General features: G+C 39.9%; 1 protein-coding gene across 1 annotated transcript; it reads right to left on the minus strand.

The window, feature by feature from the left end:
* Positions 1–9,092: 9,092 nt before the first annotated feature.
* CMIP (c-Maf inducing protein) lies at positions 9,093–75,617 on the minus strand. The gene is made up of 21 exons (XM_085306472.1): positions 75,606–75,617; positions 74,742–74,867; positions 63,937–63,987; positions 46,233–46,394; positions 45,000–45,041; positions 42,093–42,155; positions 40,948–41,028; positions 37,540–37,643; positions 36,874–36,978; positions 35,231–35,584; positions 25,784–25,849; positions 24,681–24,707; positions 24,151–24,199; positions 22,535–22,642; positions 19,988–20,104; positions 18,463–18,603; positions 17,548–17,595; positions 16,627–16,773; positions 15,005–15,110; positions 13,764–13,834; positions 9,093–11,031 (listed from the first exon to the last, which is right to left on the minus strand). The coding sequence occupies exons 1-21, from the start codon at positions 75,615–75,617 to the stop codon at positions 10,978–10,980; spliced, it is 2,034 nt and encodes a 677-aa protein (XP_085162598.1). The 3' UTR covers positions 9,093–10,977.
* Between the last annotated feature and the right edge of the window lie 68,562 nt (positions 75,618–144,179).

Below are 144,179 nucleotides of genomic sequence, written 5' to 3' on the forward strand. Positions count from 1 at the left end.
TCCTTTAGACACATCAAGTCTTTTTTTTTTTTTTTTTTTTTTTTTACAACAACCAGTTCGACTCATTTGTGTTCTCGTCCGCGACGTGACTCGGAGGTTGATTAATTGCAGACCCCAAATCCTGCAAGCCAGCAGCTTCCCGCTTCCAGCAGATGGTTCTCCTTTAGACACATCAAGTCTTTTTTTTTTTTTTTTTTTTTTTTTTCTGGAACAACAACAGCTTGATGAAGATCCAAAACGTCATCTTCTAAAATAAACATAAAGCAATAGCCAATTGTACAGACAGGCAAAGAGAGATTCTCTGCTGGGGTCACACGGGGCTGTCTCCTGCCATGCTTGAACCAATGCAGCGGCATCATTCACCATGATAAATCACTGGAGCCTCTAAACTTGTGCTCAATATCTACTTAAAAAACAGAAATCCGCAGGCTGTCTGATGAGCACTTGGGCCTACCTTAAACTACACTAAAAGAGAACCTTCGCAGCAATCTGGGTTACGCTTTTTCACTGGAGCCAAGGTCACCGCAGACCAGAGCGACGTGGCCAGCAGCCTCCAAGCAGCCAGATGCTGGAGTGGCCTTTGGGATCGGTTTGGGCCAATTTCTGGCAAAGCAGGCGCAGGAGCCTGGGGAAAGCAAATCAGGATGCTCACGCTTAGCCCGGGTGCAGCAGGAGACCGCAGCTGGGTGTGGCGCTGAGATCCTGACGGTGCTCAAATCCAGACCTGCTGGCCCAAACGCTTTGCTCACTTAGCAGTAACCAGGCAGTCATTTTGACCAAATCAGGAACTGCCTGATCACACTGACAGCAAAATCCATTTCTCAGGTACGTTTCCAAGGCCGGGCAACAGTGTGGCCTCCCTGCGACAACAAAACAGCTGCCCCATGGCTTGATTTGTACTGCGAGTCAAGGCCACGGTGGGACGCAGAAACGGCCCCACCGCCCACCCACCCACCCGCCCGCCCGTCCTTGCAGCAGCTGGCTGCCCCAGAAGCAGTGTCTGGCCGCGCGGCAGGAGCTGGCCACTCTAAAAGGCGCTACAGAAGCAGCCTGCAGGGACGTTGCATGAGATACCACCCGGTCCTGTCTCCCGTTGTCGAAGAGATTCATCCCCGGCAGGAGAGGGGACTGGCAGCGCCCCACGCCGGGCTCCCTGCAGCACACAAACCCGGGGTCGGGCAACACCAGACCACAACAGAGAAGTAACTTCATTCATTAGCAAACAGAGCCTGGCATCTTTGAGCCTCCATGAAGACTTTCTAGTTCATTAAAACTCAAAACGGAGGGGATATGAATCACGGGTGCTGCTGCCAGCGATGCCAAGGAGAAGGGCCGTTGCCAAGCTGCCGAGCCCCACGCTGCTGGAGCCGATTGCATCTATCCCTTTTTATCCTCGGAAAGGGAAGGAGCTGCCGGTACAGTAGTGCATACAAAAAAAAAGCAGATTTTGCCAAGTAACTTCCACGAGAGATGCAAGGTGCCTGCAGAAGGTCAGAGCGATGTCGYGGCCTGCAGCAGGCTCTGGCAGAGCAGGGCCTGTGGAGGGAGGAGGAGGAGGAGGAAGGTCCCCGGGCCCGGTGCCCGCCCAAGGCCGYGGGGAGCGGGGCTGCGGCGCGTGCTGCAGCACGATGCTCCCTTGTCACTCAGGCGGGTTTCCTTGGTAGCTGGCCGGCTAACGGCGCTCAGGATGCCTAAATGAAGATTTTGTCACCATAGCAACATTGATGTCATCAGCTTCGTTGTGAGAGCAGCGTTAACCTCAAGTGTGACTTTTTTTCTTTTTTTGCAAAAAAGTTCAGAAATAGAGAGGCTCAGGCAGCAGCAGCCGAGCCGCGCTGCTGGGCATGAGCTCCCTGCGGGCCCATCGCGGGGACCAAGGGCGCTTCACTGCCAGGCTCACACCTCCGAAACCTCCACGCGCCCCCACGGCTGCCGGCAGCACGGCAGCTCCCAGCCTCGTGGCCACACATGTGCACGCACCTGCCCGCCTCGGGGCATGTTTGCAGCCCTAACATCAGCTTTGCAGAGCGCCTCCGCCCTAGCACTGCTGGCCCGGGAGCATCTGGGGGCAAGGGAGGGCGGCCGCCACCACCACCACCTCCCTCTGCCTCCTGTTTTGAGGACGGAGCGGTCAGGGCCAGGCTCTGCTCTGCGCACACCRCCAGTTTTCCACCGTCCACACCCTGAGAGACTGTCTGAAATTATTTATTTGTAAGAGAAATTGTTTGGACGCTCTGAAAGAGGCCAGCTGACACGTTGCAGAGGTGAGCTGGGGAGAGCTTCCTGCACATTTAGCCCCCCAGGAACGTATGAGATCTGCTGTCAAACTGCTTTAAGGTGGATCTGCTGATGCTCCATCTCCATTCATGAGTTGGTCTCCGAGGGCAGAAACCTCCAGGCTCCGCAGGCGACGCTGCGCCTGGATGCAGAGCTGATCGCCGTGCGGGGATTCCTTTACATACACCGGGCCGCCGGGCCGAGCTATACATCTGCAGCAGGGGCGATCCCCCCACACACGCCGCCCCTCTCCYGCTGGCCTGAGCCCCCACTGTGTTTCCGGATGAAGGCAAACACACATAGCTCCAGCCCTGCGCCCTGGCACGAGCTATCCCAGCCGGAAGGAGCTGGGGGACCCCACGGAGTAACTAATATGACTTTAGCAGGGAGAAAGCTTCACGCTCATCCCTTGGGTCACATCCATCTCCCTACACGTTGCTGAAAGAGAAGCTGGGCCCCGACCGACGCAGGGTCAAGCTGCCCCAGCACGGGGGGCCCAGCTGGGGCTGCCAGAGGACATCTGCCACCAGCAGGGCTGTTACCAGCACGGCCCCAGGCCGCTCTGCAACAGCCTTTGGGATGCTCCTGCCAGCGGGGTGTTTTCCTTTACTTGATCGCATCCAGCTGATGTGTTTTAGTATTACTCTTTAAAAAATAAAAGAAAAAGAATCCATCTTCAAATGATGCCTTTCATGCTTTTTTAGAAGAAAAGAGTAGTTTCGTTGCTCYTGGTATTCAGTTATCTAAAGTACCCAGCGCTTAGGCACAGCCTCGGCGATTAGGGGAGAAGCAAGGGAATTTCACTGCTCATTCTCATCCAGGGCAGCTCAGCTGCAGCCGAGCTGGGGAGAAAACAAGGGGCTTCTCGCATGACAGGGCAACCTTGGCTAAGGCTGTGCTTAAACCCAAAGCTGTGGAGAGACCACAAAAAGGAAGGGGGGGGTACCAACAACGCTTCCTCTTTCCCAGTGAAACCATTTTTCCAGGCAGGTCCAAGGAATCAGCMCAGCAGCTCGTACGACTGTCTCATGGTCTGGATTTGCTGCGGGCAGGACTCGCTCCCGTGCAGAGACCCAGAGCGAGAGGCGGCTGCCGAGAGCTCTTCACTGGCGGTCGGGGATGGAGATCTCCCAGGCCCTGCCGCAAGGGCTTCGCTGCGCTCAGGCAGGATGCTTCTCGCCTTGGCCAGCCCCCGCTCCAGAGGCAGATATAATCCAGTGCGGCAAAGCCTTGAGCACGCTGGAGCCTCCTTTAACTTCCCCRTGGAGAGGCGTTTAGCATGAGCAGTGGACTGCTTGCAGAAGTCTGGGTCATGCTGTTCTAGAGGAAAATACAATAAATGTTATCTCGTTCACTGTGATGTTAAAACAAGCATTTCATACATCTAAAAACACAGGAGTAGTGTTACAGCTGAACTTGGATTTCCCAAATAGCCCCTCTTGTGCACAGCTTCTGTAGTGAATTGCTGTGAGTTTTATTTCAGCCTTGGCTTTGCCTGGGATTTTTATAAACGTTTGCTTTTTTTCTGTTACAGCGGTACCAATCCTAGCTCTGCGCCAGCTCACTGTTCGTATACAGTGGTACAGCTGCTTCCCTTTTCCTTTCAGGAAAAGAGGACCTTGACGAAGGCACGTCCCTCAGAAGGAGGATGGTGCATCATCCGGTCAGAGCAATAATTTGTGTGCGTGCAAGACCTGGACTCCACAGAGTAAGTTAGCTATGCTTCTGCTTTAAGGAAAAGACGCTTTCATGAACAGCCTTGTGTGCACGTGTGTGTGCGTGTTTGTGCRCGCACACAGGTTTATCTGGCTCTTTTAACTTCTGAGTACGTTGCTCAGATTCTAACTTAAAAAAAAAAGAAAGAAAGGAAGAAAAAGAAAAGCCTCACAGACACAAGCTTTCCATGGGCTTCTTGAAAATAGGCTCCAATAGAGAAGACAGACCTGCTTTCTGTTCCCTCTATGGCTGTAGCAGATGCCCAACCATCTTATTAAACATCCGAGATTCCACAGTCTCAAAACACTCCTACAAGACATTGGTCTTCCCTGATCCTAGTGCTCGTTCCCACTCCCGTAAAGTTTTGCAACACTTTGCCCAACAGTTACAATCATCTTCAAAGCTACTGTCGCACGTGGGAGCAGAGCTGCAGCTGCAGCCTCACGGGCCCCTGGCTTCTCTGCTCCGCTCCCGCCGTGGGCTCAGAGACCCCCCGCACGGCGCTTGCTCGGAGAAAGTGCCACGTGGAGGGGACGTGGCAAGTAAGACAGGGTGAGAGAACTGCAGAAATCCTAGTGAATAGATCCCTTCTGCAGTATTTTTCTCTCTTGTGAATGAAAAATAACCAGCGGGAACCTGTCTCTTTATAACACAATGCTTAAGCTGATGTTCAGTTTTCCTGATAAATAAGTTTATACCACTGTCAATGTTCACATAACAGTACAAAACTAACCCTTAATGCAGCAATAGTATTAATAAGAAAATAAGAAAACCTAGCTTCAAGATCTCAAAGCACTTGGCAAATAAGTCACTATCTCTAATGTCATCATAGTTAATAAAATACCGAAATAGAATTATCTTTAGCCCAGTATTTCTATATTTTAAATATAATGAGATATAATGCATACCAAAGATGCTACTAATACTTTTATTGAGATGAGACAGTCAGCAGCTCTCTGACCCCATATTCAAAGTGAGCTTTTCTTGGTTTTCTTTGAAGAACTTTACATGATTTAATATAAAAAATATTGATTTTGTGGTAAAAGCATATATAAGAACGGGGGATTCTGGGTGGGAGATATTTTGTACTACAATTTAAAAGCATCTCATTTAATGCTGTGAACATTTCGAAGATTTGATTAGAGACCAGCCCCTATATCAACTGCTGGATCTGTGAAGCAAACGTGTTAATTTAGTCTGGTCAAACCAACACAATGCCAGTAATGAACTGAAAATGAGCTGTGAACTATCTTCTGATTTATAGACCTTTGTTTTAATCTTTGTAAAGATTGGTAGAAAAAGAACATATATTTACATTAGCCCTGCTATATTGACAGAGTTCTTTCATGAGCAGTAGGTCACACTGAGATTTGTGTACATATATATTTAAAATCTGATAGTGTCTATTTTAAAAGTACAAATATATTACAGTATTTGTTCCATCTAGTAGGCTCAAAGCATGAAAGTGAGATCACTTAAAAAAAATCAGATATCACACTAGCAGGAAAAATATCTGCATATTTAGTATTACTGGTAAAAAGGATATTCCGAGATCTGTTATTAACTAAAATGGYTTTTCTCAAATATTTATTTAAGATACTCCGCAATGAATAGAAAAGAGAATGGAAAAAACTGGATGTTAACATCCACTTAAAACAAGTATTTTGATGCATGTACTGTATCTAGTTGGCAAAAACCAGTAAAAAGTCAAGACACAGCAATGTAGTTGACTGATACCTTCTAATGAGTACATCTGGCTGGTTTTGAAAAATGCTGAGAGAGGTCAGCATTGCCTTTAACATGAGAATGATTATAGTGCTATGCTCTTATCGCTTACAGATGTAAAGAAAGTTTCAAGGAGCTCTTTTCTGGGTTATAAATCCTGGTACATTTGAGGCACAAGGTCCTGCTCTCGGTCATCAGGGGAGCAAAAATCTCAGGAAGGGAGCAGCTGGGGCTCTTGCTACATTATTCAGAAGACACAGTTCTGCATACATGCTGCGCCCTTTTAAGGTCATCGTTATTATTTAATACATTTATTGCATTTAGCGATTGCTAGTCAAGAATCCAGTCCCCGCTCTGATAAGTGCTGTGCACTGATCTACCAAAACAGCCATTTTACTTGCTCCAGAGACTAAACTGCAAAGAGGGTTTTCACCCCAGTGGAAGCCTGATGCTCTTTGGGAAACCTAAGGCAGCAAGAACATCAGAGGTACTTTACGAAATCTCGTCTCACCTGCTTTGCACGGGACCAGGTGGGGCTGAATTCAGAAGATGACACGGCCATACCATGCTCCCTAGTAGCCAGTCTTCTGTGCACCACCAGCATGGAAGCTCAGGGACAGGACCAAGTGGCTACATCTCCTCTGCTTAGTCAGAGTGGTCCTGATGCTGTGTCAAGGCTCATCCAAAGCCAATTCCGACTGCTTACCTGCTCTGGAGACACCCGGCTCGTTCCCGTGCAGTCAGGATGCGTGCGGACCTTCCCAAGGCATTGAGGAAGCAACACATCTACCCACAGCATCCCGTGGCCAGGGTTAGGCCTCACAGCAGATAGGATTTGTAGATAGCTTGGACTCAGCCTTGATTAAAAGGCCCATTTGAATGGGATGTCCCAAGTTTTAGGAGCACCGTGGACTCCAGGACCAGTCAATTTGGCTACAGAAGCTATGATGTGCACGTGACTGTCTCATGAAAGGTAAGTGAGTGGATACATGGCTTAGGATCTTCAGCATGCTGCTGAGCCCAGCCATAGATGTCCCTTATGTCCTACAGAGCACAGATGAACATTTTGGCGTGTCCAAGTAGGCAGAAAGTCCCCACAACAAAAATCCTGTGTCCCCATTAGTGGCATCTGAACCAAAGCTGATGTTTTTACTTGGTAAAAATACCAGATGTAAATCTTCAAGTCATCAGCTGTTTCAGCACAGCTCTTCCTCTGTCTGTTGCTGCCTGTCTGAGCTTCCCTCCAAGCAAATTAGTACTGATTTATCAGGATTTTAGGTGCATGATTTACTCTTTGAGCAACAAACATGCTCTACTCATCCATTTTGGAAACTGGAAGCTACTGGCACTCCATGAGATTTTTCTGTGCTTGGCTTCTAAAACTCAAAACTTGGCTGGGAACAGTGGGAGAAGCCATAGAAAGGCAGTGCAACTGCAGCTTTTTAATGAGGGCATGAAAGAACTGCCCCTGAACCACTGCAGCGCTGCTGCTGCTTTGTACTCTTTGGCCTTGCATCAGAGCTGCTGCACTCGTTCAGGTTGAAAGTCAAATTCCACTGGTTAGACAAACCCCTGGTGTTCGTGGCCCCTGGGAAGACAAGCTGCAGCAACCTCTCAAATGAAATTGGGCAGCTTTGTAAGGGCTTATATTATCAGCAAGCAACAGCTGGAAGGAAAGCAGAAAGGAATCATTACGCAGGTGAACCTGCAAGGGCACTTTACAGGCGCCGGTATGAGAAAAACCTCAGAAAAACCTTCCGGAGCGCAGGCTGAGGTGCACCGCCTCTTATTACAGCACGTGTCGAATCCTCCCATTTTGTAACCGATACGAGAATCCCTCATCCGGATGCAGCATCTCTCCACAATTGCCGCTGGCTGGATGCCAGAGGCACCTGGTGCAAAACTAGACAGACCACAAGCATTRTTTTATTTAACAACAGATTGATCATTTTCTAGCTAGCTCCAATTTTGCTTGGCCTGTTGCCAGCGTAGGGACAAAAACGTGATGGTTCAGTACTTCAGACAGACTTAGCAGGAGAGGGAACCACGTACAAAGAATCAATGTGGTCAAGGTCACCCAAGATGCCTCACGGAGGTCTTAGGGTTTCTAGCTCAGGAGCACACTCTGCTTCCCTGCTCACTCCATGTCATTCCCCCTGCAAAAGTTTCGTAAAGGCCGTGCAGCGCCAGAACTGCCTGCCGTGTTGCAGAAGACAGCCCAGACACAGCAGTGACCACCTAGGGGGAAAGCACTTGAAGTTTCACAGCCTTAGCATTAAAGTAGTATGGTTTCAGCGGGAAAAGATGAAGAAATGTTTATCTTCTTCATCAATGGCTGTTCCTGTAAGCATTTCTCACCTTGGCTGGAAATACACTATAAATGCTCGTGTTTCTGTGTCTTAAAGTCCATTTTGTGGAACAGGACAGAAATACAGCTAAAAATGCAAGTTACAYAGGTGATGAAGAAGGCCCCCAGAACATCTAGTGGAATTGGTTTAAAGTGAGGCCTGTTTCTTTAAAAGCTAAAAAAAGTTTAGTAATTTTCCAGGCATGGAAGTGCAGTTGTGGAGCTACAGTTGGATCTCCCGCTGGCTGCAAGCCCCTACGCTACAGTGCTTTATCAAGGGCAATGGGAAAAACACAAGAGGAGCAGATTTTCCATTTGGCCACTGCTCTGAAACTTATCTCAAAATATACAATCCCTCTGGAGTCCAGAAACATCCCAGTGTTTCCAGTACTGCCCACTTCAGGCAACCAGCACAAACCATCTGCCAGGGAAGCAGATGCGTAGATCATGGTGAGCTAGAGRCCAACTTGCTCAAGGTGCTAAGGAGAAACAGCTTTTCACTCTTCAGCCAGCAGCTCATTTTCAACAAAGGCAGCAGCTGCTGCACCCACCATACGGCAGCTCTCTAGGGTCCTAACATGGCACTTGCCACGCGATGGCTCCTTCAAAAAAACCCACAAATACAACMTTTTTGATGGCAAATACAACAATTCCTGAGGCCTGCAAAGGATTAGGAACGATGCAGAGAGAAATGCTCTTCCCGAGGGATGCAGGAACTGAGTATGCGGAGGCTCAGCTGGCCTCCTCCTCCTCGTCCCTGCAGGGTTACGGCGTCCGAGAGCCCGGGGGCTGCAGGAGAACGCCCACGACCGCTGCTGGCTCTTCCCTCCGCGGTGCAGATGGAGTCCCAGCTCACAGTCGCCGTGGGCAGCACTGGGGCGCCGGTGTGCTGAGCGGAGCCGGCTCTTTGCGACACCGTCCTCAGCGAGCAAGCGTCCTCTGTCTCCGGCGCCTCTGATCTCCCAAAAGATCCCCACAGCATCAGGACGCTGAAAGTTTCCTTCAAAGAAAACACAAAGCACGCAGCTAAAAGATATTCACTTACAGTTTATTTTTGCCTGAAATTATTTCACATCTCTTTGTACACAGCTACAGAACAGTAGTAGTAAACCATTGGTAAAAGCAACAGTGCTAAGGAAAATGTTGGCATAATTCTTCTTCTTTTTTTATTCTTTTTTCTTCCCATACTGCATCCTCATACAGTTTGGGATTTGAAGGGGAAAAAGAACCTGGCACACTATGTGAGTTAAGACTCAGTTTTGTTTCATTTTGTTACAAAAAGAAAAAAAGAAAAAAAAAAACATGATTTGGGTAGGGGTGGTTTATACAGCAACAAAGTTTTTTAAAAAAATGAACAAACAAACAAAAGCTTGGCTTCCATTGAATAAGATTAAATATATATATATTTATATATAAAAAATTACATTGGCTGTATGTGAAACCTTGAGGTGCTGAAGAACAAAATAAAGGTGTTAAACAGAAGAAAAAATTGTTTTGCCTTTTTCTTTTTTTAAATAAGCAGCTCTGTACAATGAAGGCTCATTATGAAAAAAAAAGTCAACAGCATAGTTATAAAAGAAACCACAATTTTTAAAAAATCATCTTCTAAGCAGTTGTGGAAGAAAATTTGGAAAATGTAGCAGTCACATTTACAGGCAGGTCAGAGCGATCAGATCAGCCACAATGTTATTTTTTCGGTCTCCCCAGAGGAAGGTGCAGAACAATGTGTGCACAGTAACAGGTACGGGAAAGGGAGCAAAGGAGGAGAAGAGAAGAAAAAAAAAGGAAAAGAAAAAGCCTATGCACAAAATGGAGGGAGAGCTTTTTTTCTCTTTTTGAAATATCGGACGTAAACAAAAAACAACAGAGGTGACTTGTAAAATGTAGAGAGTTTTGTGAATATCCCATTGGCAACATAAACACTGCATTTTCCCTATCCCCCACGTTTAAAGCTAACAGGGCTTAAAAGACTAAAGAAAGTTTTCAGAAGGAAATTTGAATTATATTAAACCCTGCACCCCCTCCCCCAATAACCATACCCTTGATAAACATTTTCCTTCCTATTTGATAATGTTTGCGGCATTTTGAAATTAAAAAGACAATGCGATGAATGTTGTGACAGAGAGGGACTATAATACAGTATGCATTACTAAAAGGCAATTCTTCAAGGACAGTTCCTTTTTAAAAAAAATAATAACAACAACAAGACAGCAAACTAGTTTATACAGTACTATACGCAAAAAAAGGGTAAAAGAATTAACAATTCATAAATAAAAGACAGGTCCCAGACCTGTTATTTGTGAACCATTTTCTTAAATAGGTGCATTATGTAAATCTTATGTACAACAAAATTACTTTGCATAACAACTGCAAGGACATGGGAGGGAGGTGAAAATCATTTCGGTTTTGTTTTTTTCCCTCTCTCTTGATATTTCATAAGTTTGCTTTTCTGGAACAAAGCTGGTCAAGGAGAAGTTCTTACTGGATGGGTCCCAGCCAAGGAAACCCAGGCAAATAATGACGAATGAATATATTTTTTTTCTCCACACGGCATAAAACACAAAGGCAAATAAAATCCACAAATGGTGGGTTTTTTCCTCTTTATAATCCTCTTGCTGCTACAAAGTCTTTTTTTTTTTCTTTTCGATTTAAATTATGTTCGTTCTGAAATTACAAAGCTCAAAGAATGGGGCAGGGCCCAGGCCCGCTCAGTCCCCCCCGCCCCGACACGCACACCACGCGACTCCTCTACCTCACACCACAACTCCTATCACCAAGTCCCGGGATTCACTGCTCTACACGTATTAGCCAAAAGTGTTTTTTTTTTGTTGTTTTTTTTCTTTTTCTGGTTCATTTTAAAAATCTTTTTCTTCTTGTCAGAAGCAAAAGAGAGAAACAGAGACAGGGTGAGTTCACCATGCTTCAGTGTAGCGAACATCCACTTCTTTCAGATTGGGTAGTTTAGCCTGCGCAAAAGGGGAGGAAAAAGTCAGAATTAATTACAAGYGTTCACGACTCAGCAGAAAGTTCCCGTGGGGTCTGTGCTGCGGCCCTCCCCGTCCGTGGTACGGGCGCTGGAAACCCCGCAGCCCTGAGCCGGGCRCTTCGCTAACGTTTGAAGCCTGCAGGTACTGGACATGGAGAAGCGAAACGCTGAGCCTTAAAGGCAACGCGAGACTAAATTACACCTGTGGCAACGCAGAGCGGCTCTATAAAAGGCACCGGCACTAGTAATCAGGCCAGTAGCAGACCCCAGACTTTGAGTCCACTGCTTTCACCACTGGACCTTGACAAACAAGCTTTGCTACCTGTCCGTATGAAAAATAAAGTTCAGTAGCCAGCCACGTGATGCTCTTTTTTCAGCCTCCACACCACGTCATCGCTTAATTTTTCCCTCCGCACGCTAAAATAAATGTAGAGAGCATTCGTAACTGCTGGCCTTGGTGCAGTTTCAGTCCCGCAGCTCCCATGCGTTTGGACATATCGTTCCTGAATTATCCCGTGCAAGATGGACCAGAACCAGGCTCTTTGCTCTCTTCTTGCTTGTCACTTCCACGGTCCCTGACCATAACTGTATGACTAATTCTCTCCAAACACACACACGTTTGATTAGGCTAGGGCATAACTGAGGAGTTGGAAGTTTCTAGGAGTCATTACTACCTCACTGCTCRATTTATGTGCGTGCATATTTTGATAAGAGCTAGTCGCAATCCTACAGACACTGCCAGCAAATAATTTTTCAGTTAGGCAATAATGACTTCAGTAGTGGGTGTTTATTTATTGTCTGGTTCAGCCTGCCTGGTACATATGTGGGTGTCTGTGTGGTGCAGGCGTGTTTCGTGGGGTGGGGGCTGGAGCGGAGAGGAAATGTCATCACTGGCTTGTGCCCTGAATGCTCCTGCACACCAGGGGGAGGAGGAGGAAAAACTTGTATCAAAAATACTTTCTTTGAAATCTGAGCTGTTCACAACAGACCTATAACCACCTGTCCCAGGGGAAAACAACTTACTACCCTCCCTTTGAATGTAGCTCCCTTTACATACACACAGCTCTAAAAAATGATCACTAAAATTAATCTAAACAAAAGAGGCGAGAGGGGCAGATGTGACACRTGCCTCTTTTCTCAGCTTTTTCAGTTCAGGGCAGTCATCAGGACTTTGCTCCTAGCCAGTTTTGCTGTTTGCCCTTGCTTGTAAGGTAAGGGCTGTTAGTGAGACCAGAGCAGGGGGAATCAGTTAGGAAAAGATGAGCTTCAGCCTGAAGTTAGTGGCAAAGGGGCTCAGAAGCAGGAGCAGGAGCAGAGGATCCTTTCAACAGACTCGATGTCAGAGCCCTGGGCCAAATTTAGAGTTGACCTTGATTGTCTGTAAGCGCTTGGGGCCCRATACAAGCTCCATTGTATGAAACCCATCTGCAAGCCAGCTGTTAATTCCAAGGACTTTTCTTTGCATACACAATTGTGACACAAGTTTTGAAAAGCTGATTTTGAAAAATCTGCATTTAGCGGCATTGAAACTGAGTCCCCAGGAGAACCCTGGCTCCACAGCAAAAACTGAAGATATATATTTGGAGTGAATTTTGAAAGCAGTTTCAGGACTTGCCTCAAGTTTGAAACTCAACCCAAGGTTGTGACCTTTTTGAGTAAACCTGGCACAATCTAAGGTTTCAACACACAAGACAACATAATGTGGAGTTTCATTCTGAGCGCTTGCGTTTATAAGGTAAGACTCTGGGACATGTGACTCACGCAACACCAGAGTGAAGAAAAAGTCCAAATGAAGTCATGAGAGCCAATGCATCTGAGACAGTCTTTGTCTGAAASCACCTGGGGCCGTTTCCCTCCCACAGCTACGTTCTAATACAGCGTTTCGCTGAAGTGGTTGTAAATTCACAGTACAAATAGTAACACCAGATATCTTACACGTCAATCCCCAGAGAATCAGGCCTTTGTGCAGGTGYTTCTGTTCAAAGTTGAGTTCTGCTCCTAAAGGCATCAAGACAAACTTACACCTACCTCAATGCCTTTAATTTTCTGAATCAAAGTTCTGTAATACTGTTCATTCACATTACTTTGAGTCTTGTTAATGCTTCAGGACATGTCTTCAGAGATGTGAATTAGATATTACCTGGTTCATGTTTCACCAATAGGAACAACTGATACACTTTCATTTAAGAAAGCCTCATTGTTGATAGCACTAGTTAAAAAAGTTTCTTTTTCCATCTCATACTTTTTCATTAAGTTGATTAAACATGTCATGAGCCCATCAGCRCTAACAACCTCGGAATGCTGTTTTCAGCCATTTTCCTCAAAAAGAATCCAACAGCTCCCACTCTTTAAAGTAACCTTGTTTCTTCCATACTTTTGAATGTATTTCCTTTCATTAYAGATGCTCTATAAGATCCTCGTGAATATATGATCCTTATTTGGAATCCCCAAACCAGTTGTTTCTGCCCTGTTGGGGGACTAGGGCTTTCCCAAGCAACTAAACTTGATCCTTCCAGTGAGGACTGCAGAAGGAAACTACAGAGGTCAAAGCCAACTCTAGAGCCAGCGAAAACCTTTGCAGATCACTTTCATGCTACCCGCTCCACTGGGCCAGTCCTCTCTGCACTGGGTGCTACTGCACTGCATTTGCTAAATCTGCTCCTGCACCAGTAACTTCTCTTAAGGAGTAGACGTAACTCAGAACTAAAATACCTTGAGATCTTCGTAGGTATCCGCTGAAAGTTTAGTGCTGTTCATATTTAAACTACACAGGCTCTTCATGGCTAAAAGAAAACACACAGATATATATTTATGATTATGCAGTATTTTCTTAAAATAYCAAGCTTACAGTAGGCCAAAGCATAAACAAGACATGACTACATGCAGCACGGTCAGGAAAAAGCTGAATAGTGTAAAATACAGAACTACAAATGGATAAACAGCTGCTTGGGCCCACATCCAGGAAACCGTTCCTATTTAGGAAGGGCYATTAAGCATATGCTGAAGTCCACTGACTTCAAAAGAGTTCAGGCAACTTTTCATAATCAGTTTCCTGCATATTATTCTGAATAGTGTCAGTTCTTAGTGCTCTGTTTGTTGTATGCAGGGGGCATGCTGATCTAGCAATCCCCTCTCCTCTCCCCACCCCGCCATTTCCATTTTGGGCTCCAGTACTTAGCAGAATAGTTTCCTAAGATGAGCCGTAACTCCTGGCCTGTCTGGCATGTCTGTATAAGATCAAGCCTATTAAAGGAACCCTTTAAACCCAGTATGTGACGTTTATAATACACTGTTGGATGCAGAAAAAGGATCTCATTCTGGCATGTCAAGCAGTTCTTTGTGTGCAGGGAATCCTGAATATGGCTTATATGGGCCCACGATGGCCCCACTCTGCCTTGTCCTATTTAACCCTGATGTTAAACCAAATAAAAACAGAGTTTCAACTCCCCAGAAATCAGGAATAAAACATACCAGACAGAATATGAAACCTGTTGTGCATGTTGCTAAATTCACTAATAAATTACTACACTGTTTTGCAATCTTCCCCTCCTCCACCACAAGATCAGACACTTCCCCAGAGAATACGCCCATAGGACGGAGTTGAAAAAAGCTAGGAAGTCCCAGGGCAGCAGGTCAGAACGTGAGATCAAGACAAATGACATCAGTAAAGTTAGAAGCAAGGGTCAGAGTAAAGTTTGGGACAACAAGTCCAATACTAAGCCAGTAAAAGTGTAGGTAGGCTCAGATCACAGTCCTGCTTCACAGTCCTGAAGGTGAATGGTCACTCAAGTGGGCAGAAAGGAGGGAAGTTTAATCTGAACATGGTCATGGCCTATCCTAAATCACTGCAGAAGCAGCTCCGTGGTAGCCAAAAAATAAATCTTCTGTTTGAACCCACATGAATTCCTCTGAACCCACATGAATTTCCTCTGTAGCTTATTTTGGTCACTTACAACTAAGTGCCAGCAGCCCAGCATCTGTGACAGGAGTCTCGCACAAGTTGAGCACTTGCAGCATTGTGAGGTGTTCGGACAGAAGCCGCAACCCTGCATCTCCAAACTGTGGGGTGCAAGCAAAGTTGGTTTCAAACAGCGCACAAGTATTGCTGTGCAAGTAACTCGGTGCAAACAGGGAACACTTAGAACTAGGTTTGCAGAAGAGCCTTGAAAGCCACACTCAGATTATTTATTACAATCTCAAATAACAGGAGAGAAAGMAAGTAGTGTTATCCATATTTTGCAGATGGGGAACAGGAAGATTTAGCAACTTGTGCAAGGTTCTAAATAATTTTGTGCCAGATTCTGGATCTGAATACAGGTCTCCTTATTTGCAACCCAGTGCTTTAACCATGGGGCATCATTTAACCAAAAGTGGTGCCTTTGAAGTCTGGACTTATATATAAGACAGCTCCCACCCGGCCCATACAAGATGGTTGTGAAGGCCTCAGCCAGTTCCCAACCACATCACAGAAAAYCCTCAATGCAAGTGGTATTAATTAGCTATTTTGGTCTCAAGAACAATGTACTATTGATTGGTAATTGTTCTATTGCCCCATTTCATTTCTATTGTTTCTAAATTCTTTATTAATGAAAACTAGGATATCAAAAAATAAAATGAAATCTAAAATTTCTTTTAAAAATTTATCCGAAAAAGCAGGGTCTTGTCCAGTAATATCAAACTCATTTGGAGCAACAGGCATCAATGTTTTCAAATACAAAAAGTTACGTTGTTAGGACAAACCTAGAGGAGATGCAAGACAGGACTAAAACAAGCAAGCGATCATATTCTACTTCACATTCCTCACACAAAAAGAGGAAATTTCTGTGATACAAAAGTAGTTAGAAAAATAGGTCAAGATATTTAGATGACATTTCAGTGAAAAAAAGTGCTGCTTTTTGTAGTTGTGATAGGAACAATCATATTTTCAGTGAGCACTACAAATAAGTGCTAACAATACCTGGGGAAAATTTATTCAGCAGAGAATCCTAGAAACCCAAACGAACAGGGAAAAGTAGAAGAAAAATCTAATCTTAAAAGCTCTTTCAATTAACTGCTGAATAATTTGTTCATGTAAGTTGGCCTTTTTTGCTTACCAAATAACCGCATTATCACTGTAGCTTCCTTTTATTTATTCATTATTTGACTTTTTTTCTTTGAATTCTAGTTAATCAGCATTCAAGACAATTTGCTACACAGACTGCAAAGACTGCACATGTTTCACTTGATTAGATAAGCTGCACAGCATTATTTTTTGTCCTAAAGGAGTGAAAGCATAACCACTTCTCAGACAACCACTGGCACATGTACTGTAAAATGCACAGTACCAACAACGCCTAACTAGAACATTCAACCCAGGACAACAGCAATCTTTCATAACATGGGGTGGGGTGGGGTGGGAGGGAAGATCAGTCTCCAAGATCAGCTAGACCATAGAAAGACCATGTAAAAATAGTACGAAGAGAAATTCACTCTAAGCAAGCCTCTTCGCACATTCTTCTTGTGCTGACGTAATGTGAAATTTCAGAATTAGTCAGCGTTTGTTCCTGCTCTGAGTTTCGCTCTGCAAAGCCCTTACCTGAGTTGACCACAGGTTCAGCTGCTTGAGTGAAGGCAGTTTAATGAGGTGCTCAGCACAAGCACTTGTTACATTGGTAAAGGCCAGGCTGAGATTTTCCAAATTTCCAAAAGATCCCGAGCTTAGTAAGCGGGCCAGGTCTGCATCCTGAAAGCAAACACCAGATTGATAAGATAATCACTTCTTCAGCCTGCAGTCATCTGCAGCGGTGTTACTGATACTGCTAACCAGCAAGAGTTGCACAATTACACCACTTGTTTACAGTAATAGAGAACCACACAGAGAAGTTTCTGTTTGTTTGGCAAGCAGCTGGACTCTTGTGGCAGCATTGCTTCACACACCCTGGGAAAAATATACCCAGACATTAGGACAAAAATTTTCTTTGCGTGTGTATCTTTTCTTTGTGTGTGAGAAACGGAGGCTTTGCTGACAGAACAAATGTGGGAGATAGGCCTTTTAACTTAATGCATGTTCCATTACAAATTCTAGATCCAAACTATGCTCTGGCCCAGTAACTGCCTTCAGTGAAGTCAGTCTGGGTTTACACCAGTCTTAACTGTACTAGTGATATTGTCTTTTCAGCTTTAATGTGCAGAATTCAGAACCGGACATTCTGAAATCTGCTTTTTTCAAATGTAAAATCCAGTTTCCAAACCTACCATTGAATTCTACTGTAAATTTCAAATCCAAGCACCAATATAAATCTGTCAGCCTGATGCATGTACTCGCACTGGAAACAGCTGCACAGAACTAAGAGCAGAAACGCTCCATCACGTGTGTAAACTCCAGTTTTGAAGAACAAGCAAGTGCAATGGCTCCCCTCTTGACTGACCAAAACCACTATATCACACGGCCAAACAAATCAATAATGTTTAAAAATAAAAAGAGAAAGCTTTTTTTCTATTGACATGATTAACTTACTGTTGACTTGGATGGCAGTGTTAACCTTGTGGGACCACCTTTTCTTTGCTGTAAGAAAGAACATATTTTGGTTACACAAGTTGCTATTATACATCTCTGATCAACTGAAGTATGGCAAGCTCTTTACTAGTACAAACCCTGCCCTGATTTCCAAGCTCCCTCCCAGGCTTTCCACCTCTTCCCTGCTTTTTCTGCAATGAGAGATTTCTTGTGTRTGTGTGCTAAATGCAGGCCTATTGTTACCCAAGGGACTTTACTCAAAGTAGTTAGTGGTCTTCGCGACACGGGTCAGCATTTTGTCTGGTTCAGGCTGCCAGGATTCGGTGAGACCATGCAGCTCAAAATAATTTATTTGACTTTAAAAAAAGCATATTCTTTTTGAGGGGGGAGAGGAAAAGTGCGAGAAGGAAGAGACTATGGGTATATTTGCATCAGTAAAAGAATGCTAATGAGAGCAGATTTACCTTGAAACTGTAGACCTTGCCTTTAAAAATCAGGAAAAATAAATTTCTCAGAGGCCTTTGCTCTGACCTAAAAAACCTCCCAGTGAAATTGTGTGCAAATCAGAGTATTAGGAAATGCTGGCCAGTGCTAGAGCCATTTGCTACTCTTATGTCAAAAGGTGGCAGGATTTGACAAGCTGACTTTTAAGATCTAAGACAGTAGAATTTCACCTTTGTTCTTTCACACAGATTCTAAACAGGTTATTGAATATCATTCAGGAACATAGTATGGGATCAGACACATCAATAGATAGCACACACAAGATATATGCATAGTAAAATCCTCTGAATACTGCTCCCATCCTGTTGTTAACTGGGAATTTCACACCCTGCTTGTCTGTCTTTGTATCTCCATTTCTGGGGAGTACAGAGTACAATGCACTATGGCAATACTGCAAGCAGGGCAACATACCAGCTCTTTTAACTCCCTCTGCCTGTCACACAGCTGTTCATACATTCTCTTTCCCACGTCTGTGCTTTCCAGGGTAGAGATGATCTGGAGCTGGGTGTCATTGTTATCGATGATGTTGTATTCCAGCATCAAACACAAAATCTAGCAGCAGAATGATAATGAAGAGCGGTCACTACAGTGCTTATACTCAGTTTCTTCCTAATATTTTATTACTCTGGGCATCCTATTGTAAATTAATGAATAATTTTTTAGAGTATGCATTATGCAAGCTAGATTAGAGGCTTTTAGCAACTTTTACTGATCCTCCAGCACAAAAAACTAAATTTTTATTGGTAAAGAATGAACTCTGCTCTCTGAAAGTCAGCCTMTCTATCCCGTCCTCCATTAGTGCCCACTGCTTTGGACTGAGACGTGCAATTACTTTGCATCAGTCCTGGCTGACGGCTTCGTGTCACAGCCCTCTTCTGAACACGTACAATCGATCCAGTGTCTCCCAGGCRCGCCAGGGGGACGGCAGAGCGGCAGATTCTACACACGAGCGTTAGCGCCACGCCGTTCCTTACGCGATGGATTTTCGGTGCATGCAGAATGCATGTTAAGTATATCCGTGCTATGAGGGAGGATGGGGAAGGGTCTGAGAAACTCCAAAAAGGAGGATGACTCTGGAGTCAGCCACTGTGGCCAAAATAGCCTCTTTCTCATTGGGAACACGCCTGACTCACCCTTGGGCGAGGGGCTGCCGGGAGTAAGTTAGACCCTAATGGTCCCAGTAGCTTAGGCCACAAGCTGGCCTCTTCACACTGCCTGTCATCTTCAGCTACATACATTTGATTTGCAATGACATGGTAAAGATTTTATTATCTCCATAATTTTTATGGCTTTTTAAATGAAAAAAAAATCAAACAACATTATATTCTAACTCTGTAGTACATGCCCTCTTATTTATTGTATTAAATTAGCATGCAGAGAAATAAATCAATGAAAAATTGTAACTCTTTCCATTTCTTTAGGCACCCAGAAAAATAATATGCATAAACTGCTAGTCCAAGAAAGATAACCTATCCCAAGCACTCAAAATGCATATTGATGAAATAAACTGTTTTTTATATGCACTTTTATGCATTGCTAATTTCACAGGTGGACTACAAAACTTTAAGACAAACATCAGGCATTTAGCTGTCAAAAGGCCTCATTGTTCTGTATTCTGATCCCTTGCTACAGCCCATACAATCACTGCCATTTCTTAGTGAAAAACTACTTAACACCATAGTCTCTCCAACTGAACAACGTCTGTCTCCAAAAAGACCTACACCCACCTTTCTTGTAATTCATACTTGTATCTGTAGAGCAACAGTATTCCAGTCCACTTAATCAAGAGGAACATAACTTCCTGCTGCAATTGTTTGATCTGACACCAAGCTGAACTTCACTTCTCTAGTTCCATTACATTTAATTCTGGGAAGGGCAGTACAAAATTCTCRGCACAGCCTGTAAACCTACATGACTATTTATGCTTATGCCTTACCTCTACCATTGTTTGATTACCCCTCAGAGCCAGCAGCATGCAGGGGCCTAACTTATTTTCAGCCAGTGAAAGCAGAAACTTCTTTGTTTTATAGCAGGATCCCATTAAAATATGAACCTATTTGAGAAAGAGAGATAAGATTAGAGGTGTAAGTCTAAGAAAACATATGCCTCTGGAAGGGATATCGTTACAGTCAAACAAATAGAAGTATTTTGCAACAAAACTAAAGAAAAGGATATCTCCATCACTATTACAGCTGCAATCTCTCAGCAGCTTTAATGCTGACTGGAGATGACTTTTTGAGAAAGGTGATGCCTAGTGTGATCTGAGGGAGCAGGTCATGTTCCTCCTTGAAGGAGTTCAGCCGACAGCACAGAGCCCTCACAGAGCGTCCCCAGGGAAGCCTCAGAGTAGCTGTGCAATTGTCCCAGCTCCTGGTAATAAGACRAACCCTGTTCCAGGGGAACCACAGGAGAGGCAGCTTTCATATCTGTTTGCAATTCAGTTTCTCTGGAAAGCGCCAACTGGAAAACAAGGGTTGCATGTGTTGGATGTCTGAGTAAAAGACAGTGGTGCTGGCATTCCGCTGCTGAACAGTAGCCTAAGTTAACGGCGATGAGGGACAAAATCACCTGTTCAGACTGAACAAAAAGAAGGTGACTGGGAAAGGAACAAGTGCCTTAAGAAAATCCAGTGGTCCAGGCAAGAGTGCCCTGAGCCCTAAGTCAGGGACAACTTCATATGCTTTGATGCTCTTGGAGCACTATCTTGCTTTCCCTTTTGCTCAGCTTTCCCTGAATGGAAAGACATGCTGAGAACATCTCTTTATTAACTCTTTTGAGTCCACTGACAGAAAGGTTCTACAGACACTTTCATATCTCCAGAAAGCATCCAATGCTTTCTGCACATAGTAATATCTGTAGCAGAAATGCAAAGCTGCTCATACAAGTTAGATGTAACAGTCTATCCTCACAAAAAAGGCTGGCAACCTCCTTCCCCATTCACAAGCACTGGAGATTAACTGGATTTCTGGTTCCTAGCTCAAAGTCTCTGTTTTATATCCCAGGCTATTGATTCACTAGCTTGCTAGCAGATCCATACATGAGAACTTCTAGTTTCCAATGACCTAGGCAGTTAAGGGCTCTGTTTTGTGGAAACTACATTGTTACTACTCTACAAGAAAACTGTAAATATGTTCATTGGTCTGGTTGGTCCAAAGTATTGCCTGAACTATGTTCAAAACTGCTGAAAATATTACAACTGTCCCCTAAAAGAGTCAATTCTATGCAGATCATTCATGCTTCATCACCAGCAAGGCCTTCATAAAAACACAAAATCTTTATTCTTAAACACCATCTACTCAGAAGCTTTTTTAAAAAAGTGAGCTTCAAATCAAAAAGGATTTCATGCATTTGTTATCATCAAACTTTGGAGGTTTTCTTGAATGACAGAAAATACTGACACTAAGATTAGTGTAAGGCCCTTCTTGTATGTTTTTCAAACTTTATGATTAGTTATTAGCAGCTTTTAAGTATTTATTGACATCATTTCAAAGGGCATGGAATACTGCATATGTGTGTTAGCAATGTGCTTTCTCACGCGCACCTTCTCGTGATGCTTGTAAATATCTTGGACCACAAAAGCTCTCAGGAGAAATGTTTTAATTCTAGATAATTTTTCTTTTTTAAAAATAAAAATATATTGAATCAGTTAAAACAGACCAACTTTTCAGTGAACAGTCTTTGTACATTATCTACTTCAGTGAATTTCAGATAAAGAGTATAGATCCCACTGAAAGTCACTTCAGTGTATACCCAGATATTTTTTACTCTAACCATAGCAGGGAAGTAATATAATTCCCATCTTACTTGACATATGGAGAATTAAGACACACTGTGACCTATGCGATTTGACATAGGTTGTATAGGAAGACTGTGTCAGCATCAGTGATTGAAATCTGTTATTTTCTGTCCAGTCTTCCTAATAGTTACAAAAGAAATAAATGGGGAAAATAGAATGTTGGTCTCTAATTACACCTTCCCGTAGCAATGAAACTGAGCAGAGCAATTGCTAAAACGTTTTTATGCCTGTCTATGCTCTGAATAATTCAATGTTATTGTTGTTTTTATATTCCATGGTAGCCTACAAATAAAAACTGTAGGGATGCATATGAAGAACAATCTCCCCTGGCTGCTCATAGTCTCTAAGGAGTTTTACATATATATAAAAAACACATAAATACAAACACACACATACACATACACTCATATACATGTATTTATGCCCAGTTTGGTGCATTACATTACTGTTAAAAACAACAGACCAAAGTTTGAGAAGAGAAAGTTAACATGTTAATCAAATTGCCACTGCAAGCAAGTTCAACAGATTTGATTAGATAAAGGTTTAGATTTTCTGGTAAGCACTTGTGATTTACAGAACCATGATTTTCATATCTTTTTTGACAAAAGCAAGTACAGCTTCTTATCACTATAGATCAGTGACTTACTGCAAAGAAGTTACTAAACTCACATTATTGCAGACACGTACCATACTGGCAAACAGCTCTCCATCATCATCGCATGCCACTCCTCCAGGGCTGTAGAGCTGGAACCAGCCGTCCTTGCCAGCCCGCACACTCAGCAAACATGAGTGGACCTGTGAAAAAGTGAAATAGTCAGGGTTAGGGTTCCTGCCAATAATCACTAGCATCTTCAACAGCAGTAACTCTACAAAACTGAGGACTGCCGTCAGTTTTTAGGATTAGTGTTCCAGTTTACAGAGCTTAGGTAAATCATCACTCACAGAATCAGTTTTTCAGTACAAGCAAAGATATACCATTACTACATGCTAATTGCATGGCCTTTTTAATTCCCTTTACACAAATCAAACACATAACAGCTATAATCTAGAAAAGCTCATTTCTCTTGAAAATGACAACTACATAAAAAAGACTCAAATTCCTGAGCTTCCTCCACTTTCCCTGTCATCCCAGCATATGTGTCTATACTTCTGATGTGATTCGAATACTAAATGCAGCAAATGATGGCTCACTCATTCTAATTAGGCCAAGTTATTATTATTCCTGCTCTAATAAAAGTTGACCAGCACCAGGGCTAAGAAAAACAGTAAGGAAAATTTAACAGGGACAGATGAGGTAGAAGTTGCACAAAAGAATTTGAACACATAATCACATGTGTAATCATTAGTCTAAATTTTGCATACTATAGGGATTATTATATCTAGTCCCACACTGCAAAAGTGAAGTCACTTTTTTTTTTTTTTTTTTTTTTAAATGGGGTTTTGGGTGGGTTTTGTTTTTTTTTTTTTTTTTTTTTTTTTTTTTTTTTTTTTTTTTTTTTTTTAAAAAGGACACACAGATGTTGTTTCAATTTTTCAGGTATGTGTGGGAGATGCAAAAGTTCATGCTCTTCCATTTTGGCACGTAACACTTGTGATGAATCAAACCCTGGTGCCATTCTAAGACAAGAAGTCTCAGTTCAACTGACAAGGGTGACTTTTGCTCACAGAGACTATAACAACAAAAATCAGGAATTCTGGGCAATGATGACAAGGCAGTCTCCTTATCCACAGTTCAGGGTAGCTTTTTTTCCCTCTATGCTGACACTGAAAATTAATGTGGATGAGAAGCCTCCTCTGACTCAGCCTCTGCTGATTATATTGAACAAGTCACACATGCAGCTCTGACCCAGTCAGCCACCAGGAGACAACAGCTATGCATTCATTCCAGTAAGACACCCCCAACCCCTTTTTCCTCTGAATTCATGAGAATTGGGGTCACTTGCATACAATATAACTGAACATTGATAAATAAACCCCGTTATTTTTTAAGATCCACAGCTTTTGCTTCTCTTTTTCATAGGAAAGATGAAAAGCTGGGGGAGAACCAGAGTGAGAAAATCTTGCTAGTTGCAGTTTACTGCAAAGCAAGGACCTCAACTAATCTCAGACAAGGCATGTTTATACATAAGGCAAGAAATTATAGTAAGACAGTCTGTCCTGAGTAAATATTACTCCCTAAAAGAATAAAAAACTCAGTAAAACCACATCATGTTTTGAAACAAACTACTTAAGAAGTGATCTTCTGAACAGGTGTATGTCAGTCGCTCCAACTAACACTTTGAATAAATTGGAAACAAACTCACTTCTTGTCTTGGGTCTTCCGCAAATCTCTGAATCACATATTTCAGCTCCCTGGGGGGAGGAAAAAAAAAAAAANNNAAAAAAAAAAAAAAAAAAAAAAAAAAAAGAATAAGCAGTTACTCGTTGCAGAATTCACACAAGTGTCACTTCTCCTAGATTACACTTTCAATAATATATATTAATGCACTTCAGAGAGAAACAAGTTGAACTGCTTCCACAGGAAAGAAGTAGGAGGTCTAAAATTCATTACCAAGGACAGTGTCTACTTAAAATAGGAAAGCTTTCAGATATGTGCAGTAACAAACTCATTTGTAAATTCCATCAGTGTTCATTGTCTTTAGTCCTTGGGTTCCTGTTGCCACAGTAAATTATAAACAAAACTACATATGTTTTATTGCAAGAGAATATGCTCACAGCCTCTCAGATATAAAACATTAGAAACTCATATTGAATAACGCATTATCGTACTGATTAGTACAACTATTATAAGTAATCATCCTCCTTAATAAAACAAACAATACTACAAACTTACTTTGTGAATTTCTCRTGCGCGAGTGCCCTGAAATTTAAAGCAGAAGAGTATGAAGATTTACAGAGGAGAGTAAAGAACAAACAAACAAACTTTTTAATCCCCCAATTCTTTCAAAATAGTAGAAGGATTTCCTAAGCAACTGCAACACACAAGACACAGAAAGAACGATCTTTCCAAAAAAGAACAAGAAAAATCTCATTTATCTAGGAAACAAATGAAAAAAAAAAAAAACAGTTGGTATGAATCTTGTCGCTCTTCCTGACTCCCGTCTTAGATAAGGCTGACTAACCTTGTTGGGAGCTTTGGGTCAGAAGAAGGTAAGTGAAAGACTTACAATACAACTAAATAATTACAAACAGAATTTTAGCTACCTCCAAGACCAGTTGAATTCTTAATTGCAATGCAGTTAAGGTACGGTCACAACTAATTAACATCATACATCAGTAAAGCAATTAATGGTCATTCTATGAAGTGCATTGCATCATGATATGGTTTACACCTCCCCCAGGACCTAAGTTTGACTTTGGTAAATGACGCCCCTGTTGCCTATTTCCAAGCCCTTGCCGTAGTCCAGGTAACCTGGCACAGAGGATTAGACCTTTCTGATTCAAGGCACCAGGTCATTAGGGGATGCGATAAGCTAGCAAATTGTACAATTACAGGTTGTAATGTTTGTCCATAGAGGTCTGCATTTTATAAACACTACTGTTCATTAATAGGTTTCTGAGGGAGCCTGGCTGATCCGTAGCATAGCTTCTTCATTTAATGCAAAATACAAATGGTTTGAGTCCCAGTGACGCCAGCAAAGCATCCTCCTCCACTAAATCTCTCATTCTAGTCTCCTCCTTCCAAGCTTTTCTTCCTTTCCTGTTTGTCTACTTAACCATTTTTCTCTTCAGGATCATCTTAGAAAAATGGAGAAGGAAGATGAAAATGAGGAAAATTCCAGGTTTCTCTACATTAGCCAAAATCAATTCTCATTTCTAAATCAACAGGAAGAGCACAAARCTTCTGGTACCATCAGTTTCACCTGATGTGATATTTCACCATAAACCAACAGTAACAAGAACAACCCAGTAAATACTAAGACAGTGCAAGCTTACTCTTTGGGGAATGGGATAGGTTGAAGCAAGCTGGCGAGGGCTGGTCTCCAGTCGTCATAGTCTGACCTGAAAGATGAACATTTTGTTAACAGCATAGCATGTACTGAATAAAGTTTGTCAACAGTTAGTTCAAGGAGTCAAAAGCTTTTTACTGCAGGCAGCAACAGCTCCTCTGTTTTATTGAGACATTCTGAAGATCTATGGTGACATYTTCCCTTTCCATTTTCAGCACATTCTCCAGTGAGGCACAATAAATCTGATATTTACAATGAAACACTTGACCTCCAGAGAGGCCTTCTTTATGTCAACTTAAAGACTTCTGCTGTTTATGAAACCTGTTGACATTTAATAACTAGGTAATACTTTCATCTAAGTTGGTACAGCAATTACCAGGCCATCATTATTTACAGCTCTGCTCTGAATTTAATTGGAAACTTTTTTCCCTATAAAAGGTGAGCCCATTTGTAAAAACAGACTCCCCCTCCCCCATTTTTGACCCACACATACCACATACAAATTTACAATCTGATTTATAAAGCAATTAAACAGCACTCGTCTGAGGGGGTTTTTTTGGTGAACTTTATGCAGAACTTTTCTGCCCACTGCTGTGCACGTTCACAACTCATCAGCCTTTTCCTCTTCCTGCCTCAAAGACATAGCCACTGCACTCCTGCGCACACAACAAAGCGCAGGAACAAAAGGGTGTTGTCTCCACTACAGGGATCAGCACATGCATGAAGAAGAAATTCAAACATTTGGCATAAATTAATGGGTCATTACAAAGCTGTTAGATTATGAGAGAAAGTGAACAGAGAAGTAAGYACAGCTGTTCTCCATGACTCAGTTCAAAATTATTAAAGAGTGGAAGAGGACARATGAGGAGAGCCACAGCAGAGAGCTTAGGCGATGGCCCCCATWCACAATGTCTCCTTTCTGAATCATGTTCCCAACATGTAGGCCAGCTGATGCATTTTGGTTTAAYTGCTGCTTTCAACATACAGAACTGTTCTTACAGGAGGAGCAGTCTTGTGAACTGGGATAAAGAGAACACTCAGCTTTACAGCATGCACCAGTCATTGCAAACAGGGCAGCACATCATTTCAGTCCGCCTGCAGAAAGCCAGCTTCTCAAAGCAGGTACAGCTTCTCATGCAGGAATGACATTTTGCACACTGAGACCCTGCTCCTTCAGAGGATCGCAAATATTTATTAATTATTTAACATCAATTAACTGCAGTTACAACAGACTGCACAAAGCATATGATCATTGTAAGATGAATAAAGTGAGGAACACTTCAGAGTTAGTGTGAGGAAGTGAGGAATTTGGCAAGTCAGCACCAAACCTGTGAATAGAACCCACCAGTGAATGTCCAGACACCAGYGTTATCTATAGGCCACTTTCACTCTGATTAATACTAATGAGCATGCACAGGATTAAACATAGTAAACCTCATATGGGGTCAAACACCTTGGGCTATCTGGAAAAGATAGCGTAGAAGAGCCTACAGCCCCCCCTTACTGCTGTTATCCTTGGATCAGTGTTTTAAAAGCTAGATTATTGGCTGCAGCATTATTGCAAACTTGGCACAGAAGTATGATGTTTCTTTAGGAAGGAACGAAGCATAATGTTCTAAAATGGACAGCATCTCCTGATAGCATTGGAAACAGACAACATATGCACAGGAAGCCTTCCAACATAATGTATTTTTTGCAAAGAGACAGTTCTAGCAGAGAGAAATTGAAGATGGCTGCATTTCCAAAAATYTCATCCACATTTTGAAGCAGAACCAAATAAAATAAAGGCTTCCATAAACTAAGACAGACAGGTTAATATGCATCATGTCAGACAGTTCACCAAGGCATCTTCATGGACACCCAGAAAATTTATGTGCATAAATTTTTAAGAAAAAACATTTGGAAAATTTTAATTTGAGAGATAATCTTGATTTAAATCAACCGGAGAGACACAYCACTTTCCCAAGAGTGGTGCGACACTAAAATACATAAATATGTAACACCCCATGCATGCAAACARTCAGTATTCAGTAAGAACTAGCTGYGATTTGATAGTAACCTAATACACTAAAACAAACAAACAAGTAAACCAAAACAAAAAAACCCAACACTATAGACAAATGCAATAYGGAACTGTGGGATGGCTTAGCAGTTCTATGATTCTTCTCCCACACTAATGTGCAAAAGTCCCAAGTTCAAYATGTAGGCTTTTCCTTTCCATGCCACATGTATCTTAGTAAGAAAAGGAAAAGAAAGGGCAAAACTAAAGGCCTATAGTTTCGCAGGTAACTTCAGCAAATAGTTTTATCCTTTTCACAAGTGCATTACCAGTTAATCCTAGTACATTCTTTCCAGTCACATCCTGAAACCTCCCTGCCAACAGGTCAAGAAGCACAAAATAGTGTTGAGTTCAGGGAGATTTCTTTTTCCTCACCTGTAGTTGTTAAACAACAATCAAAGAACTTGGATACAAGGCTGGAACTTAAAGGCAGGCAGGGCAGTCAAGCAACTGAGATGGCACAATCCAGGCAAAAATCTCAGCACTGGTTCTCTTCAAAACTCTAAACAAACAATATTTGAGAATCTTGGCTATGTCCCCTGATAAATACAACTTGTTTATTTTCCTCTCGTTATCTTTAGCATTCGAGGTACAAAGCATATCGCATGTCAAGCTATAGTAATCCAAAAAAGAAATCCTCATGCCTATGCCCATCACTCTAAAAGGCATTGAGCCTAATTTTCTCCTCCACCAAAAATTTTGTTCTCTGTTCTAAATTAGGAGCAACTCCTCCAAGATACAGGAGGCTATGCTAGCCTAAAGCGAGTGTAAAGTCCAGCACTTTGTGATCTCTCATTCACAAGGTTCCTTCCAGAGGCAAAACAAACCTTGCCTGCTTAGAGACACTAAACAAATAAAGACGACCAACTCCATCTAATGCCTCAGAACAGCAAGGCACGAGGCAGGACTTTATTAGGAGGGTTTGTTTTTCCATCGTCTCTACAGAAGTGAATGCTGTGAAACACACGAGGATGGGGCTTGCCATATAAACTGAAATAAAGTCAAGGACAATTCTGACATGCTTTAAGATGAGCTCTCTGGKCTCTTTTAACAAACTCTTGATTAATTAAGCCTTGTTGCATGGCTATTTATTGTTTCTGGCCTACAGATGAACTGAACGGGTCAGTGACAAAGAACAGAAAAGACAGATTCATTTAAAAGTTTCTCGCTTACCTACTAGGTCTCTGTACGAGGCAGACAGAGCAACAGCTGTAGCCATGAGAAGTGCCAGAGGTCTCTGACCCAGACAATCTGGGTTTCAGTATGTTTGTTAGGTGTGAGAACACAGTCCAGACCACAAGAAGCAGTCTGACTTGGAACTGGCATCATATTGCACTCAAACATTAATCTCTGTACTCAGGATGTTGTTTGCTCTCTTCGTTACCCTTTATACCCCAGAAAGAGGCAGCCCAACAGTGATGTTGTGCCTGGATCTGTGCTCTGCCCAAGCCTCAAGTTACCCTTCCCGTCACAGTCCTGCTTCTTCTTGCAAGTGACAGCTGGGTGCAGCCTGAATATTGACCCTGGAGAGTCCACGCATGGACCTCAGTGCCTGGGTTTGATTCTTCAAAGAACAGACAAATCTAACAAGGATAGTCGTTTTCTACATACACATACTTTGGAAACTGCTACTAAACCAGCAGCTAATTTTACTCAAAATACAACACATTTTCGTTGTTGGATGCAATGCAAACAATTTTAGGAGCTGAATTTTGAAGAGAAGAGAACCCAGTATCAAAAGGTTAGGTTAGGAAATTCAAAGGTGTTTCACACCACAGGAGATAAAGCACCTAATCTTTCCTTGCAGAAGCTGAGACTCACTTTGAGGCTTAGTTCCCATGACATCTCAGGTTAAGTTTTACAGTAGTAAAATTCCTCCTTAAGCAATCTGGAGAGTTGCGATTAGGAATAATGTGAACCAGTCAATTTTTCATGGCTGGTCTTCAAAGGAAATTGTGTGATGAAGAAAAAAGCTGCTTTGTAATAGAGTAACACTGAGTGAGGCACTGCCGACAGAATTAGACACTATCATTCTCTCACTTTTTTGTTTAGAACTGGAGGTTAGCTACTGCATCTGTTTGCAAAGTAAGGTCTGCGAGAGGGCAGTGAAAATAAACCATATTCTGTTTTCCTAGGAGAAGAAAAAAGGAATAATATACTTTTGCCTGAAACACACAGAATTTGGACACTTGAGTGGGACCTGAATGTAAAATCTACACAACCTCTAATCCCTTCAATCTGAGCTAGCAAACGTGAAACAAACATAGCACAAGAATAAAACTAAACTACTTATTAAAAGCCTACGGTGTTTCTTCTCCTCCCACCTATTCCCTCTTCAAAAGCATTTTCTCTGTGTGTGTGCGCTCATCTCAGTTCTCTGCACTCTTCTTTCATTTCAAACAGTTGACTTTTCTTTTCCAGTCCGTTCAAAGCTCTAACACAAGATAGACGTGTTTGAAGCAGGGAAAGAAAGGGAGATGGATTAGTTCTGGCTACAGCTAACAACCACTGCAAAGGGCCAGACAAAGAGGCCATGCCAGGAGAAGGATATGCACAGAGTTACAGGAGGAACTCTGAAAAGGGCCTATGACAAAATTCCCTTTGGTGCTCTTCAGAGAGTGCTGAGCTGAACACTCACGCTAATCACAAAACTTAAATTCCAGGATTGGTTTTACAAAAATAGAGGAGGAGAAATATTCCCCAGGGTACACACTATCTATGATTTTTGCACGATTCAGAATTCGAAGTGAGAACTGGCATCAGCAGCACAGTGGTTAAGCTGCAGTCCAAGCTACGAGTTCATGGGAAATGAGTGCTAGGTTAAGTGTCAGAGTGCTAACCATGTGAAGGCTGTCAGAGCAGTCACCTGCTGCTGCAAACAACTTTACTTACCCAGAAACATTTCTAGGGGGTTGGCCAGTATACTAGCCAACCATAATAATTAAATAATCCCCGACTACACCGAATTTGCCTTTGGGCCATCGTTGCTACTGGCCTGTTGACATAATACATTTTCCTTCCTAGGGATCACCTTTCACCAAAATGAAAACCTGCCCGTATGTCATGTGTGGCACAAACAATCCAAAACATATTAGCAGCCCAGGGCAACCCTGATAAACATGACATAAGAGAATCCACTTGGGATATTCAGAGTATGCCACTGACCTATTGGGGAATGCAGAGGAGGCAGGGGAAGCTCTGGTGGGCATTTGTGTTTAGAAAGCTGTTGGTTTTATCACTGAGATACTGCAAGCCCCAGTCCTCCTTGTTTTTAAAGGACAAGAGATAGATAGGAAGCAACTACTTGACAGTAGCTTGTTTCTCTAGACTGAGTAGTTCTACAAAATCAAAAAAAAAATCTTATCTTAGATGACTTCTTTGTTATCAGACAAAAAAGATGGCCAACCCTCCCCAACATACTCCCTTATTCCTTCCTTTTTCTTTCCCTCTGTCCAGATCGAGCTCCTTTGAATTACAGTGCACTACGTTTAGCTCAGGGCTTTAGGGCAGGGGGCCATGAAAAATGGCCCCGTCAGACCTTCTCTCGGCTAAGGCACAAACCTGCTATCTGTAGAAGAGCTAGGTGTCTTTTCGTGTTCAGCCTTGTTTTGAGCYGGGTTTGTTTGTTTTTCAAAAGAAGCAGATTTAGCACTGTTCAAAGGCCAGGGAAAGCTCCACGCGTGGCAGCTCAGGGCAGCCAAGGCCTCTACTGTTCACAGATAAAATGGCAGCATAAGAAACAGCTACACAAGTTTGCCTGATGTAGCCAGCTCTTTTATGGTCACACGCAGCCCCACACAGTGGTACAAGTATTTGCCATTTCTGTATTTGTGAGGAGCCCGCTGCAGGCATTCACAGCAACAAAAAATACCACAGAGAAAGGAAGACAGCTTAAGAACTAACTGCATCGCAGCCACTGCCTCCCTAAGACATGCCTGTTCTTGCGCCAGTTTAGTTTTCTATTTGGCAATCCGGATTTTACCACAGATATAATTTGTAGATCATAACTTTGTCCCATATATGCTAGGTTGTGCCAGGGGAACCAAAGGGATCTRTCCAGTTACATGCAGATTTTGAAATTTCTCAGTCCACGGAAATCGAAACACAGCCCAATTTACCATAAATTTCTCTAACCACAGTTCTGCTGTACACGCACAACATTAACATGCAAGCAGGAGCTGAACAATGCTAAATAGCTCCCAGATCCTTTAATTTAATATGCTGAACAGAAAGATTTCAATTAATTTAGTATATTTTCTAAGTACCAGTTTAAGATTTGCAGCATTCAAGAGGCACCAACTGGCATCAATAACATTATCAGAGTCCAGAATGCATTAGAGAATATTGACACAAAAGTTTGATCCATCTGAATGCAGGAAAAAAATACCATGTTCCACTAGAGTCTGTGTCTCCTTTAAAATCTGTCCAGACTGTTGGTCATCTGCCAACATCTTTAAAACCATGAATTTATGTTTTCCTTTAGTATGCAATAATTGTGTTTTGTTACTCAACTACATTAGAAAAAGGGTCAAAGATATTCTTAGTTCTATGGTAACAACCACAGCAGAACTTTCTTAGAGCTGAATTTTCCAATTTGCATATTTAGCCTTTTACACAGAATGTGAGGTATCACAGCAATTACTAAATAATAATTGCTGTTACATTTTAATAAATATTAGAGGCTTTTTATTCAAAAGTACATATTGCGTAGGAGTTAGGTGAACAATAAGTGTCCTCTGCTGAAGATATCATTAAGAATTCTTATTTGCTAGACTTGAATAATTAAAATTTGTCTAAATAAATGATTCCCTGCTGCCCTAAGTTCATTATGTAAAAAAAGATATCATTGCTGGTGACTCTCTTGTTTTGATGATGATACTAAGTCAGACACCTAAAAGAACAATTAAATTCAATGCTAACCAAGTTACTTATGTTTTGCTTACCACTGCTATTAATAAGAACATTATTTTAGTGACTGCCTGCTGAGCTCTGCTCCTAGAGAGCTGTTTTCTTCCTATTGGCATGCTCCCCAACTTTCTCTTTTCATAGCCTTGGTTTTTCAAGGTATGGTTATAGTTTTTAGTGCATCAGAAAATCTTTGTTCAGAAAGAGTCAAAGGGGGRAAAAATCAGCATCACAAACAAGCACTATCTAGCATTTTGTTAATAATTACTAGTRCTTTTGCAGTGCCTTTCAGTCACTGATCTCAGAGTTTTACAGTGAGGTCCCATATCATTACTCAGCTTCACAGGTTAGGAAATGATTCACAAAGAAAAGAAGCAATTTATCTAAGATTAAAAAGTAGCAGGCCTAGCAGGCCAGTGGCAGAATTGGGAACAGAACCYATTTCTACGCAAATGCTTTATGTTCAGAAAAAAAAAGGAATAAATGGGAACAGACAGGATCCAAATCAGTGGCATTAGCACAATTTACACCGYTTGTGACTCTGCTTCAGAAACTGTCCTATAATCTCATTTCTTACAGGTGGTGATTTCGCAAGCAGTGTGTGGATTCACTGAAATGGCAGTCTGAGGAGAGTTGCACCAATTTCGTAATACCTTTGGTCATGCACTACACGTCCCGCGAGTTTCATTCTTTAGAATTACCATTGTACAAGCTGCAAAAGGACTTGAAGTTGCACACCTATAACCTCTGCTACACAAATTCCCAGTTTTCACTGTTGCTAATGAAAAGCTTGATTAGAAAAAGCAAGCAATCACAAGTGAAATTGGAGTTCTTTGTGCATGAAATTATATGGGAATGGAGCCCTGGCATAYCGATCTTTTAAAATCTGGAGGGACTAGGAGAAAGAATATGCCCATTCGTGAATTTGTTTATAAGTATGTCAGCTGTATGATGAAACCAAAACCATCAATGCTTAACGAGTCAGCATCCAAGCCAGCATCGAGACTGCGAGAGTTTATGGTGTTTATGGAAAACATCAAGAGTCAAGGGGATGGGAATAAATACACAATGTGTTTAATGCAGCACCTGGGTGCACAAAGACTTCGAAGCCATCAGATAACACAAAATCAGGTGCTGTGCTGTTCTAATGCAAACATTTTTGAAGACAGACAAGGCATGTTCAGGTGAAAAAAAAATTATCCTTCAGCAACTTCCTGCTTAAGAATCTAAGTATTTCAGATTCAACTCCAAGCCAGTAAATGTCTTACTTCCAATTTTAAATGTGTGCTTACATATGTACTTCCAAGCCATCTCAGCAGTGAGTGAAAGGATATGTTGAAATTGGTACTACATACTTTGAAAACACTGAAAATGTGGGAGAAAACTTTTACAAAATCCTCCATAATGGCCACTGAATTTCATTTTGTCCCTAGAGAGAGCACACCTAGATTTGCATTTAACTTCATTGTAGCCAGTACTCATGATTTATAACAGAGTCCAAGTTTCATACACTGCATCTTATAATATAAAAAGACTTCAATTATTTTAAGTCTTGCATTGTTAAATACTAATTAATGTAGAAATATCACATTTTGCCCACAGACATACTGCAAGTCAGTAGCAAAGCCRGCCATGAAAATCAACTAAGTTATCTTGAGTTATTTTACTGTCCTTCATGAATGTATGTTCTATTATAAACTTCTGTTCTGCAGTCTACCTTTTCTGTTTTCTCCTTCATTTCATTTATTTATCCAGGTGACATAAGAGTTTTTCCCACACAACTCTTTATTTTACATTCATTTTGAAGGTGTATTCATCTCATAGGATTTACCTTCCAGAAAACCATGGGTACTCAGCCATCATTTAGTAAAGGATGTTTGAGCATTCCCTTACCAACACAGGTTTCACTGTACCAAAGGGGCTGCACTGTACCAAAGAGATTGGTCGAAAAAATAGAGGATCCACTATACACCTGAACAAGTCATAGAACTTCCRGGATCAAAAATGTGAAGGGAGAACATCTAGGTGAGAGACACTGACCTCATCGAATTCCTCCTGAAGTCAGAGGAGCAGAACTACTTATCACTGCAGAAGCTGTAAGCCTAGAAGAAACATGCCTTTTTCTAGCTTTGTCTTGGGCAATCACAAGGGCTCAARGAAATAAATGGATTTTCTTTGGTGGCTAACAACAAAACAGAAACTGTAGGTAACAGCATCCCATCTCATGTAACATGCCCGAGGCTCACCRTACAAATAAGTTTTAGGTTTTCATCTTCCTAACACTATTTTAAAAATACATCWGTAGTGCCAGAGGTCTCTTTCACAGGCTGGACTCCAGTGATGCAATTAGTTTTGTAATTGTGTGTTTGCATGTCTTGCTGGCCACAGATGTTGGAGAAWAGAGACCTAGGAGAAAAGCCCCCCTTGTTAAAAAGACATTGTTTAAAAAGCTATTAATCAGTTACTCACAGCATCTTGAGTATTTCAACATAGCAGCCAAGAATCCTGTCTGCTTGGGTACTCAGCTCAATGCTCATGGTGCTGCAGGTAGGACTGACCATCAAGCAGTCAATCAGGTTGGGTTCGCTGTCATTGCCAACATTAGCTGTCATCTTCTGATTTGCTGTGTTGTTGCGCTCTACTTCCACATGGATCTCATTTGAAGTGACAATGACTGGTTTGAGCCGGGATTCAGTCAAGGTGGCCTCTTGAGAGACCAGGTCAGGACTCGTGTGAAGAAGGCGGAGGGGGAGATTAGGCTTTCGGTCACATTGCTGCTGGCAGCCGTTCCGAATTTCCTTCAGGCTTGGCGAATTGTCTCGACTGAATTTTAAAAATAAACAAATAACTTCAATAGCCAGACATAACAGCAGAGAGAGGGAGAGCAAGTGCAACACTGAGAAGCCAAGATCTTTAGTAATTTCCCACTGTATTTCATCCCAGCTCACTGAACTGCTTTCTCCCATGTAATCTGATTATTGAAATCAATGAAAAATATTAAGAGTCTCCAGAAGGACTGTTCTGCAGGCCCTGTTCTGCAAAGGGTTGAGCTTTTCATCAGTCTAATTGACACATCAGTTTAGTATAAAGGTGAACCTTCCCATCCAAGTTGTACAAAGCTGTAAMAGGATCCATGCCCGAGTATGTATCTGGTTACAGTACATGCCTAGACGCTTGTCTGCAGTCCTCACGTCTGGAATTTTTGTTGGACACTAAGCAGCCACTGTCTGTGCCCCACCATGAGGAAAGTTAGATAGGCTTAAACAAACAGGAAACAAAGCAGAGGGGAACCCTCAGTGTCTAATGGAAACTGGCTCATGTGTCAAGAACTATAGCATCTATTTTGTGGTAAATCAAGAATCAGATTTTCCACAATAATTGAAACATCATCATGAAACCAGCTCAGTTTCAGAGCTATAGATACACTGAGTTTTAAACACAACCCCGTCTTCTAAATTTTATCTTTCCTTTAGCCTTAGATATACACACACTTCATGTGCCAGAAAGGGATTAAAACTCACACTGTTCTGAGTAGTTATTGCTTAGCTCCCAAAGACAAAGTTCTTGTTGAGCTTTCTCATCTTTTCCTGTTCTAAAAAGGCTAGTCATGGCTGCAGTCTGTCTCAGAGGAATATCTCAATGGTGGCTAAGATCAGCATGCAGCTGAGTGTTGAGATTCATCCTGGAAGTTACTGTAGCTTGCTGTACTTACACATTGGGAACTGCTGAGCTTCTCAGCCCCCTGCATCACCAGCACTGCCCTAAGTTACAYGCCTGGGAGCCAAAGGATGTATAGTAATGATATGCCATACTCGATCCCTCAAAATATGCCACAGTGAGTACATGAGATCAAAGACTCAACATCCTCTTGTCCTTCAGATTTATAAACACATAAAGCTTCGCAAATACAGTCACTTATCTACAAAAATACACATACAATTGAACAGAACACCAAAATGTAATGCTAGCAGTGAGCAGAGCAAGAATGAATATGTGTTCATATAACCATATTCATGCACGCAGAGATCTCGTTTACAGCCTGAACGAAGACTCTTTGACACCAYGGGTTTGGAAGTGAGTTAACATGTGGTCAGCTGAGAATTCATACTGACCTGTTGATAAACTCCTCGTAACATGAATAAATGGCTGCTAAGCAGACAGCTACAAGATTTGGCAGGACCCTGGGATGGGGGCACTGTCCAGTTGGACCATGCATGCTGAAAAACAAAAACCAAGATGACATCATTGTGATGAAGATTTCTGTGGGCAGGAACAGTCAGACTGAAAGAGGTGCCAGAATAGGATAGACAGCCTTGGCGAATCTTCTAGAAGGGCCAAAACAGAGTTGATTTAACCCTGTAAATCCCCACCACATAGCCCTTTTTAAGAATAGGGCTAAGCTGTGTCCTTAGTTTATCTTATGCTGCATCTCTACAGTCTCCACAAAATCTCACACGTGACTGAGCACTATGTGGCCTAAAGTTAACAGGAATCTCTCTGTAGAGACTCAGATTCTAGATGCGTAACAGGAATGTATGTGCAGCAATATCCATTCACCTCCAGTATGTAAATAGACAGAATGTGCCAGCCATATTTGAAAATGAGCTAAAAAAATGATTTCAGCAACATTGCCTCATGGTCTCTCTTACCGTTTGCCAGCACCAAAACCCACTAGCTACTACAACGGCTAGTAAAGAGATGAGTAGGGTTGAGAGAAGTACCACAGGGAAGCTTACGTATAGAATTACAGATACTCCATAGCATTAAATACAACTAACCTATGAATAAACTTCTTGACCACCTCCATTCCAGCATTCAGCTCATTCAAAGCCAGAATGTACTCCTGAGTAAACAGACGCAACCGAGGGCATTTCCCGAAATCCTGTCCAAAAGAAGAGATCGGTGAAGATGGTGAAACGTGCCTGCAATATACCATGTGTTTTCAACAGAAATCAACCAAAACACAACTGAATTCACCTCATTATTATGCTGACAGCTTTTGAAGAACAGTATCACTATATACTGAAGTAACGTGCTATTACTAATAATGGCATGTTTTCCAATTTTCCTCTCTCTCTCTCCCTCCCTAAACCCACATTCAAAAAAAAATTTTTTTAATGTAGTGAGAGTGCATAAATTTCCACCTGCATTTACAACATTTTTTCTGTGCCTTCATTTGTACCTTCATTTTGAAATACATTTTGTTGCTGTTTTGCAATTGCATTTTTCTTGCATTCATAACTGCAGTTTTTAAAAGTGCAACAGAAGCGTTGATTTTAACTTTTCACATCATAACTATTCTACTTTTAGAGAAAAATCAATCTTTTCTTTGACTGTTATCAATAAGCATTAAAGTACAAAAACACAGATCAGTTCCCTGTCTAGCGATTTGTACTCAAAGCACACCATGAATTTGTCAGGTGAGCTCAACAGTCATTTACCTACTATGAAGTAGGAAAAATACTTACTGACCGTAAGCCTGTACCTCCTCAGATCAGCTGCTATTTTGAGATGTGAAAACAGTAAAATCTTCTATCTGCTGCTGAGTGTTGTTCTACAGCATATTTATTCAAATTTACACAGACGTAACTTTATTATACAGGCATTACAGAATTAAAAAGAATTAAATTAGCAAGTGGTGAGCAAGGTCCACTGAGTAGAAATGAGCCTTCCCAGTCATCCCTAAACAGTTGACTTTAGAAGAGTCATCTCAAATAAATAAATGGCAACTGAAATCTAACAAGAAATGCTGGAAATGGTAATGAACCAGGGGAATGTAAAAGGGAAGATACGTTCCCAAAGCACTGATATCTTCTGTTACTTATTTTGGTTTTAGAGACACTTTTATAGCACAAGTTATCTTAGCATAGATTTTACACCTGGAAAGATTACTGAAAATGTGAATACAACCCTAGGAAGAACAATGTCCTCTAAGCTGAAGCACCATTGCCTGGTAACTTCACCCCACAAGAGGACTTCTGGCAATTCCAGAGCSGGTATTACAATTTAAAAATCATTGAACATCTAACAACTCCTTCTGGCAGAGGCACACACACTTGGTTCAAAGCATGAGACTGTATGTGCTTCATGTACCATTTGATGCCATTTGACTTCATGAAAACTCCTTGCCAGGTAGTTTACGTGGTCACAGTATTTTTAATGAAATTTTTTGCTAAGCATCCTAACTGAAACGACCAGGCGGCTCTAAAACAAAAAACCTATCTAGAAAGTAGTGTGACACCCTATTACTACACCAATGACAAAATAATACATACAACCTATATTGTCTGCTCCTAAAAATATAGCAATAGTGCTTATATTCAAGTATTTGGCTGAGTCTAAAAACAGCTGAGTTTGTCTTGAATCAAACAGTTCTGAGAGGGTGCTAAGCACTATTGGAACCACTCGGCATACAATACCTTCAGTCCTGCACGTAACCTGCAGAATCAGTAACATAAAAAGGTAGCCGATCTTTTCTGAAATTTTAAAATGATAGTTAAATGAAGCAGTCCCATTTCAGAGGTGGGAAACTGTGGAACAGAACTTGTCATGGACTTATCTAAGATCACAGAGCAAATTAATGGTATAGGTATGAATAGAAAACTAGTTTTCCTGCTCTGAGCACAATGAATTGCTTGTGGCCTTCTAAGGTTATGAATTTTACTGCCAATAATATTGATGCCCCTAGAAGATAACTAGCTTTATTTACATGTATGCATACACACATACACAAATAACTTCTCTCTCTCACCCTCTCTAAGATTATTCAGTACAGAATTCCCTAGAGAGATGTAAAGTGCCCAAATCCACTCCAATTTATAAAAGACACCATAAATTCTCTGACTACACACTGTGGTACAGACATGTTGATTTTCAATCTGCAAATGTTAAGTATGGTAAATATACCCAATTCTCCAAAGCTAACCAAACACAAGCATTACACTATGCATTTAGATTTTATTTGAGACCCCTCAAGAGCTCTGGATTCTATAAAAAAAATAGTCTGGAATCCAAGAATAACATTTACAGAATATTTCACAGAACACTACAGAATATTCAAAAATGTTTACATGTCTGGAGAGTACAGGCACAGAGCCAAGAATACGACCTTTTAGACATCTTAGGCTTTCTAGCTAGCTCTGTAAACTCCAGGAGTTAAATAATAATACTGTCGTAAAAATAAAATATGAACTGTTTTCTACTGGATTCATGCTGTACACAGGAGTACAGTGGATGGTCTCTAAAACTACGTAAGTTAGTGAAAACAAGTTGATTGTGCATTTACAGAGGTATGAGACCCATCTCTGAGATCACAGACAAATGAATTGCCTTAAAAATAATATTTATTTGTTACTGCTTGCCATAGCTTTGTGAAGCAAAATCTCTTTGTGCAAATTACAAACTTCAGCTGGAAACTTTGTATGTCTCAAAGGATGGAAGGCTTGTAAACACTCAGACCTCTCTTAGGAAAGGAATACACATCATCTAAGAATTTCCTCAGATTCAAGGAGGAGAAAATTTGATACACAGGACAAAGCATGCAAAGTTGGCAGGCACTCTAGCATCTTCTAGCATTTATTCCAATCACTACCAAGGAACTGACTAGCAAAATGAAAAGGGAAGGCAACTTGGGTCAAAATGATCATAAAATGAGAGAGTTAATGATTCCTGAAAGGAGAAAGAAGGATAATAACAGAAAAACATATGGCAAGTCAGGAAATTTCAGCAAGAACTCAACATGAGTCTAAAGAAAAATGGAATTCAAGACAGCTGGTGGTATCTTAAAGAAAAAGTGTTTAAGGCTTAAGCTCAAAAATCAAGAAAGTCCCTGTTGTGATTTTGTTACTGAATTGTTTTTTAATCAGATTCATGTTATAACTACAAGGACGGCATGAGGGAAGTAAACAAGGAGCAAAGGGCCAGGTAGGACAGAGCTGGAGCTCAATAAGCCGGCAGTGCTGCCTAAAGAAATATTCATTAAATCATGGTTTTGCTTAAACACCTTTGAAAGGCTTACACAGTTCTGCATCTACAAAGCAACACATGGTTACATGCAGCATTCACACTTGAGAAGTTTAAATATCACAATGTTTTGTGCATTACAGGCAAAAGAGTAGGTAATTATACAAGGTATCATAAGAAGAAAATCTCCAAACTGACCAAGTTTCCATAACATAGATACTCACCATGTTGTGTTTGAGAATTCTCTGTACCACCGGGGTGAACACTTCTATGACAACCATCGACCGAGGACGCTCTCGGCAGTGCTGTAATGAGCAACAAGTCATTTTATGAACTGCAGGAATTATGGAGATGAATCTCCTCTGGCATCACATCCTGTGCATGGATTATGCCAAGATTAATAAAAATCTGAGGACTAAGTAAGCTTTCCCRGGGTTGGGATACTTGCAACTCTGCTCTACCCTATGGACTTGCTGGCATGTAATAAAAGATTACAATGCAAGCTCACGAACTACTTGAATTCTTTCCCAACAGCCCATTCTTCACAAAACTCACTGAAATGTAGTATTTCTGAGACTTCCGCCCCTTCTGTCAAATTTGGTTGAAACTGGCCAACAAATTTAAAAGTAAAGGGGTTGGGGATGAAAAGATGCAAAGACACACAGTGTGATGGCACAAACCCTGGGAATTCAAGCTAAAAACCTACGGTGGACCTTGGAGGGTACCAATAAGCCACTCTCCTGTCCATACAGCCTTAAAACATTGATCAAGTAATTTAAACTGGAAAGGAACTTTGAAGCCCCTCAACTCAAAGCAGTGCCAACTYTGAAGTTACATTAGCTGACTCAAGGCCTTGTCCACTGAGTATCTCTGAGGAGGGAGATTCCACAACCTGTAATCACAATTTCCCTTCCTGCAACTAAGCGCAGCCCATCCCATATCTTTAAAGACAATTAGGTACCCATTCCTGATGGAAATCAGAGGGGGAAAAAAMAGAAATAAAAGCGCCTGTATGTTTTTGAGGATGAAAGGCTGGTGGTCAATACAGTATCTTGGAGGTATTTGAGGCTAGAAATGGATCTAGGAATGGCTTATAAAAATGCAGGACAGGCAACTTTAAGATTTTAACTGTCACAGTGTATTAGTACTATGCAGTCTAGTCTACTAAGAATATGGATCTATTTATCCTAGTGGTGCTATGATTTCAAGATCATTGGTTGATGACCAAAATCTGAGATCAACTTGGGCATGACAAAGAGTTCAAGAGAAAAAAAACAACAACTCCTCTTCCCCCCCACCCCAAAAAAAATCAAGGAACTAAAATCATATACGACTACTGAGAYTTCACAAGGCAAGTCTGTTCTGATACCTTGCAGAAGAATTCACAGAGGTCAGGAGGAGGATGGTTGTTTTCCAGCAAAGGTGCAATTGCCTTAAAAAAAAGGAGAGGAGAAAAAAATGTAATTAAGATGGCTGGAGTTAGGGAAGAAAAAGCTCATTTTACTTTTAAAAAAGAAGAACAAAAGTGTCATTATAACAATTAGTTTGTGGGTTGTGTGTRTGTTTGTTTTACTTGGCTCAAGCACATCCTTGCTATGAATCGTCTCAAAAACTTTGCTTTTTAACTACATCAGTGTAAATTCCTCAAAGACAGTGAAGGAATGTAATTTTTATAATGATTTAAACAGGATCAGACCCATTATTTTAAGATGAAACATAGCAGGGACGAATCTGGCTTGCTATTTCAGTAATAACATCTCTCTAGATGAAAAATAGAAACACACCAAATAAACATATGTCTTTTATAATGACTTCATCCTCACATACAGCCAATACCAAACAGGCACTTTTATAAGAAGTAACTCATCAAAAGCGATATAACGCYGTTATTACCTTTAAGGATCCTATTTAACAAAAATCAAGCATCYAACCTTGTGAAAGTTGAGCTCAACTGTTCCTTCTTTGTTGCTACGCAAACCAATCTGGTTATGCCCAGTAAATATATTACAGGTCATACCTGCCACCGAGASTGTAATGAACTTATGTTGTTATTTCCTTTGTAAATCAAAAAATGGTACTAGAACAATGTATTCTCTCTATGTGATGGTACCTTCAGGCTTTTCCAATCTTGAGCTAAAGGGATTCCCAGTACCCATTTAAAAGTAAGACTTTAAACACAGCAGCTGGGACATTTTGTATTAAGTAACTGAACACCAGATATTTTATCTGGATGGCACCTGGAGTTTTACTAGGCAGCCTCTTTTGTTTTTCGCTTTCCCTCTTTTCTCCTCAAGGATTTCAGCCCAAATGAGCCTGCTGAAAATGAGCATGTTTCATAACAGCCACTTTCACACACAAATAGGTTGAGATTAATGTGAATTTTAACATCTGCAAAGATCTGCTTGGGTTACACACGACATTTGCGAAATTTCTGTTCAGCATATTTCTGCCACCCGTCTCAAACTATTTACTCCTCTTCTGGTGGTGATCCAGCAACAATGCCTGCTTTTTACTGATGGAGAATGCAATATAATTTCAATGAAACTAGAATATCTTTTCTACCTATTCAACACCTRCGCTAAAGATCTTCCTTGAATTCATCTTTTTGCTATAGCACCTGCCAAACCACAGCAGCCATGTACTGCAAAATCATCATGTGTTTACAGCTGTCCAGTAACTGACAGGAGATCAGTAGATCAGAGATATAACTGGCTGGTTGTCAGCCTAAGAAAATCAGCTTTATTGTTTCTGTCTAGTCCCTRCTGGAGGCAGGAAATAACCGTAACACACACAGTCAAGCAGATCATGGCTCTGCTTATACAGTTAGCGGGGAAGAGAGACAGAATGAAAGAAGCTTGTATTTTCCCTATTTGCTCTGTGGTTAAAARGAGAAACTTGTCTTGTGTTGCCCAGTTATGGCAACACGTGCTTCCCCTTCCTAAACAGGAAGGGATGAGATGTAATATTGGTCTGTTCCAGCATGATCTAGAGAAGGAAACATGGTTCCATCTGGACAGCAAATCACTGTGTACTTTTATGATACTACATAAATACACAGTAATAGCAATGCTTCCTAAGAATAGCACAGGTTAGTTCTGTAACAGCAGTAAGCTCTCAGTGTCCAGAAGCTGCTGTCCCTTAATGCTCAGGGCACAGTCTACAGAATCTGGAAAAAACAAACAAGGGCAGGATTTGAACTGAAGCAGCAATCACAGAATAATTCCAGCTGAAAGGACCTTTGGAGACCATCTGGTCCAACTTCACTGCTCAAAGAAGGGCTACCTTACATCTTTTATTAAAAAAAAGTCCCTCCTCTAAAACAACCAGTTTTAAATGGAAGGCTGAACCAACCTTGCCACTAAAGTTTATAAAAAAAAACAAAACAAAATAAAAACTACAGCAGATCTCAAAGTTAAGTAAATGCCACTTTAGAAACTTATCTCAATGACTGATTCCTGCTAAAATGGTATCTTAAACAGCAGTTAAATGCAATTCGCACCTACTGGCAGCTGCATTCTTCGTTGTTCTTTTGCAGAAAGATGCACAGAGATGTGATATGATCAGGTGGTGGTAAAGTTCTGGATTAGATTACTGGGAAAGTCTCCTGGAAATTGCCAGTGACTGAAATTAAATTACAATGATGGGGAAGCAATTTCTACTCTCTGATAAATTGTTGAGATTTTATATTTTGTTGCATAGGGAAGAGAGCTGCCTTTTGATTCCCTTATTTCTATCTATAAATGAATGCAACCTACAAAAAAAGTCAAAAGTAAAGAGAATATTTTTTATAAATCATGTAAATACAGGGTTAATCTATAGTGACAAAAACATATATCCATGCTTGCAAAAAAAATTGAGCTATTCTGCATATGGTAGCACCAGCCCTTCAGGAAACTACTAAGCCAACAGGTTTTACAGAGCACATCCTGAAATGATGTTTTTTGACTATTTAAAGTGCACATGCAGATATGAGCATTGCACTGTGCAGCCCAGTAAGGAGGCCATTTTGGGAGAAGATTAACCCTAAACATGCTGTGCTGTTTCAAATATACTGATGAGGAAGCTTTACTGTTATTCAGAGATGAAACAAGAAAACAGGAACAACAAATCACACAACAAGTAACAGGCCAGATGGGTTTGATCCTGTCCAAATTCACCAGCATTGATGGAAATGCTTTCACATCTGCCCAATTTCTATAGAGCAGAGACAATCATTAATAGAAGTATTATCAAACAATACAGATTTATCCCCAGATTTTGACAGAAGGATACTCACCACAATAATGCTCTCATGGTCTTGAGTGGTTAAATTATTGTTCTGAAAAGGTTGAATAGGATAAATAAATAAATAAATAAATAAAACAATGCATAAACAGTCTTCAGATTTGATATACTGGCATACTCTTAGCTACCACCAGACACAAGAAGAAAGGCTCAGCACTGCAATTGCTTGGTTTTAGAATAAAATTAATCAAATTAGAACTGTTCTCTTAAAGAAGGTGATACATCCTTTGCTACGCGGGATTGTGCCAGCTTCCGCTTTCTCCTCAGACCTGTCAGATTCAAGCCACTCCAGTCATGGAAGCTGAGCACACAAACATTAAGATGCCAGAGCAGATCTCAATCAATTGGAAAATTAAAGCTTATGCTGCGTTTCTTGAATACGTTTTCTTAAGCCAGTCTCTCTGTTTCTAAGAAAACTAATAAAAGGATTACGGTGGTGTTGGGAAGTGGGAAGTACGCTAATTGCTGCACTTTTCCTGAAATTCCTTCTTCTAATATGGAACGAGTGAAAGTCAAGAAACTCACAGGAAGTCCCCTATGTTTTCATCAGTGAGAGTCTGCCTTTGGCTTTCTCAGCAACATGATCCATTCAGAGGCTACAACTTTCTACACCACTAAGACCTCAGCATACTGAAAGAAAAATCACTAGCAACTTTTTTGATCATCACAAATCTTTGTAKATCAGAACTAGACATGAAAAACCTTCTTTGCATTGTATTTCCTGTCCACAGGAGGTTAAGTATTTGAAATAGACRTAAAAAATATTGATAGGTATTTCTGAAGAAGGAAAATAGTTTTCTTTGACAGAAGTGGTAATAATGAAATAGCTATGTAATGAATGTTGGTATATACATATTATTGGCCTGCTACAAGGACGATCAATCATGCAAGCAAAGCCAACGAAAGTTAATGGAAGTTTTACCACTGACTTGAAATAAGACATCAGTTAGACCCCTAATAAATTTAYCATGAATAATCAGAAGAGAAAAAAGAGTCTCAAGACAAAACAGTGTTCTGTTTTGATTCTAGAAATCTACATAACATGGGTCAAATTCTCTTTTTCCCCAGCAAGTACAAATTCCACCCAAGTCAGCAGCAGTCACGAGCACAGTTAAAGAAGAATTYTGAAAACTCAAGTTAAAAGAAAATCCATCCACAAATTTTTAACTGTTTGCTTCTCATTTCAAGGTGACACTGGCTTGCAGGAACACTGCTGAGCTCATACCTCTGAGAGCAGCTTTGAGACAATCTCCAGTGGTGCTTGGTGAATAGAATCATCCTGAAGTGGAGACGTCAGCGCCATGTCCACCAGCGTCCTGATCTCCTTCAGCACCACCTCCCAGCGGCTGGGGTTACTGAGCACTTTCTTGTACTTGTAGATCTTTTTCTGAAAGAAAATGAAAGACAGTTGCAGTGACACCACARTAAGCCCTTGCAGAAACTGCTGGGATATGGGCTTGCTACCTGCAACTGCCAAGTGGGCTGCTTTTTATGTTGAGTTTTGTCTTTTCTACTAGTTAAAAACTTGTACTTAAAATATTTAAATAGAAAAGCAAGCCTCATATATATATCTAAACCAATTTGTTCTGTAGAAGCAATGAAAATCTGCGGCTTTATTTATTTTTTTTTTAAAGATAAGCTTTTAAACTTTTGTGTATCTTTTGTTCATCATCTCCTCTTGCAAACACCCTATTCCTCAGTTTAATAACAGGTAACCGCTATTGTACTCTTTCTAAWGTTAGAAGTCCTTTTACGGAGAGGTACTCATTAAAAAATAAAGAAAGAAAAAGAGAGAGAGCCCATCAAAACATCATTTTACAAATACTTTATTCTACACTGCTAACTGATGAATTAAAAATTGGGATAAATTAAAATTAATTTTGCCAAAGTGACACATTTCAGTTGATCCACAGACTTTTTTTAATTTTCTTGAAGAATCCTGAAATGTTGTGTTTTCACTCTTCAGTTATCACAAAAACAAATTTAAAAGCTCCAAGTCTTCCATGTAACAAAATTTCTGTTCTCCAAAAAGCATTTCTGCCCAAACACAAATGACTTGCTCTTCTGTATTCTCCAGCATTATTCCTGGTAGTGTCTAAACTATTTCTTTGATTATCTAGTAAACAGGCCAGCTGGATAAGCGAAAGACAACTCTTACCTCCTCGGCAACTAGGAGGTAAGACCTCCTCTTATGACTAGAAAACAGGCTGCTTTGTATTATAAATAATATTCTTTAGAGAAAACCCATCCTCCCAAATTCCCAGAGGTAGCTTGATGAAACTCTAGAAGTTCAAGGAAATGATGACRAGAGTTGAAATGCCACTCCCGATGACAACACGAAGGATACACAAGAACTTGCCAAAACAGACAATTCTCAAGTCGCCACACAGACACGGAGTTGGCAGGGAAGGAGCTCTGCTGGCTATGGGAACGTAATCGCCAGGACCACAAATTTTTGTTTAGTYCACGTTTCCTTTCACTCATTTCTTTTTGCAAATCTGATCCCCTGATCAAAGGCATGAGCACCCTCAGGACGAGAAGCRGTGCAGACACACGTTCAGGTTTATGAAACAACACAGGCTGGGCAGCTCATCGGTGTGCGTAAAACCATCAGTGCTTTGCACTAAAAATGAATCTTACATTCCACAGTAGCATTTCCAGAGAAACCTGCAGAATTGCTCATTCCAGGCAGTTTGCAGATTCAGCAGCACCATTTGGACTGAACATTATCAGCGCAACAGGGGCAGAGGACTTCAAAGGGGTGCTCTCTTTCGGGTTGTTCTGCTTAGAAGCTTTGCTGTTACAGGGCATTTCTCCCTTTCACTCGTCCAGGGCAGCCCCTTCTAGAAGCACGCGAACAGACAGGCTATCTGCTTATCCATTGCTTCTTTCCCACTGTGGTGGCAACAGATCTAATGTCAAATAGAAAATACAGTCACCTCCCTATCCTAACCAAGACACAGAGGGAAAAAAATATATAGAAAAACACAGATTTCAAACGTTTTGTTTTTTTCTATGCTATCTGGGGTCGGGGGAGAAGAGGGCGGCTCTGGGCTGACATGCAAAGCCTGATAAAGCAATCCAATTACCTTTTCAAATAAATTCTTGCAAGTACAAAAGCACTTGCTTTTAGTAGTTCACACTTCCAGTGCATTTTAAGTCATGGAAAAGCTAAGGGAACATAAAACGCRTGCTTGCGGATGCTATCAAATGTATTTTGGAATTCAGAATGCAGTAAGAATCTTTGCATCTTTAAGATCCCTGGAGCAGCAAGGATCCACTGGAGTTCTTAAGCTACTGACACTACTTCTATTACCATTGCAGATTTTTGGACTCTTTAGAAAACTTGAATCATAGAGAATTTAATTTATTTTATTCATGTAGTGCTTTTTTTAGAGTCTTTTTTTTGTTAGACCCACTCCAGCACTAAATAAAATCTAAACTTCAAAGTCAATCAGCTGGCTTTGTAACTTGAAGCAACTCCTTTCTGACTAATTGAGGACACTAAACATAGCTAGCTCAACAGATAGGTTTCCGTGCTGAAATTTATTCCCTGGTCCCGTACTACAAACAAATGAAATCAAAGTAGAAACTAGAGTACTTCAGATTAAAGGGGGGGGGAGGAATGTACCCACTAGATCACCAGGTTGCTGTATCGCTGCCAGCGCAGGGCTGCCCTTACTCAGGCAAGCTATGGTGTGACTTCGGAGAGCAGYTCTTTCTAAGGGACAGCTACTGAACAAAACCCTCCTGTCCAAAGGGAGGCTGCGCAGACAACCTCACCCCAAATATCTTTCTTCCGATCTCAAATCCACTTGGGCTTGCCGGCAGGGAGGAGCAAGGGAGGTTTCCTTTGCCTTACACGGACATCCATTAAAAATTAAAATTCTGTTGATGCTGACACACACAAGACAGAAGGAGCTGCACGCCCTGCTACGCAAGAAAGGCCTAGAAAAACTGCTGCTTGCACCAGGCAGACAGCGACTCAAAGGAAGCATCGAGGCAGAGCTACCTTTCTGCACATGCTGAGCAAGCCACAGGCGAAAGCCCAGACCGGTGTCTCCGCTTCAAGTTTTCAGCGCAAAGGCGTGTGCTCCACTGATACACTGGGCTCTGATCTTTAAGCAACGTTACAGGACTTTTGAATGATGGTGGGAAAGAAGTGGAAAATAAATAAATAAACCAAGAAGCCATCCCCAAGAGGGTTGAACTCTGCTGTCCTGAACCCTTGCCCATGGTTACGCTGCGGTTTTTCTCAGCAGAATGCTATTCACCGCTGAGCGCCTTGCTGAAAGCCTCAATTAAAGCTTGAAACCTATCAGCCGGCTACAGGAGCAATTTGCTTTGTGTCAGCAAGCACTCGGCCAGCGCTGAGCCATCTGCTCTACTCTACCTGTGCTGACTCCAGAGCAAGCAGAAACGCTCACTCGGGAGCTGACAGGCAAAGCAGCCCCCAAAAGACCCAGATCAGAGACCAGGCACGTCAGCTGGTGCGAGGAGCTTGTGCTCCCCACGTATCGGTGYGGAACATGCCCACGCGCGCCCAATGGGGATTTAACCCTTCTCGTTACTGGCCAGCCAGAACCCCACCGCTAACGCCATGCCACAATAGTGCTACATTCATTTTAAAACCAAAACCACGGAATATAACAAGTAYCAAGCAGCAGCAGCATAGGGAATAAAGGACACTGACAAGGCAGCCTTCATTCTCAATTCACTATGACTGAGTCTTGCAGAAAATCGAAAGGCTTAAGTCTTAATTCTCTTCTGGAAGAGGAGGAGTTGAAAATCCTGTGAGAAAAATTACTTTTCCAGTGTTACCAAGCAAGCATGTGACAAAGCACTGGCTTTTGCCATCAGTGCTCGAAAGCCCTTGGACACTGCTGAGAACACATTCAGGAGAGCCTATAGCACCAGAGACTTTGGGCTTCTTTAAAAAGTCGTCTTCATCTGTTATTCTAGCCCATAATGGCCTCACCCTGCAGCCTGTGTTCACACACTACATCCACAGACAAAAATGGAGACAAGAGTGATAGTATTTTGGTAATCAAGATCTTAAAAGAACGGACTTCAGTGCAGAAGAAGGGAAGGCACTGCACAAACACCTCCTTCAATCTTAACAAGATCTTCCAAGTTAATAGCATCTTAAAGCAGTTGGCATGCTTAATGTAAAAAGGGCAAGATGAAATTAGCTTTCTTGATGACCAAATTTCACCCCCGCTTTGTTGCTGGCCAGGAAACATTCCACATTCTTGAGAACCAGTTCTCCTGTCACCAAATACCAGCTCCGTTACGTTAAAAAATTTATTACCAACCCTAATCCAGAACGGTCGGTTAAGTTCCAGCTCTCTGTCCCCGAGCCTCGCAACAGCACGCGACTGATCGCTTCTCTTGTGGCCATGCTGGAGCGACTGCAGAAACGTGCATCGACTGCACGGGCTGCGCGTGCCAGCAATTGTTTACTTCTTGCTGAGCAACGAGGGCAGCTCCAGCTAAAGGGAAAAGGTCAACTCCCCGCACAGAGGTCCTTCCCAGCCGCTGCGGGGATGGCTGAGTCAAGCTAGTGTTACAGTTTAACCTTGCTGCTGAGACAGGGCTTATATGAAATGGAGGTGTCACTCGCTAGATGCAAATGGTTAAGTACAGAGAACAGGCACTGAAATAATTTTCTTCAGCACAAAGCGTTGTTAAAAATACTATGTGATAAGAAACAGAAGAAGTTACTTGTGATGCACAATATACATCCCTGCCTTGTCCTACAAAATTCAGGAACTATACTACATATTCTTGAGCATCACCTGCTGGCATCTTGTCTATTAACAAATTACCTCCATAAATACTAAGATCCCAAAACTCATCTAGATTCATACTCTGTTTCTAACACCMGGAAGCATCTGGTGTTTCAAGGTATTCTGGAAAATACGCAAGAATAACAAAAGCTTCCATTATAGTCAGAGGTGGGCTTAAATCACCAGATGGATSCACTGAAAGCCTTTCAAACTATGTTCTGATCTGTAACATTTACCAACACCAGGAAAAAAAGCAACTTGCCTGTACAGACTAAGCCTCCAAAGAGTCCCATTCCAGGCAAAGGACTGAGGCCAGGGCTAGATTTACAAACTTCTATAACTCAGAGACTTAAGGCTGCTCATGTTACAGCATCAAACTTCACAACCCTTCAAGGGTTTTGCACAGAAAGACTAATGTGCTGCTCTCTCAAGCAGCTGCTTAACAGCAGCAGCAGCCTTTTGCACCCTACAACATTTTCAGGCCAAGGGACTTTCTGCATTTTAATTTTACTCGGTGTTAAATGCTGAAGTGCATCAACTTCTCTGCTTCAGTTGTTTCTTAGAATGCAATCGCCTTGCTCCGGGCTGACTTGCCTGCAGGCTCCTTTCCACAGTTCAGAGAACTGGAGGGAACCGATAAGCTATAGACTCCTTGATCCCCCCCTCAGCTGAAGTCTACAAAACATTTTTTTTTCTGATGATTCATTTGAAAAACTCCTGAATAAATCACCATTATTTATTGCTCTAAGATTAGTACCCATGAATCGAGGGCTTGAATAAATAAATATATCAAGTAACAATCTCTGCCCTGCTCAGCTCATGGTCTTGATGACTAAAAGCAGGAAGGAGCAAGAGTAAGAAAACGAAGCGACTTCCCTGAGGTTATATGGCAAGCCACGACGAGAGCCAAGACTGAGGTCTTCTGACTCTCACACCTCCGTGCTAACTGTTAGACCATGGCATCTCTAAATAAAAGCACCATTAGCATGAACTGGGCTGTAGGGAGCAAGSAGAATACTGACACCCTGCTACAGGGCTTCCCATTCAGAACACCTCTCTCCAACTCCCCTTTTTCAGTCTACATGTGTTTACCTATCTCCCCCCCACACACACACACACACACTGGTGTCTACCTGCTTGCTCCAGATCTCAGGAACCCCCAAACATTCAAATCAGTACTGTTTCAAAGCTACCAGAGTTCAACAGGTTCAACACACGGTGATACGAGTTCAGCAGTTACTAATACACAGGCTGGAATGAAGGAACAGACGCTTCCCACAGGCATGGAGTTTGTCCTTTGCTCGGATACCACTGGGACGATACCATGGCAAGAACRTAAGAATGCTGAAATAAACAAAAATTTTAAAGGACGAAACAGATTCCACTTCGGTTTGGACCAACAGAGGTGCAAAGGGGAAGCATAAACAGAGCCTCCAGCACCTCAGTCACCCACCTATGTAACACTGGGCGGCTGCAAGATTAATGTATGGAAGAACTTACTCAAAAGCAGATATATACATSTGTGTGTATATATGTACACACACCACACACATATATATACACCTATACATACGCGTATGCACACACACCCCATCTCCTTTGCCCAAAGCTGTCACCAGACTGACCACAGCCCTGGGCTTGTGCTCTCAGATACGCACAAGAATACTGCTAAGATATCTTTTGGGAACAAAACAGGATGAGAGGATGGGGAGGGAGGCATACTGTATCCAAGGGGAAAAAAACTAACATTGGGCAAACAGGCCTTCAATTTGTGGACTMCGCTGCAATTTATTGACTCCGCTGAAGAAAAACCTGCGTGCAATACAGTATGTGTGCCTCCAAAACCTTAACATTTTGAGTCAACTCAAAACTTGTGGCTTCCTTTYAGCCCCTGTGTGGAGAAGGAATGGGTTATCTTTTGTATACCTTCCCACTATTAAGCAGAGAAACTGAGCTTTATCTTTGCTGATCTCCCATTCTTTTTCTCAAATGCTTGCACGCAGCCCTTGGGTCATAAAGATACAGAAGCACAGCTGGCAGATCCAAAACCAGATCTCCCTAGCTGTGCATTCGAGATGCTGTTCAACAGCTAGAAACTGCAGAAGGCCAACTGTGGCTCCAGCTGCACTTTGCATGGGCTAATGCGGTTACTATCGTAATCAGACCTGTCCACAGGGGAGACGTTTTTTTGGCAAGGCTGGCTTTGATGCATTCCCTGAAACCCTCCATCCCTGCTTCCATTTCCTTTTGGCAAACACTTCCATTCTTCAGGCCCCAGTTCCAGCACCAGCTTTACACTTCAGGTTGGCAAAACATCAGCTTTCATCCTGCACACAGCAACTGCTGTTCCGTATTTTTCGTAACAGAGCCAAGCTGGGGTTTGTTTTTAATGTTGCTCTGGCTATGCGGAATTTCACTATGACGGTGGATACGCTTCTAGGAGAAGGACAAGCCACTCCCTACTTGCAAAAAAACATTYGTAGAGACACAGCTGTGTGCTTGGGTTGCAAATTGCATGTAACCTCTCCCCAAAAGAAGAAATACTTTAAATCATGTTTTTCAAACTAGGTTGACTATGGCTTGTTCTGTTTTGTTTTTAAACAGAAGTCACACAATGCTTTTTCCTCCTGATCTCAGGCAGGAGGAGGAACTTTAAAAACTTCAACAGAGTTGCCCCACACTGCACAGAGAAGATATGCCCTCACTGCAAACCAGTGGTGTTTACAAACTTTAAACTCTCATTCAAAACGAGCAAGAAAAAACTCCAAATAGAGATTACTAGAGTCAAACAATTAGGGCCCGAGACACACATCCTGCTTAATCTACATCACTAACAGCTTCTTACTCATCATCAAAGAGAAGGTTTCAAACATGTTTAGGCACAACCATCTAACCGCCTCCTCTCTTGTGGGACCTTAGTGCTTGCCAGCTGCAGGATTTTGGGCCCTTTTCTCTAGAACAGCAAATGCTCAACAAGGACACTGTCCGGACATAGTGATCTCAATGTTCTGGCACGACCTATAGTTTCCAGATAAGTGTGAGCCTGAGGTGCTCCTATATTTGAGATTATGCAGTACGAGCTGGAGTCAGCAAAATCATGTTCCTTAAAAAAATAAAATATAAAAGAATTTTTAAAAAGTAGACTAACAGATGAAAGGATGTGTGCACCATACACACTCTACTCTTTCCACAACCTTCAGTGGACTAACTGCATTGCAGTGCATGAGTAAAAGAAAAAAAATAGTACTAAATTGGTAAGCTATAGTAGGCACTGTTTGACCGTGGAGTTTAGCATGCATGAAACAGAGAGAAGACACAAAGCACTGTGACATTAACTACGACATAGGTACAGTCCTCGCTGCATGCTTCTCTGTGTAGAGACCTAACATTACTGACTACCCTACRGACTTCATCTAACATGAAGCTAAATTGATCCAGGTTTTCGATACCTTTATATTCAGGCACTTTATATTCCACACCTGATGGCTGTGTCTGTGGAGTCTAGTCCTTGACATACACCAGCTCTCAGAGTGCGGTGGGAATAAATGACTTTGTCACTGTACAGAAGAGATAGTGTGTAGGAAAAAAAAAGAACACATACAATCTTATCATCACTGCACTTTGACCAGGTCTGCCAAAGAAAAAGCTGTGCTCAAGGCCACTGTGGAGAATAGCCAGACAGTATACCTGCTGCGCAGAAAGCCACCCCACTCTGACACTACACCCTTCAGATCCCACTCCAGCAAAAGAGGGCTGTTCATCACAGGGAAAACAGGACGCTGTCTCAGCTGCAAGGCTGCAGAGTACACACCTGTCATTTCAGGCATGTAGGAATTCTGATGGTAAGAAATTGCTACTTGAAAAATGACCTCAAATTAGTATTAAGCGGTTACTAATTCTATGTATTTCAGTAACTGTTAACAAAAGATAATCTCCAAAAGAGAATCCATTCCAATTCTATTTTCCAGGAAATCTTAGTAGCTTCAACAGCACTGAGTAGCATAAAAAGCAATTACTTCTTCCCAGATACACAAACCAGATTAAAAAGCCACGTCATCCCTTTTCCTTTTCACTCTGCACTGCTAGTAGTGAGCCCCCTCACCTCTTTCCTACCCTCCTCCCTACCTTCCACTCAGCAAAACCTTCAAAATAGACAGTCATTTACCCACCTGTTTCACTTTCTCCTCTTTGGCAAATGTATTATTTTGCTGAGTTTCTTGCACTTCAGCACCATAAATGGCTTTGAAATTGTCTTCTCGCTCATGTGCACCTGCATCATCAATGTCGTCAGCAAGAGAGATGTGCACAGCTCGAGGAACATGTTTGTGTCAGAAAGCTGCTGCAGAGCCTTAGGGAGAGCACAGATGCAGGCTTGCAAGCTTCTTAAAAGGGACTTCAGAAAAGCAAGGTATTTCTGTCTCCGAATCACTGGAATCTGGAGCTCAGAATTTCCCATTCTCTCACTGGGAGACATCAGATTTCACAGCAGCATTTGCATCTGGAACAGTCCCATCACTTCGTTCCATGTTTTTACATCCCATCTTACCACACCAAATCAGCAAAAATCCAAACCTATTGCAACTCTTTAGCCTACTAAAATGTCAACAAATCTCTGCAATTTGCTTGTTTTCTTTCTCTTTTGTATAAATGCTGCTTGGTGTGCAAGACTGAACCAAGACCTCCCATGTTCAGGTTTCTGATCTCAAGGTTAACGTCTCTGTTGAGCATCTGAAAATTTTGGGGTGCTATCAAAATCACTGCCTACTTCCCTTTCAGAGACAAATGCAGATAATTGCATGTAACAACCGTGTTGTCCTTGATTCATCTGATCTGGTCACACAGTTTAATCTAGTATTCTCATTTTAAATATGATAGTAAAATGCACCAGCGAACAGGCTGTGGCAAATAATTGTGATGCAATGGCATCTGAATGAAGACAGTGGAATGAAAGGCATAAATGACTTTTACTAGCATTTTCTGCTACTTCTTTTCTAACTCTGAAAGAAATATTATTCTGGGAGAAAAAAAGAAGGAAGTGCAACAGACAAGCTGAATGTGATTTATTGCAAGAGCTAGGACAGATGACAAAAGCTTTGACATTTAGAACATTCTGTTTCAGAGTTTTTTTTTGTGGATATTACCAGCAATTTTATAATCCTATAATATGTTAAGTATACTAGGCACTAGACAAACAGTAATTTTATTGGAAGAATTAAATGCACACTCTGCAGGCAAAAATGTGCAAGGTAGGAAAGGGAAGTCTAGAACAGCACCTAGAYCCTCTTTGCTACTTCAGGCTCATTTAGGTCTTCTGCCACCAGTGAAGTAATTTGCAAGTGTCCTTCTAACGTCAGTAATGCAGAATTGGTCCCGGATGCACTGGCTTAACAAGGCACTTAGCATCCACCAACTCCCAGAGTTAGACATTCACACCCAATGCATTACGTGAGAAGGATAATTATACCCCTGGCGAAGACTACCAAGGCAGGTCCTGTAAGAAGGCTCCTAAAAAACCCAGATTTTCACCTTTCTTCTACAGATAGGCACCTGAACGAGAGAGTAGTTTTGGTGTAGTTCTACATTATAATATTTATAGAGGAGAAGTTGTAATTTGGTGAAACTCGTGGTCACTACGACCTCAAAGTCTTGAATTGTTAAGAGTTAGTCATCAGGTCGGCCTTGGATTAATGCCTAAGAGCAATTCACCAGCACAAAAAATGAGGATCCCTCTTGGCCTGTAGTTCAGCATTCCTGAGAAGCAACATACTCTAGCAATCGTATTTACTCCTCTTCAGAGCAGAGACCTAAGTACACAATAAGCTAARCTGGCCTGTTTATTCAGCTGTTTTTGACACCCCTCTATCTTCAGGCCTAATATTAAGTTTAAATATGATAGTATGCAAGTCTAGAGGGGAAATCTAGAGCCRGTTCTGACTTAGCTAAAGCACGATAGAAAATAACTGTCCAGTTTCTACTCCGATTTCACCACTAGGCCATTAACTGGCTTGAGTTCTGTCTCTATAAAAAAGCTTGTTTTGGCAATGCAGGAGGCAGCTAAGGGTACACAAACCACGTRTGTATATGGCTGCAAGAGGACCGAGCAGCACAGAGCAGCAGCTCTGCTTCAGGCTGGCATCTCAGTATGTTGCCGAGAGCCTCTTTCGGTTGGACAAAGTGCTGTGCTGACACAGCTACGCAGCTCCCAGATCTCCACTGATTCACACCGAGCCAGTGCAGAGCGCAGTCTGAGCTCAGCCTCCACCTGGTCTAACGTAACCCACAAAGASTGAAGTATTTTCCTAATGCAAAGGCAGCTGAAGTGATTTTTTTTTTTAAAAAAAAAATTATCTGTTCTACCTGTTCCACTTCTTAAAACATCACCAATGATTCATAAAAAATAAGAGAAGAAACTTTCTGTCTAGAGCCAATCCTGTCAACATCTTGTCTGTTTTTCATCTATTCACTTCACCTCCCAAATTGAGATTAATGTCTTTCTGCAGCTGACAGCACAGTTACTTCGAAAAACTAAGATCTCAGAAACAGAAGCCAGGGCCAAGGTTCTAAAAGTGGCTTCTGATAATAGTTGGCCTAAAACTGATCAGACTTGGGTGGGAAAAGGAAAAAAACTACCCCTGTGCTCATGAAACTGTCCTAAGCAAAAGAACTACAAAGAAACCAAACATTACATAAGTAGAAGGCTCTGCAAGTAGGACAAGATTTCCAATGAGGTAGCTCCCGAATTTGCAACGGGATTGCTTAGACTTATAGACCGGGCAGTATTACCAATCACTGCAGAAGAGCGAGGGAAGGCACACAGTAAGGCAGGCGCACACAGCTGCAACACACATTACCTTCCAAACATAAAAGGACAACAAATGTTAAATCCTGACAGTAAGTGTTGCCTAACCATAAACTGAAACCACGAATTGAAAAATGCTGAGATTTACTTTTAGCTCCACTACATTCACTAAAAAGCCCTAACACGTACAAGTTTAGATCCATGAACAGCTATTTACTCTCTCTCCCTACTGTAGGGAGTATCTGCTCCCTACAAAATATAAAGTCCAGTCTTAAACTCTGTCAGGATGTTCAAAGCCTGCAGGGAAGAGACTTCAGCTACCTTAAAAATCTGCTTATGGTCTCCCAGAACCATATGGTGATATCCATGCATTCTGCTGGAAGAATAAGACCACCAGCCAAAACCTCACTTCTTTCATTTATTCTGTCAAARGAAGAAACTTGCTCCTTCAAAGTACCTTGCGAGTACCCAAAGCCCACAACGCTTTCAAAGCCCTGAGGCTTTGAAAGGCAAAACTTAATTCTACAATTTAGCTTCTCATCAATGTATTATTGACTCATATACAGACAAAAAAGGGAGGGGGAACCAGTCATTGGCTTAATTATATGAAAATTATTTACTGCTTCTTATAATAGGAGAAAAAACACACAGAAAATGTGAAGTTTTCTGTGTTCCACAAATATACTTCAGGTTTCAGCTAAAGAAAGCAAAGAAATGGCCGGACAATGGCAGTTGCGCGTGTGCTGTGTAACCACCAAAGAAGGGCTGAAGTCCAGGAACTACCATTCCAAAGAACTGTTGAGCTCTTTAAATAGTATTTTCACCGTAAAGTACAGCACAGGACTTTTCTTCATTGAATTGTCACCGAGTATCAAAGCTTTCCTCTCTCAGATCATAAATCAGGTGATTAAATACAAATGACAGACATGGACCTTTTTAACCATAACTGATGTGATTTTTTCCTGCTCTCATGGTTTTAAGACATGAGTTACTGAGATTTAGGGYTATAAATTTCTTTAATGTCATCATTTAAGTTCTATATAAACCTCACTCCTGTATCAGCACTATTTTTAATCATTACCATGGTGACAAAACCGTAAAGGTGCTTTACACAAGGAAGGCTTTACCACAGTTTCAAAAACACTTTCTTTCAACTTAATATTTTGCAGTTTTAAAACACAGAAATATAAACCCCTCCAAATGTTCACTGTTAGATGTGGATACTGATRCTCACAGAGCTCAGCAACTCACCTATTGTATAAAAAGCATTCTATATCTACAGGCAGTGAATTCATAAACTGGACACAGTAAAGACTAGATAGAGCTATCATTATTCAGGTCAAGTATGACTTTACACAACAAGAAATCCCTTTGCAATTAATAAGGTTTCTTGGGCATTAAAGTATTTCCTGAAGACAGAGATACAACAATCCCTCAGAGAACCACAGAAATATTAATCCAAAATTAAAGTTTTTGAATAAAGGCCAACATTTCTTGTTTTAGAATTCATTGCAAACGACTTGCAAATCCCAAATGACAACATTGTTCTAGTTTCCAATTCATGGGAATCAAAACATGGAATCTGTTTGGAAAATGAATTTTTAAAATAAAGGCAATTTAATTGCTGACCGCAAGTCAGCAGTGCATGTTCAGTACTGGGCTGTACGAGCAAGACTGCAGCCAGAAGCTTGAGGGAAGTGACTACTCCCTCTGTTCGGCGCTTGCGAGACCGTACGTGAACGCTGTGTGCAGCTCTGGGCTTCCTGGCACAACGGTAAGTTGCAAAGAGACCACAGGAGGGGCACTGAGATAATATCAGGTATGACAGAGGCTGAAGAAGAAAAGGCTAAGGGGTGATCTAAGAGCTGCATTCAACTATCCGTTTGATGGTTACAGAGGAAAGAGAACTAGACCCTTTTCAGGYGCACAGTGAACAAATAAGGGCCAACAGACCCAAGCTGCAGCAGGGTAATTCTGGTTAGAGCTAAGGAAAACCTTTCTGCAGCGCAGGTGATTAAGCACTGAAGCAGGAGCCCAGAGAAGCCGTGGAATCTCCATCCTTGGGGATAGTCAAAACTTGGCTGTACAAGGCTCTGAGCAACCTCACATAACATCAAAAAAGACCCTACATGGAGGAAGGTGGGGGGAGGACCTGATGATGTTCAAAGGTCCCTTCCAACATAAACTATTCTACAACTGCTGAATTCTCATTATCCATGCTAGCAGAGAGGTTAAAACCCAAACCAAACAGCACTGCTCCTGAAAGGACAGTTGAAGACTGGTTGATAGCATCAGCAGGAAAGATAAGAGACAGGCAAACATTTCTAGAAGACAGAGGTCAGAGGCAGGCGCACAAAGCTCAGCTGCAGTCATGCTTCACACTTTACTGCACAAGATCTAGGTCTATTATTTCTGAATGGTGCCAACTCAGGACATTTCCCCCAGAGCCTTCAGCTGACATCTTTCACTGCTGCATCACTCAGCTAACTAAGCAACTCAAGTGGCCAACATCCCATAATGAGGGGGATGCTCAGAATTTACTACCAGGCATATTAAAAAATGCAGCATGCCCTGTGTAAGCTTTAGATGTCTTCTCCCCCTCCATGTGAATCTGTATCTGCACTGCATATCCCCAGAGAACACCTGCAGACCCCCTGAGAAGACCTCCCTGATGTCTTTTTGAATTCAGTGCAACATGGAAAAAAAAAAAAAGAAAGAAAGAAAGAAAAAAAAAGCAGGTCTTTTCATTAACAAAAATTCATTACATTGCAGGGGGGCTCAATGCTTTCTAAGAGGATGGGTAAGGCATCCTCTTAAGTGGCACTAGGCTTTAGATAAATACATAGACACAGGGCTTTGGTCCAAAGGCAGTAAGATATAAACAAACAGCATATTAGACAGACACTGTCCGGAAAAATGCCTGGGGTACCTATCTTGTTATTGGTGTGCATCCCAAAGAAGTCACAAGTACCCCTCAAGTTTAGGTATATTCCCCCCACAGTATGGGTTGGTTACCACCATATCTAGTCTAAATCCAGAACCAGTCATAAACTGCATGTGTTACTCGCTTTTGTATATTTATGAAAGGTGTTGTTATCTCTATTGATACACTGTTATGACTTACTAGCTTCCAAATAGAAAAGAYTACATATCATGGTTTCAATCCAACCTCCCTGGTTGAAAGGAATGTTTCCTACATCACAGATTAATAATTTGTTTATTTTTAAGTATCTCTACAGTTGTTAATATGTTCTGTTTGTTCTCTGCACAAAGACAGTTTGGCTTAGCTGTAACCCAAAGGAAATCAGGATTTCTAAAAACAGGCTGAGGCGGCCAATAATCCTTTAGGAGTTGCACACTGATATACACTGATATTCAGATTAATTGAGGAATTATGAGTAACCCTTAGCGGGAGTGTATGAATCTAACAGAGCACCCAAAGAGAAATGAGTACATAAGGAACAGTCTGCCCCTACCACCTCCAGACCCCCTTCAATGAGCACAGTATCGAAGCTTCCCCAAATACTTAACAATACCACTATTCCCTAGACCTAGCCCTTATCCACAGAGAGCTCAGACAACGTGCAGGCCACACCAATCTCTCAAGGCTTGAAACATAGGAAAAGGAAGGGGAAACAGCCAGAAAGACGTTGACAGAATATTAACCTGCTCCCACAGTTGTAATTTAAGTATTCCTGTTTAAGATCAAGAGGCTATGGCTGAGGCCAATCCCCACTGCCGGGAACTCTCTGGGTCTCGATTTGCCATCTGTAAAAGGGGGTCCTTCAGTCTGGTTTATGCAGTTTGTGGGCAGTGCAGGGGAAGTGAAGTCCTCCTGCTGTATCTCTATGCAGCACCTCATACAGTGAGGCTCTGAGGTCAGCTGGCCGCTGTAGATACTTCCACCACACAAATACAAGCCATAGGCAGCTCATCTCTGCCGGGTATCTGTTCTACCCTGATTAACCGCTTTGCCTATCTGCACCATTTTTCATCTGTGCTCTACATCCTCGCAGAAATGTTCTGACCTATATTATTTATGAGACCACTGGACAAATATATCATTCATCAGCACAACCACCCAATTATAATACAGCTGCAGAGATCTCTCTGTCAGCTGGTGCTTGGTGTAAAAGATCCATTCCAGAAGAACAGACTTGACCCTTTTTGTGGGTTCCCTCACTACCTGCTCATCATACAGATCTCAGTGTAAGATGCACATTGGCACCTGGCTCTCAAAAGCTGTGAGTTATAGTGCTAGTAAAGTGATAAACTTCACTAGGGTTACCCCACATAAACATTTTCCTCCATTCTCTTTCTAGATACACTGATTTTCTTGCCACTGTTAGTTCTGTTGTGATTTCATTTAAACCTGAAAAGTATTCTTTAAGGTAAAGAACAGAAAGCTACATGGTGTTCTTTTTCTGAACTACTAGGCAATAAAAAGCATCAAAATTGTCTCTATATTAGCAAAGAGACACTTGTTAGTGCAAAATACCTGGGCAATGACAAACTTTTCTATTGCTGTTATGGGAAAAGGTTGTTTGCTATTCTTGGTAKAAGGAAGGTCTTTCAAATCAAGATAATGTTTCACTTTTGTTTTTCAAAAAGTGAACTTAAGGGGGGGAAGGAGGAAAGCAAAGAAGCAAAAATAAATTGTACTTTGCAACAAGTTAAATTACTCAGAGTTTCCCAAAATGAGAGGCTTAGTCAGAAGAACTGGAAAGTTTAAGAAATGCTCCTTTAAAAACAACTCCCACAGAGCAAAGTTCCCTCCTCATGACTGAAAGACATATGAGCGAGTCAGGTCATTTTGCCTAAGCTTTTTCTTCATAATTTAATTGGGGGGAGAGGAAGTGGGCATATTCAGGTTGTATTTTTACACTCTTATCTTTTTTCAGAGCTGCTCCTCTGCCCTAATTTTCCCCTCACTGCTGGAGGAAGTGGGTACATGCCAACAGCACATCAGTACTTTAGGCATCTTGGTTGGGGGCTAGGCAGAAAAAGAAATTCTAACCATTCTTTGTCCACGCTTTCCCTGAGCAGCCTTGCTTGCCGAAGCAGGAGGGAAAATCAAGAGCCGCGTGTAGAGACCGTCTTTGCGTGCTTTAAGCTTCAATGCCTCTCTGTTATCCTTGGGACTTGCAAAGGAAGCAAGACAAGAACAAGGAAGCAAGGAGCAAGGAAGAACACAAGCACTGTGTTAATGACACGGTCAAGAGGCCAGGTAAAGTGCCACACCACAGTCCAGCCTTCTGCTATTGGTGCCACTGTCCCATGGTCATTTAGACAAGTAGGATAATGGACTGGAAAATATGCCAGCAGTCTGGAAAAAAGAGTTTTTAACACTTGGCTCTTACTGATAAGAACCTGGATCCATTCAGAACACAACTCTGCCAAAAGCTGATGGCTATACAAAGTACACAAATATTGTACTTTTGCCACATAAATATTTTGCAATAGCAGTACTATCCAAAACACCTACACTAAAACCAGTTTGGTAGGAGAGACTTCCTTATATTTTCACATGTAGTTGTTGTCAGCAGGCCGAAATCTTGATAAGCTACACAGCCAACCTGGCTGACTTCTCCGAAACACTTCCAAAGAAAAGTCCTCAGCTGGAAAGTTACTGTTTTTGCTTCCTACTACAAGACAGAGAATACAACCATATTCACCATCTGGCCAAAACTTATTTCCAGCTTCATCTCGGATCCATACAAATTCCATACAAAGGTTAATAGCTACATTTTTTTTGTGAGGAATGTTCTGCTTCCGAAACACAACATTGTCACTGTGATCCACTTCCCCTACTCAGAGCAATCAATCCACTGTTCCCACTGAAAATGAGAAACGGCTTGAGACTTCTGAAATGGAAACTACCTTTAAATCCAAATCATTACAAAGAATAAAAACAGACTGATGCATAAGACAGCGATGTTACTTATAAAGCAACTTTAAAGGACATCTTTTCTCCCTAGTTTCTCGGGGGGGGGAAGGTAACCTAAGAGCTCAGAACATATTATTAGGCTGCAGTTGTTCTCTAAAGCATTACAGTTCACAAGTACAAAAACAAAAGCATTCAATCTCTATACTGCTTAATACTAAATTTAGTTGCTAGCTACTCTTTGAAGCCAACCATGTGTTGATAATACTAGGCTATGTAACAAGCAAATTTGTCCACTTAATTCACTTCATGAACAGGTTGAAATTGCATACGTATTTTAATTCAGCATTTCTAGATGAAAAAGACTTCCTCCGTTCAGGTTCTTACAAAGTAGTAACGGTAAATGTTAAAGTATTCTTAGGACAATACAAGGAAAACAGTAAAGTGGAGAACTTACCTTCCACTGCAAAGAATGGAACCACTGATCCCTCAGGTAACTGTTTGCAGCCTGCAATAAAAAAAAGTTACAAATAGAATCATTAGTTTCTATCAGTGTTTCAGATCAGTGAGCCAAAACCAAGCAAATCACCCATGTGTTCTTTAAAACCAGTAATGCACTCATTGTATTCTCCTGACCTTGGCTAACTTCAACCCCAGCCTCATCAGAGGGAGGGAAGCTCTTTGCTCAAAACTACAATTTTACATTATAACAAATTAATTTTCTCAGAAAGCAGTGACGCAAAGACCTTGCTGCACATGTAAAACAGTGAACCAAAACTGTCCAAAACATAAACCTCCCCTAGAGTAGTATCAATCTAAGACTGTGAAAAATCCTCATTGATTTCAGTCAGGTTTTGTTCAGATCTTTAACATCTGCAGGACATTTGCCTTCTCCATTAATCACTACAAGCAGAGTAAGAAGACACCTTGACATTTTGCAAGTAGGTTGCGTATTTTCCATGYACTAGTTTCCCTTCTTGTCCTATTCCTCAGCTGGCCACGAAGAAATTCAAATAGCATCTTAGCTCTTTTAGCAATATTAAAATAGAGCGAAAAGCTTAACGCACAGACGTGCACATACATGCAGAGAACATCTGCAGGAACTGCACAAATGTTGCAATAATCATCCCCAGTGATCACCATTTTTTGTCTGTATTAAGCCCAGCTGCCAGAAATTCTCAGTGTGAAGCAAGGTTCATAGCCAATGAAGGAATAGTTCAAGACTCTCAAAGGTCAAAAAGCTCAGTATCAAAAAATATAAAAGCATCTACAGTGACGTAAATATGCATGCCTTGACAAGGTGACATAAGTTTGAAATATTTGAGTGGGTAGACATGCCCTTTGGCTTTTCCAACTCTATCTCATTTAGTCTCGGCCAGCAGGCAATTTTTACTTACAATTCAAAATGTTTTATGTGACCAGTGAAAATTATAGGACAGCCCTTGCACTTATGTTCAAACAAATGGTTAGGTTCTTCACCAGAGAAAAATACAGATTTCTTGCAAACTGAAGCATCCTTCAACAATTTTTTTCTCTCCAACACATTTAGATATGTATTCAAAATATACACTGCAGAATTAATTTTATTTCCTGCAAAAATCACTGATAATGGCAAGAATATTAGAAGTAAAAATGCTGTGTGGTTACTAGAATTCTGTTTAATCTCCAGGTTAGATACTGATTTTACAATGACATGAATTTGGACTAATTTCTGTAAATTAAATGGAGTAATTCTCTCTCTCTCTCTCAATCTCCGCATACATACATTTTATATACATATATGTATATAAAATACCACCTCTATATAAAATACTTACACAGTATATAAATATGCTATCTATAAATACTTACATATTATAAAATATATAAATATATATGACTATAATATGAAATCTACATGTGCAATATGTTATATAAATTAGACATAGAGGAACCAATTGCTCATCCAGTAGATCTCTAGGCAAGAAAACCACATAAATCCATTGAGAACAGTGTTGACTGACCACAGAGTTTATCAAAAACAGACTTTTCATTTCATGAAGAATGCTGACATATGAAATGAAAATAAATATAATAAATCTAAATTATTATATTTAATAATTTATATTTATTGAATTAGTAAAAACATTATAAAGGTGTAAATTTTTTTTTGCCTGCAATAAAAAATTATAAACGTTGGGATACTTCAGTTTGTCACTATTTAAACATTTTCTGTCTACTATTTACATAGTATTTTATGTATGCGTATCATAATATGATAAAAAATATCTTTTTTCTATAAATGTTCTACAACTGMATTTCAATTCAATATGGTTTTATACTATATTTGTATATAACAAATATAATAATTCGCCACAATAAAGCCTGAATAACATTTTTGACACTGTTAAAAGGCGCGAAGTAAATATGTTTAGATAGTTCTTGTCTTTCTCCAGACAACATGTTAAAAAGAAAAAAAAAATCGAACACATTTTCCCGTGAAAGAATCAATTTTAAATCAAATTGTACTTTTGAACAGAAAACCATTTCATGGAAGAGAAAAGAATACTGGCATCGGTTTTTGGACAAATGGCCCTGTGGAACYGAAAGCTCAAGGTGACACCAGCTGAAGTTTCACATCGTGTTGTAATGGAGCCAGCACTTGCAGGACAGAAACATCAGTCTACAGGAAGACCAAGACGCAGTTCATGTCTGAAAACCTACCCAGCTGCGCTGGCGCAGCCAGCATCTCTTCTGGAGGAAAGATGCAACCTGAAGAYATCAGGAGAGGAGGAGGGCTCTGCTGGCTAAAGAGCAGCAACAGAAGTGCCCAGTGCTCAAGTGTCGCTATGTCACGTGAAATGATCATAGGCTCCCATAAAACTCTCAAAAAACCTGCTAAAATTGCAACAATTGGTATTTATACTGCTCTTTTTATCAGGAATTCCAAATCCATTAACAACTTTGTTGGAAGAAACTGTTCATTTTTTAAAATCTCAGTAACCAAAGTGAGGCCAGGAACTCCCAAGCTGTAACTCTGAGCCACATGCTCCTTCCAGTAGAACAACATATGTTCCCTTAGGAAGCCAGAAATACTCCGTTCTGGAATCCTTTACCTTTCTGGCCCTGATGAGGCTAAGGACTGTTTTTGTCCAATGTTTCTTGGACTCCAACTCTTACTTGAAACTCAGTATTCCAGCAAAAGAACAGCTGCCTATTCTCATCCTTAGATGGTGGTTTTCCTGATTCTCAGTGTTTGCAYGTCACACTGATAAGACTACTTCATTTCAAAAAATCGTATCGAAGGCCTTCAAAGAGCAAGTAAAACTGTGGCAGTTTTTCAAGGACTGAGTACGTATATTATGCAATGGCAAGAGTAACGCTGCACTCTATACGTCCACTATTTCCTTAAAAAACAATTAAATACTGATTAAGTATACAACAGCTATGCTAATTTATTAACTAAGATCCCTAAGACAGTTGTTTTTAAACTGATAAAATGCAAAATATTGTATATTCTAGCTAACACCAGGGAGATGAAGTACTTCTCTCAAACAGGCAAATACCAACCTGACTTACATCCCTGGTCTAACCATGGCATGACTTAAACCAAAAGCCAGCCYAGTCTAAAGTGAGAGCAAACACTGAAGCACTAAATAGAAATTGCTGAGAACTGTTAACTATTGTCCTACTTTGAGGCAGTCAGTAATTACAGACTGCAAGACCACAATAAATACCCAGAAAATACTGTATGTAGGCAGATTTTTTGACCGACTTTGCTCCTAGATCCTATGTTGGAGAAGAATTAGGAACTTCCATGTAAGTGGATTAGAGAAATAACTGATAAGGACAACAGCATCAGGCTGTGGTAGAGATGTGAGTGGACAGCAAATACTGGAGGAGAAAACTAAGAATGACATAAATGGTGAAAACAAAAGCAGCAGAGAAAAGAATTRTGGAACTTGAATACAGTGGCATACAAATACCATCTAAAACATAAAACTAATAGAGTGACCAGGCTTCAATTGTGGGACCAAGCAATGTCTACATGTAGCATGGCCTATTGCRAAGAAGGAAGAGAGGTCAAAAACACCTGCATCTGGATCCAGAGTCTGAACCACTCTAAAACTAGAAACTGTCAGAGCTTTCACTCAAGAACACTCCCGAGAAAGAAGAATACAAAGATGACAACAGTTTCAAACGAACACAGAGGAGAAAACTAACCTTTAGGGAATGCTAGCAGTCCCACTAGTGATCAGGAATCAATGGTAAAAGGAACTTAGAAAGTCAACGGTCATTTCAGCAGTACTCCTCACACAGTGTTAAATGCGGTTTGGCCAAACCCATCGAGCCTGACCACCGCTRTCTCCAAGTGGCTGCCTGACGCGGGCTTTCCCCTTTCGCCAGGCAGCGCAAGCTAATCCTTCCAGTGCACCCTTCCGCCTGCCTAATTCTAGCAAGCTGCAAAACCGCAGCTGCGAGCAGGAAACGTTGGATCCTTTGCAGAGGGGAACCGCCACCTCACTCTTGCACAATATCTCATCTTCCCCCCTCCTCCTTTCCAAGCTCACACTGAGAAAGGGACTAACTGGGGTATTTCTTGCCTACCAAAAGAACTGGGATTTTCACAGCGTGCTGGATGACAGAAGTGCCTGTTCAGACTGTTGTCCAGCTGACTGTCACCTCTGCACACACGGACTTACACGTACATAAAATTTCTGAAGTCTAAAGCAAAGAGTATCAAAGTGTAAAAGTATAGAGGGAACTGGAATTCATCTTTGAATTGATGRCAGTTTCACCCCAAATCAGAGTAACACCATATAGGCCACCATTTTCACTCTTTGTTTCAATTTTGCAGGCACTGTATGCAATGGTTTTGCCTATATTGTGTTTTACTTACTCCTCTGTAACTAGGAACAGTGACGTATTTCTACTCAAAGACATGTCACAAAATGGAAGCCTTTATCTGTGAAATGCCCCTTGCTGAACTGCTGAGAAAAGCCTTGAAACATGAAACAGACCCATCATTAGGTTCTTCCTTCACCTGATCCTTAAAGCAAAATCATGTATTTTAGGGTTGGCTTCTGCTTGAGTTTGGGCCCATATSCCTCCCAGTTTCAATTTCACACATATACAGAGTTTTGCAGGCTTAGGATTTACCTATCGTGCACTCCTAAACTCCAGCACTTCTGCACTGAAGTCATCACTTCCAGYGCAAGGGCACCTACATCCTTTCACTCAGCTGACAGTATCTCCTACTTTATTTATTCTGCTCTAGCATGCAATAAAGAGGAAGGAATGAGACACAGAAGACTTTAAATAGGCTTTGATGAGATATTTAGGCTGCACTGGAAAAGATTTTTTGTTGTTGTTGTTGTTGTTGTTTTTCTTTTTTTCATTTTTGCTGTTGTTTTTTACTCTGTCTTGCCTGCAGCGTGGGTCCTGCTCTACTCCAGTAATTCTTACAGGTACATTTTTCAAGTTAAAAAAAGGACTCAGCCTGGAAATGTTTTGCCTGCTATTACAAGTAGCCATTAAGACAGGAATGAAGCACATAAAASATTTTGCATATATCTAAATAAAATGCAGTTTGGGTCCCTTTGTAGGCAGCACTTTGAAAAACTGTTTCACATTTCCCTTCACTAGCCTRCTAAGCCCCAATTCTGCTAGAAATTTTGTCCTCCCATCTAATGGCTTTAGCTGCATGGTGGGTGGTACCAAGGTCTGTTGGGAGCTTTTTGCACAATCCAGACCTCCCACTGGTTTTTGCACAACCACAACACATAGTGGAAAAGCACTTTAGAGAACAGAAAAATGTGGCAAAAAACCCTTAGAAATCATGAAAGACTCTAAACTGCTTGTAGTTTATTTATTTATTTATTGTTCCAACAAGTAGGAATACAGTGTGCCTACTTTAAGTGATCTTTTCTTGAGGTAGGCTGATTGTGAGGTTTTACTTTCTAATTTTACTTTTACTTTCTGATTTTTGGGGTGTAAATGTTCAAAAAGCCCCTTTGGACCTGAGAGGGCACCAACTTTATTCAYGGGATTAATTCCAATAGTTTCAAACAGACTGCTCACAGCAGGAAAATTGTGCAAGAGAATAAATGTCTGCATATACAGAGTTTTGGTCAATATGAATACATTTATAACTTTGCTCAAAAAGGGAAGTATTTTTCCCTGCAACCCAACTACTTCACTTCTTAGTCAATGAGTAGGAATACACTTTTTCATTAAAAAGTAGTGAACTTCTAAAAATTAGACTTTTTTTCCTAACAAAAATAGGAACCTGAACAATTGTTTCATGCCACTATTAGAGCCTCTGTRATAACTTCCATCCTGGTGAGAAAAAAACAAAACAGAAACCTGGGTGCTGCTGAGAAACAGAACCCCCCCCAAACTGTGCAGGAAGCAAACCGTTCCAGAAACGACGTTAAAGGCTCAAAGCTAATACGAACGCTCAAAGCTCCACTGATATCAATATGCTTACAACAGCTTGCATCAACAGATGATTTGTCCTTTCCACCACTCCAGCCATGCTACCACACTCCTTCAATGGCAAACTAGCCCTACTGCGCTACCACAATGCTTTTTATTGGCACGTGCATTACTCAGAGGACTACAAGAACTGGCTTGTCCATATAGCAAAAAATTCCAATATTTGTGCTTGCCGTCCTTCATGCATACCCTCCTAAGGAACTCTGCCATCTGAAAAGAAGTGGCAATAAGAACAGGGATTTGAAGATCCAGGTTCTAAGTTTTCCCCTCTGCCTGGTTGTACTCTGTATTTCTCTTTCTTTCCCTGCATTGCTCTCTAGTTAGAAGAATGGGTTTTTGTTACACTTTCCTCCAGCTGATAATCATTACTGAGACTCATAACACGTTGCAGGCTTCTTTGCACCAATTTACTATCAATCAGTTTGACTCAGCTCCAAGATCTCTATGCAAAACCTACCGCACACGGGAACAAGGGCAGAGAGCAGCCCCTGCAGATTCACTCCGGACTGCAGGAAGTCGAATCCCCGTGGCGTGCACGCTGCTCTCAGCTGCAGTCTGAGCAAACTTTGCATCTCGCTCGTGCATGTCCCAGAGGTGAGCTTCTGTTACAACTGGCAGACCCACCGTTCAAGCTTCGAGGTACACACAGAGTTGTTGGTTATTGCTAGAAGAGCTTTTCGCTTCATGATGCCTCAGGAACTGTACAGGAATATTCCCTGTCTCTTTCAGTTCTGCGGGATTGTGGACCGTGTATGGCTCTGCTGTACCAGCACTGGCTGGACTCATATTTAACCAAAAGCTGGGTTCTCAAAAGAGAACTCTATCCAGACGTTTGTTTTTTTTTTTTTTTTAACCAAAAAAAATCCAATGGAAACATTTACCGTGGGGACTCCCTGGCAAAACAGTGTGCTCAAGCACCGAGCTGAACGTGCGAGGGCTATGTTTGTCAAGGCTTCCTGTTCTGTTTGTTTTTCCTTCTGACTGCACCCGATTGCCACGAAATGAATAAAATAACACTAGCGTTAGAGTTGGAAGAAGTAGCTTTAAGGCATTTAGGACTCATCTGAAAGAAAGAAAACCTCACGGGAAAAGCAGGCAGGTTTGCCATAAATGAAATATTATCTTCCTCCTGGGACCCTTTCCACATTTGGTGCTAGGCAGTTTATAAATTTCCATCCTCCCTAATTTCTTCACTCACTTTCAAGAGGTTATTTCATTTTTTTCATTATCAATTGCTGCATCCTCTTCATCGTCATCCACACAATACCAGGAATGTATACAGTACTTTATAAATGGAAAGCAGGAAGACCAAAGTTTAGCATAGCACAAAGAGGTTCAGTTAGTACCAATACTAAAGAGCTTACACTTTTTCATAGCCTAAATTTAGCTCCTATTTCCTGGCCTAAAGAGCTTGTGTCCTATGAACCTTTTTCCAGCAAAACCCTCACTCACACCTGGTTGCGTGACAGGGAAAAAAAAAAAAAGAGAGAGAGAGAGAGAGAGAGAGAGAAAAAAAATCTGTGAGAGTTCACTCCTCCTCACTGGAACAATCTGGAATCAAATCATTTGGCAATGGAAAGAAAACATAAGCCATCATAGCAGCATGTCTAGAAAACTGACTTTCCATGACTCCCACAAGGGATGATGAGAATTCCCAACTGCTGAAACAAACACTGTGCTTTGAAATACGTCTCTGCTCAGACAATTGTGCTTATACAACAAACACTGAGTGGGAAGTGCACACACGAAGACGACTTTTCAATGTGATCCCCGTCCAGATTAAGCTATTTGCTGCCTGAGAAAAAAAATCCTCCTCTGAAACCCAGGTAGATGCATCCTGTTATCATGATCTGATTTCCTAAGAGAAGCTGCATCACCTCCGGCACTGTGTGTCAAATTTCATGCGTTAAAATAGGTTGGGATGGGTCAGTATTTCTATGGGAGGACATGAGGATGATGTAAGGAAAGGTAATGGCACTCTTCCTTCTCTGACTCATTACTCTGCAGTAATAACCCAGAAATAGACCTTGGTGACAGCAGGCAAGGGGATGAAAACTCAAACATGGAATATAACTCTCTTGTGGCATTTATCATGCCTAGCACAGGCAAAGACATGAAAGATGTCCTAATACCACRTGCTGACATCTTGTTACAAGAATTGGTTGGAAATTAATTTCCATTCTGAGGGAGATTCCATCAGTCTGAAATCTATTTCTGATTTGATCAGAAATAAAAGTAGCTGGAATTTTAAACTTTTCTGCAAAATAAAAATTCTGAAAAAGCTATGATTCAGCACTACTAAAATGCTACAATTTATGTCAAATTGTGACAGTAATATCACATGGTACTAAAGATCTTATGATAATATACAAAAACATATTAAAAATATAAAACTGAAATTAATCAGAAATACAAAATCAGAAAAAGAATTCAGTTCAAAATAGTTCATTTAAACATATAACCTCATTTAGATGAAGTATTTAAAAAAAATCATCATCATCAAAACTGCACTTCAGAAGGAGCATTATTGAGAAGATGTTTTGGACTCTTTTCACTCGTTCCACTATCCTACGCTTCCTGATTCCAGAGTCTGACATTACATGGCAGTATGCTGCTGCTAGGGCTGAATGATTCTGTAAAAGATCTGAAGCCCCAATTTCCCATAAATGCATTGAAGTCTCTTGGAAATCTGGAAATGCTTAAGTGTGCAAGAGAAAATTTCTCAGCATCTGTTGCTCAGAGCCTCAGTGAATGTGTCTTTTGCATACTTAGATTCTTTGTCACACATACCAAAGACTGTCTTCTGAACTCGATCAGTACATAAATCTAGTTTTTGTATCTTGATTTCTTAAGTATACTTACATGATTTTCAATAACATTTTGGTCTTATTAATACACATTACAACTGTACGTGGGAAATCTGTTTTTATACTCCCTTTGACATGGTCACRTTTAATGAATCCAGACACTACAAATGAGCAACTCATACTAAAAACATTACTAAAGTTTGTATTTTCAATTACACTGAAATACAGTCAAATATAAACATAAGAGAAGCCCAGCTCACTCCATTTCTTTATCAGTTCCTACGAGGTTGCACAAAGATCGCAATTTTTTCAAAGAAAATACCAAAGCATCCATGTTAAGATGTTCATTTCTTACAAATGTAATCATTTGTTTTTTTAAAAAGAAACAAATGACAGGCTGCTCCATTTAAAAGTCTGCACGCCCTAACACATTCCCTTTAAACTCAGCAGGGAGCCATGGGTTCAAACCTTCTCTTGTTTATTATTAAGCAAGCCAGTAAAGGTGGCCACCATAAACTATGAAATAAAGACTCCAACAGATATTTTAGAAATGCAAATGTAACTATCTGGCTGTTAAAACAGATGAAAACATAAATGCTAGCAYCACTAAGCAAATTTAAGGAAATAAACAGAGTCAAAATTATCTCAAGGAAAAAATCAAAATTGTCCAACTCAACAAATGAGTTTCTCTCTTAATAATATAATTAGCAAATTATACGAGGAAGATTTTTACAAAAAGGGGACCTTAATCTAGCTTTTGGGAAATCAGAGTTCACCTTCCTGCTTCCCCCAAGGTCACACACGGTAGAGGCTTTTCAAACCACAGAATCAGGACTTAGGTGGACTTGCAGCAGCCTATCTGAAATTCAGATGCCCAACACTCCCTGGAAGCACCAAAAAATCAGTAACTCATTTTGAGCCACAGAAATTTGCCAGGCACTGAGCACATGTATATGCTCAGTGTGGTTTTGACCACATGCCTATGTGCCAGAGACATCCGAAAATGTACCCAAACCCTATGTACCAGAAGAACCCACTAAATCACACATTCTCAGATTAACCCAAGATTACCTGAGCTCCATTGTTTTCAGATTAAAATGGGGGAATGACTGCAGCCCCCTTTTGCAGGGCTGCAAGCAGCCACACATTAAAACTAGCAGGGACCCTCTCCTCAGATGGAACCATACAGTTTTCAAAATCCTAGCTCACAAACTAGGCAAAACCCCAGGACTAGACCTGCAAAGTAAGTGAAAAGGAGCTACACATGAGTCAATTCAGTCTTTTCCAAGTTACGACTATTCAAAATTCTTTGGGAGTCAAACAGCTGGGTTTTCAGTTGCTTTTCTTTTCTTACTGTAATGTAGCTTCAAAGGTCAAAGTATTCTTCTGTCACTAAACTTGGAACGATCTCAGACCTGCAAAATCTCAGAAGTGCAGAAGAAAATCTGGAGTAATGTAAATACAATGCCTTCTATTCAAAAACAATTCTAAGAGGACTGAACACAGCCTCTGTATTTATCTGTATCTATATACGTATCCAGCCTCAAATAAAATGAAGACCAGGTATCTTTAAAAAAAGATACCCATTAATTCCCCTGCAAATTACAGATTTCCTGTAAGAGCTGGAGGATAAAATTCTTGACTTGTTTCATACGGCAATCAGACTATATTAATACAATTGTTCCAGACCTTAATCAGCGCACCGTTCCACGAATCACTACTCAATCACAAAATCAGCAGGAAGATTAAACCACTGTGGTGCAAAATTCTCATTCAATATTCTCAAACAATATGAAAAGTTTCAAAAGTAACACCCTGAGCAAATTTGCTGGCAGGTAAGCAACCTGACAGCAATAAATTATCTGCCTTTTCTAAGTCCAGCTAATTAGGACTAAGACTTCATGAACAGCAAACAGAAATTCAGAGAGACTCATGTAAGAGAGAGAGAAACAGAACTGTAATGCTGTGTTTACAGTACCTGTAGTAAGACAGTACCCCCCGGGATTGTGAGCTGTAAACAGTACTTAGGGGCGTTCTCCCAGGACAGCAGTTGAACATCTTCAATAGCACTGTAGGAAATGGAGTTTTCCATGTAACCCGTTGGCTGCAAGAAAACAAAGGAGAGGAAAAAAAAAAGTGTTTACTTAGTCATCAGAAGCTTCACAATTTCAAAGGAAGAGCAAAAAATCAAAATTATTCTTGGTGTTGAAAATATCTGCGTAATGTGTAATTGTAAAATATAAAATTCATATATAGGATATTCAACAAAGAGATTGACCCACTCACTTCTATCCAACTTGTTCAACTGTAAAACTTGAACAATAATCTATAAGCAAGATAAAACGAGGATGTGGTGCCTGGAATACTGAAATTTCACAGACTGAATTTTTTGCTATTGTTTTAGACCAAAAATCAGTAGTTAAACAGAGATATGAATGCTTCTGGCCATGCATATGCAATCACATGCGGGAAGAAATATCTCAGTCATACAGACAGAACAGCAGTACATTATATGAAGATAGCTTTATTCCATACATTCTTGTTCTTCTCTCTGTCTCCAAAGGTGATCAAGCACATCATGAAAATCTAGATTGCTGCATTTGACAACGGTTCTTGGGACTCTGAAATTCAGCCTTTGGCTTTCAAACTCAACCAAAACAGAGTAACCAACCTACTCATCTCAGCTCATAGATAAGTACCAGTTTTCTGCAGAGAGTGCTGATGCTCGATTTCAAGTAAAAAGTCACAAATAAAACATAAATAAGTAACTACACATTGCAGTTACGTGCACAATGTAAATTGAGAGTAGCAAGAAAACAAAACTAAACACAAAACTCCTTACCAGTATCTCCATAATTCTTAGGCATTATAGAAGGGTTTTTGTACCATTATCTCCGAAATACACATGCTCATGTGCAAGCACACATAATTTTATGTTYTCTACACCAATGCATACACACAGTGATACAGCTGTGTATCTACTGAGTATGCATCTGCAGACACAAATCTTTATGCTTTTTAAGTAATTCCCATACTTAACAGAGGTCCTCAAAGACTTCATTTATTTTGCTTTGTTATAACATAAACAAAGCGATTAGTATTGCTATAGCTAGCACAAAAACGCTGATTAATCCTGCTATGTGGATAAGCCCTCACATTGGCCTTTTTTTTTTTGCAGGAGGAGAGAATTCATTATATTTATGAATTATTTTCTGCTACGCTTTACTTCTAACTTAAACTTCTAAAACTTAGTCCCACCGTCCCCTATAAAACAGTTATTTTTAACTGACAGCCTTGCAAGGAGGAAGAAAAGGGAGAAAGCACATCTGCCTCAGGGGCAAACAGGGTCAGCTCCTAGAATCACAACACAGGATTCCCGGGGGCGAGTGCAAAATAAGCAAATTGCTTTTGGAACGTCTCTACTTTGTATTGGTACAACTTTCTTCCATAAGTTAAGTAGGTGGTGCATCTGGAAGTCATACTCTTAAGTAATACACTTTCTGTGTTCATAGGGCCATAAACAGCCGCTGCCAAAACGCTATTGATGGTCCTATAATAAAAATTTGCTGCAGCAAAAGAGTCAGTTGTCTTCTCAGTAAGAAAAAAATAAACAAGTCTAGGAATTGGGGAGGTGTTCACTTTATGCTAGCCGTTGTTGAAAACGATTTTCACTGTTGCTTTAACAAAAAACTTGTTATGCAGGAAGTATGATAAACTTCTGCTTATTCATTTACCCACAATATTGTTCTACACTAGTGACTGGAATCCCAGTGGCTTAATGCTGATACTGTACGTCATGCTTTGCCTACTGGAGAGTAATTATCTTGTTCTCACAGGAAGCCAAAGGCCCGAGATCCTTTGGTAATCAGCATTACAACACTCAGGGAGAAACATGAAAACAGCCTGTATAAAATGTAGTATGCTCAGGAGGCAAACTTATCAAAAACATGCTCTGAGAGACTGGAGAAGGGAGAAATCCAGGACTAGCAGATGCACAGGTAAAATGAAATGAATCAAAGCAATTTAAATTTCTCTCTTAACAAGATGCTGACTACCCTTAATACCTCCATTAACTTCAAAGAGGATCTGAAGAATTCTCACTGAATTTGTTCCCAAGGGAACCATCTTCTACACCTTAAACTGCCCATTTAAACAGCCTTAAAGATAACTGATYCCGTTCAATCGCAACTCTGTAGCCCTATACAAAGGAGCTAAATACTGCACAAACTGGTTCTCATAGAACAGTTTTTTTCTTTAGAGAGAATGAGAATAATACAGAGTTCTGCTATCTTYCTGTTAGAGGATGAGAGTACTACCTAAATTGTAACATAAAACTATATAGATGGTTAATTTCTCCAAATTAAAGCATTATTTCAATAGGGTAGTTTATATAGCACTCATATGATCTCAACTCCATAGTCTCTACCTAGCTAGTCAAGGCTTAGTTATCTACAACACAGTCGCACCTCGCACAAAACTTTACTACAATTCTGTTTGCTTTGCTATCTTACACAAAAGAGAATAGCCCAAATCTATTTTAATCCCTAAGAATCATGCAATATGTATTACTTCTACTTTCATTAAAAACATCATGTTCTAGAAAGTGAAGTATTTTCAGAGCAGGTGATTTCAAGCTTGAAACGTATGTTATAGACAGTTTCAYCTCTACTAGGCACCCGAAAGAGGCTAAAGCTAAGTGATTTATTATTCTGCAAAGCTCCCCAAAATGGTGCTTTTAGATGCTGTTAAACAGCAAAAACCATATTCCCACATTAGGGTTGCGCAAAAATGCTTTAAAGAAATACTGAAACGGAGCTGTGCTCAGACATGAGACTTCCCAGACCTCATGGGAACTCTGTTATTGAATCCACTTTAGTAACAGCAAAGCCTTCATTCTTTCCTACGCAGCACCAYGTAGGACAGTGAGAAGCTCCAAAAAGATGCTCCACACAGAGACATAAAGATCATAACGCYGTCCTTTACCTAATCCTTGCACAGAGACGCAAAAAGAGCGGGRTTCCCCTACTGCTTTCACAAAACCAAGCGCAGTTCAGCCCTTTATCGGGAAATGGCCGGAGGTAAAACCACAGCCTGAGTCATTGGTTCCTCTTCAAACACGGGCTATTTTGACATTCAGGTATGTGAATGTCAATCAGTTGTGAATCACTCTGGCTGATAAATAAGCAGTGTGAGTGTCGAAAGTTCTTGCTTTCCAGTAGGTCCAGCTTGCATAAATCCCTAGAAGCTGCATTCTCCCCTAAAAGGTTGCTCCATGGGAAATTCAAATCATAAGAACATCTATGACCAGAGGGATCTGGACATTTGAAAATACCTTAAAAAATAAAAATGTGAGACCAATCCTGGGTGGTTTACTATGAAGCGTTTGGCATTAATACTAGTTTTACATTTTATGTAGCAGTCTCCCTTCCATCCTACTCCACACTCCACCCACTTTGTGTCTGCCAGAACAAATATTTGTCTGGCTATGGTGTTAGGCAGATCAGGGAACTTTTAAAAAATTATTTTATTTATTTATTTATTTTCACTTTTGCCAGCTTATTTTTTAGCTGGTTCAGTCTGATTTGTCACACGGACACAGAAAGGGTTACGCTAACTTAGGGGACAGCATATCACGGGAAGGGAATGAGCAGTGAGGACCAGAATGCTTCAATCTAATGTTAGTACGAGACATTTCATAATCAAAAACCACAGCATCTTTGAGTAGTAATACATCACACTCAATTGTAAATAGCTTTATTTAAGAAAATAATAATCTTTATTATTATTATGCCTGTCATTTTTGACGGGAGATCTATATTACTTGACTAGGTCTGAAATCTTTAAAATGAAGCAAGAAAATTCGCTTCTCTTATTCATGCTACAAAATTAATCATAACTTAGGAAACTTTGGCCAAAGAAACTAYGTATATGAGTTTACAGTTTTACAGTTCCAGTTTTAACATCTGACTATTTGCTGTTGAATATGTTCTCAAAAAATGCAGGAGATTTTTAAATGAAAATGAAATTTATTATAACAAACAAAAACCTTAAGTCAAGGAAACGTTCTTCTCTTCACCTTGGCCTTTAATCTCCTAACAAAGCRTGCAACTTTTCCATTAGAGAATTAGATACATTTTAGCCTCAGTGAAAATTTTGACTTTTTTCAGTTCCATTAAGTTCCCTTCCATTAATCATGGAGCTTTGAAACAATTTTATTTTTTCCACACAGCAAAAGCTATTCTAAATCTAAATTTTAGGGGAATAGAATGCTCTTAACATTTATGCTCACGCGTAAAACTGGTTTTCTCTTAGCATTTCTGGGAAAAGTCAGCAGCAGCAGCAGACTACTCAATAATGCAAAAATCTGCCCACTTGTTTCCATGGGAAATTCTAAAAGGAAAGAATAAACATGACGTCCATTGTTAATGAGGCTTGTAAGCACTTACTCATATAATAATGTATTAAATCTTCAGCTGCATATTTTCCAAAGAAAGCATCTAGAAAAGATGAATTTTACAAATATAGAGGGTTATCTGCATTATAACATATTTAGACAGACTGACATAACTCCCACCAGCACAATAACAATAAAGACTGATTTTCCCAATTATATATTCCAGATTGGGGAGGCTATTCCCGACTCTCGCTCTTCCACTATCAGGTGCTTATTTCTCTCTTGGCTGTTCTCAAGAATAAAGGATGTCACTGTAGCCCACCATGATGAGCGTGCTGTATTACAGATAAGTTCAGCATACCCAAATAAGATTCTCTCTTGCTGAATAACATGTAGGAAGAGTTGATTGTTCTTCAAACTTTGGTGGAGGAGGAGAGTATTCAGTCAGTGCACTGATAGGTAATGGACTCTGAAACTGCCAAAAACAATGGATGATTTGAAATAAATCTCTTTTAGAAGACATCCATGGCTCCAGAGAACGCCCCTGCAAATGTAGCTATTTCAGATAACAGCAATTAACATCTTTGTTCATTAACTATATACCCTATCAGAAGACATTTATCAAGTTAAGCAATTAGTAGTACTACGCCATAATATGCAGCGCAGTACAATTTGTCTCTCTCTTGATACGGAAGAATTTAYTGCCAAGCACACTTGTCATAAAGACTTCTAAGGGTTTAAAGTCACTGTTAATCTCATGGAGATTATCATGATAAGAAGATAGAAAAAAAATAATAGCAGACACACACGCATCTCTGTCCCAAAGCTATACACAAGAAATCCTAAGCGTCCTCGCAACAACTTTTGCATCCAATCCACCTTACTTTCTGTATCCCTCTCCTGCCCATCAGCACCATTCCCTTCCTAGCCCCAACTGATAAGWAAGACATTACACAGGTTGGAAAGGGGAGAGCCAAGAAGAGACAGGGGAATTTGCTTGTTCTGTGTATCACAGGGTAGGAAAAATATGGGTGAAAACGGTGAGTAAGCAAGGGACCACGTGGAAGGGACTTTTCATGTAAATAATTTCTGCTTGGAGCTGCTTTCTTCTAAGCGCTTTCAAGTTTTTCCCAAGTGACTTGTGGAGCTTTTTGAAACACACAAGCAAATTTGAACGCAGGGGTCCAAATCTTCAGTCAGGCTCTACTCACCGCTGAAGCTAAGAGTGGCCTCATATAAAATTAATAATAGGAAAAAGGGGGAAGGTTTTTCCTACTACATTTATTTGTGTGGAGRTGACTGTGTGTATGAACATCCATGTGTGTATGTGTGTGTATAACAGTACACCTACACACACACACCCCTACCTGTCTTTCTTTAAARCTACACAGAGATAATAGAAAAATAATAGAAGATAACAGAAAAATATCCCAYTTATTTTTCGGTATACAAAAACATAACAGAGATTGTCCTACGTTCATAGCAAAAGTTCAATCTCAACATATGACCCACTGAACTGAGACAGGCCACATCTCCAGCTGAGCTGATCATCATACATCCAAAGTTCAGGGGAACTGCGCTGACCTATACCAGCTAGGAATTTAACTTAGAAATTCAACTSAATCTAGCTTTGCAGCTAAAATATGCATAAATCTTTCTTCTCTCTAAATATTTAAGACAATGAGGACACTGTAGCATTGGTAGCATTAATTAACCTTACAAAACTGATAAAAATGTAAGATCTGCCAGTAAGAATCAGATTATTCCAGACTGTGCAGAAAGAATTTTTCCAGGCCACAGCAGGGTGGAAATAACAATTCTGCAGAGCTACAGAAAGTGCACAGGGCAAAACTGTTCAAAGAGCTGACANAAAAAAAAAAAAAAAAAAAAAAAAAAAAAAGTTGCTCTCAACATTAGGACATAAGAACTACAAAATCTGAGAAAACAGTGCAGTAGACACAACCAGAGGAGAGAACTTCAAATTAAGTCAGATTTGAAATAAGTTTAAAGTATTCCTGTTTATTGGCTTTTCTGTCCATGTACCAGGACAGGAGAGTCAAATAAGTGGGAAAAAAATCTGTAAATTATGTCACTTGAAATGCAGTAGAATATTTTTATGAATAGATTCTGCTCTTTTACTGTTAGACCCACCTGAAGAATCATTTGTGAGTACTCAGTTCTTTTCTCCCACAGAACTATTTGAATTTTGGGGAGTAAAATAAGATATGCATCTTGAAGACCTTGTAAAGATGCCCATCATCAAGACAACACTRTCTAAGTAGCCCAACTGCTTCTCTTTGTGGCAAGCTTAGCATGACAAAGCAACACAACCCAACCAGCAGTGCTGAATGCTTATCATCTGCAGAGCTGGTGTCCAAAAAGCTCTCTTATGTAGCATCTACATAAGAACTTGTCTCTTGTTTTCCATCCCCTGCCATGGAGGATGGATCAGTCCTTCCACCAGGCGTGTGCCTGACCCACAGCAGAGCTGAAGGCTGACCGCGCTTTGTCATGGAGACAGTCAACCACTGCCAAGTCACCACCYGCTGATGGGAAGGCAGCTCCCACACCAGTGGGCAGGAGTAGGAAGGGGAGAGAAATCATGTCTGATGCTACCTGCTGGGTACAGCAAGACTTTCTAACAGTGGCACTCGCCTGACTCACTGGCCATGTGGGGAGCCTGGTGCCCGGAGCAGCCCTTCTCCAAGCTTGTGCTGCAGCCTTGAGCCCCCATTGCATTCAATGRGAGGCAAAATGTTTCACAGCTCAGAGAAGGCTCTGAAAGGGCACAGTGACAAAAAGGATTGCTCATCACCTAGGAATGTATGTCTATATCGTGCAGACTGCCAAACACTTTGTAATTACACAGTACCCACCATCAAAGGAGAACAAAGCACACAACTTCGAATATTAGCCTTCTAACGAACTTAGGAGACTTTAACATTTCTTTTATATGAGCATTTCATTTCATTCCATGAACATTTAATCATTTTGCCCCCACTTACCAACCAAGAAGAAGAAAAACTCAATTAAGGCTGTAAACGCATTATGCTCTTGATCATGCCTTAAGCAATACTAGAAGTCTGACAAATGTTGGAAAAGAACTCCAATTTCCTGACCCTAAGCATGTGAATTGGCTTCAAACACATCCTCATCCTCCAGGATTATATAACTGATTCATAGGAAAGACCATTCCTTAGAACAGTTCATGTTCTTTATTCCTTTTCATATGCCATTGCACTCTGTGATGCTTGTTTACTCCTTCTGGGGAAGGAAAATTCAATAATCTTGACCAGATGGGTATGTTGTCCACCTTTCTTGAAATTAYTTGATGAAGAGACACCACCAGCCATAATATAGCAGGTGCACAACTTTTCATGGAAACAGGAATAAGTAACAACAGTAGCAGGGACATTGCAGAGGACTACATACATGCGTGCGCGCACACACATACACACACTTCTGCGAAACAGCTCAGCTTACAGGAACATTGAAAAATCTCTTACTTTTGCCCAAAGCACGCAGCATCTAGTGACTGCTAAAGAGACCACTGCTAAGTCACCATAGCAACTGCGATGTGACAGAAAACAAAACTGCATCCACAAACCATTCTTGAGTCAAGGCTGCTCTCTATTTTCAATTCTCTTTCGGTAAGTCAGCCTTGCCACATACCGTGAAACGTATCAAATGCTGGCAAACCGAAGATGGGAGAAAGGGCGAGCTGTAAGGATTCTCACACCAAGCCAGGCATCATCTCTACTAACCTAAAATGCCCACCTTTAGTGACAGCTTTAGCAGGGACAATCCTGAGAGCCAGGAATTAAAGACCAGCTGATATCAAATGCAACATTAGCATCTGCAAAAGAATCAGTCTGCTAAACATTTTGAAACATGGCCATACTGATGAAATACCTTTACGACATAAGCAAATTTTCTGTTGTGTTTTTCAGAACCGGTCTCACCTTTTAGAAATTACTGGTTTAGGTAATGGCAATTACATGTTTTTAGGCGTTTTGTCCTTGCAGACACAGTGGCTTCTACTTTTGGTTTATAGGCCTCCAAGGGCCTGTGGCTCATTACTTCTCTTAGGTCAACAAAAGGCAAAGAAAGAAACCAAGTCTGTCATCAATAGGGTCACATTCACTGTGCAAGAAGCCGTACTTCTCATGGAAAAATTTAGGGCTTCACAAATGGAAAAGGCTGAGGGCAGCTGCAAAGGAAGTAATACATCCATGTCTATGACCTGTGGGTATGAATTTTAACCTGAAAGTGATCTAAATATAAAACACTAAAATGGTGAAGGAGCCAAGTCATCCTATCTGCCACATCCCATTAGAAATTTAGGAACTGACTCACAGATCTCAGCAATCCTGACAAATCTCACTGCCTTCATTGCACATCCTAGCTTGTTTCCTACTACATTTTATTTATAACATCCAGAAAGTACATCACTGCAAAACTAAATATAGCATAAAAGTGCTATATATATAAAGTTCGTGTTCTCCACTTAAACAAGCATTTTCCAATACTACTTATCACCTCTGTGCATTTTACCTGTAGAGCCAAAACACTGTTAGACATATAGTCAGATGGTTCCTATTTAGATTTTCTTCTTTTCTTTCCTTTTTAAAGCACTTTTAAATCTGCCATTTCCAGGATGCCACAATCCGATGAACAAGTACAAGAGAGGGACTGCAGCCACCCCAGCTAAATTTCCAAATTCCCAGCAGAGGAATTTGCCCCCACTGTTCTTTTTCACAGATGAAGGATGAGTAGGCCTAGAGTTCCCAGCAGATTATTAATRCCATCCTCTGCTAGTTTGAAGGCCAGATGTTAGATAAGAGAAAGGACACCATAGTGAAGTCTTTATAAAAGCTACAGATGCTCTGTGTTGGGTAATCTCACTAAACTCCCTCTATTGYTAGGGAAGAAAGACAGGGACCTCCTGAGGATCAATCACCTTCCAAAAGATGGTCTCCTCCCCTTTTCTTACAGGAGGAGGTGGGAAAATACAGTTAAAGTTCCAGTGTTTTGTTTCARCTGTCTTGATTTTAATAATAATTTGGTCACCTCTAGGTAATTTTAAATTGTATCCTGGCATTGGTGTCTCCAGCAGTGATTTCCTCTTGATTTTGTATCTCTCCCAGCATGACAGAATTACACCTTGCCACTCTAACGGAAAGCGTCCTTTTCTTTTCTTAAGCAGGAAGTCTTCTGCAAAATTGTGCAYACACACTCCAGGTCCCACCCATAACCTCCCTCACCGTTGGTCTTCCTCATTGTTTAATGACTGACTGACTGTTTGTACTGGAAGGGAGTGTTGCTATTTAAATAGAGGGTTAGCTGAAATATGTGCCATAACTCCATGGAAGAGAGATGGCGAGGAAATGGAGGAGAGAGCAACTGCAGCAAAATATCACAGCAAATATTTGAGGAAAGTGTCAGTTGACTGGTAGATGCATAGTTAAGAGGAAGTAAAGCACCCATTAGAGCCTAAGTTATATCTGTGAACTMCTTTACTACGCAAAAGAATACAGAGGGACATTTAAAGTGCCAGTTTCTCTTTGCTTAAAAAGAAAAAAAAAAAATGAATTAAATATTTAGCTAAAAATCATAAAAGCACTATGCCCAGGCAGGATGAAGTTGTATAAAACCAGYAAATTTCTCGTTTCAATACAGTATTTATTAGCCCAGCAAGTTGTTTTTCAAGATTATTAAATAAGAGCTCCTTAAAATAAAGCATTAGGAAAGGTGTCATTACGATCCTCTCAACAGATAAACTTTAAAAAAACAACCCTRCAACGTTGTCTTCTGAAATTGCCCAACCCTCTTAGCTGGGCGGTTATTTAAAGGCTGGAGGAAAATTCCAAGGAAATTCCTTATTCTCTCCAGGGATCAAGATCAGTAGCACTCCAAAAAGATGCATTTCTAGAGAAGACTTGTTTAGCAGAAGTTGATGCATCATGCACTCTTCTCTTTCACACTGTTTTTGGAAAACAAAACCACCTTACTCCTCCAAAAGTATTTTCTGTTCCAATTAGCTGTTTCAGTCCTCAGCTAAACACACCCACTTACTTGCTTTGTATCTTGTGATGTGTGATGCAGAACTCACACATGGGCACGAAAACAGAGTACCTGCCCTGCCATCAAAGGGATGCCCAGCCCAGCAAGGGCTCTCACAACACAACAGACCATGCAGATGTCCCTCAGGGTGATGCAGTTTTTGGGGAAAACAGCTGCTTGCCCAGACAGCAGCTAGTGATGCAATTCTGAAAGTGAGAAGGAATAAAAGTGTTTCCCAGGCTGACAGAAAAATCAGTGTTTTCTGAATTTCTTCTCCCTATCTAGCTGGCCTTACTTATCCCCTCAGACCGTGAAGATTACCACAATGCTACGGTTTAAATGTAAAACACYATGTGGCACACTACCTGGCAACACAGAGATGGCTTGTACAGTATCACTTGGTATTGTTATACGATCAGTGAAGAAACATCTCCCCAGCAAAGCAGCCCTGCACACCAGTTGCCGTTCCCCACCCCTCCCCTTCCCGTTTCCTATCAACCTTGACCTTCAGGCTGTGTTGGCGCATTGGCTGCAGGGATCACTCGCACCTTTGGCAATTACTTTTTCAAACTCAAAAACATTGTCAAGTCAGCTTTCCTGTACACATTTCTAAAGCAACATCTCTGTGCTCTGTCAAGATTATTTTATTCATTTATCTACTGCATCTAAAGGAAATAGCTCATTTTTATAAAACATTAAATATTGTAACCACGATTTTGTAGACTGAATTTTCCACCCAGGGAGGAAAGGGTGAGAGAATTTTACCATTTCAGCACTTTGACCTCAACAACTGAGCAGCTATTACTATTAGTCCAAGAAATTTCTACCAAGGAAATCTGAATGGCCTTCAGTGAACTGTTTGCCCAAATTGTTTGCCTGAAGTTAAACTGGCCTCAGATTTTCCAGCAGAAAGCTATCAGAAAGCCAACACTGCTGGAGAACATTAACATTTAACAGTAGATCTCAATCCAAACCACAGCGGACTTGCAACTACCACTGAGCGTTACGACGCGGACTCCACGTATTGATGAAAACGGGCTCGCTTCCTGTCTATGGCACTCTGGCTTTAATAGCATCCAAATGCTTCCAGATTTGAGGTGTGTCTGAACTCTACACCTGAACACACATCATGGTTTTTGACTGCTTCTGCTTGCATCAGCTTTACCCAAAGTAGGAATGGGAAAAAGGGTAACTGCTCCTGTCCTCTATATAATTCAGAGCCACAAATACCACCATGTCGCTGTATAACACAACCACTGTGCAAAACAGAATCATAATGGCGACAGAGAAAAAAWTCTGTATTGCAGAAGTCAGGCCCTCTCCACTTATGCAGAACTTGTGTTACACATTTTTTTACTTCTTCCAGCAGCAGCGGGGCAATGACACAACAGACCAGCCTCAAAGTAAAAATCAGCCACCTGCTCTGAACTGCATGTGGATTTATTTCTCAGTTTTCATTTCCTTAACATTTTATTTGATGCATTCAGTTCTGATTAACCATGGCCAAGCAAAAGGTATACACGAATTTACCATTAATACCAGCTTTCCTCCTTCTGACTGCTTGGCTACGTATTACTACAACATTACCACAATCTCATGGACCTATTATGACGTTCGCAACTCTGGAGAAAATTCTGTCTTATCAGAAAAACAGTCAAGAGCAGAATTAGCAGGAAGAGCTGAGCACTGTGAATGCTCTAGCTTCATTTTCTTACCTGTACCTTCCCGGGTAAAATTTTCAGAAGAATGCTTAATATAGAGAGTGTTTACCAATTGTTTCCTCAGAGATAAGGAAACAGGTTAAATATAAAGCATCTGAAAATAAGACACAGGATCCAGGCTATCCTTTGAAAATGGCCCAAGTTATTGGCAAGCTTCTAGTAAAAGTTATTAAGACATTTTAGGGAAGTATTATTATTGGAAAGGAAATAAAGCTTGCGTAATAAAGTACCCTCTTTTTCCTCTAACCTTCACCCTGCTGAGAAAGGCCTTTTTGCTTACTGTTTCTGAAATATATTACACCTTCCTTTAATCTCTGAATTCCAAATCACTTTTTTTGTTTTCTCACAAAAAAAAWTACCAATTCTTACTGGAAAGAGGTAAAACATAAAGCAAAACCAAGTCCAATATTTGCAGAATAAAACTAACACATTATTTCCAAATATTCCAACAATTTTGAAGATTACTAAACCCAACTCAAAAATTCAGAGAACTTAGAAACATACTTTTCTGATCTAGATTTCAAGTTCCAACCCTTAAGACTTAAATTCCCTCCTTTGCAAAATAAAAAATTTAGATTCCGATCTCGAAGTACTGATTCGAAGTTTCACTTTGACCCATATCCCAACACCCCCACCGCCAGTTCCAGTAACTTTCTGCAGATACCTTCCTCAAAGTATAGATCAAAGGGTACACTGTAAATCATTCATGTGATGCAAGGATTAGGCATGAAGAGAGTTGTATTTTCAAAAGGCGCAGCAGCCTATAAACCTATCCTGTGCATATCAGAGTATCATGAGTAGAGCCACAAAAGGCAGTGCCAGACAAACCACACCTCTGAAATTCTTGTCCTGTCTCCCATTTTCTTTTTAATCACATCTCTCCAAGCAYGCAGTCTCTACATGCCCAGTTACATGGAAAATACAACCAGTCATCAGCTCCTCTAATGTTTTATTTTTATTAATACTTTCATCTGSTGAGCTACTTCCCAGTGTATCATTCATTCAGGAGGTTATTACACGGAGCTGGAAACACAATGTTCCAGCCTGCTGCCGTGACCTCTGTGGGAGGCAGCGATGCAGCAATAATGCCGCGGTGGCAACAGATGTACTGTAGATGTCACCGAATTCGAGCAGCGCTCCTTGAAATACAGCCTGCACATGTAATGCTGGAAGTAATCTAGCATTAAACCAAGCACTTTGTTGTCAGTCTAGAAGTATTATACATCTCTCTAAGTATCCAGCCATATATGCAGACCATATAAAGCAGCACTGCGTATACAGTATTGTCTTCAGGACGAATAAAAACCCTGGCACTTTCAATAATGAAGACTACATTGTAAAGCATCAAAATTCTTTTTGTTTTTGTTTTTTTTTTTGTTTTTGTTTTTGTTTTGACACACTAGGATTTACTCATGTGGACAAAGTGAGACATAATTCTATTTTTTTTTTTTTTTAGCCCCTATAGAAGAAGCCATCCTTCAGTAACTCACTTGAGCAAGTCATTAGGAAAACTGTTGGTGCAGTTTAATGCTTATGTCTTTTACAAGTCCAGATCCTGCAAAGGCCTTTTGACACAAGTGACCAGTGGTTGCAACCATCTTCACCATATGAGTAAAAAGAACTAAGATTCAAGCCCTAAATTTGTGATCTATTCCCTCACACTTTCTTGAACTGAATGAAAAGCTAGCAAACTGTAAACCACAGGTCAATGAAGAACTCCCTAGATGCTGTTTTCAAGAATTCAAATTAGAGAATCTCAGTGTTTTTTTCTCAGGCCTTAAAAACTATGGTCATTAACTAAACACTACATCCATTTCTGTTTTCCCACAGAGAAAAAAAAATACTAGGACAAAATAAGAATGGCTATGCATTATCCTGCCTAAGAAGTGCTACAGGCACTCACCACTGCCATGAAAAACATACAGAGCTCTTGACAAGGCCCTTTAGGAGAACTGCCCATCAGCCTTATGAGGCACAAAAGCATAAATAGCCACGTCAGTCACTTGAATGCTCTTACAGCCTTCAACTCCATTCTGAATATTCTGACCCAGTTCACACTTTCTGGAGGTTTAAAATAAAATAAAATAAAAGAGAGAGAGAGAGAGAGACTGAATTTTAAGGAGTTTGTTTTTTCCCTAATAATCTACATCACTCAATTGCTCTCTAAAACACCTAATTAAAAGGCCTTTGAAATTACAGTTCTGCAAGAATCTTTGATGTAAACCATCAGACCACTCCCATTCAGAGATGACTCCAGCTTCTATCCAAGTCAGGCGCAGAAGATAAGCAGCTTTCTTATCTATTATACTTGAGGCTGGGACTCCTTGAGATCATCAAGTCCTCTCATGAACCATTTTATCAATTAATGACATTCATTAACATGCACTGTCATTATTTGGGGACAAAGAAATTAGCATGTGCCTGCGGCTCAGCCCTCAACCCACCTTTAAAAAAAGTACAGATTGGATCAGGGTGAGGATGGCAGATGTCTCAGGTGGTGCCAAATGTGACTAGTCAGAGGCTGAGACTTTCGCCTTGAGCAGATACCAAGACTAATGCCCTCCTCTACAAAGCAAAGTATCAAGGATGTGAATTCAGACAAGGGACAGAATTCAAGAGCCTAAAAGATGTCCCGCTCACTTATGTAGATATGAAAGTAGGGTAAACGGAGTTGAGTCACACGCAACTGCATTATAGAAAATACAAAGCACACACATCTGCATCTTCCTTTTTCTACTGCATAGCTCAAAAATGCTGCAGGGATATCATTTAAACCATACATGAAACCTGAATATTTAGTAAGAAAACATGAGTCCTCATTTCCCCAGTTCCCATGAGCGACCCAGTCAAACCTAGAAAAACCTAGACCACAATGAATCAGATGCTAAGACCCAGAAATCAAGTACCCTGGTGTCYGCACTGCGCAGAATACTGTACTATGCAATAAAATCCTTGCATCTCCCCCTGTCATCCAGGAACAAAGTTCAGCCATATCAATGTCCAGAAAACACAGACATTCATGTGGCAAAAGCTGCACTTCYGATCTAACTTGCTACGTCAGCCAGCTTTGTGCGCATCCTTTAATGTTACCTACGTATAGATTCCTATATGTTCATATTTAGATCTTAATAGAAAAATCTTACAGAACGTAGGGGTTTTGAGATAAAGTTGCTTTTAGCGGAATTTATCCTGCAGTTTACAGATTCACTGAAAAGCCTTAGACAACATTTTATTTCCATGCTACAGAATTCTCTAAGTTGTAAAACTCCTTGAAATATCCTATGAAATGTTACAACTTTTTCTTAGAAGAGATTTTTAAAAAATATTAATTAGTGCCGTGTAATGCACTGGAGACTCAAATCTAACAGTAATCACATCTGAGGACATACAATCACTCTGCTGTTCTCAGTCAAGATCTGCAAGTTCTCAAAACACAAAAACTTACCAATTGAACCTGACCATTTTCACAAATCTCTTCTTTGACCACATTTATCTGAAACAATATTCAGAGATGAGTTCAGTGCTAGCCCATCAGAAAAATGGTGAAATCAAGGTCAAAAAAAGAAAACAAGTAACCAAATCAGAACGTTCCTCTAATTGTTGATTATTTTCTAGCTACACACATCACCATGGATGGAAGAGTGCATTTGCAAATCCAGTGGGACTGATGAGAAATTGCACCTTCACAGAAGTTGGCAGGAAGTCATCAAAAATGCGGAACAATATCTCTTCTATCAAAAGAAAGTAATTAGGACACTTTTCTACGGCCACTGTTGAACTATAAGCCTTAAATTCCAGAACAGCACAAGTAACATTAAAAAACTGAAATCACTGATCTGGCAAACATAATGGCAGGTCCTTCACGCTCTTACTCTATAATGCTGCACYGAGTAAGTTCAAAACTGGTATTCACACAAAACAAAAGTGTAAAAACACCGTACGATGACAAGGAACAGAACTGAAAATAACCCCTGCTAAATGTTTTAATCCTCTTCTGTTAAAATAGTATATTTGTATCATGCAAAATAATTAATTATGTACCTGCACAGACTTATCAATGATGAGATAATTTTTTCAATACTGGAGAAGAGAAAATGAATTGTCTTTCCTGCTCCACTCAATTTCTTTTAATTTGTTCTCAAAGAGTAAATGAGATTTTATATTTCAGTTGTATTCCAACACGATCAGAACTTATTCCTTCTTGCTTAGAACCTCTAACACTCATTTTAGGTACTATTAGAAATGAAGGGTGCCAATATTTTATCTGGCAGTAAAACAAACCTTTGCAGCTTGATGTCTACAATGTCAAAAGACAAGCAACTACAGAACATGATTTGTGCAGATGAACAATTGTTTAAAATCAGCAAGGAAAACTTCAGCAACACCCAGTGAGAACCTAAGCTCTATGAACATATTCCAGTAAATGATTCCACTTCCAACCAGTACGTGCCTGTACACAAGGATGCAGGCTTGAGATAGTGACGGTAAATACACAAGAAAGGAGTTCAATATCCACTCTCTAAAATCCACGACTAAAATGAATGGGGGGGGAAGCACAGCATACTTTTTTATATTTCTCTGTAATTTTGGAGCGTCCTTCTGAATGATCACTTCTAAAGCTTGGGTTTGCTGTGTTTGGCAGTCTCTTTTGTGTCTTTTGCAACACTGCACACACACACATGGCCTGTGGTTTCATGCTTTGCTTCGCATTTAAAACTAACACTTAAACAGTAGCACTATTTTTGTTAAATAAAGGCATTTTTTCTGAATTCTGACAYCCAATATTAGACTTTTTTTATTTTAAAAGTCTTTTTTAGGAATAGAATTCTGTTTTCATCATTTTGATTCACCAGCTCTCGCTTGTGCCGTTCCTCAATGTTTTATGCTATTTTCAACAAACACAACGAGACCAGATAGCATAATTTGACTTTCGGATCGTCTTGATGCCTGATGTATACTATTTTTGAGATTTCCAAACTGCAGAAAAGTGCTTAAATAAGGAACATATGAACACACACAGATATGCTTTTTTTTCAATATTTTTACATTCAGGAACAAAGAGAAAACAGATGATTTCTATATAAGACCGCAATCCATCTCTCCCTGAAGGTAACAGATTTTTTCATTCACTTGATGAAGCCTACATGGTCAACAGTCTGGTTCTGGTCAGCAGATCCCTCGTTTCATTTGGCATACAAAAAAGCTAGCTGGCTTTGTGCATTCAGAAGTGCTCCCTTCCCTCACCCAGTCAGCTTTTTCCTTTCTCAGTAAGCTCAGGCATCAGCAAGCCTGTAACAACAGCCAGGTAACACTGCCCATAAATAAGGCCAGCAAAACAGAAGCAATCTCAGTGACACACAGATAACTGCTTCCAGTGCTTGACTCAAGAGGCAAGTTCCTGTGCAGAGAGAAATCGTGCACGTTTTACACACCCACCAAACGTCCACATTCCAGCAATATCGGTTGCTTGCGCCAATAAAGCAGCCAAGGGTGGAGGGAGACCAAGTATTTACTACTCTGGTATCAGTGTTGTGATGCRCGACTTCTGGAGACGTTTCTTTGCAGTGACGTGGTCTGCCTTCCTACCAGAGATTATGAAATCACTTTCAGCTAAACAGAGTCCTCCCTCACATGGCCTTCCAGGCCCCAGCGAGGGGAGAGCTGAGCTCCGCAGCTCGCGCTCCCTCATTACTTCTACAGAAACTAACAGATGTCAGCAACTGGACTTTCTGCTCCTTATTCCCTGRGAAAATTCCCTGAGACAATTCACAGAACACAAGCCCCTGATCGCAGGTTTTGTGTTAAAAGCTGCCTGATCTTTGGCTGGTCATACAAATTCGATAAAGACTGACCTTGCATGCAGCAAGCTGTGCTTCCCGAGCAGAGGTCAGCAAGGGTTACTTCAGCAAATGCAATGCCAGTGAATGTACTACGAGTGCTACTGTAATCGCACAAACATCTGCAACTAAAAACAGCCCAGGGGAAGAGGCAGTCTTCTTGAATAACCAAATTTGAAAAATCAGAAGCTTTTTAATTGCATGACAGTGGAGAAGTTGCTGATTGACTGCTATGTTTGACCGGCATGATACTGCATTTCTGGCATCTTTTCCCAAGCTTCCAGCAATCTATCCCGCTGATTTTAACAGGTTGCTTTGACCTTTAAGTCTCTTGATGGAGTCTGGGTTTCATATGCTTTCCTAGGTCATAGCCTACACCACCGGCTACCCACAGACTTTCTTACTTGGGTTCACTGTAAAATGTTTTAGATACAGAATCTGCCTTCTCTTCAGAGCTCTTCTTTCATTCTCTGCCAAAGGAAACTATGTATGTCAAATATGGGGGGGGGGGGGAGATAGCTGTCACACAGAGATAGCTGCTTTAGCTTTAATTTAGACAAAATAATGAGAAAGGCACTGCCCCAGCCTTGAAGAATCTACTGTCAAAGTAAAATCATTTCAGGCATGAATGCATGAGTACAGATGTTTTGTCACAAAGTAGCACATGACAGCTGAGGCCGGTCTGTTTTGCTAAACTGCTTAATTAAGTTTGCAAAAGTAAGAGCAGCACCGTTCCCATGTAGTATCGCACACRGTGATACTACATGACATTTTTAGAAAGCAATCACCTAACTTATGTGTTCCATCGCCTACAAGGCRAAGCTAATCCTAAGCCTCCTGAACAAAATTGTCCAAGCACTCACCAGCACAGAGAATGTTTCTTTAAAACCTGCAAGGGCTGCTGAGACCAGCTCTGTGCAAGAACAGTGACATGCTGTCAGAGTGCAGCCTGGATGTTAAAGAGTAGATACCAGCAATATCCAGAACGTATGGAATCTAACTCACTCCTCCTGCATGCCACTACTGCCAATATTTCTCTAGGCCACTTACTACACCTCATGCCAAGGAACAGAGCCCCTTGTTTTGACCAAGCAGCAAGAGGACTAAGGGCAAATGAGTTCAAACAATGTTAACAGTTCATCTAATTCAACTGCAATCAGGCCATAAATTGTACTGGTGTCAGCTTCTGATTAAGTACAGGATACTACGCCCTTGGAACATAGAAGATGAATGTTCTAAACAACACAATACACTGTGGGTACTGTGCCTGCCGATTTCATGCAGGCAGAGCACGAAGCACGTTTCACTGTATATGACATAGTGTTGGAGAAGCAGGGGAGAAATATATCCCCCCAGGACCGGAGACACCATTCCTGCTCTCGATCTGAAAGCTTGTTACAGACACAACACAGTGGCTTTGCAAAGCGACAGCTGGCTATCAGTGAACAGAAGGAAAGCAATGTCATCTAGCTCTTTGCCTACCCCATTTAAGTTCTTTGTGCTTGAAATGTTGGATCACAGCAAATGCAAAGCCATCACATATTCTCCTTTGTAGAAAAGAGACTGGCCATATGTACTATCTAGCACAACCGTACTTGGTATCGATTGACAGTGAGAAGCAAAGTTAGAAGGAAGACCAAAGGAAAAATTYGGTCAGGAATGTTAAAGCACCTCTGACCTTGCACGCTGACCCCACTGAGCACGGGATGGGATATGCAGTAGTGGCAGACTGTATTGTTGATACTCCAGTTTTGTGGAACAGAAAGATTTGATTCTGGAAGAAGATACACAAACATCTTTCATCASACCTAAAATAGATACATTTTACAGCAATGAGCAAATGGCACTGAACCCTACCAAAAAAAACTCTTTCAATTTCAATTTCAGAAAAAGATTAGCTTACATACTGCAAAACAGTGTTGCAGCTAAAGACTACTCTGCATTTAGACAAGCAAAACCTTGCCTAACCATGCATGGGATTATTTACCTATGTCACGTATATGTAGGTCAGTGAAACCACCACTTTACCAGTCATTTTTTGAAAAGACTCATTATAACTAAGCTACTGCTGCAGAAAATTAAATGCAACATGACTGTCTTTGCTCTCCTACTATCCTACTGCCCACCCTAAAGAAACTGGGAGACATTAGAGGCATTAAGGGAAAAATAGTCATCAGAAAATATATAACTAGTTTACATGTAACAGCAATCTGCAGAACCATAAACTATTTTGTTTTRGTCTTAGAATGAAATTATGTACAACATTCAGTCAGTCAGCAGAAAAAAAGTGCAAGACAAATTTTCCTGGAAAAAGATGGGCATGCAGTTATGCTGTGTATAATAGGTGTGAACGAAAGTAATCAGTAACTGCATGCACTTGTGCAAAATACAAATGCCACTCAGTCCACTGGACTTGGAAGAACTTGCTCGCCCATGTAGTTCCACTGCCATGAGATGGATATTCACCTCAGTTCTCTATGCCTCAGGTTCCCCATCAAATATGAAGGAATGTTCTTTGTATAGCACTTTAAGATCTACAGATGAAAGGCAAGACAGTAGAACTAGGTCAGACAACGATAACATACACAATTATCTTTGTAATTTACATGGCTGGCAAGTGTAATTAAAAATCCAGACCACTTTTCTCAAAGGAAGTATTCAAAATAAGACAAGGTGGTTTTTATTTCAAAATATAAAAGATATATATTTATGCTTTGATTTGAGTAATTAAACAACATTTAAAGTAAATGCTGCAATTTAAAAGAAAGTGGAGGATAAATCTAGGGATTAGCTACAGTTGCATCATTTCCTATGACCTACCTATTACTTTACCAAAAAAATTTTTTTTTAAACACGACAAACTTCCTGTACTCTGACCACTGAATGAGCAAGCACAGTTACACTTAGAGAGATCCTCTAACTAGCTGTACTATTGCACAAGCCACCGCATCAGCACCCAAACCCAAATCCCAAGCTGCCAGTTTCTTTCAGTACCCCTCACTGCAAATCTAAAAATACAGTTGCACATACCAGTTACACTGCTCCAAATGATTTCTCTTGAAAGGTGTAAGCAAGTCTATTGATTTCATAGTGCAATGTAGAGATAATACAACATGTATCTCTCTTCTCTCTTGTTACAGGATCAAATCCTCCAGTTTTTCCTGAATCCAACTATTAGTAGACACAGCATAAAAGCCACCATCACATTTGGCACTAACCGGCGTCCTTTCAAACAGGCTGTGTGAAGCAGCCCAGCAATGACTGGCCCGGCGTCTCTTAGAGGTGGTCTTGCCACAAGGGCAGAACTCCGCGGAGAAACTTTGATTTCCCTCCCTCTGCCCTTACTGTGCACAGATGACATCACTCTGCAAAGCCGTCTGTACAGTTCCTTCACCAGCACTAATTTCAGCCTTAGGAACATACCAGCCACTCATAACCAAAATTATCAGGCTCAATCTCTAATGCAGCAGCCAGCATTGCCTTTGAAGTGGAAACTGAAGCCCAGGGCTTTTTCAGTGTATAAGTATAGTGTAGATAAACAGAGGCAACCTTGATTCCTGGAAGAGGGGAAAGGAGTGAGGGAAGAAATACATGACTGGGGAGGTCTGACATTTGATTCATCTCAGCACTTGGTCTCTTCTATTTGCATACCTTCAGACAGGATGGAACTGGGGCAGTGCTGGTATGTTTACAAAGGGCACTCGTTGCTCACCGGAGGCATGACGGAGACCGGCAGCTTCTTCTCAGGAAGTGACCAAGAAAAGCAGACGCTCTCAGAGGTGGCTGTCACTTCAACCTTGTTGTAAACGGGATGTGCTTCTCTCTCTGCTCCTCCTCCCCCCTGCTCCCCAAATTTCAGGACAAGATACAGCAAATGGAGCAAAGAATGTTGTTACTATCTCTCAAAAAAAACCCAATAAAATTAATTTAAATTAAAAAAGAGAGATTTCAGCACCAGCAGCGTGGTATAAAGTATGTTTCTATACAATAATTAAAACAACTATGGAGAAAGTAAGCAAATCTCAGTGAATGTTCCCAGAAGTTATTCATTTCAGTGAGCTGTATTTACAGAGAGTGTGGCAACACTCACACAGACCTCTTTTTCTGGCAGTTATATGGGCAAAACCACACAGGCAAGGACCTTTTACAGGCTACTCATCTGTTGAACACTTGGGAAATGGATACAGATAATTAATTACATGCTCTTCCCTACCACCCAAACGGTTATCACTAATCAGGATAATTTCCTATTGTATCAAGATGATCTCCTCAAGACGCAAAGGCTGTGCAGAAGTCTCTGCTGGAGCCCTCAATATTATGGAGTTTTTTCTCCTCTACCTCCAWTATGTCAGTTTTTACTGGAATTTATTCGTTAAATGGCAGCAAAAGACCACATAAGCAAAGAGAGATAACATAACAACATGGAAAAGTATATAAATCCATAACAGAGAAAAAAAAGTCTGTCTCACTACTGATCCACCTGAACTTCCCTGGTAGCAACTCTGATGAGTTAAGGTATCATCACCGTTTCTTTTGACAGTGAAACCAAGGCACAAAAGGCAGTCATCTGCCTCTTCTTACGTAACAAGTCAGTAGAAAAGATAAAAGTCTGTCTTGCTTACAGGTACCCAGGATCTTGCAACTTCTATGACTGAACTTTTCCCAAAGCACTTTACATGCAGGCAACCGAACTAAGCTCAGGTGGCTTCTGCCATTTGAGACAGTAGGATCCAGTGACCTCTACAGCAAGGCACCAATATAGTGTTTGTTGTCACATCTGCCAGCCTCTTCTGTATATCCTAGATATATTAAGGTATAAAAATGGTACTATGCTCTTATGCACACAAAACTGAATCACATCCTCTTTAACTACTGTTCCATAAACAGTTATATAACTGTTTAAGACTGCATTTGCCTCTTTTCTCCTCCCTATCTGAACACCATTACACTCTAAAGGACATTAAACTAACCGAAGACAATAGAACAAGGCTTTCCTCAAAGAGCTGGCACCAGGGAAATGAAAAATAACCTGCGAGAGATTCAGTCATATGCACCAGCAGCACAAACCGCCATTGAAATTCTCTTTCTGTACATTTGGCATCTGTCAGAGAACAAAATGGGGGGGGGGGAGGAACGCTTAATCTTTAAAGGACAGAGCACTCTCCCAACACTAGTTATGGCCTGCCTCTTGTTAAAATGTTTATTTGTGTTGATATATTTAGACRGATCTTAAACACAAATGCTCCCTTACTCATGTTGATCTTTCATGGAGTCCACTGGTTACATCTGTTAGTATTTATATAAGAAACAACAACAAAAAATTTGCAGCTCTTGCAAACTCAGGCAACCAACACATTATCATGTGTGTGACTGTGGTGCATTTATACATTCCTTGTGGAGGAGATGAAAAGGCACAAGGCAGCAATCTGAAAGCACTACGCAAGACCAGCTGCTCTAAAGAGCTCAAATGTCAAGAAGTCTCTGCTGTCTCGCAGGAGCTCAGTTAAGTTCTCTCTGTTCACTGGAGTCTGTGGTGCAGCCCACAGCACTTTGGTCCCAGGAGTCAGCAAGCTACTCATCTCTATAAAGGTGACACACTGCTTTGTACCAAGCCAAAAGAGCGCTCTCTCCAATATCTCCTTCTGACTCAGGGCAGGCGCAAGCAGGGACATAAGGATCTGTTGCAGTTTATGCCAGTGACTGGCTGGCCAAGAGGGAGACATGGCATTAGTACACTCTATCAGTGAAGTTTGCAGGAACATTGTGGTCACACCCCAAGTTACTTAGGAAAGCTGCTCAATGCCATAAACATTGATTTTAATTCAGGGAAAAGGCTATATCAGAAAGGGCTTTCTGTGTTCATGCAAATCCTCAGAAGAGAGCCTACACCCAGGACTCACGTCCTGGGTCACGTCAAAAAACAAAACTACAAAATTAGAAAGGACCAGCACCCGAGTCTATAGCTAGGACTACAGAGAAGGATCAACTATGACCATCTTCAAGTAAGTCAAGATTAGCAGATTCAATGGTGTATGCTATAAGTATACCATTGAGGGGTACATACTCTGCCATCAGGATGGGACACTTCRCTACCATCAAGTTCAAGAAGATCAACCACAACAGACTCTATYCTGACTCACCACTGAGAAGAGTAAAAAACAAGGGCAGAAACCTGCCCTCCCCCACTCATTCCCGGGAAACCTGAGCCACAAAAGCACAGGTCAATTTGTGAGAAGAATTAAAAGGTAGACCTCATGAGCTGGAGTTGGTTGCTGAGGAACACAAGAATCATTCATAAACATGGCTGTTCCAATAAAGGGCCTCTAAAGTGTAGTCACTGTATATTTACACAGTTTCTTTATCTAGTGTAGTTAACTGTGTTTGCTTCAGTTTTTAAAAGTACAAAGTACCCAAAGGCAGGAGCACTACAGTGAAGATATATCAAATAAACAAACAGAACCTAAAGAAAAGTTCACAAAGAATGAATCTGCTTTACCTAACCTGTAAAAACAGTGTGGCATGAGCAGAGCTGAAGTTCTCAGGTCTAATCTTCCTGCTGCAGGACGGYGATCAAATGCCACTGACCATCCTAAGAAACATCCTGTTCCCTGCAAAAGATTCAAGCCTGAAATGCTGGCAACACACTTTATGTCTAGCTCTACATTTTGGGGATGCCTTTATCGCGAAATGCTGTCATCCTTAGAGTTCAGCTTTGAGAGAACAGAAATTATCTGAGGATCACCACTAACTGTAAGTAACCAAAGCAAGAGAGACCCACACCAGAAGACAGAGACATGTATTAGGGTTCCCACTTGCACATAGCTGCTGCCTTAAACAAAAAACAATTGCTTCACGATGGGAAATGGCTGTGTATCTGGTCGGTGAACACACAGTGTGGGTGTYGCTTCCTGCTCAATGTGTTGTCAGTGGTTGATAGGCAATTTTTTGTTGTTGTTGTCGTCGTCCTTGCTGTCAACCTCTAGCAAAACGTTAACCAGGTTTTCTGTGCTAAAGATGAACAGGTTCAAATTCCATATGTTAAAAATTCCCAGTAGAAACTTCAAGATACGGACAAAGAACAATCAAATGAGCAACTGGTGTGACGGAGACAGACAGAAGACTAGAAGTATAAGAACATCCCACTTCCAGGCCTACAGCTAACCAAGAGCCTCATCTCAACTCCTAGAACTAGCTTTGGTCCAAAAAACTACTGTCAGCCTGTAAAAAAGGAATGCGTGTGCACATGCATATGAAGAACCAAGAAAATACATCACAGTAAACAGCTAGTTAAATTGATTACCTAAGTCATTCAATCTTCTAAAACATAGATTAAAAACTCAAATAGAAAGCAGAAAGAACAATTTGTATTTAACACACAGAGTTGTGTTCTATTCGCCGATCTATCGGTATTTGAGATATGACCAAACACAACATAACAAAACACTTTCAAAATTTCCAACTAATTCTGAGTGACTGGTCGGATATGCTCATTTCAGCCTATAAGACCTGGACATACAGGTTCTGAACTCCTTAAGTCCCCATCAAAATCATTTTTGGCAACAGATACATAGCTCCTTTAAAAACAACTTAACACAGTTACACAAAACTGGAGGCAACCTAATAGTCAGTCACTTTTGGAGTTTATCTTTCAGCAAATCAGTTTCCCCTCAATTAAACCAGGCTATTAAAGCTTAACTGTAAAAGGAGCTATTCATTAAAGTTTTGTCACATCTTTGGATGAAAATGCATGAAACAGATGTGAAGAGTTACAAGATTTGCACTCACAACCAAACTAAAAAATGAACATAAACAGTTACGGTACATTTTGCACACAGAATGCAAGATTTCCCCTCGTGCTATCTCCCTTCATGCTCCAATGCTCCCTTTTCAAATGATAGCAGATGATAGTAAAACAATGAAGGAAACTAGAGTACAAGAATATTTACAGCAAGAACCTAAGATTAGATCTCAGCAAGCAATTTTCTCTCTCACTTATATAGGCTAAGTATTCATGCACATAGATACTAATATATATGCACAAAGATTTCTGAAAGAGAGGATCTTCAGCATCATCTTCATCCTTACAATCACAAAACCACACACTCTTAGTCAAATATTATTAGAAACGACTAGATGTTCAAGTTCTACTTGTAATTACTATTTATACAGCAAACAGTAAAACAATGATAGTCTCCACCCAGCTCCTGTATTGGTAACACATGTCATAATAAAGGACATAAACCCTTTAAGTGCAAGAAATACTGGATATGAAAAATTTATTTCTAACGCATTAATCCAAAATGAATGTTCTAGCCCTGATAAAAGCTACAGAAAATGGTATAAACATTTTTTTGAATCAAAATGGCATTTTACAAAGTATAGTTTACAAAAATCACAGCTAGAAAGGTATGTGAAATGAAAATATTAAATAAATCTTGTCTGCTAGAAAACACACCTCATGACAATTTGTTGTACTTTAAAGGACTGAATTCAGTATGTTCCTGACTATTATAAAAGTATCTCTTTCAGTAAATCTATTTTATCTAATTTTCTGGAAAACATGCTTACTCATAAAACACTTTCTTTTAATGACTTACAAAAATTACAGCCACCAAATTGAGTAAATKATGAAAATGATGAAAAACTTCAGTAAATGTTGTCTTGAGCAGTCATAGAGGACCACTTGCATTTTCTGTGCACTCTCTTCAATGTTCTCAGTGTTCTCTACTCTTTGCTTGCTACTTTACAGGTTGTTAGGCTGTAAATTCACAGTCCATACAAGACGGCAAACTGTTCCAAAGGATTCTACAGTCCTGACAAATGATATTTCTTTCCATCTCTGGAGATKTATTCACATCACACACTGTCATTCCTGCTAAATGTTCTCCATTAAACACAGCTATTTGAATGGAGACCGCATGTCAAGAAGCTGGAAGACCTACTAACATACTGTAAGAGAAACGTGATGACCAAGAAAAACAAGACAGGACCCTGCAATATTCCTAAAGGCATTCTGTACACAGGGGTCACCACATTCAGTTCTTAAGTAGTTTGTACCACAAAGGCAGTTAACACTGGCTCTCCCTCTAACTTTTCCAAGATGATTTTTTCCTTTCAACAAATTAACTCCATGCAAAGTCATTATTAAAGAGATTTTCTTCTGCAACAGAAGCTGCTGCTGGAAGAAAGTATCAGTCAGATAACCAGAACAGTTGCACCTAGAACACGTAGAGCAACCAGAAGCTTTAGGTGCACACAGATGTCCTCAGTTACATACCAAGAACATCTTACCTTTGTCATTCTTCCTCACACTGAGAAATGAAATAATTAGTTGGAGTAAAACATAATCTGCATGCTAAGACAGAAATATTTTTCCTGAAAAAGTATAATTTGCTGTCTATACGCAACCTGTGTGCAAGTCAGAGAACCTTCCCATATGTAGCTATGATTGAATCCATCTCCTGCATGCCCTGAACCGGTTAACAGCACGTGACATGAAGAAAGCACAGCAGCAGAAACTAACTGGATTGAAAGTGATGCTGAGGGGCATAACGAACATAGCTGATGAACAAGTTTAATAGTCCCCGTGCATGAGTTTGCTTGGGAGATCAATTACGCAGGTTGTGACCTTCATCAGCCCAGCCTTTTATCAAAAGCCATATTATGAGAATGTCAGAGTGCCACACCACATTGCAGCATTCACATCAAGTCATTTCTCTTTGCCTCTCTTGTTCAAGAAAATGAAAACTTCACACAGTGCTGAAGAGACTGTGAATATTTCTACAGTCCAGCAGATACTGGAATATGGAAAATCAATTTTCTGCTCCTATTTCAATGGAAAGATTTCCCCAGAGTTCCCAAGACAGGAATCAAACATATGTAGTGTGATACTAAAATGGCTGAAAAGTTTGTTCAGTTGCCTAGATAGGGCCAGAGAAACAGTAAAATATTCCCTGCCTAGGCATGTCTTCAACAGTGTGTTTAGGCCATGGGTGGTCCTGCAGAAGCTGATTTGTCTATCTGCAGTAATTAACAACTCTTCTCTGTTCTTTTGGTTTTCCACTCATCAGAGAGTCCTACCCAGTGAGGCAACAGTTCCTGGCAGCTGATGCTGGCACTGAAAGCAAGAATACAGATGCCAATTTCTCAGCTCAGTGAAAGATGGTATGATTAAAGCCAGATAAATTAAGCTGTCTTGCTCTGAATATTCCAGTGTGAGGTCTCTCCCCAGCCCAGTTCTCTTGCCATCAGGTAAGCCATTCCACCTTAGCAAAGTACTTTAGAAAAATAAATAAAATCACCTCTCTGTGGAAAAACTTTACAACATTGCCTCATCACAGACATTAGATGAGGGAGAGATCCAGCGCACATTCCCTTTCATGAAACTATAGAAATTGATACTCGTTGATGAAGAAAATAGGTCTACTTGGGCCTAAACTCTGCAAATGTTTGCCAAGTATGACCCTGACCTGTGGTAGATCCTACTTACCTTGCTCAGAACAATGACTTGGGGACAGGCAACCAGAAGGAAATCATCTTTCTAAATATGCACTTACTGGCCAATCATTTACCTATTTATGATAGAAACTTTGAAACCTTCGTGTGGTTCATGGCTCTAGGCTTAGAAATGTAATATAGTATCTGTGCTCACAAGCCAACGAGCTCAAATATGATCTTATTTGTACTAGCTGTATGCACTAGTGAAACTTGCTGGTCTCAGTGTAGGTACTCACAGTAGAGTTTGCAACAAAGAGTAATTCATTTCCAAACAACGAATAGTGGAAAACATTCATCCTGACAAGGTTATGCCCCCTGGTTTTGTAATGATTACTGTCTCTCCAGAAACTGGAAGTATGTTCTTCATTCGGAAAATAAATAGAGCTGGTTAGTAGTGTCTGGTAACGTACTTGTTAAGGAAAATGGAGATTTTAATATCAAGATTTTAGTTTTTCATCTAAAAGCTAGCATACCTTAGGAAGTTGGTCTTAAGCATCATGTAGGGTATTTTAGGATTAATCTACAACTGGCTCTGTGATTTGTAACTACAGGGATGTGAAGAATTTTCTTCTCCTGCAGTGCTGAGAGGAATCCTTAGTCTGATATGAGCTAAGCTTTAGCAGTAAGGAGACTTTCTCTGGGATACAAGGTCACAGACCTAATTTTCCATTTTACCTTCATAACAACGTAAGACCTGACAAAACAGCAATCTTGAAAGCTGATTTGACATCAACAAGTTAATCCTCTGTAATTGTAGTTTTACTTCAAAATTAGTATATTACTTGAGAAAGAACAAAACCTCTTGCTCACACATATACACACAGAGATTGCACCACACAATTTCCTAGCAATATTGCACTGGGAGGGTACACACATTTTAATTTGCCTAAGGCTTCAGCGTGCAATGAAGTGTTATGCCTAGCTGTAGCATGCTAGTGGGTGGCTTACTGGTTCCATGTGCTTCACTGCTACTTGTGTCCCAATGGCAAACGGCTGAAGAAGTGACCAATCAAGGAGGAGAAAACCCCCACATCATTTTTCAGTCATCCTTGGTTAAGACTTGTTCTTTTCTTTTCTTTTTTTTAAGGGAGATCAAGTAAAGTTTTAGATCTAAAAATCCCTGATAATAAAACTGTAGTTATCACAGAACTCTAGTTAATCTATAATCTTTACTGGAACGGCATGGCAAGAACATAAATCTATACTGAAGTTCATGAGGTTGAACCTGTCCTAACACAGTCAGGACTGTATGAATGCTAGGTAGCCAAGCTCTATCCCCGCTCCAAGGCTTAAGGGTTTTAATGGGCTTTAAAGGGAATTTGGTGGTTGGAAAAAGAAGGTGACAGAGCCACTTCTCTAGATTACATGAGCCAGCACAGCATAAAATAAACCTCTAGCAGAGAATCAAAACTTGAAGTACTTTATTTAACCTGCTCTCAGTGAAAACGGATTATTTCTCTCAAGCAGAGTGGTGGTCTAACCCGCTTCTTCCTCCTGCATCTCATTACCCTTATCATTGGGTTAGATCAATCATTTATGGGGAAGGTAAATGGAATCAGGGAACTGATCCAGGCTAAAAATAATCCCCCCCCCCTTTTTCTTCAGCTCTGATGCATTTCTTAATCTTGCTCACCACATTGCCTGTAAACAGCTGGACCACCCAAGCAAAGCAGAGAGTGGGGGCGGGAATGGCTGGTCAGCCGGCCTGAAGTGCTTAAGCCTGCAATTATACAGAGACAACTTTTCAGCTGACAGCTTTTGTCAGTGGAACTATGGCTTTTTCCAACGGCTGAGAAACAACTTGCTCCTCTTGAGACAAGGAGATCCCTCGACTTACACATACTTTTTTCAAAACTTAATTCTTAATTTTTAAGCTCAATCTCATTTCTTTGCATGCTTTTAAACCAAGAAAGATATCTATTTATAATCTAATATTCTTTCAGAAAGCACTTAATTCTCAAGCATTTGATTTGGCTTCACAAGACATGCTAGGCTGGTTAGCCAAGAAAGAGTTCAGGAGCTGTGACCTGTAGCATCCATCCTTGCACTGCTTCAAGAACGACCAGGATTATTTTCTCCTGAGCAGAGATTCAGAAAAGAATAAATACACAAATACACTAGATTTCTATATAGATATAGAACCTGATATTGAAGATTGCTGAGCAGCCACCAACTTCCAATGGCAACAAGGGTAGTGACAGCATTACAGACGCTTCTGGAAACACAGYCACCTACTTTAGGTGCCTGCACTGGTTCCTGTAATTGCTTAGCAACTCTGAAAAGACATAAATTAAAACAAGTACTTTGGACAGCATTTATTGCATATGGCTTCATCTTCCACAGCTTCCATTGAAAGTTGGCTGCAGGTCAACTACATTTTTTGACTACTTATCCCAGCTGAACAACCAGATGCAGTGAAGTCAATGAATAGTTTCAGCTTCACAGTCACACTATCCAAAATACCTAATAACTCCCCAATTTTACCTGAATTCATTTTCCCCTCTATTTTGTCTTTATGAAGGATCCCGATTTACAAATCAGGAAGAAAGCCAAACACATCAAGCTCAGCTATGTGCAGAAGCACAGACCACAGTTAACAGCAGGGTACTCCATACCATTCAGCACTGGCAGCGTATTACTTCTCATATTACTTCAGAGAGCTTTACGTAGGTAAATGATGAAAAGTAAACCGAAGCTGAAACCAGAGTACAAATACCATACACAGTGATCTCTGCGAKGAGGCTGTGGAAACCATTTGGAAAAGCAGTTGCTTTCCTCTATGGTGAGGCCTGGCTGTAAAGGAATTTTAAGTGTCATGACCTATTTCTGTGTTTTATCCTTCCCAAGCCCAACAACAGCTGAGAACACAGGACCTGCGCTCCTCAAGCGATAAAGACAAGTAAACTCTCTATCCAAGTATCTCTGGGTTAGTCAGCATAGTTCGAACCTCAAACAGCATGATGCAAAGATACAAGAGCTCGTTTAAACTGCTGTTAGAGCCAGTTATTGTGAAAGTAAAAATTCCACAGAGAAATCTGAGCTCATTGCCTAACCACTTTTTAAAGATAGCTCTACTCTGGCTTCCACTGTGTTACCTGTGTACAAAACACATGTATTATCTGGTATTTCACACAGATCATTCAGACATTGTTTCAAGTGTAGCAAAGGAAACTGTTCTTCTTATGCTGCTGATACTTATCTCTGTCCAAATGAAAAATACAAACAATGTTAGTATAGTTTAGCATCCAAGCAGGAAACTGGAATAGTTTTTAAATATTATCTTGCTTCAAACTATGTTAACAGATAGCAGCTCTCAATTGTTAGTAGCACAAATTACACTTTCATGGAGAGTGGTGTGTTCTCACAGATGTACATACACGCTCCTCTACTCTTTTCAGCCACCTTGAAAAAGTGCAAATGAAAAGCACATCTAGTAAATGTTTCCATTCAAAATGTCTTTCACAATGCATTTTTTTTCTTTCTTTCTTATTTTTGGGAGAGAGGGGAAGGGTGTCTAGGAGACATTCCAAAATATTCCAAAATAAAGACGCTAAACTAGAGGCCAAATTTAAGAAATATTGAACATTCAGTAGCATTCCTCATTACCATTTCAAAGGAACATTTGTTTAAGTGACTAACTTCAGATTTGGTGAGGGAGATTAATCAGTTGTAGGGACACTCAAACCATTAGCTAGGTCACTTTATCTGCCATTCCCTATTAGCATATTGAGGCACATTTGGTTTCAAAGACTCTTCCCTTGTGTATTCATATTGAAGTCTTTGCATTATTTAATAGAGACCTGTGAATACATATAAACAACTGCTGCCTGCTGACCTACAATGAACTTGCAGRCATGTTGATTTTATCTGTTTGACAGATTAAGTTTGCACTGACAGATGGACAATGCTACTGTTAAATTAATTAAAAATGAATACCATTAACGTTAGATAAGCACAAAACAAAATTACCTTTGCGGTAAGGTGTTTTCAAATAGYAGGGAAAAGGAAAAGAAGTTAGAATAAAATAGATCCTGCTACCTTTAAAGATATTTACTTCCAATTTTTCCTTTTTCCTTCCATTTTTCTTCTTGGCAATGCTTTTATTATCCTGTACCCTTGTATTATCTACTTAATTCGTGTTAGCTGACCACTAGTGCACTTTCTCAAATTTATAGAGCCTAATGGCAAGCCGAATAATTTCAAATGTACCTTTCATTGAATAGAATGTACTGGTCAAGATTTAGAGAACTATTAAAAATATATCCAATCACTCCATTTTCTACCATTAGCTTTCTGCTAGGGAAAAAAAATGAAATTAGTATCTCCTTCAGTTTTTACTAACTGGTGTTCTTACAAAGTCCATGGATCACTTCAGTTCTCATTCCCATTCTCCTTGCATTTCTGAGGCAGAAGATTTAGACTTGCAACTTGGTAAATTTTTCCGACATTACTACTCATACAATTTTGTGAGTGCATCCGCTTAACCACTGTTTGCAAGCAAGTCTTAAAAATTCCTAGTTAGGATAAAAATTTTCACCTGCCAAGAAGTCAAACTAAGTGTCCACAATTCAATTAGCTACAAATACCACAGCAGCAACAAACCAGTACTTCAATTTCTGTTGGCATGTAACTCTTTATAAAAACTCTTTTGTTACTGTTCAGATTTAAAACAAGTATTGTCTCCACTGCATATATCTGATATTGGTATTTTTTTTTGAAGCATTTTGCCAATAGAAAGATGAGTTACAAAGAGAAAAAAAGAGATAAGATTTGTTATTTTAAATCTGAACTATAAGATCAATTGCTACTGTAATTATAATTTTTGCACTTTTATATCCAACAATGAAGAATTAAATACATAAACAGAAGAAAATTTTTTCTCCACAATGAGATCCAAATATTGGAAAACTCATATGGATTACAAGCCTATAATGTAAAGAAATCAAAGAACAAAACTTTCCGGCCACTATGCCAGAGGAAAANAAAAACAACACTGGCTCATTACACAAAACCTGAGCAGATCAACCCAAAGAATGGAGAACCAAGTTATTTAAAAGGCTTTAATGCATACAGACGGTTATTCCTATTGACTTCAGTAGCTACTCTTACATGTGTAAACTTTGATAATAAGTATAAAGAGTCTGTCAGAGAGCAGACACATTTTACATTTATGATGATTAAGACAAATTGGCAGTAGGTTGCAGAGTTTTGTGCATTTTGGCCTCAGCTGCAAAATCAGTTGGAATATAATGTTTCAGGTTCAAAGTGGCAAAGGAACTTGTAGTCCACAAGCAAGATGAGGTACCGGGTGGGAAAGAACAGCAAGCAGAATGTGGTAACTGTGCAAAGTGCAGCAGTTTGATAGCCACATCCTCATAAATCTTTACATACCAGGATGTTCCGTGAAATTTTAAACAGACTTCTGCAATCAGTTTCCATTGCAAGGACAAGTGACAGACTGCCATTTGGGCATCAAGTGAATACGTAACAACACAACTAGTTTTTCACCTGTCCATATATTATTCTGATTTTCTCTGTTTCTGCTCAAAATTGCTCAATTTAAGCACATTATTCAGCACAGCATTTAATTAAATACATTAAAATTATTGTCAGCTTTTTCTCTGTCTTTTCATGCAATTATTTTAGTCAAAGTTTGTATAAAACCCTCCATTTTATTTTTTCTGCTGGAGGGTAGGGAAGGGGGAGAAGAGGAAAGAYGAGCTCTCTCATCTTGCCTCTGGTTTCTGTAACATTTCTTCTTCTCACTACCATTTTCCATTCGCTTTCTTTGGCTTGCACTGCTACTTCTCTGTCTTTCAGACATGCACAGTCCCACCTCGTTATTGCCCCTAGGCCCAAATGTTCATCCATACAGTCCAAAGCAACAAGTCCTCTCCATGGCACAAGCTCCACTGATACACTAGTCCGGGAGGGCATCTAAAATGCTGCCACTAGGGCTCTTCCTCTGGCCTCCTTAGCGACTGAACTACTTATGAACTTTGTTACATTTGAGTTTTGCCACACTGAAAAAGACAGAGGTTGTTAAACATTCACTTTGGTTATAGTTGTCATAGCAGAATTCAGACTAGTGACTTGGTTTCAAAGGTGATCTTGAGCAAAGGTATACGCAGGTGGAAGGTGTCATGGTGATGTCACCAGCCTGTTTCACCACAGAACACACCCCAAAACAGTCATACAGCTCAGGCCATTCAGTCTCTTCTGGACTAAGTCTTGCATCCAAGGAACRGTGAGCAATGGAACCCTCCACTGACTGTTTGTCTCTTGGCCTCTGACTTAAGTCGCCAATAAGAATACTGATAGTTGCTGCAGAATCAGGGTTATCTGACATTTAATTTGAATTTTTAGATGGCACAGGTACTTGGGGACAGAMTCGCACATGGCCTGAGGCAATACGATTCTGCAGCAGCTAGCTTCGGGGTGCACGGACGAGGCCTTGTCACGTGGCACACCCAGCACTGATCCACATCTTTGCTGCCTGCTCAAAGTATGGCAGAAGTTCAGACACCTCTAATCAAATGGTTCCCGTGTGCAGAAAAGGTATTCCTAGACAGAATAAAAACTACATCAGATGTACAGATCAGATCTGTGTAGGTCAAAYGCTAAAACATATTAATATGCCACCTGTGAAATCAATTCATTCACTTACATCCTAGATGCTTAACATTTTCCAGGTAGTTACAGTGAGAAAGGGTAAGAAAATAAATAAATAAATGTTATTATAAAATAATCAACTTTGCTGGATCCTTAGATGTGCTAAAAGCCAGACAGCCATCAACGCCAGCAGAGCTCAATACTCCCACAAAATAATGCTATGCTATGCCTAGAAAACAGAGTGAGCAGTAATAGCTATCCAACACAAAAACACCCTACTCCCTTCAAGAATAACTGTGTGAATAGTAGCAATGATTGTACCATACGTGTAAGCAATTACTGTCAGGACTCCATCTGGATCAAAAGTTTGGCAAATGTTTTACTAGCACAAGAACTTCCAACTTAAAACTGAATTCTGAGTTATGAGCCAGTATCTCGCTTTAATTCTCCTTTCTCTACAACTAGAGCACTCATCAAAGGATATTCTTTTGATTTCTTCTCATCTCCCAAGAGAATTCTGATTCACCTGAGCAGTTTCAATTCAGCAAACACGCAATTTAGGTTTCCTTTTCTTGGATGGGGAAAAGGAAAAAGAAAAAGAGAGAAAAAAGAAAAAAGAGGGCAAGCCCTGGACAGCTCTGTAACTAGAGCTTTCAGGTGAAAACAAGGAGATTCAGGTTCAAGTCTTGCTCTAATTTCCTGCCTTTTATAATGGCCTCATTAGTGACCAAAGGAGATAATGCAGGAGGAGCTGATTAACTGTACTTTCATACCCTAACTTATTCTGTAAGTTTTCCATATAATGACCTCAGAACGGAAGCTCTAAATCCAGTTCCTCTCAGCCCAGAAGACTATCCTAAGCAAGCTATACTCTTTTAGATGAGTTCTTGCCCAGTATCCGTTGCTGGAATTGGTGCCCCTTAGTCATCGTCTGAGAAGGAATATAAGAAAGCCCCATTGATAAGCTCAAATGTCCGTGGAGCCAGCCTCCCATCTCCAGTGCCATTCAACAGTGGATCTCAAGTGAGGAGCATAAGAACAAGGCAACCCAGGGATGCTCCCCAGAATACTTTTCCTGCCTTCAGAAACTTGTGGCATTCCTGGAGAGAAAGAAAAACTACATAGCCCAAGCCCACTAAAAAATGTCTCAAATTAATTTGAAGAATCACAAGTAGATGGTAAAAATCAAGGTCCAAAGCGTAGCTTTGCAGATTCGACCAGACTTCTATCATACTTCAAYTGTAAGGTCTTTATTCCTTTTAGCAGGAAAATCATCTTCAATGTCAGATTTACAACACCCAGCAAACTTGGGAAGTTGTATACCGCACAGTCAAAGGAACAGTCCACAGCTATTGAAAGAGCTTAGACAGGAAATGACAAATGATCGTTTTTCTTTCATATTTCTACTCCAAGCATGGAGCTGTTATTTTGCAGCAGTAGGTTTCAAATGAGTATATCAATTTTGACCGAGAGCAGTTGTTCATAATAGAAACTATATTAATTGCTGCTTTTTTTAAAAAATGCATTTTCATCTTTGAAATTAACTTGGGAATAGCTGACTACCTTACTGCAGTTCAGATTTGAAACACAGCAAGAAGCAGAGTTCTGTAAAATAAGTTGAAACAATGCTAAAATTCTACCTGTATAGACTTTTTATCACACTTGCAAGTTCAAGCTGTATCTCAAGTCTCATCTTAGCTCAGTAATGCTAGTAACTCATCAACCACTTCCTGCTGAGCCAACCTATCTGCTCAGCCAATTCCTTTGCATAGCTCCTGGCGTTTCACAATGCAATCGCTCTCTTACTCCATTTGAGTACCACAATATGGGTGTACTCATTTCAGTGACTGCTGCACCGATGTCAAGCCCAAAAAGGCACCAYAAAAATATTAACTGATTAGCTTTCATAACCTCATTGTGCAAAGAGTTAAAGATTAATGTTGTTTTACACAGGAAGAAACTGAGGCAGAAAAATACCTTATCCAAGACTATTCATAAAGTCAGCTGCAAACTAAAAAATCCTGGTCTATCGCTCAATTAAACAGAAACTTCTTATAATAGAGCATCTGAACCTTAGTTACATCTACAAAGAACAGGTTTCTCTATTATGCCAACATGCTTTGCATATATACAGAATTTTGTATTTGGAAAGATCAATTGCAGGCCTATTCAGAAGATTCACATTCAAAACAAAATTAGTAATAATTGATTAACCTAAAACTGATTTATTAGGTGAAAAGAGTCACTATCTGAGAAATCACGATTTAATTCTTCCTATACATTGAAGATTTCATACAAAATTATTTTCTTCACATGTCTCAACAATTCTTTCTTTAGCCCTCTAGCATTGTTTTTCATTGAAAGCATATTCCATTGCTGGTTCATCTAAAATTAAATCAAACAGGAAATAGTGAACATGTGTCTTTGTTACAGACTCTTCAGCACCTGAGGATGTATGACCTAGAGTTTATAGCAATTATCAAGACAGGAGGTTTTCAGACGAGCACTGTTTGTACAAAAGATCAATTTAAGAGACTATASTGTTTAGCAAGTGCCAGCACCAAGAATTCAGGATTTAGACAGCAGAGGGACAAATCTGAGACTGCAGGTTCTTTGAGAAGGAGGGAGGATTGTTTTTCAACCACCTGTCAAGTGACCATGCAGGTCAGTATCTATGAATCACGTTCCAGGATGTCACATCAAACCTGTTTAGTAACCCTATACTACACAGGAATATAGTATGAGTGAAAAGGATTTAGCAGCCTCGAGTTTACTCCTCATCCAAAAAAAATTATTCTGATTTCATTCCAAAGGCTGATTTGCTAACTATCATTGTATCTTTAGCGGTGTAATTTGGTATAGCTTTCCCAGTAAAATAGGAATAATATCAGGATTATCTCGTGTTTTCATCAGAGAACTATCTGCAAAGTTAAAATTTGTTGTTATTTATATGGCACAAAYATCCTCATCCAAGGACACTTATTCTTCTATAAGAAAACAATCAGCCTCCAAATAGAAGTAGGAAAATGCAATGTCAGCATCATATTGTTTCTTAAACTGTTCTATATTAGGAAATACATTATTTTCATCTAGGATATACCTAAACACTGTAATTACCACAATACCTCTTCTAAAAATGGGAAGACACCCACCCAATGTCTATTGCTGTTCCAAGACAAGGGAAGAAAAAAAAAAGCAGATGTATTTTTCCAACAATGCTATCATCTTCATGATTTTTCATATCTTACCATGGATCTTTCATATCTTACCTGAAACAAATAGCAAGCAATCAGACCAAAAGCCTAGAAATGAATCTGAGCAGCTGAAAGAAAAGCTGCATTCAAAGGGGTCACAAAGGGTGAAGTGGAGGAGAACAAAGATTAAAATAATAGTGAAAATATAGTGGTGCTATTATATCATACTGATCACTGTTTACAGAGGATTAGGGGAAAAAAATCCCTATGACACCTTGCCTAAATTAACTAAGCTATCACTGGTTACTCTGATTACAAAGTCTCTGAGAGAAGGGCTATCCTTGTGTTCTGCATTTGTACAGCCATCAGTGCATGAGAGAATTATTCCCGCATTAGGACCCACAGACACACCATGATATGAGTAATAAAAATATAAAAAGATGAAATATTCTCATTCACAGTACTGCTCTGAAGAAAGGAATCTCAAAACCGTATGGAAAATTCAAAGGCTTCAGATACAACTAGAGAAGTTACTTCTAGCATGCAGGTCTGCCTCATATTAATCTATCATTGCATTAGTTGAAAAACAAAATCACAATTGTGCTGCCAAATCTGAAAAACATACACTAGAGAAAGTTAAAACCTTGAGCAAAATCAGTTTGTGGGAGGCTGAGGGATTATGAAACAATTCCAGTGTGTTGAGATCTTCCCAACAGTCCAAAAGCCATTTCATAGGCAAGTTAGCAGATTTGTAACCATCTGTCAAAAGGGATCACCCAATGTACAGCACATACATAAATATATCATACACATAAATCTTTTATGTAAAAAAAAAAATCTTTGTCATTTACAAAAAAGAGGTTTTTATTAAAAAAAAATCTCTCTGTCATTGCAACTTGTGCTCTAGAAATCCCATCTGCATGGCTACCATGGTAACTCTGCAGTACTGCTCATTTTTACAAATAATGATCCAGCCACAAAAAGGGCAGGCACTTCAGGCTTATTTTTAAGGCCAGTCTCAAAAAGCCATGAAGGGAAGAGGGAGGTTGGGACAAAAAACAACAACAAAACCCCACAACAAAACCCCAACAAATCCAGAGCCAGACAACTGTATATTTTTCAGCATTATCAGTGAAAACTGCAAGGAGCTCCTTCAAAACAAAACAACAAACAAGCTTATGGAGTTAATTACTTCTTCCCTTCCTGCTGTCAATACATACAAATACAGCCTGCTGCTAAGGCCCTCAGTCATCTACCATATGTAAAAGGCCAGAAACGGCAGGGGAGTTGCACCACATAACTTCTAGTACTTCATCCTTTCGCTTTCACCGGGCAGACTGAAATCCTATTTTAACAAAGACACTAAACTGGCTGATAAAAGTCCGAGGTTTTGGAATGGGCTTTTAAAGTAATTGGTTGAACCCTGTGTAACATCAGTCATACTTCATTTCTGACATGCACAAAGGTGAAAAGGCCTTTGGCTGGGGTAAACTACAAGAAAAGTTACACTTTTGCTGCATTTATGTCTCTCCATTTAAAACACATAATTGTTTTAAATGGCCTCTTGGTTGCATGTTGGATTCAAACTTTGGTCATTACACTTGGGTAATGAATCAAATTCCTAAACTATGTTGTTCTTGGCATGTGTTTTTGCATAATTATTTCTTTTGTAGAGAGTATGCTACCAAATAGAGCCTTTGGCCATAATATAAACACTGCTTGCCTTCTTTTTTTTCCTAAGAGTTGTTTTAAATTATACAGTTTTCAATGTACATCACCCACCAGGATCACCTCCATTAAGAAGTGTGTTTTTAAAGTATTATCATGTGAATTTATTGAGAGCAGTTCATCATTTAATGATACCAAGTTAAGGGAGCAGAACTGTTCACCATGTTAAATTACTTCTCAGTTTTTTGGCTAAGATTAAGTTTAGTGTAGAATTGGATTTACAATATTTCCATTAACAAAAATATAGCCAGGACTCTTGAGACGTCAGCCCAAAACATGCTCCAGAACACATAAGTTATTCTCCCCAGCAGCTAGGCTTCAGGGCTGTTTAAAGAGAAATTCTATAGTATGTTTGAGGTTTTATTAATTTGAGCTCAGAAAAACAACACTCTAAAGGGGTCTGACAGACAGCTAAGGGGAGAAACACCTGCCAAAGCACTGTCACCTTCCCGTAGTGTCCCCATCAAAATTTCGCAGATCAGCCCAGGAGAAACCTTCACCAGGCTAGTCACCAGCCTGCTGAGACAGTCAGTGGAAGACATCACTTTTGGTGGCATCTCTATAATCCGAATACTGAAAATTGGAAAAAGACTCCCAAACAAAACTCATGTAACAGCTGAACAGTCTTCAAAAGCTACTTCCAAGGTAGGTCAGACTCAATGTGGGATACAGTTTCAAAGCTTTATTAATTAATAATTTCCCAATCTCTTGAGGTTTTCTTACTGTTTCAAACTACCTCTTTACATAGTTTAGTTCAGCATGGAGTGCAAGCAACTACTAAGCAAAGCAGCTGCACATGCTACATTTGTAGGTACTCAGTATTTTCAAACCTGTAACCTCCCACGCACTTGCATACACTAAGGCCAAAAAGAATGCAACATGCGAGTCAAATTACAGAAGTCCTACAGTATCTAAATCTGTAGGTTACATACACTTATCAGGACTATTACTGAGAACCTACCAAAGGTGGTCACTATAACCAGTGTTTCTTGAGAATGTCAATGCTCCATAAAGGCCTTATTTGAATCCCTATTAAATGACTGCTCTTTGGGCACTAAAGGCTTAAACCTGAGGAGTATGAATTACTCCCAGCAGAGACTGAAGTCAGCTGACAATAAAGGATTGTAGCAGACGAGTTTAATCCAATGCCTAGCTTTAAATTGTTAAAGCCAAGTAAGTTGAATTCCACCCCAACTCTTTCATCTTGGATCAACTATCTGGCTAAAGTAAATGAGTCCACAGCCTGAGGAAAGAATGAAGGGAGGAATGAAAGACCAAATATTCTTCCACCAGAGATATCAAGAAAACACTCACACGTTTTTAACTTTTAAAATAAACTTAAGATTTACACTGTAGGCTACTTCCCTGGATTGCCCCATAGCATCCATTAACAAGGCATGAAAGGAGTAAACCTTGATTTCCACAGGCCTGTGGCAATTTCTACTTGAAAAAGAAACATGTAGAAGAGTTGTTATCAGGGAAGATAAGCAAAAGTCATTAAGCACTTAAAAACATTGTCCTTTAAGAGAAACAGGCTTGGGGCAAAATAATGAAGTCTTTGGCGGATAGTAGGGCAACAAGCAGAAGGCTCCAAACCCTGAACCAACTGGGGTTGCAAAGCTGTAAAGAACAGTGTGATTTCTAAGCAGCACTACCAGAAAACATTGGGTAATAGAGAAAAGCAAGAAATTCTGCTGCAGGCTTCTGAACCCATGATCAGCAGAGCTGACGTTCAACGTAAAACGAAGCCACATGAGCAGGACCTGCAGGTCTGTACAACAGCCAAAAAGGGGAGAGGGAGGGAGGGAAGCAGCAGGGATCACATTTCAGCCCTTAAGCATCTCAGCTCTCTGACCCTCTGCATCTGATTCCAAGCTCAAATACAGTTCTGACGTCCAAGGTGTCACCCTATCTCCAATTAATCAAAGGAGAGTTCTGTTTAAGTAGCCCCCTCTCAGGAATCCCATGGCCTGGCTTGGAATTTGATCTCTGTCATAGCTGTCAACAGATCCACTTCTTGCTTCTCCCTTGCTTTTGTTTTTTTTCAAAGGCAGCTCAGTAAGTCTGAAATGAAACACGCACAGACAAAGCAGAGGAATACTGGGGCTTTTTTGCAGGAACTAAGCATTGGGGTTTTTTGCTACAGTGTATAATGACTAGYTCACGCAGGTGCTGAGGACAGAACTGCTAAGGATATGTTAAATGCTCTTAAGTTACCACTTAACAATGCATCATTCTTAAAAAGGGAGCAAACATGAAGCTTAATTAATCCTAACAGTCAAAAAAGAAATCTATCAGGCTCTGTTTCACGTAGCCTAGTGTTTTCTGATCTAATTGGATTTTTTAATTGTTTACCAATCTATCAGCAAACCTTCCCACAGCACCCACATGAACACAGAGAATCTGATCTTTAAACAAACTGTCTGGAGAGACCGGTATGATAAGCAAAAGAAGTAATTATGCCATTCAGAAATCAATTTAGTTTCAGGAAGAATGTATTGCAGTAATTATCTTAAACATGGGGTGAAGTCCATGCAAAATCACTGAGCCAGACCTTAATACAACACCTGATTTCAGTGAAATACCAGAAAGCTGACAGTATTATCATCTCCATGCAAGAGATTGAGATCGACAAACCTTTTCCAGTGACTTTTGATCAAAATATGCATAGCTCTGTAGACCAAGGTCTCGTGCTACCACATAGCTACAGCTTTCAAAACCATCTTTAGGAAATCAATGTCCAGCCTTTTCAACACACACCTAACCTTTGTCCAGTCATTCACGGTCACGCACCTCAGATAAACACCATTTCTTTCCTTAAAGGATACACCCATCACATGCAAACTGCTGAAATAAAACCTTCACAGCCTGAAATTTTGAGAAATTATTTGATTTTTTCCCCTTTATACTAGAAAAGCAGGAACTCACCCCCCTTCTCCTCAGTAATCTACCCAAAATATCTCACTCTGATCTTAAGTTGTACACTGGGCAAATCATCRTAGCACTTCATGGTCTAACCCTGCAAATCGCTGAGGGCTTTCTGCAAGGGCCATGTATCCTCCACTCCCACTGACTCACAACGGAATCTGAGACACTTTAATTTCACAGTTTAAACCGAAAATAGATCTAAGAACTAACCTCACAAAACAAATAAAACAACAAAAATTCTTCAGATGGATCACATCCTAAATCCAACTCACCGTGCAGCTGTACAAGTAAATCAGGTGTACAAGGAGGATGGGAATACCTGGCAATTTGGGGGAGATGCCCCTGTTGGTGCCAATATGAATTAAGACAGACTTACATTAAGCCATAAAATTGCATCCCTATGAACTTAATTTAAGTTTTCAAGCCCAAACAGTGCCTGAGAGTAAACCAGTACTGACAAGATCATTCTCCTTTAAGGCTCAGCTCAGTACCATTAACTGTCCTTTTCATGCTTTGGTTCATTATTTTTAATCTATGGCTTCAAAAAACTTAACACAATGGGTCAACATAGGATGAAAAAAGAATAAAGGGGGAAGACCACATTAACCCTAAAACAATGTATTTGGATCTAATTCTGATCAACTACTAAAATGAATAAGCAAGGTAAAATTTTGCCCTGTATCACCCCCCTCATGGTGATTCTGTGAACATGCAAGAGGTCTCCTCATTGAAGTCTTGAGCAACATCAGTACTCCAACTGAGAGGAAAGACAAAACAAAATTGGGCTTCTTACTGTAGCTCACTCTAAGTCTAATGAGCTATTATTTTTTTAGACAGKGGGAAAGAGATGGCTGTGAATAAGACTAGAATTAATCTCTCAATTTGAATATACTTCCCAAATCTTGTGACTAATAAACCTTTCACCTCACATATCTCRCATAATAGTTCACAAAGCAGAAAGCAGAGATCTACAAAATGAGAACTAACAAGACTAACCCACTTCCTCTCTCCTGACACCTCTTGCTTACAAGCATACACTTGTTCAGATATACATTCAAGAAACATTCTCRTTTTCTTAGCTGTCAGAGGAAGAAAACATAGTACCCACTTTTACATAGATTTTAATTAAATTAAATTAGAGCAGTTCAGTTTTCTCTTCTAGTGCTGCATTTTTATTTGCAGTATTTTCATTTATTTTCCCTATGGAAACACTTTGTTTTGCAAAAACACAAGAAAAGACTGACTGAAGAATTTCTAGCCAGTTCATTGCTGAGAAAAAGCAGGACAGCTTCTTCAGCCTCAGTTTCCTCTGCTATTTGTTTTGGAAGTTGTTTTTCTTTTCCCTTATTAGTTTAAGTGATTAGACATGGAGAAAGTGTCTCCATTTTACAGATGGGAAAACCAAGATACTAAGAGTTAACATTAAGTGATTTGTGTAGTCAAAAAGAACTTGGCTTTTGTGGCTGCCAAGCTGCTTTGCTCCCTTCCCACCATTTTCTCCATTCATCTTGCAGAACACTACAGCACATGTAGTCTCACTTCTGTCACATTAGGGAGGCACAGTGCATATCGCACACGGAGGTCCTGAAGCCAAAATATCTCTTCTGCAACATTTGTCATGGTGCAACTGTGAACCCCTAGTACAGTTCTCTGAATGTGCTCCGCAAGAAGTAGGTCAGCTGGCAATATCCCCCCTACTCCTGATCTCTCAGAAGGATAGCTAGTCCAGTAACAGCAATCCACTGGGAATGACAGAGTTAAATTTTGTTAGAACAGGACATTCCCCTCTGTAAAGCTGATTAATGTGCTGAAAAACCAAAGCCAAGACACTAGGAATGGGAAGTAGAATTACCGAACGTGCGTCACCAATTCTAGGTTCCTCTTTTCTCCTGTTGTTGAATTACTGAGGCTTGCGTGTTTTCAGGACCTTTACTTGAGTAACAATACGAATTTGATTCTCCAAATCTACTGAGCTGAAGAACTGCCATCATTTTTGGTGGAATTTCACTAATCAGTTGATTCAATGAAAAGAAAAAAGGCAACTGTGGCCATTAAGGAATAACATACACTGCAGCATTTTAATAAGCCAAGTCATTATAACTTGCTCAGCAGAAATGTCAAGAGGTTTTGTTTGCTTAAAAGGAAACAGTTAAAGTAGCTGTTACAGTATTTGCAGTGACTCTTTCCCCAGACTCTGAGCTATTAATGACTGTAATTCTGACTAGAGTATGATTTAGCAATAGTCACGTTGACCCTGTACAGCATATCATGGGACCATACAGCTTCAAAACACTCAGCAAATATTAACCTGGTTATTCCTGAGGACACAGAATTTTTATTTCCATTTTTCAGGTGAGGAAACTGAGACCCAAAGAGAAATGGTACCACACCAAAATATCAAAAGATGGAAAGACAGAATTAATTCTGGGAACTACTAGACCTGTAGCTGATGCAGTATCTGTTCTATAATAAAAATGTCAGATTTTGATTGCAGCACAGCAACTTGCTTATATCAGTCTTGGTACTTCAGTAGTACTCACTGTCGCACTTATGCAAACCAATACTAAAGGTCAGTGTATTTAACAGCAACATAAAGTTGACACTGTTTATTGAATGCTGCTAGCCTAATGCAGCAAAGAAACACAAGTAAAGACACAAGGATTTACTCAGGATGACCACAACTACAGCAAAACTCTGTTTAGAGTGAAAGAGAATGAACACTCTCAATTCTTTAAATAATACAGTGTCATTGAATGCAATTCTGGTTACAGCAAGTTTCCCACGTGTAGTAAAATTCTTCCTGAGGAAAAAATGGGTTCATTTTAAGAAGGTTCCAGTCCCCATGTTTATCATTCCTCTGCTGCTGTTTGAAAGATCCAGACAAACAGAACAAAAATCTGACTCACTGAAATGGAAGAAACATTATGACTGACGTTATGTTTATTTTGTGATTTAAAGCAACTTTTCCAACTGGAAAAAGAATCACTATCAYTTTCACTCCTTTTCGTTGCTACTCCTATATATATAATTTCAGGTAAATATGCCACACTTGCTTTGTTACTGTCCCTTCAGCAGTGGGAAGGTTTATTATTAATTTATCCTTAGCTATTACTAAGGGATTTTCAATTTATTGCTCAAGGAGTAGAAACACAGACTTATCAGTAGAACTACTTAGGAAATAGTCAACATCAACGCTCATGAAACGTAAGAAACTTTTGTCTGGTACCATATGGAAATTAATAATAATGTGTTAATCAGACAAGCTGAGAACTTGCTTTCTAAAATGCATCTCTAACCTCCAGAGATAAAGAAATAACTGAATAAGTAGCAACAACTTATATAAATTATGAACTGACAYGGAAGGCGTTTTACCCATCTTCATTACTGGAGATGGAGATACTGACTGATGTTGACCTATTTTCCTGGTCTTTATTATATGTTCATACATACGACTGCTAAAATAACTTTGTACTGCCACACAAGATACAAACAGAGGATCACAAAATAACTTCGCCACAGTAGAACGAAAGTCACTCATAATTAGGAAATACATTCCTTTATTAGAAATGTTTTGGTCCATGAAATTAGAAACAGTTGAATGAGACACTCAGTTAAAGACTAAGCCTTATTTTTCACTACTGTGTAGTTAAATACTTTTGACTACTTCATGCTTGTACAAGGATTTGAAGATATAAATCTGTCATCAAGTACCAGAATTATTTCTCAAAAAACAAAAAAAAAAAAAAAAGGGGGGGGGGAGGGGAAGAGCCTGGGGTTGAACAGTTCAGTAAAATCCCTCAAGCTTTTCCAGGAAGAAATATTCTTTCAAAAATAGTTCATCAACTTTTTATCTTTGTACAATTCAAACAACTTGACTTTAAAAAATCTTCATCATTAAAGGTTCTCTGCAGTAAAGAAGTCTGGCTTGCCATGTTAAGAGGGAGCTATTCAGGACTATAAGCGTATAAGACAATTCATCTGTATAACCATGTAAGATGACCTTTCTTTTGCGTTTCTTCCAACTCTAAATATCTTCTTTTTTAATCAAAAATGAGCATTCATTTAGCTAAGTTATTTAACTTGGACTTCAGAAGGTTCAGAGCATTTTTTACTCTGACATAGACTTTGAATTTTTTAGATAGAAATATACAGCTTAACTTCCCCAAAGACATGCAAATAATATTACCCAATCATAGGAGTGTATCATGAGAAGCACTAAATCATAATTTTTTCCTGTCTCATTTGAGGCAGATTCCTACAATTAGGAAAAGAAAATGGCCCTTTCAGAGGACTTCCTGATCTCTGGTAAATGACTCATCCAGCGAAGGTACTTCTCTTTTTCTCTCCAGACTTTAAGGGACTGGGCTTCTGGCTTTAGTACTTCAACTTAGGAGAGATGAATCCAGGCCTCACATACCACACTAAAGGCGGCTATTCAGGTCATAAGTAGTAGTTAACCACGTTATGATTTATGAGATTCACTAGGATAACAGTCCACAATGGGTATCTTAAGAAGTTGTAAAATTACATCAGACAGTCTTAATGACTACTAACAAATGTCTCTTTGTATAACACCACAACAGTAAGCAATTTGTCATTTGCCATGTACTGTACACAAAACTGCTAGAATATTTTAGAAATATTCTTCCCTGTAAATAATACTTTCCAACAGAAATACAAAGCACTCTCCAATAATTACAACTTATAGAAATCATGCTCTTTAAAGTATACTTTACTTGTACATTAAATAAAGGTTTTCTTCACAACTAGAATTTCAAGATTTAACCCTAAAGCCAGTGGAGCCAGTTCAGACTCCCCCCACTTTAAGCAGGTTTTGCATCACTTATACACTGCAGTTGTGCACAGTTGCAGCTCAAGATCAAGGCATAAGGCTTCTGTAAGCATCTGCTATCACAAATAGCTCCATCAGGATGAAACGAGTGTTTGCCAGATCACTTCCTAGTGTAATCTACCTTCCTTGATAGCTTCTTGGCTCAAATATTGCACATTGCAGAGCACACACAGTTTCCAGTGGAATGTCAGAATATACATTAACTTGCAATATCAAGTCCTGTGTGTCCTAGCTGTTGATTCTTCAAGATTTTAAATTCAAATTTTAGAGTATTTGACATCTACAGGTTCATTTCCACTTGGGAATGCTGAAAAGCAAAGTCTGAAATTAGCACAAATCTACAACAAGCTGATTTTCTAAACACGCATCCCAAATAAAAACAAAGAAAATATATCCATTAAAATTCCAATAAAATAAAACCATTTCCTCAACATTTCCAAAGCACCTTTTGTCTCCACTATCAACTCATTGCCTTCATATTTTCAGTTTATATTTCTATAATTCAAAACATTTTGCTTTTGTTTGGCAAGCTTTACAAATTCAATTCAGTAAGTCATCAGATGAATATACAAACTGGGGCTTCCTAGTGGCTTGCTGTTGCTATTTCTATTACTTCAATTCCTTTTTATTTGATCTGAGTATCATGTAAAACTCACACTAAAACAATTTTACAAATATAAAATTGCAAGGGATAACCTTCAAAATTCCTGGCTTTTTGCCTACTGGTCTACTTCAAGTCATTCGTATGATTGTAGCACAGCTTTTTAAATACTTAGATACACTCTCTTTATACTTCAGTGTCACAACTGAACTGGTCATGTTAATCATTTTTCAAAGAGCGACTCTGAAAAATGATGTTAAGCACAGTTAAAACGGATCAATTTGTGAAAACTGCTGCTAGTACACAACATTGGCTCTCCATGTTTGCAWCTTCACAACAAAGATTTTCACTTGTAGTGAATCAAGTGAAGCAAACTTAAGAGTTACTGCAAGACTCTCAATAGAGTAAACTAGATTAACATGCATTTAGATTGACAGGTTAAGATAACTATCTACAATTTCTCTAAGATCAGACAGAAAAAAAAAGTATTAAATTGACTTTTAGTTTCTCTTTTACATTCAAAACCTGAAACAGCTCTCTTGTTATCCTGTCAGTGACCCCCACATACTGTGGCAATGGCTCTGTGGGCAGAGGTAGGCTAAACAGGGTATCGGCATTACAATTTACTATCACTGAGATGACTACACGTGTAAGAAGCGCATTCTTCCCATCACTGCACTTACTCCATAAGGAAACCAGAAAGGGCACCAGGCCAAAGTCTGGTAGTTAAGCAGACACACTATCAGGTTTCCCACATTCAAAAATCTTCCTGCCAGGGAAGCATGAAAACTGCTTCCTGCAGCCTGGGTGGCAGGAGAAGGAAAACGAAGGGAAGCCGGCCTAGGCAAGACCATTATGCTGCTGATCTGCAGAGGACTCACTCTAAAGATTTTTATCTATCTGAAGTCCTGGTCTCAAGACATAGGAGCTCCCTCTTATCACCCAGCAGCTCTTTCATTTTCAGTCTCAGTATTTTTTTTTTTTTTTTWTMWTTSCTCCCTGACAGAGCTTTATCTCCAACCGCCCTTTCCGTGAAGCCAATTAAGATCTCCTAAGCAGTTTTTATCTGTTTACARATACACATACATAGGTTGCACTCACTGCAGCCTTTCTCCCAGCATCTCTGTTAAGCTGTTTCCAGCAAGAAGTTCAAAGCAGTACCTAAGGAGAAAAAAAATTCTGCATGACAGACGAACCTAAATGGATCAATTTGGATGGAGGTGGATCGATATGGATGGAGGTGGTACATAYCACCACCTCCTCGGGCAGACAGACTCCCCAGTTTCCCACCCACCAGGGCAGAGTGCAAGGCCTACCTTTACCTTTATGTTCCTGCTGAGGTGAGAGAGCAGGGAACTTCATTTCACATATCCTGATAGTTTCTTACGTAGGGTATATTAAGCAGTACACAGTGTCTAGGCTGAGAGCGCTATGATAATTTACCAGCTGCAGAAAAATCAGGTTAAGTCAGGAATTGTTCATTTAAAGATAGTTTTCTGATCCCATGCCAGAGAGCTTGCCTTGTCAGCCCTGACAGAAGGGTCACCCTTCAAAACAACTGGGTCCAGCCCCTATGCAAGCAGCCAATACACAGAGCAGAGGAGCTCTAACGTAGATTTCAGACGAGGTCCCATTTAGCTATGGGACAGATCTTGGCACAGTGTACAAAAAAAAGGAAACTTAGGGTGACTGGTCAACCCGTGCCTGATGTTTTAGGAAAAAAGCAAAACAGTCCTGAATATCCTAGAGATTAGCAGCAAACATGGCTTCTCAAAGRAGACAAAGCCATACAAAAGCTATACAAAAGCTAAGTGATAAAAGAATTACAAGACATATAACCGCTGAAATCRTATTTTTAATGGCATTTCTCTGTACAGATCTTATTCACTGCTGTCCTCAGCATTCACTGCTGCATAACAACTTYGTAATTGCATCTCAAAGTTCTACAACATAGCAAGTGAAAGTGCCTGTAAACATTTAACTCAGCTTAAAGAATTCATTATGAAAAATATGAATTACTTTTATGCACTTAGCTGTTCTGGCTACTTCTAGAAATGTAGATTTTGTGGCACCAAGGCAGCATCTGTAAGTCACCCATTTCACGTTTATACAGAATCCAGCCAAAAAAAAAAAAAACACATACTGGCTTGAAGACCAGAAGGAATAAAACTGATTAATAAAAATACAAGGAGTAATCATACTGGCCCAAATAAGCAGTATCTTCCTATAAGGAAGTAAACCTTCCTATCCATATTTCTGCCAAACAGGGTCATTGCTACTCCCTTGTTAAAAAAGACTTTGTTTTATTCCATGAAAAAGCTCTGTATTAAGTGTTCCCTGAGTAGTCATACATACACACACAATTGCTGTGGGAACACCAAGAACATGAATTCTATACCTTTGTTGAAAGCTGTGATCCATACCTGTTTTAGAATAGGTTTGATTTGGTAAGAGTATTTAAAGTATTTGTGGCCACTCGAACAGGCGTTTTGGTTGTTATTCTGCCTGAGACTGGTTGCTCAACCCAGGTACGAATTCCTAAAGCATCTTGCACAGGACAGACACTTTTCTCACCAGAGAGTGGTGAGAACACATGCCGGAACTTCATTCCCCAATGCAAAGGCAGCTGTGTCTAAAATGCCTCTAGACTTCTGCATCCCATTTGCTTGTGAACCYGCCTGTACAATGATACACCAAAAGACCTGGCAGATCATACACATGAGGACCTAGCACAAAGTCTGTTAAGTTAAAGGAAAGTTTTGCATTAATTTAAAATGGAAGCTGGGTGTTCATAAAGGGTTGAAAGACAGGTATGGTTTAATTTAACCGAATATGGTCAAGCAGAAGTTAAAAGCTAAGATTAAACTAGCAGATCTCAAACCTGCTATGTCCTGCAACGAACATGTGTCACATACTCTTAGTTCTCCTTATTTCCAGCAAATAAACTGCTGTAAAAAGTAAATACTTCTCCAATACTATTTTTTCCACATAGCTATGCTGTCACTAGAATGTTAAACAACAAGAGGCGGTCTATTTAGTCACAATTTATTTGCACGATAGGCCAACTTCAATGGAGTACTTAAATACAATGGAAACAAGTGCTTGCACAAGGAAAGATAAACAAGGGTCAGTTTATCTTAGAATTTGCTTTTGATACGTTTGGGGGGGGGTGTTACTGTTTTTATTCCTAGTGATAATTTCTAAGACATTTAGACAGCAACATTAGGAAAAGAGGACTACAAAATTATTGCCTTTGGTTGTTATCTGATTGTTGATAAAATACACACCTCCAAATAAATCCTTCTCCAGTGGGGTTAGAACATGCATCGTGACCCCACAACAGGAATCAAGATGAAGAATCACAGGGCTGGCAGACATCACTGGTGTTTTAACAGGCATCAAGTCCCAAGTAACGCAGTTGCCTCAGCTGCACGGATGTCGCACAAGCTGTCTGTTTAAATATCGCAAAGTGGTAATCTCCTGCTTTTGCTACTTTGAAACTGAGGAGGCAAAGGAAAATATTTGAATGTGCAGTCTTGAGGTCAGAGCTAAAGTTTGATTTGGGTTGGTTTGGATTAAGGGGAAACATCCAARAACAACTCACTGATTTACTTTATTTCAGGACTTGGCACACAGATTGGACCAAGTTCAAAATCCAACTACGCTGCGCCAGAAAATGCTACAGAACGAGCAGAGATAGGAGACATCTGGACTGTGTTACGAACTTAGAGCCATAAAGTCCTTTAAAAATATTCTCTGTTCATGTTGGGACTTCTCTTGTTTTTGTTTCAAACAATTCAAATGTTAAAACTGTGTTTCAAATTAAAAGTAAAAAATAAAACCAACAAAACACCCAAAGCCCTCCTACCCCAAGAAGGGCAACCTAAGCCAATTACAAAAGTAAAACTAAAAACAAGRTAATTTTCATGATCTCAGATGAAAAGGGAACACTCCTAGAGTGAAAACGGTAATTTCCAACAGCACTACAACAATGCTCAACAGCGACAGTGATAATTTTCAATAATATTGCATCACTGCAAACTTACTAGGCAAGTAAAACAGTGTATGTTTTATATACATATATGTTTTAAATACAGCCTCTCTGGTCATTCACTATTCTTCTTAATTGTTACATTTACTAATAAACAGTGAAGTAACAGATTATGAGTTTGTCCTTGCCTATAATCCAATCCAAAACCAATGAAAGTCAATGGCAATATTTGACTGAGCCATCAGAATTGAGGGAACACAATACAGCAGCTACTAGAACTAAGCTTTGACACAGTGTTTTAACCTATCTAGAGCATACTGAAAACAGTAGCTCTACCTGAAAATTTATTTCTGTCTGAAATGTCCTAGCCTCAGCTCTAGAATATAACTGATTTTTTTTTCTTTGTTTTCATTCATTTAACTGTTTCCATCCTAACTCTGTGCATTTGGCAACTGATCACTTTCATAGCTCATTAAAAAGCGTCATCTGCAGTGTCGTCCCTTTCTGGGAAGGTTCTTATAAAATTGAATGAAGGAGAAGGATTTGAGAAAAGATAACGTACATTGTTCATTATTGTGCATTTTCAGGATTTAATACAAAACTAGAAAAAAGGTAGGACAAACTATTCACAGAAAAGCTCCACCAGAAAACTGGGCAGTCCTACAGATTTATCTCAAAAAACTCCAGTTGATGACACCGAATTAATTAACCCTTAAAATAACTACATACAAGTCTGTTAACACCATCTTTGGGAAACCACACAGTGCTGTCAAGCACTTTGCCAGACTCGCACTGTGAGTCAGTGGCAGAGTTGGAAGAGCGCAGGAGCTCCTGGCTCCTCAGACTCCACTAAGTTGGCTGTCCCTTGGTGGGAACCAGGAAATAGAAGTCATAATTCTGGCATTCCAGTTACTTTGGGTAAGTCAAGTATTTCATTTCTATGCATCACTTTATTCATCTGTAACTTCCTAATTCATTGCAGTTACGTGACAGTTAATGCTGGTGAAGCACTGTAAGATCTACAGCAAATGATATGTAAGTAATGCTCTAGCCTGCATATAATCGTGTCTCCATTTACTGTAATGAATGATTCTCTTTTCCCCCTCCAAAKATGAGATCAGTTGACAGAGTAGTCTTTTTACAGTGTGCTGGAACCTTTTAAAATTCCACAAAGCAAGAGTCAGGCTAGGAGAAAAGGATTTCTGTACACATGAATTGTGCTTCCCAAAGCTTTTTACACATGCAAAAGAAATATTCTTTCCCTAAAAAAATAAAAAGTTCTCATTAAAATGTAAAGCCATTCTGCCCCAAACCCATCTTCCAACACGAGTTAAGCAGGATGCTTAAGAGTGAGTAACAAGTTAAAATAGAATATTAGCAGAAGAGCCTGCATAGCTGTATTTAACACTGTGACCAAAATCAAGGCTCAAATACATTCAAACAGGTCCAAGTGGTAAGTCCTTAAAAGTATTTTTCAACAGTGAAAAGTTCTGGAAAGGCTGGTTTCATCTGAAAAGGTATTAGCTTGCACTTGTTGGGAATACTTTACTTTTTTAGACAGCGAGTGTTCCATTTACTCCATGTTCTTCATAGTTTTTGCCCATCAATAGGCTACAGTATCTCATTCTTCCAAGAATGCACCTTGGTATAGCAAGGACTGTTCTGCATTTCACAACATGCATCATTTCCTGGAGCTCAGCTCCAATAATCGAAAACTAAAGAGAGCAAGACAGACAGATCAACAAATCATTTGGATATCTGAAAACCCTGGAGATATCGCAGTTCTCATTTCAGAAGGCATCAAAGGAGCTAAGTGTTTACACAAAATGACAATGTCAAATGTAGATGAAAATACTGAATTGATGGGCTTCTTGGAAGTACAAATAATTCACAGAATTATGCTCATAAGCAAATAATCCAGGGACTAAATCCTGGAAAGGAAACTTTTGCCTGCACTAAACCACTCTACAAAACATAGTGCATTACATTTGTTGACTGCACTACTTTTGCTGAAAGCTCAATGACAAAACCTCATTGAAGATTGTGAGCTGTATAGTCTGCAAATTCTTTGGTATTTCACAGGTCTGATGCTGCTTCTGTCATGTGCAGCTGTCTGAGCCAGCAAAATTTAAGTGCAAACTTCTACCAAACCTGTACTATAGCATTTTACATGGCAGTGTAGTAGATAAGATCGTCAGTTCTTGTTCAAAAAATTTTATTTCAAAAGAAAAAGAGTAACAGAAGTAGAGAAATGTTCAAAAAAATGACTTGTTAAAGACTGCACATTAGAGAAGCACCTCTACCATCAATTAACCTCAGCTGTGACACAGTCCTGCAAAGAAATCTAGGTAGGAAAATTTTTCCGAACCATGGAGTTGAGCCAACATATAATCATGCCCGACCTCCCAATCCAACAACACACACACACTCTTTACTCCAGATAATCTTCCTTTTCTATTTTCCAATGATAATTCAGAAATTCAAAGCAGGCCTGAGCTATAAAATTCAGATTCCATTTCTTATCGTTCCCCTCCCCCAGCAGGTTCAGGAGTGTTTGGATCCTGGGCTGTGGTTTAAGTCCATCTGTGTTCCTCAAGTATAAACATCTTCATTGAAACCAGACTCATCCTGTACAGCCATTCATTCAGTGAGCTCATCTGTGAGAGACACAGACTGGCACATTTCTATGACAACGAGGGAAAAAAAAGGGGGGAGAGGGGGGCCGCAGGAGAGAGGAAGCTTGACACAAATTACACAGTTTTTTAAAGCTTCCCCATTGTTCCTGAGGCTGCTTTCCCTTCCTCTTGCATCTTCGGTTATCTCAGATGTACTGCCCAGAACTTCAGCTCACCATGAAATGGATCTCTTTCCAAAGGGGAACAGTGACATTTTGTAAGATTTTAATGTGGAGTACAACATTCTCAACTARTTAATTAATGCAAGTGAAGCACATCCTGTCTAGTATTAGATTGAATCAGACATATACATATCCTCAAGAGACAACCCAAAGAAAGAAAATAACCAAACCATAAGGGTCTAAACAAAAAGTGTTCCAAAAAATTCTCCCTTCCATATCAAATCCAAGTAGCTTTTTGTTTGTTTTTAAGTAACTGTACTGCAGATTCATTGTTGATAAGAAAGAGTGACTTTCCCTCCATCAAAAACAACAATTCAAAGACCTTTGTAAAAACATAAAAATAAAATTCTTGTTTTTCAAAAACTACCATTTTTCACTTGCTGGATCTCTATCTACCTTCTTTGCTTTTTACAGTAAGTCATCCTGATTAAAGCAAACAAGCAGCAAAGAAAGTCCATGTGCTAGGGCAATTCAGCACCAGATAGATAAAGCAGTTCTTTCTCTGACATATGCTACCAGTCAATGCAGAATTCACACTGTACTTATGTTTGTCAAATCAGTGACTGCCAGCTTACACAATTCACTAATTATAAGTAGTTAAGATTGTTTTTACTAGTAGGGTACAGATGCCAAATCACCACTCTCGGTGATTCCCAACAAAAGAGAAAGATGCTACAAGTAAAAACAACGGAATGGACTCCTAGGATCTACACCCGCCAAGCCACAAATAATGTGAGGAGATTTTTTTTTTTTTTTCCCAAACTCACTCTCTCTACCTCTACTTTTCTGGACCTAAGTCTTAACCCAGACTTTGCTGAAACTGGCATCATGCTAGGATCTTCCTCTAACATTCTTTGTGTTCACAATAGCTAGAGCCATGTGACCACACGAATAGTAAATCACGGGAATAAAAAAAATTTAAGTCACAGAAACCTCAAACGCAACGTTTGTCTACTACGGTCATTTTTTTTTCTATTGGCATCACTAAAGGTTCCCCAGTCACATACAGACTGCACCCATCAACTCAATGACTTTCAACTTGACAGTGTTTTGACTTGATCTTTTACGTGCAAGTCATTTTGTTTAATTTGCTTCAGACATTTTTCCATACACGATTCAGAGTAGTGATACACTGCCAGGCAAAGTACTGAAGCATTCCCAAAGGCATAGATGAAGGAAAACTCAGTTATTAGTGGATCTAAAAAGGTACTACTTATTATTTAACCAGCTTGCCATAGACAAAGGAATGTAGCTAGTGGATTGTGTCTGTTCACAGTAAACGCGATCTCAAGTCATGCAATTGAAACTGCTGAGACCGCCTTGTAGAATTAGCTGCTAGAGAGCCAAAAGATATCAGAGTCCGGCCCTAAGATGTCACTGCCTCTCTCAATACTCTCAAAATGCAGGCTGACAGGAGCACATAAAGCCATAGCAAAAGGCATCTCTTTCCCTTGAGCAGCTCTCTGTGGCTGAGGAACAGATCACAAGTTGTAAGATGCTTCAGAAATGCTTTATGCTTAGAAATTCAGTCAAGATGTAGAACTAATTTTCTAGCCAAAGTACAAGTGCACCTTTTCTAACAAGCAGCAAATAGTGTTAAACAACATTTCTCTGTGTAATGTTTCTCATGGCATAAAACTGCTATACAGATAAAAGTTCAWGTTGAAGCAGCGTCTTGAGAGCCCAGCTGATAAACTGTGGCAAATGCCAAGGGACTCATTACTTACCAGCTCTCATCTGAATCTGCAATGGGCAAGACAGTCAGAAACACAGGCACTACTTACTCCTAGAGCTGAGATATCAAACAAGGTAAGGCTGATTTCCATAAGTGCAGCATATTCCTTCTCCAGTTTAAATCTGCGGATAGTGGGCTACACTGTTTATTTTTTGCTGCCCACAGAATACATCAGATCTGCCTACTAAGAATACCTCACTATCTACACGAATATGTTTCTCAGAGATACATATGTTTCCATCCCCTCAGGAACAGACAAAGACCACACAGTATCATGTTGCATTTCCAGCTCTCTGCAGGGATATCCTATGTCTTGTACTCTCTCATGAATACAAAGATATGCCACTTCTTCTGAGACCAATGTAATTATCACAGATGGTAATCAGTTATAAACAGGAAGTATCCATCCTTCTGCTGCACTTCACTGAAGAAACAGGCAGCAAACAGTTCCCTCCTCATCTCCATTGCTCATTTCTGTGCACTCAGAAATGCATGTCTTCATACACAGCTACTTCTGACTCTACAGCCGACAGAATGGCGAAAAAGAAATCAAGTCACATGGTGACCAAGTCCAATACAGGACAATATATTAGGTAATCTATACCCTCTTCTTATGAAGATTTACTTAAAACCCCAAAGCTCCTGCTCTTTCCTGTAAGGATAAGACTTCCAGTTTCCTGCAGTGATGTGACATGAATCCCTTCAGTTACTGTATTATGCACAAAGGTGACTTCAGGGAATTATCTGCAACAACACTGCCAGGTCCCTGAGAATGACTCACTTCAACTCTCATATTCTAGATGCAGGGAAAGAATTAAGGACTATTCCAAGTATTTGTGAGGCAGGCTAGCATTGGAACCATATGTTGAAATTACCTGCACAAAAGCTTAAGTAGCGTTATCTTATTTTCTGCAAGTATCTACGCACAGTTACCTTCAGCTCCCCACTGTTAATGTTGATCAGACCTCATGCTATAGGAGATACCATCTCCATCCAACCATCAGGGAACAACTAAAGAATGTGCCATACTCCACTTGGGAGGATGGCAAAGAAAACAAAACAGCATCAAAACAGTTCATGGATCCTGAACTGCAGGAGCCTTGCAAGCAGCAAATCTCCAACGCTAGAGCTATGTTAAAAATCAATAGCAAAGGTTTACTGTCACGGGACAACTAGTAGTGCAAATCCTAAGCTGTAAGAAGAAACAGGATAGAAAAGCCTGAAGAAGCCAGTATCAGTAGATCATTCTGGAACCCAGACACACGACCAAGCTCTGCATCATCCCACAGTGAGGCCCTAGGGAACCACTGTCAGTTCTGATACATAGGTCCTTCCCAGAAAGTCATAGGGAAGCAGAAGTGGGAGGAAGAGAGCAATACACATCTTGCTGCTCTCAGTCACATGCAGGATGAGAAAGGTCAGCTACTCCTGCAACAGGGCTCTGCTAAGCTGCCAAACTCCTTATTACAATACTATCCCAGTTTAGAAGAGACTTCATGATTATTAAACTGGTTGCCAGAGGTGTTAATGTTTTTATTCATTTAGCGATACTCCAATTTTCGTTTAGAAAGAAATTTACCAGAATAGGCACAAAAAATGTTTTATAACTGTATTCAAACTTGAGAAAGCCTCTGTTGTATACAGCCTGTAGTCTGTATATGCTTTATAAGGTTTTTAAACTAGAAACACTGGAATTTTAGGTCAGGAGGGTGTCATTGACTAATGGGGATTCTCCCTTCTCTCCGGAGTATAGGTTTATAGAGAGAGAGATCATGTTCTCCAGGCAAGTTTATATGAAATGATTCATCCCTAGCCAGCTGCAGTCAAGACATCTGCTTGTTTTCACTTTGCTGTGGGAGATTCTCCCCATCCCCCCCACCCAGCAGGCTGAAATTATGTCCAACCACAAAAAGAAAACTTCAACAATTTCAAAATGAAATCTAAGAAGTCAGGTAAATTAAAGAGAGGCTACAGATACACCTCTGCCCCATTTAAGGCACTCTTAAGAAATACAAARTGAATTAACCGATTAAGAACTATTTAATCAACAGTCTATTCACATTAACACAAGGACATCACCTCTGTATACTGTGGTTTGCATACAGATCTGAGCAAATATACGAAGGTATTTCTTTGTTTTGAGAATCTCTCACACATTCCACATGGGATCATGCAGACAGTCTTCACGTGGTCAAATAAAGGTTGTGAACCCATGCCTTTATAGCTTTTCCATATTAATCTGCACTCTGGGCATATATCCAATTACAAAGCCTCATGTATAGATCACTAGGTTACTAACTGGCTTGCATACTTGGGGGAGGGGAAATAACAAGCTCATGACTGCATAATTTAACACTGTATGTGCTTTCCCTTTTACAGGCACAAGCCTTTTTTAATCTAGTCTTAACACAAATAAGAAGTAATAACACCTGCTAAAGAGCAACTCAGACCTCTGCATTCTGGAACACACAGCAGTTAATGCTGAATGCATTTACATTACTGCTAATTCCTGTGCAAAGACAACAAGGTCTTTTCACATGCTACAAAAACAGGAAGCAAAGGGGAAAACTTTGCAGTGTTTGGAAACAGCAGAGCATTGTTTGTACAGGCTTTTCTTATAAATGCAAAAAAAATCTGGTAACCTGAAATCTGAGCACAGCACGAGTCTTAGATCACACATAAGAGTCTCAAGACAGCAGCTCTCAAAAGATCTACAGGTACACGCTGTACAGGCAGAAAAATACACAAGTTAGTTTATTTCTCCTATCTCTGAACAGAATATTGAAAAACAAAGAGACAACATTCAAAACCCTTGACATTAAATCTAGGCAACATAACACAACAGCACATCTTTATCTCAGTTAAAGCAGGTATGATAAAATAAAAGGCGCTAGGAAACAGGCAACTCATCAAATTCAAGAGTTCCCATTATTTACATGATACAGATTTCACAAACACTGAGTTTCTCCAGAAGGACATGTTTACACCATATTAAAAAGGTAGACTACATCCCTACAAGACGAGTCAAAAAGCCCCAGTCATAAGCACGCTTCAGCCACTAACTCAAAGACTTCCCTTTTCAGCTGGAGCATACAGATGTAATGTCTCAGTTTAAGCTGCTTTGTTTAAATGTTTCAAACCATGGCTTCCTTTCTTTCCCTTCCCCCCATCCAAGTCCACCCAGGACCTACTGCACTACCAGTGAATACATACAGCAAGCACAACATGTAGAAAACGAATAATAGTTAACGTTGCCTCAATCCAGACTCCCCATAGGTTTAAAATCAACCAAYCTCCACTGCAGTTAAAGAAACAGTGCAAGTTAGAGCCAACAAAGAACCTGTCCTATATTTGGCAAGACCAAGAAGGGCTCAGTACTTTCCCAAGTCATCTATCTCCATGAGGAAACAGCTTTATACATGGTCAACTCCCACGACAGATTTGATTTCACCAGACTTAAAGCACACTAGGCAACCTCAGTCACTGGGGGCATTTGATGCTACTTACAATAGATCATAGAAGATTAATTTCAAGGGAGACAGTGACAGCACCAAAAAAAAATATTACTATTTCTCAACGCCAATGATTTTTCTCAGTGAGTGAGAAGATATTAAGAGTCTTCAGGGAAATCCTGGGCTCCAAAAGTAAAGTGGTTACCTAGATGGGGCATGTTAATATGTAGTACAAAAGCGCATGTCTAATCCTGTACATTTCATTTAATTTCAAGCTCTCCCACCTTTATTTCCCTTTTCATTCACAGCAATTCTGAAAGGTGAATTTTCTAACCTTAAAAAATTCATTTTCAGTGAGACAAGACACGTTGGCTGTGTATCTACCTATCTTCATCTTACACAGCAAAGTTCTGTGCCAGTAGAAGTTTTATGTTTTCCTCAATGTCCACATTACTTTGTTGCAAAGTAGACACCATTTTTAGTGCCAGGACTCTATTCAACCTATTTGTTCCTCCAGGCTGTCTGTTGTTTCTAGGTATCAGGCTACTCTTTAGCTAAAGACGCGAACACTTTCCTCCAAAGTCACTACAAAAGCAGTGTGAAATAGAATACCTGAAAGAGCCACAAAGAGTTGAAAGAAAAATTAAACATCGTAACGATTAATTTGCACTTTCACGATAGCCTTCATCAATGCTCCTTGCTTCCATATACCAGGGAAAAAAATGCCTGATTCGTATTTCATAATAAAAAGGACTGGGAATATTATTTTGAGCTGCTACTACACGACTGGAGTTTGGTATTCCTTTTGTAAGGAACAGGCAAAGAAATATTCTTCCTGCACTGAATATATCAGTTGAATCTCCTTTTCCGATCACATAATCATGCTACCATAACCTGTTTAGTAAAGGTAGCAGTTTACAATAATTGTATAGATTTTTTTCATTTATCATATGATAGCTTCTCCTCTTTCCCCAGAGAGACAAGTCACTCTGAAAGACATGGTTCTTTCATTGAGCATGTATCTTCCACAAAAAGCTACACATAATGCTTGTTCAAACTACAGGCATTTGACTACTGAGCAATAAGGCAAGGCCACTGGATGGATCTTATTCAGTACGGTCCACTGAAGCAGATGGAAATCTCCCATGCTGCAAAAGCAAACGCTGTTCTTTCTTGAAAGGATCAGTGGGCTTTTTGCAGTTCTGGTCTCCTCCTTGCATTCTTTCTCAGAGACAACAGATCAAGCAAACTGTTGAAATGACAGGACACCACAGATACTACCAGAACATCATGAAGCCAGAGCACCCAATTAAACCATTCAGTCACTACTCTCAGTCACTGACATCAAATGCCCAGTTTGACACTAACAACTAGTGCAAAGAAATTTTTCCTTGTACAAATGTGTTTTCAAGCTACCAATAACTCTACTGTCAGATCCTCAACTAGAACAACTGCATAGCTATAGGAAAAATCAGCAGAGCTGCATCAGTTTACACCATCTGAGACCAGCTACAAGTCAATTATTTAAATGTCCACATGACTTTCTACTGTCAGTTTTCTATCTTTTCTACAGTTTGTATCACTATAGATGGAAATGTGATATTTTGAGGTACTTCTGTAATCATATTCTTCTCAAGTGATTCCTAAATTTAAGGGATCAACTGCAAAATACTCGTATATTAAAACCAGGGTATGAGAGGGTATGGAGAACCAATGATCTTTTTCACAAATGGACCACAATGCCCTGCTTCTATAACAACTTTGCAAGATTGCTTTCATGCTGAAAAGTTTCAGTGTAGTCAGAGCTTCCCCTACTTACTCTTTACTTCCAAAATCTATCTTAACAGCTACTAAAGCAAAAGCAAAGCAGTAGGCTGTCAGAAAGGACTACTAGGAGAATATACAAGCACAGCATGCACAAAGTAGAAAGCAAGAGACTTGAACCAACTGGTACCCATTTCCCTGACAGGCATTTTCCTTGCAGGAAGACTGGAAAGCAGTAAGAAGAAAATAGCATCATGGACTGCACTCTGCTATCAGCCACAGTTTCCCTGATCTCAAATAAACCCTTAAGATGACAATACGGCCTGGTAGCTGGCCAGAGCAAGGCAACTTTGTGCTCCAACTCTGTCACGGTTTTATTGCGAGTATTATGGCAAGACACTTAAGCTACTACTATCAAGAGATGCAACTGATTCTTGGTGTCCCACCTGAGACACTCCATTGGGAATCATATATACTGCTTCCAAAAAGAAATTGCCTTCGCATACCAACAGTAGCAGACAGCTGAAAAGTCTCATCTCCATTTCTTATTCTCTCATTTTTCCCATGTACAAAACACTGACTATAAAGCATTTTGAGACTGTTGAACCACACTGAAGTTGAAATCCCAAAATTTATTGAACAAAATAATTAACCTGTCATCCAAAAATAGTATTTTCTGATCATTTTAAAAGCCAAAACCAAACCCTGTTCTGTTCACAGAAGGTTAAATAGGCGCTCATAATTTTGTAATAAAATTATATAAAATACACATATCCTTTGTATTTTGATTTAACAAGTTGATTCCACTACGCACCTTTCAGAAATGCTCATTTTAAAAGCAGTTTCTACTTTACTATTAATAATGTCCTTCCCTAAATACAGCTAACAAAGTCATTCCAGCCTTATTTTAGATGCTTGCACAGAAATAGCAAAGATAGAGCCTGCTCACAATATGCACTAACCGCACTACAGCGGCAAACAAAAACCTCCATGGTACAACAGAACCCCTTTATAACAGGAACCAGACATGTTACRAGACATCTGCTGATCCCAAAAGCTTATAATCAAAATACCCAGAACAGATAAAGACTGGGAGAAATGAACATTGCCATATAAAACATAATAATATCACAACTTTACCATTGAGACAAATCTGTTCTACGTAGTTTAAAATATTCTGCTGGGAACATGCCATGGTTATCTTCAGGAAATTTAGAGAAACAAAGATTTATTCTAAAAATTATCTAAACTGTCTACCTGCAAATGCATTTATCTAATTTGTATGTTAAGTTAGATGTTAAGCAACCATAAAGAAATACAAAATGAGATGTTTTTTGTTTACAAAATTCTTGCCTTATATTTGGCTTAACATCACCAAAAATCTGATCTACAAAAATGCAAATACAGTCATAGATCTGCATACTTCAAAAATACATATAACTGATTTATAAGAAAAGTAACATTATTTCTGATTGTCTCTTGCAAATTCAGTTTCTCTTTAGGCCTAAGAAAAATATACAAAATTATGTATTCTTAAAAAAAATATATAATCTCTAACTTAATCTCAGCTTTCTTCAGACATTTATTGCACCATGCTTGACATCTTTGTAAAAGAATCTGACAAAACCCAAATCCATTCCTATGTGATCTAAGATTTGCATTTAACATTTTTAAAAGGAGAATATATAGATAGATAGATATAGACATATTATTGACATTTTTTAAAGCACCAGAAATCCAAGAAGCAAAAGCCCTTTTCTGACAGTTTCAAGCATTCAAAATCCCCACCCCTAAAATTATGAAATTAGCTTAAGACGTCATGAGTCTGAAGTAGTGTTAGATACATCTTTTCATTTGTCTTTTTTTTTTTTTTTTTTTTTTTTTTGATGCCTTGGCTATTTTTCTTCTCCTTAGAAATAGCAAAGGCAATTTTTCGTTTTAAATTTTTCAACTCAAATGAGAAAATCATGCTCTCTCTCAATTACAGGAACTAGAGCTTTAAAAAAATTGTAACATACGCTGAAAGAGCAANAGTTTCAAGCATTCAAAATCCCCACCCCTAAAATTATGAAATTAGCTTAAGACGTCATGAGTCTGAAGTAGTGTTAGATACATCTTTTCATTTGTTTTTTTTTTTTTTTTTTTTTTTTTTTTGAAGCCTTGGCTATTATTCTTCTCCTTAGCAATAGCAAAGGCAATTTTTCCTTTTAAATTTTTCAACTCAAATGAGAAAATCATGCTCTCTCTCAATTACAGGAACTAGAGCTTTAAAAAAATTGTAACATACGCTGAAAGAGCAAAAGCTCTTATCTCTGAAATAATTGATAATTCTGGGCAGAAAAAGGAAAGAGACACAAAGAGGGCCCATACAAGGCTTATCCCATCTTCAGCCTCCTGCTTTGCCACTGCCTCCCAAGTGAAAATGGCTACATATGCAAACATCAAGTTAAGACAGCAAAAGCAACAGCACCAGAAAAAGTATCATCTTGCTACACTTTTCAGGACTGAGGAGTAGCTGCCCCTCTGGAAGATTCCCCCACATGCAAGCCTCAGCTCGGACAGTACACCACAGCAGATTTTCTGCTAATTTCAGCATCAAAATCACATTCCCTCGACAAAGCAGTAAGAACAGAGTAAGTACAGATGTTTCTATCAAAGTAGGAGAGTAACATCAATCTGCAGTGAGTACCTTTTTTTTCTTAATAAGCCTCTATTGTCTGGGGAAGAGAAGGCAGAAGGGAGCTAGAGCAGACCCAGCAGAGCCATGGCAGCTGGCAGGACCTTTCCGGGAATCCTCAAGGAGATGGGCGTGCACCTTGGTGCAGCCTGACCCAGGGCCACTCAGGAAGGCAAACTGCATTTCACTAAATCACCGATATCAGCACAAGCTTGCCTCACTTTCGCCTCACAGTACCTTGACTTTTTAAGCTATGTTGGGCCATGAATTAAACAGAAAACTTGCTCTATTGGTAATTACATTTGCTGACCTACCACAATCCTTCTTGATAATTAAATGTTAATACACTGCAATAAATCATGCATACATGTTCTTAGCTTCACTACGTATGAAATTCCAGAAGAGGCAGAGGGTTCAAAGGTCTCCCATATCTTGAAGATGTTAATTGCTACCCATGCCAGAGCTATCRCCTGTGGTGAGTAGTCCTCATTCATAATTTCCTTGCCCACTAGTCCACAGTTTTCTTCATAGAAAGAAGTCACACTACAATCTAACTTTCCATCAGGACAATGATGTTCAAATGCTAGCATAAAACAGATGCAACAGAATCAGTACACAGGCTGTTGCTATCTAAGAGGGAAATTTTAAGCAAGCCCATCTCTCCTAAAAGATTCATTCATCCAAGCAAAGGCTACTCAACATCTAGAGATCTGCCAATGCAATAAAGAATTTGGGATCTATTTTGCATAGACCTGTACAAACAAGGTAGAGTCAGTCACCTTCACCAAGCAGTAACCAATCTGAAATCTGTACAGCGATCTTTTAACCGAACCTTTTCAGCTTTCTGAGCATTATATTCTGTCATTCACAGGTAAACAAGGAATTGTAATACCCTTCCTCAGATAACAACACTGCTTTCAACAGAGCAAGACCAAGAATGTATGTGACTAAGCATAGCTCTAAATCATATTTCAGTCATTGCAACTTGACAGGTTTCTTGAGCTCATTTAGTAATAGGCATACATCTATCCTAGTAGATGCACTTAAATTCGGAACAGCAGAAGCTTTTCTGCTGAGTATCTCAAAAACAGGAAGAAGATTCAGTTGTTTAAAATCATACAGAAAACTCAGATCTAAGTAGGGAAAAACTGCCTTTACCCTATTCTCTTACCCTGGACTCTGCAGCCTGTGGTCTACTGTATTACCTGCTTTTGTATTCCCCGTCTTACTGGCCCTATCCCATCAGTCATGTGATGGCCGAGGAGGGAAAGTAAAGGAAATCACTGTAAATGCTAGAAGTCCAAGTACTAGTAATTACAATGTCCCACAAATCCTGAGCGAGAGCCCCTCCTCCAAAACCTGAAGAATATTTTTAAATTCTCATAATTTTAAGCCTATAAAGTGATGACCTTTTAATTTAGCATCTAGTTCTGAGTTTTTTGGKTTTTTTTTCCTGCAACTACAAGAGCTAAAACTTCAGCCAGCTTTGGCACGTTCAGTTATAACGTATACTTTTCAATTGTCCTTTCCTTTTCCTGATATTGCCCTTGCATTCTAAAATATTGTGCAAAACAGGAAAATTTTATGCAGTGATTTAATCACACATTGTTTTTAGCAGCAATTCCAGCCTACCAAGTTGCCCTCTCCTTTCTTCAACAGTTTGGTGGACTATACAGTGAAACTGATCAGTTCCTTGATCCAGTTAGAAGAATGTATCGATCATCATCAAACATACAACTGTATATGGAATTAAACACTACGTATCTATAATCATCTACAGACACAGGACAAAACCAATGCAGCTAGCAAAGCTCAAAACACTAACAAACATGCCACAATCTACCCATGTTACCCACAATTTAATTAGTTCTAAAGATTCTAGAATGCTTGAACTATGTGAGGTAGATCTCTTCTTTCCTAAATCCTATGTGGGGAGATAAGTAAACACCTACCTAATTCAGTTATGCTTACTAACATAGAACATACAAGGAAATCAGAGATTCTGTGTTAAACCTTACTTATTTACAAACATCAAAAATGTAATCAAAATATACACAGTAAACTAAATAATTCCAAAAATCATTCCTCCCCAGCATACTAACTTACCATCTCTTTCCTTCAAAACATCCCTCAACGTACACAGTCCTGCCAGTGACTTTGGTGGGACCAAGACTTCAGCCTCTGCCTTTCCACTCTTCCTAACAATTCAAACTTAGGCCTGTACATCAGAACATAACGCATTTTCCACTCTCACCTTAGCCTTTTACCTCTGAAAAACTAAACATTCTTTTTGTGATGGGAACACCCTTTCATAGAAGGGCCATACTCCATCCTAGGTGATCTAGCAAACTCTTTCCATAATCTTCCAGTATATATATATATATATATATATATATATATATATAAAAACACGGGAGAGGGAGAGGGAGAGGGAGAGGGAGAGGGAGAGGGAGAGAAGCAGCAGCTGATCTCACAGGTCCACAAAGACCCAGTCCTGCAAGGGATGCTGAGCTCCTTCAGCCTCTGCTCTGACAGGGAATCAGATCCCAATTGAGCACAAAAGGCAATTTACAAACTTCCTCAGGGGGACTATTACCACTATGCAGTGGCTAGCACCACATCTTTACTCCACAGCCAGAAAGAAAAATGAAGCAGAAGTATTTCTGAGTATCCTTTTTATTTATGGTCCTAAACACATAAAATTTACTGGCTGGGTGTTAACACTAATAGCCTTAAGAGCCCTCACTCTATCAATGAATATAGCTTCTGTTTGCATATTTTATATAAGCTCTGTGACATATAAACACATACCTTAACACTACTGACATAAGAAAAACTGTGCTTTTTGACCACTTTAGGAACTATACGCTCAATAGTATGTTTGATAGGCATTAAACAACTTTAAAGAATTACCATTCTATTTTTTTTCTTTTTAAACACATAGTTATGGATTAATACAGCAATAAAAACAAGTTTGTCACAACAGAATAATATCCCATTAAATCCCGAGTTTTCAGGAAAATATGGGTTTTGTTTGTACAGATGTATGCCATCCTTTAAAACTGAAATGGGAATCTAAATTTCAACAACATAAATAACAGGGAGTAAATTGGCCTCAATTTGCAGAGACATCTAAATTATCATGAGTTGTGTACAAATTACCACATTAAATGCTTTTTCTTATACGCTTGAAGAAAATATTCGATAGGTGGCAACAGGGTTACCCATATTACATGATGCTCAGAAAAGGCAAAAACACGTACACCCAAAATCTACATGTACTAATCTTATTGAATAAGAACAAGCAGTTTAAGTACAAAACAAAGAGAAAATATTATTTTTAATTTGTAATATAGCATTCCATTTTTTACAGTGGATTGAAAAGAAATTCCATTAAATTGCTTGGTTATTTACGTGTTCACGTCTATTTGTGTGTGTTATGAAAGGGGCCAATCAAGCTAGTTTTAACTCACATTCGTAGAGTTCAATCAAAAGCATAGGACTAACAGTCAGCATTTGGTTTGCTGAACAGATTGTTTATTTTATTACTATTACTACTACTGGAAAAACATTATCATTTTATTTAGAATCTGGGTAATGGTATGGCATTCCTTTTCAGGAAAGCTTAAAAAAAAATCTCTTCATAAGACAGTTTTGAAACTTGTGAGTTCTGCATATTATTTCCCACTTGAGCTAACTGTTTTTCAAGGGAAATTTAATTTTAAAAAGCATGTTTCTTTAACTAATGGGAACCTGTGCTAAAGTAAACAAAGGTCTTGCTTGATAGGAATTTTTGGTCTATCTTTAAAACAAGAAGGAAGGAAAAGAACATGTAATAGTACGCTGAAATACATGCAGTAGCAGAATTGCTGGAATTTTTTAAAGTAATTAGAAAATGATTCCCTATTCTACTTGTCTTATTTAAAAGATATTGCCCTGCCTCATTTAATATTGTGTATGATTTTTTTTTTCTAGGAAAAAAAAATGCAGATCTCTTATCTACTCACATTCTTATTTTAAAAGCATTTCTGATTAGCTATTTTGTCAATAAAATATTGCCCCTGTACATCATTTTTGCATAGAAAAAGGTTTAAAAGACACTCAAAGCTTTTTAGGGCTATCATCAGCTTTGACCGTAGCATTACATTATATTAACCTTACCTGTAAAGGCAAAGCCAAGAAACGCAAAAAGGACATAAAAAAAACGAAGTTTCCACCTCCTTGAGGGATATTAATGAGTAATTTCATGGTCTCAATTATGTCCTATCTTCCTAGATGGGAAATAGAGAGGTCATCCTGAGCTAGCAAAAATTAATTGCTTATTTATTCTTTTTCTGCTGCACATACATAGCACAAGCCTTCCTTGTGATCTAGTACTTTAAAACCCACTGTCCTAAGCACCTACCTCCAACTGGTGCAATAAACAGCGTGAAAGAGAAAATAGTAGAGGCATGAATGGGACAAGGCAAAAGGATACTAACAGCACAGAATTTCAGGTATGACTGCCACATTT

This window comes from Rhea americana, unplaced genomic scaffold (genome assembly GCF_003343005.1).
Source record: "Rhea americana isolate MKP2758 unplaced genomic scaffold, rheAme1 scaffold_24, whole genome shotgun sequence".
NCBI classification, from domain to species: domain Eukaryota; kingdom Metazoa; phylum Chordata; class Aves; order Rheiformes; family Rheidae; genus Rhea; species Rhea americana.